Genomic DNA, 144,179 nt, shown 5'->3' with positions numbered 1-144,179 from the left:
AGCTATGCAAAATAGATCAATAGAACAGAGACACATCAGGTATTCAGAGTCTTGCCGGCTGTCTTCAGACTGAAAGATCAAGAGCAGCCTCCCATGCAAGTTTTCCCAGCCTAGGCTTTCACCCTCTGCTTCTCATTTTCTAAATCTGCCACTGTCAGTATAGCTCTAGATATTAACAATGCAGAATTCAAACAGCTCAGAAACTTCATGCCACAGATCTCCTTTATACAGGAAAATAAAATGTTGGGCTGGGAGTAGACATGTAAAATTTCTGGGGAAACAAGAAAGCTTCAGAAAAATGGGGGGTGCAAACTTTTTTTCAGTCTTTACATATCAATTTATTTATTTCATAAAATTTCATTAGCCACTCAATTGCAAAGAAAGAAAATTCTCAGAGTGGTTTGTTACTTCAGGAAAATGCATTATGTATACCTTGGTTCAACACAGAATTATCATATCTAAAAGTAGTTCAGACAGTAATTGTGAATTGCCTTTATTTTTAAAGTTGTTGTCACAAATGGAGCTACAAGTTGTTGAACTATAAGGAGCCTAGCAACTCTTTGGTTTTGCTGGTTTGTGACAAAAATAAAAACAGAAACCAGTAGCATTATGGTAAAATAAATTATTATTTATACTGAAAAGTATGTTTTCCATAAACCTTGCCTTCCTACCTTAAATATTTCATTCATCATTCTAAAAGAAAATATTTTATAATCCATTTTTTTTCATTTTTCAGGAAAAAAACAAAAAGGCTTCAAGCAAAAAACGGGGGAGGGGGTGTTCAGTAATTTTTCTAGCCTTCGCACATCATGCTGCGAGGTATGGTAACTCTGAATCAGCTGCTTAAAATGAGATATGGAAACAAGTAACATTGCTGTCCTCAGAAGTATTTCAGTTTTACAGGAAATGGCAAGAATGAACTTCATAATCTTCAGGTACTTACCATAATCAATCAGATCTGATCTCTTTAGAACTGGACAGTCTGAAGATCCATGCTACAAACAAAGCAGCTGTCTATTGCACACTATACTGTTTAAAAAACATCTGACGACATTTTTAGCCTGCAATGTCTGCACTGAAAACATCTGCAAAGGCTTGATCTTAGGAGATGCTTTGTTCTCCAACGACAAAAGTCACGTTCGGTGCATCATATGTAAAACACATTCACAATTTTAGAACTGACACAGACCAGGCCTCTGCTTTATGTATGACAATACCGGTTAGTGCCAGTGGTTCTGTCAAGCCCCTTGGTATTTTCCACAAGGCTTATTTGGCTCTAGGACAGGGCTAGGGAATTTCTCCCTGTCACATGGGACGGGGGGGGGAGCCACATACATGTACTGAGAACACACCCATTCTCTCACTCAACTGCACTGACGCCCCTAACCCCAGCACACACGCCAGGTCTTGATGTGATTATAAGACTTGGAATGGAAGAGATGTTAAAATATTCCAAGAAAGCAACTGGCTTGATGCAAAAAGATTTATAACATTCCAGAAATTCCAGACATCACACAATTTTTTTCTTAACATGCATTGAAAGTATTTGGATAACACGCAGAACTTCGATGCGGCCATTAAAACAGAACAGGATGCAGCAGAAGTGGTATTCGTGCCAAGTTTTCGCCTCTATTTTAAGCAGTCTTGCTTATGGACTTCTGATAGGCATATGGTTGGCCACAAAAGAACAGGATGCTTGACTAGAAAGACCTTCCTGTGTTCTAAGTCTATATAAGATCCTCCATGTACAAAGGGAGCCAATGCCTATAGCTTAACCCACATTGAGCAGGAGCAGACAAGAGGCCTCCTACCAGTGATGGCTGCCTGCTTCAAAGGAACAGTTCAGTTTTAGTAATACATAGGTGGCTCTATCAAATGAGCCAAGCCACATGCTACAGTAGAAGACTTAAAGCTCACATCTACACAAGCAGAATAAAGAGTGAATTTATTGTATAAAATGATTGGCAAGATACAAAAAGAAAAGAAAAAACTTTTATGCATATTTTCTATTAACTTGTACACAAGTTATCACGCCAAAAGCAGAAACTTTAAGATTATTGTTTTAAAATGTTTACACAGTGAAGTTAATCTGGTTGCAAAACACAATGGAACTAAAAGCACTTGAGAATGCAGCTTTGCAAAGTCTTCTTTATTGTTGTCATCAAAGGAGTCCACAAAATACATGTATTGGTAAAGTCTTAAGTGGGAATGACATCCAGGTTACTTTGCTTACTGGAGTTACTTTTCAAATAAAAACCCTTGGTAACAAAGGGATCAGCAATCTTTCACTGTCAAACAGTGCCCTTAAATAGTAACCGAACTGTCAGTTTTCAAAAGTGACAAACTAATGCAGGTGTAGGAGAATAACGCTAAATTCCCCCCCAAACAGTTGCTTGCGAGTAGTTCCAGAAATGTCAATGGATTCAAGAAAGGAAATGTTGCTAAGACGTATGACCACCATTTCAAGGTGACTGGGGACATAGTGGAACTGTGCAATTACTGTACCAAAAAAAGTATGCTATATTCTCAATAGCAAACTATTCCGAACTATAACCCTGAAAGCAATTTGCCACAACCAAACACAAAAGCTAATGGACATATGGTTTTAGACTGTGGCCCTTGTTTTCTACAGATGGTAGTTTACACATAACTGGCAAAAAAACAACAACCCAAAACTGATTGCATCCAGGTGACACACATACAAAAAAGAAAGGGAGGGGCAATAAGTTAACACAAAATTGTAACAGCCCAAATTGTACTTTATTGACAAGAAACTAATTAAGACAAAAAAATTAGGTTATTTGAGTTCAAAGTAGTTTTGTGCTGGTTCCAACTTCTATGAAGCATTTTTGAGAGTATACAAATATGTATCTGTAAAGAATTATGGAACTGACACACACAAGATTATTTCAGTCTGTTCAAACCCACGAAGAAGAGACTTGGCGATCCTTCTGTGGAGAGTCCATCATATCATATGAAATATATTCTTTTAAAAACATTTACGGATTCCTGAGCCTTGAAAGACATTTCTGCCCTTTTCTAGTCATTTATTTATTTTTTAAGATGGAAAACCTGTTTTTCCTAATTTTTGCAAATGTTTCACACATGCAAAGAAGAAGAAGGGGCACATGCAATCTTCACAGCATTTCACTGGTACAAGTACCAATGTACTGCACAAAACATACCAGAAGAGCATCATCTGATGACCGGAGGAAAGTATTAGGGAGGAACTGTGTTGATTTTTAAAGCTTTTATTAAAGAAAAACCAAAAGGTCTTCCCCATAAAATAAAGGCCACGTTATTTGTTAGTACCATAGTATTTTCAGAGAGATTTAGTTCCTCCTGCTTTGCAAGTCTTATGGTGCTCAGTACAAAGCGAAGCCGATTTACACACCCCCAAACTCTAACTAGCTAGAAATGCGTTTGTAATGGAAGAGCCCTTTTCGTCACTAACGAGGATGATAAAACCAGGTCAAAGTCTTGTATTTCACCTACAAGTTCTCCCTCAGACTGCTATTGGCCACAATCATATTAAGTTCTTTGTAGTTTCTCTTTTACTTTGCATATTACACAGTGTAACTTAAAACGTTATATAAGAGCACTTCAGTCCCACAATGTAGGATTTAAACTTACGTGAAAAATTATGAATGGCTCCACAATATTTCAGTGGCTTACAAAAATACATTCAACCAAATATTTATATAATGTGTTCTCCCCCTGGCCCAACAAGAAATTAAAAAAAAGCAAGGTAAGGGAGCCAAATAGTCCCCAAATAGCAAAAATGCTCCCGCACTTTCCTTTTTAGCAGGTTCCCAAAAGAACTGTGGAGAAACCCTGTAACCTGTCGCAGACAGGAAATGACTGGATATTGGGAGGGAGAGAGCTGTCCTTTTCAGAAAGTACTAGAGTTTTGCCTTCCCAGCCCTAAGAAGCAGAACCTTCCATTTGCTGGATTGCCCTCTTGCTCGTGAGAGAAGAACATACTGCTTTCTGGAAATACTTTGAAAGCTAAGCACATTCAAGAGTACTGTACATGGAGTTGCATACTTTACACTCATTCGCCAGCATTGAAGATCTACTGTATATTATTAGTCAGCCTTATAAATAACGCTAAGCAGAAAAGAAAAAAAAATTTGCTTCAAGGGTATTTTTTCTCCGTTTGAAAAAGGAAACACAAAACAAACCTAAAGTGCAGACTACAGGCCATGACACGTATAATAATGACGAAAGGTGCAGCCAGACTTACATCTATATTTACAGTCACTTAGCCACCTTACAAAAAGCCGCCCATTTTGCAATCTAAAAACCACCAAGGTTGTTTGAGATCCTCCACTGTTCGGGATTTACGTCTTTTAGAGATGTCTAGGCAATATGTTAGGTTGTCCAGATTCACAAAGAAAGTTAATATAATACTTCAGGAGGAGGGGGGCGGGACTCATACAATGTTGATTCCTCCTCCAGAAAATGCAAGCGTCCTCTTGCTGCAAAAGGATGAGTTGCTGTTGCTTGGTAGACTGCTTTTAACAAGTGATGTCTTCATTTCCATTTCACATGCAACTATGGCTGCATTCAATTCCACTTGAGCCCGGTGGACAACATAAAACATGAGGCCTATACTTATTACAATCTGTGAATGAAACAGAAGTGATAGTGCTTTTAAAAAATATTTTCAGCAGCAGTAATAAGCACAAGGAAAGGATTCAAAGTGTGGGAGAAACTTTTAAATAGGCTTTATAGGCCACGCTAGCAGCGACTGCGTTAAAAAGAATGTCACGTTCACATATGTGCAGTGCAGAGAAAGTGGAGGGAAGGAGTTTTTCTCCTCTCATATCATATGACCCGAGGCTATTCAATGAAGCTAAATGTGGAGAGAATCGGGACAGACAAAATAAAGTACTTCTTCACGCAACATACAATAGAACCTCTACTCATGATCACAATCAGTTCTGGAGGCCCGCCTTTATGGCGAAACGGGTTGCTGGAAGAGGCGCCGTTGTGTGCATGAGCGAACGGCAATCGCTGCTCCTGCGCATGCGCAAACGGCAGCAAACCCGCCAGTTACTTCCAGGTTTGCCGCAGTCGCAACTTGGAACGTCCGCAAGTGGAGGCGGTTGTAAGTAGAGATTCTACTGTATACTCAAACTACAAAACTCGTCCCCACAAGACAGTGTGATGGGCCACCAACTTGGACAGCTTTCAAAGAGAATTGCACTACAGTATAATATAAATAAAAGGAGCCTTATGATCCAAGCCAATATTAACCATGCAGATTACCTGGGAGTGAATACCATTTAACACAGTGGGACTTACTTTTCATTAAACACATACCGCAATGAGACAAAAGGTTATAAAAATGAATTTTTTGAGTAAGGGCTAAAAAAATGGCTTACCTGTAAACTAAAAATGAAGTAGCCACTAACACTTTGTTCTGCAATAACATCCTCCATAGTGCGCAAGGTGGTGCCCAGATAGGAGTTTAAGAGTTGAGTTGGAAGCAATCCAATGGAAGAAGCCATCAGATAGTTTGGTAATGAAAGATCCGTTATCTAAATAAAAAAGAAGGCATAAAATGTAACCTGAAAAAGGGAATTCTCTTTATTAGTTACATGTTCTAAATCTCCCAAAGACACCGTCACCAGCCCCAGGGCTAACAGGAACCACTTATTTCAATAGACCTAAGAGTACAACCATAGTTACATAAGTCTACTGGGAAAATATTTTTACATATTTTAACTGGCTTAAGGATTTCAAAAATTCTTTATGAATGCTAAAAGTGAAAGGTGGGAAGGGATCATGTATATTGCCTTGAACCCCTTAGTGAAATAGTGGATAAACAACAAATAACTTTCAAACAGAATTGGAGATTATGACAGGTTTTTGCTATTTTTGTTGGCATCCGGCTGTCTTGAGAGATAATGGAGTGCACCTCCAGAGGTGAAGTCAAACCCTGCATTAGCAGCACTGAAGTAACCTCCTTGGGGCACAAGCCTGGGCACTGTGTATGGAGGTTCTGGGCTTCCCCCCTCTCAGCCTGGCTGATGTGGTCCAAAGGAAAGCAGAACAGTATGTTTAATACCAGCTTGGCTGCAGGAGTTGCCAGAAGGGGGCATACAAGGTGCCATCCAACCGCTTTAGGGACTCCATTCTAGATTTCTGCAGGGTTTATTCCTTAGCCTTTTCTTCTCCCAAACTTATCCTTCCCAGGTTGACAAGCCCCATATGCCCCTCATTTCCCTACAGCATGTGCAGAAATCACCTTCTTGACTGTTGGACCCACTTTTGGTCTCATCTGCTCAATCTGCCAGAGCCCGTCTTTGCATGCAGAAGTCCCTAACTCACCAAGGGTTTGAGACCCATCAGCTACCCTCACCTGGCTTAGCCAGCCAGTTGAAGCCGTTCCCAGGGTGTGGCTCCTTTGATATATAGCCAAGTATATCCTGGCTATAAATTCGGTATGACAAACACATTATATTTTAAAATAGGAATGTATTTATAAGTTACCTTTGGTAATACATTCCAAGTAAGAGCTTGACCGCAGGAAGACAAAGAAACATTCTAGTACTCATACTAGAGGCCTGTGACAACACATACTGCCAACAGTGTTAAGGCTCTGAAAGTAATCTAGTATGTCATGTTTAATAGCCCAACTGCTGGTAGGCATTTTCCATATATTTAGAAATACAGTTTCTAATTTGTAGTTTAGTTTTATTTGTTTTAAGGGACACGGGTGGCGCTGTGGTCTAAACTACAGAGCCTAGGGCTCGCTGATCAGAAGGTTGGCGGTTCGAATCCCTGTGACGGGGTGAGCTCACGTTGTTCAGTCCCAGCTCCTGCCCACCTGGCAGTTCAAAAGCACGTCAAAGGGCAAGTAGATAAATAGGTACCGCTCCGGCGGGAAGGTAAACAGCATATCCATGAGCTGCTCTGGTTTGCCAGAAGTGGCTTAGTCATGCTGGCCACATTACCCGGAAGCTGTCTGCGGACACGGACAAACACCGGCTCCCTCGGCCTATAGAGCGAGATGAGTGCGCAACCCCAGACTCATCCGTGACTGGACCTAACGGTCAGGGGTACCTTTACCTTTTCTATTTGTTTTATAGACTTGTTAGCCACCTAACAAAATCCAGTGTTTTCCAAACATAAAATATTTGATAAAACCACTTAAACAAATAAATGTTATTTGAATAGCAGAACAATGCAACAATGAGTAGAAACAATAATAAATACACCATTCTATTTCTACCAATCATTCCACACAGGAACTAAAAAAGAGGGCCACAAAGAACTACCTAATCTATCTCTACCACTGCAACTCCTCACCCCCACAGTGGTGGCTTTAAAACAGGCTTCCTCAAACTAGGGCCTCCAGATGTTTTTGGCCTACAACTCCCATGATCCCTAGCTAGCAGGACCAGTGGTGAGGGATGATGGGAATAGTCTCAAACCATCTGGAGGGCCAAGTTTGAGGAAGCCTGCTTTAAAAGGTCAATACCAGCAATTTAAATTGCTCCTTGAAGCCAATAGGTAGCCAGTAAAGCTGATGAAGAATTGGCCTAATTGTTTATCACATGTCAACATCCGGGGTGCTGGATTCTCCAACAGCTGAAGCTTCAGGGAAACTTGATGCAGCTGACAAACCAGACCTTCAACTGGCCCACCCACAGGCAACTTTGACAGGTGAGCAAGGCCACCCACCGGTCAATCATCTGTCATTATATGACATCAGGCGATTCAAATTTTAAACCCTGGCTGCAAAAGAAGAATCAGGAATGTACTCTAAATGCCCTCCCAATTCTTCTTTTCCACTTGAACCTGGCACCAATTTTTTAAGTGCCAAACTGAAGCAGTCACTGGAATGAAAGAATCAGAGGTGCACCAATAGTGCGCTGCCAATTTTCCTTCTGGAATTAGGCACAGAGATGTCACCACTACAGCACCTGGTGTCATAATGAATGTCAGGTGATGGAACAGCTGGACATGGTAGGTATTTTTCAAATCCATTTCACAGGCCTATTTAGGTGCGGGGGCCTGAAGTACAACATGGCTGTTCTAAAACATGTTCCTAAGTCAAGCAATACAAAGACCCAAACAGCTTCTAAAGTTTTAATGAAAACAGTCCTTCCCAGCGGACACTTTAAGACACGTTAAAATGATATTCTATTCATTTTAGCATTATGTAGCATTAGAATGACGATTTTTTTAAAAAAAATTCACAACATAGCCTGTAGCCATTATTTTAGAATAGTGTTGGTATTTTAACAATATCTCTTCAAAATGAAGCGGTGACATGAGTAATCAAACACATTTTAGCACTCCAGTAAGGTGATCAGCTGAAACACTTGAGTAGTGAACAAATTACTTCACAATTTTAGGCAATTTATTGCAGTACTTCTAAATCCAAGAAAGTATTTGCACCAGTAGCATGAATTCAACTTAGGCAGAAGTTTTACAGCAAGTTTTATTGACAGGTATGTGAATAAACTTACCAGCTTTATATATCCAAAAGGTACTTTCTGATAACTTTTGTAATTCTGTTGAAATCTGGGGCATTACGAAAGCTTACACATGGGAGACCTACTTTATTGCCAGGAGAATGCAACTAGTACTTTCTCTGCCTTTTAAATATTAAATTAGAAACCAGATATACTAAGTAGGGCACTCATTAAATTTGACCGTACTCTGAAACAATCACAAGGATTAGATGAACACCTCTCGACAGTAAACTTGTTCAGCCTGTAATGTACCCAGGCTACTGGTAAGATGTTATCTGTACAGATCATGATCTTTGCTTCTTCTTTCATCCTAAAATGGCTCAGGACTAAGTATTATACAGTAGGAAAGAGGCATGTCTAGTGAACTCATTAGCAAGATGCAGTTAAATCCAATCTAAAGTCACCATACATTTTTCAAATATAGAAAATAAACACTGTTTTATGCTTAAATAAAATTAGGGCACCCATATTTGATAAAATCATTTGCATATCTATTTTTACATCAGAACCTTTTTTTAAAAAAACTGTAATGTAGGGGGGAAGAGAACCTGGAAGAACTCAATTTACAAGATTGTTTTAAAAATCTTTATAGGCATTTTAACCAGGATTCACATGGCGGGAGGAGGGATAGGAATGGGTCAGCGGACTTCACCCCTGGCCCATAAAAACACAGGCACCCAAATCCTTACAGAAAGTTTGGGGAAAAGGTTACAGCTCTGTGGCAGAGCACATGCTTTATATTCAGCAATCCCCAGCACCTCCAAGTAAGGCCAGGAAAGACTCCTGTCCTGGAAAGCTGCTGCCAGTCGGTGTTGAAGCAACAGTCCGACTCGACAGAAGACAGATGTTCAAACAAACTTGTGTGCAATGGGAGCAGAGTCTGTCACTGAGATGCCACTCCAACCTCAAGCTACCTGAAAGACCCCCATTCCCCCATATGAACCTGCCCAGGCTCTTAGCTCTGGACATGGGAGAGGGCCTTCTTGGTAAGATCCAAGATCTCAGAACTCCCTTCCTAGACAAGGTAGACAGGCTCTCTCCTTGCTGTCCTTCCGCTGGAAGGTGAAGATGTTTCTATTCCAACAGGCTTTTATTGTTGCCTGTGTTTTTAATGGATCTATCTTAAATTGTTTTAATTATTGTCTTTTCTGTTTTTAGCTTTTTCTATTTTATCTATACAAAGCCACCTTGAGTCCTGGACACATGTGTACACACACTTACTAGCAAATAAAAGAACCCCAAAGGACACAGCAAGCAATGCCCTTAACATCATGTGCAATTTAGACCTCAAAGGGATCCAGATAAGATTTTCATCTCAACACCTTTTGGGGGGGAATACAGAACATCAAAGTTTGGAGAGCACATACCATAGTGATCCACTAAGAAACAAACCACAAATTCTGCACAGTTGAAGAAAGTTACTTTCTTGGTTGAGAGACAAAGGGATAATCAGATATCTAGGAGCATAATTCAAAACCTTTAGCACCACAGATTTATGAAACATAATTATGTCTTTTTGGCTTTTGCTGTAGACATACAAGAATATTAAGCAAGACCACTTACTTGAAGGCTAAGGTTGTAGTCCTTTGATCAGTTATAAGGAAGTAAGTCCCACTGAACAAAGTGAGGCTTACTTCTACATAACTGTGACTACGATCAGACGGTAGCAAGTGCCTAGAACTTTGCAGATCAGATGCAGGTGGCAACCATTTCACATGGGGGTTCCATTCTGGCTGCACAGCACATCGGCCACCTCCGTGTCACCTTCTTCTGGGTCCAAAAGGACCTGCGTGTCGGCAATTGCATATCAATTTCGCTGTGCCTAAAATGGTTGCTGGCTGTAGTAGCTACCTCACAAAACTGTATTCCTCTATGATATGAAAAACAAATGCCTAGGCTTTTTGCCTGGTAGCATCATAAATATTTATAATATAAGAAGTGAACACGTAGGTGGAAAATATAATTACCTGGGACCAAGAGACACACATAGTAATAAATGTTGTGCCTTTCAACATGTTTGTATTAAAATTCAGATTTCTTTTTTTTATTAAAGACAGGATTACCATAATTTTTAATTGATTTTACCTCACCACCACCACCCACCCTCCTCTCTACCTCATGCATCCTGGGGATAGGGAATTCTGTCTCTCTTCATTTCAACAATACTATCATCTTCCCTGAGCTCCTTAGAATAAGGATTAGGATAGAGCCCAAAATAAGTGACTACCAAATGTTACATACAGTTGGTATTAAGAAAGTCTTTCTTCAAGGTAGGAGGAAGTAGTTGTAGTCTTTCTTCAAGGTAGATTTTGAAGAAGGAAGACAATAGCTACTTGATTTGACCAAGACTTGCCTCCATCATGGGCTGAGTGAGGTCCAGCTGCTGAGCCTTAGTTCCTTTGCCTCAGAGATCCTCAGTGGGATTGCTACCTGGCAATAGCAGGGAAGACCACGGATGAAGAAAGGAAATGCTTCCAAAATAACCTAGCATCATATGGATGCTATATTATTTCTCTTCCTAAAACTATCATTGAATGCAATCATATCATAAAAATATTCTGTAAGCTGCTTTGAGAACTTCTTGGATCTATCAGACGGAATATAAGTATTATAACCAGACAAGCAAACAGCCTCATTCATGAAACACCTTTTGAATCAGTTCAAAATTACACAGAAATATTTGCCTATTGTGCCCAGTGAAAGTGTGTGAATGTCCTTAAACTTCAACTGATGAAGGCCAGGGGGCCAATGATTTAAAAAAGGTAACAGCCATCTGTTTTTCAGTCTATCAGATCCTTCTCCTATTGCTTAAATCTGAAACACAATATAAATCATTATGCAAATAGTTCTTCACCCCACATAAAGTCAACAATATTTATGGAACTTATAATAAATGATGGAGATGTCAATCATCAGGTGTCAGCTTCATGCAGTTGTGAAGGAAATGCCTTCCAGTTGTTGAAGTTTGGAAGAAAGTGATTGATGTAATATATCAGATGGCCAGGTGTAAACTGAAATTAGATCCATTTGTGATACTGTTATTTAAATGCAAATAAATAAACTCAAAACCTTGGGGTTTTGTGGGGGGTTTTTTGCTTTTTTATCTGAAAAATGCATTAATTGACAACCTGTTATTAGCCCTAAAGTTGTAATTGACAGATATTAAAAAGGGGGTACTCTTCAACATTAAAATGGATGAGAAAGGCTCTGAATACAACCAAAATGAGTGATTTGGTGAGTCTGACATATATAACTCTTAATAAGTTAATAAAATAGTATGAGCCCTTTTGCTCAGTGTTGAAATGTCTACTATAACATTCTCCTGCAGAAATGAGTACAGTGGTACCTCGGTTTTCGAACGTAATCCATCCCGGAAGACTGTTCAGGTTCTGAAACATTCAAAAACCAAGGACTCAACAACCAACAGCTAGGCCTCAGGAGCTTGCACTCAGCAGAAGCTGCGTGGCATGTTCGACTTCTGAAGTGTGTTCGAAAACCGAAGCATTTACTTCCAGGTTTACAGCATTCGAAAACCAAAATGTTTGTCAACGAAGACGTTCAAAAACCGAGGTACCACTAGATACTCTTACGTAAGATTACGTACAATTTTTCCTCTCATATTTGTATTTTTGCTTATATATTTCAGAAAGAGAGAAAATATACATCTCAGGAATAAGACATGCTTTTACAAAAGTAGTTCAGCTGATAAGACATGTGGGCTGCTAACTACTTCACTGTCAAATACTATTTATCTTTCTGGAAATGCTGCCACTCTAAGAGTCAAGGACTACCTTTGACCTGACACGTTGGATAAATGTTATCCTAGTCATCAGTGCAATGTTTTCCTGGTTGCAATTAAACACAGTAGCTTCTAACTGTGGGAAAAAAGAGAATATAATGCAAATACACACCCACTCATGATCAAGCTAATAAATATGCAACATCACCCAATACGCCTGTACTTGCGCCTACATTCAGGACCATTTGCTTTTATTTGATTGTTTAAAGTCACTGATCTTTACCCATGCTGTTGAGTGTATGGGCCAGAAGATGACACATGGTCCTGAAAGCAACACAACTGCATTGGCATGGCCCTGAGTGTTTATTAACTTGATCATGGAAAGCTGAAAATTTAGATCACACTTTCTGCTTTCCTTTCTGATTTTTTTATATTTCAATTATAGTTTCTTTGTAAAGATAGCATTGTTTAAATTTTATGAAAAATGTTAATACCCACATTTAAAGTGCAAGCATATTCTGGTCTACTCAGAAATACATTCCACTGAGCTAAATGAGGCTTACTTCCATGTTAAGTGGTTGCAGGATTTTAGCTTTATTGTCTGATGATCTGTTACCAAGCAGATTGATTTAACACTTGCTTTTTATGTCAAAGGAAGAAATGGAGGAGAAAAGGCCAACTTTTGATGTCAAGCATTATAAATAGGCCCCTTCATGGATCACTGCCTTGCCGTGGTGAAGGGGCTTGAATAACTCAGAGAAGCTATGAGCTATGCCGTGAAGGGCCACCCAAGATGGACAGGTCATAGTGGAGAGTTCTGACCAAACGTGATCCATCTGGAGCAGGAACTGGCAAGCCACTCCAGTATCCCTGCCAAGAAAACTCCATGGACAAAGACAACAGGCATATAAAAGTTATGATGCTGGAAGATGAGCCCCTCAGGTCGGAAGGCGTCCAACATGCTACTGAGGAAGAGCGGAGGACAAGTACAAGTAGATTCAGAGCTGATGAAGCGGCTGGGCCAAAGCCGAAAGGACGCTCAGTTGCGGATATGCCTGGAAGCGAAAGGAAAGTCCAACACTGTAAAGAAAAATATTGCATAGGAACCTGGAATGTAAGAACCATGAACCTTGGTAAGTTGGATGTGGTCAAAAATGAGATGGCAAAAATAAATATTGACATCCTGGGCATCAGTGAACTAAAATGGACGGGAATGGGCGAATTCAGTTCGGATGACCATCATATCTACTACTGTGGGCAAGAAACCCGTAAAAGAAATGGAGTGGCCCTCATAGTCAACAAAAGAGTGGCGAAAGCTGTACTGGGATGCAATCTCAAAAATGATAGCATGATCTCAATACGAATCCAAGGCAGACCTTTTAACATCACAGTAATCCAAGTTTATGCACCAACCACTGGTGCTGAAGAAACTGAAATTGACCAATTCTATGAAGACTTACACACCTTATAGAAATGACACCAAAGAAGGATGTTCTTCTCATTATAGGGGATTGGAATGCTAAAGTAGGGAGTCAAGAGATAAAAGGAACAACTGGCAAGTATGGCCTTGGAGTTCAAAATGAAGCAGGGCAAAGGCTAATAAAGTTCTGCCAAGAGAACAAGCTGGTCATCACAAACACTCTTTTCCAACAACACAAGAGACTCTACACATGGACATCACCAGATGGGCAGCATCGAAATCAGATTTATTATATTCTCTGCAGCCAAAGATGGAAAAGCTCTATACAGTCAGCAAAAACAAGACCTGGAGCTGACTGTGGCTCAGATCATCAGCTTCTCATAGCAAAATTCAAGCTTAAACTGAAGAAAGTAGGGAAAACCACTGGACCGGTAAGATACAATCTAAGTCAAATCCCTTATGAATACACAGTGGAAGTGAGGAACAGGTTTAAGGATTTAGATTTGGTGGACAGAGTGCCTGAAGAACTATGGATGGAGGCTCGTAACATTATACAGGAGGCAGCAGCTAAAACCATCCCAATGAAAAGGAAATGCAAGAAAGCAAAGTGGCTGTCCAACAAGGCCTTACAAATAGCGGGGAAGGGAAGGCAAGCAAAATGCGAGGGAGATAGCGAAAGATACAGGAAATTGAATGCAGATTTCCAAAAAATAGCAAAGAGAGACAAGAAGGCCTTCTTAAACAAGCAATGCAAAGAAATAAAGGAAAACAATAGAATGAGAAAAACCAGAGATCTGTTCAAGAAAATTGGAGATATGAAAGGAACATTTCGTACAAAGATTACCATAATGAAAGACAAAAGTGGAAAGGACGTAACAGAAGCAGAAGACATCAAGAAGATGTGGCAAGAATACACAGAGGAACTACACCAGAAAGAAATGGATGTCTCGTATACCCCAGGTAGTGTGGTTGCTGACCTTGAGCCAGACATCCTGGAGTCAAATGGGCCTTAGAAAGCACTGCTAATAACAAGGTGAGTGGAAGTGATGATATTCCAGCTGAACTATTTAAAATTTTAAAAGATGATGCTGTTAAGGTGCTACACTCAATATGCCAGCAAATTTGGAAAACTCAGCAGTGGCCAGAGGATTGGAGAAGATCAGTCTACATCCCAATCCCAAAGAAGGGCAGTGCCAAAGAATGCTCCAACTACCGCACAATTGCACTCATTTCACATGCTAGCAAGGTTATGCTTAAAATTCTACAAGGCAGGCTTAAGCAGTATGTGGACCGAGAACTCCCAGAAGTGCAAGCTGGATTTAGAAGGGGCAGAGGAACCAGAGACCAAATTGCAAACATGCGCTGGATTATGGAGAAAGCTAGAGAGTTCCAGAAAGACATCTACTTCTGCTTCATTGACTATGCAAAAGCCTTGACTGTGTCGACCACAGCAAACTATGGCAAGTTCTTAAAGAAATGGGAGTGCCTGATCACCTCATCTGTCTCCTGAGAAATCTCTATGTGGGACTAGAAGCTACAGTTAGGACTGGATATGGAACAACTGATTGGTTCAAAATTGGGAAAGGAGTACGGCAAGGCTGTATATTGTCTTCCTGCTTATTTAACTTATATGCAGAATTCATCATGCGAAAGGCTGGGCTGGATGAATCCCAAGCCGGAATTAAGATCGCCGGAAGAAATATCAACAACCTCAGATATGCAGATGACACAACCTTGATGGCAGAAAGTGAGGAGGAATTAAAAAACCTTTTAATGAGGGTGAAAGAGGAGAGCGCAAAATATGGTCTGAAGCTCAACATCAAAAAAACGAAGATCATGGCCACTGGGCCCATCACCTCCTGGCAAATAGAAGGGGAAGAAATGGAGGCAGTGAGAGATTTTACTTTCTTGGGCTCCATGATCACTGCAGATGGTGACAGCAGTCACGAAATTAAAAGACACCTGCTCCTTGGGAGAAAGGCGATGGCAAACCTAGACAGCATCTTAAAAAGCAGAGACATCACCTTGCCAACAAAGGTCCGTATAGTTAAAGCCATGGTTTTTCCAGTAGTCATGTATGGAAGTGAGAGCTGGACCATAAAGAAGGCTGATCGCCGAAGAATTGATGCTTTTGAATTATGGTGCTGGAGGAGACTCTTGAGAGTCCCATGCACTGCAAGAAGATCAAACGCATCCATTCTGAAGGAAATCAGGCCTGAGTGCTCACTGGAAGGACAGATCGTGAAGCTGAGGCTCCAATACTTTGGCCACCTCATGAGAAGAGAAGACTCCCTGGAAAAGACCCTGATGTTGGGAAAGATGGAGGGCACAAGGAGAAGAGGACGACAGAGGACGAGATGGTTGGACAGTGTTCTCGAAGCTACCAGCATGAGTCTGACCAAACTGCGGGAGGCAGTGGAAGACAGGAGTGCCTGGCGTGCTCTGGTCCATGGGGTCACGAAGAGTCGGACACGACTAAACGACTAAACAACAACATTATAAATAGGACACAATAAGTGACATGTTGTACTGATTGTGCGCTGCCTACCACTCAAAACAGTCAAATCATAGGGGGTTGGGTCCAGAAGACATAATCTTGTCTTGCATCAGATCAACTGACCAACCTACATGGGAGAGGGTTGGGTGTTGTTGTTGTTTTACTGCTTTACAGCTACCTGAGCTTTGCACATGGAGAAATTCACCTTCGTGTGTGCAGTGTGATTCTCTGCACTTGGATTTAGAAGGAACTCCCAATCATTTCAATAGGATTTAGTCCCAAATAAACATTCATACAACTGAAACCTTGGGCTTACATGAAAGTAAGTCCCAGTGAACAGAGCAGAACTCACATCTAAGTAAACATACAGTGGATTGTGTAGTTAGCCTTCAAATAAGTAATATTGCTTAGTGTCACCGATATTTGTACATAGAGATGCCAACAAATCTCACAACTGCACTATCCTTCCTGCCTCTCCAGCAAATATAATTCTGTAGCACTATTGGCATGCTAGCTGCATGATCAAAGGCTTCAGAATATACTCCTAGTCCCAGCTAGTATAAAGGTTCTTATTTAGTTGCAAACCAGTATCTTAAATTATATAATCAACTAATGTGGATGTTTGATCAGGAAGAGCACAAATCATATGATACTCTTGATTTAAGTTATTTCAATTTGTCTGGTTTTGTGGTGATTTAAATCAATTCACCCTGCTTTTTGTAGCAAAATCTCTTGTCCTGCACTTTACCAGCAACAGCATACAATTTTTCATTACACTGAGATTTTTATCTGTGTAGAAAAGCTTCATGCATCAAGCATCCATTAATATACAGTCCTGCACACTGCATTGCAGAACAGATAAACTAAAGGCACTCAAAAAGGAATTGCTCTCTCAAGATGCTTGCCTTTCACAACCATGAACCAACCTAGTTTATAACTGCAATCCTAATTTACCTAAAAGGGAGGGATTATGAACATACTGGAACTTACTGTACTGTACTGTACACAAGTTTAGGACTGGGCAGCATGGATAGCTAAGTGTTCCTAACAGACTCCAAGTACCTTTATTCCAATAGATCATTATTTACTAATTTCCTGTACTGGAGTACTTCCACACAGTTTTTACTGTTCCATCTTAAAAGGAATACTTAGAATCACATACAAGCAATTTCTGCAAGCTTCCAAAAGTAACAGAAGTAATGGGAGTACCACCATGTTTTCAAGCTAAATGAAATCATCTGATATTATAATTAATCCCTGAATCTACTCTCTTGTAACAGTTTAGCATGACCTGATGGTTGCAGTTAGGATATTACAGAATTATTCAAGGGCTTGATGTATACACCCCACTGAACAAATTCACCCATGTCATATCAGTTTATACTCATAAAGGACTTGGATGTAAGAATGTAAGAATTCTATTAAACTAGTCTATAAGTTGAAGTGTATGGGGTATTAGGGGAGGGGTAGTACCTCTGGTGGGGGAAATGCTGTGCTCCTTCTGAGGTAGCTTTTCCACCTTTCATTCCCACTCTGCCACTCTGCACTCAGCTCTCACCTGTGGCTCCGATAAGCTATCAGCATGTGACAGCAGCCACACCCCAGGTGAGGGTAGCCAATGGGTCTCAAGCTCTTGGTGAGTTAGGGACTCCCCATGTACAAAGTCAGCCTCCGGTGGTTGAGTGGATGAGACCAACAGTGGGTCCAATGGTCAAGAAGGTGGTTAGTGCATGTGCTATCAAGGGAAATGAGGGGCAAACTGGGCTTGTCAACTCGGGAAAGAAAAGGGAAAAGGAAAACTATGATCCTAAACCTCTACTGCCATTGCAATTCGTGAGAAAGGTACAGTGAAGTCCCTAAGCCTCGTATGCCTCCTTTCAGCAACTCCTGCAGCCAAGCTGGTGTCAAATATACTTTGTTTTCCTATGTACCAAATCAGCAAGGCAGAGAGGGGAGTCTTGTTGTCTGGGCAGCCCAGGACCTCCATACCTCCATACACACTGCTCAGGCTTGTGCCCCAGAGAGGTCACTAATAGCACTAGGTGTTAATACAGCAAAAACAACGTGGGAGGCAGCTGTTACAAGTTACTGGTCTCTGCAGCCACAGCAGGTGCTGTGATTCTCCAGCGATTTGACTTCACCCCCAGAGGTGTACTCCATTGTCTCTTGAGACAGACGGGTGCTAATAATGACAAGTCTTTAGGTTACTTTTTCTCTGACTACTTAAAAGTTCCTTGGTTCCCTGAAATTCCCATGCAGAATGCCATTAAGAAAGCACTGTAAGTGCTAGGACCAGACTCCTAACATGTTGCACCATTTATGTTATATCATTATTTTGTGAAAAGCTGCCACAACTAGGACAGCATGTCCCAAAAACAATAAAGAAGTTGAAAAACCATCATAAAAGATAGACCATGAAGGTATAATGAAATATTACACATATCTAAGAACATTAATTTCACACAGGTACTAAAACAATGAAAAAAGTAATAGAAAGGAATGAGTTCTGGATGTCCTACTAAATTACAGAATCCAGATGTCCCTATGCATCTAGCATACTGAAATATGATTTTCCAGAAATGATTTACAGATGTGATTTAATGTTTTCCATGGTTCATCCATTTGTAGTATTACTAGATTTCATTATAGCAATTTTCAAAAGGGTAGGCTGGTTAGTCCGCTGAAGCAAAAAGCAAAGAGTAGTTATTTAAAGACCAGCAAACTGATTATGGCAAAAGCTTTTGTGGAGAGGAACCCATGTCACTAGATGGATGCACCAAAGTTCATGCCATAATAAAAGCCTTTAAGGTGCCACAAGACTCTTTGTTGAATTTCATTATTATCTCTTAGGAGTACCACTGTGATATCATTATCAAAGAATGCACACAGTCTCATATTCTTTTATGATCTACTGTTATTCAGTTACACTTTGGGGCGCTTGCTCCAAAAAGGATTGCTGGCTCAAATTAAAATGTTGCAGGTGCACTAATGCACAGTACGTTTTAAGGAGCAACACACAGGCACCTTTAGGCAATCTTCTGGTACTGTGAAAGCCACTTATCTGTAAACAGCTCCCACAGGGTTGGGAGAGTGTTTAAGTGACTGAACTGCACAGACGTGAACCAATTCCTTGGAGACACCAATACGATCAGCATCTGCCCACATGGTTCAGTCCTTTAAATGTTGTAGTCATTTCACAAGAGCTGTTTACTCAGAAGCAGCTGTCAAAGAGCTGGGAGACTATCTAAGAGGGCATCACAGAATAAGGATAAACACAAACTGAAGAACACATAAGCTCAGCATCATAGCAGTAATCCCAAAGTAAGTAACTGAAGATGCAATTCTAAGCACACTTACTAAAAAGTAAACTCACAAGTTTTACTAAACCTCTAAAAAGTACTTAAAAATAAACCCAGTTACCAGATTGTCAACTCCAACTTTTTTTTAAGTTTGCATACCTCAGCCCTACACAGTATTACCTGGAAGTAAACCCCAATGAACTCAGTGGGGCTTACATCTGAGTAGGCATGCATAAGACTGCATTGGTAAGGTAATGTGTACCTTGGTACACATTGGTAATGTGACAAATGTAGAATCATGGAATTGTAGAGTTGGAAGGGACCACGAGGGTCATCTAGTCCAACATCCTGCAATGAAGGAATATTTTGGCCAACATGGGGTTTGAACCCACAACCCTGAGATTAAGTCTCTCTTGCTCTACCAACTGAGCTATCCCTAATTCAAGCTGCTGGTGTTTTAAAACACTTGCTTTTCCCCTTTATCACTAATAATATCACTGAAGAGTCACTCTAGTAAGCTGGATTTTTTCAAAGAGATGTTTACACTCTGGGGGAAGCATAGCACTGCTGCTGATCTACATAGTTGTATGTTCTTTCTGCATGTTATGGGGGGAGGGAATTATAATAAGAGCAAACTACAAAGTATGGTTAAGATTTCCCAGCCCAAAAAAACCAAACGTATTATGATCACCTATTTACAGATAGTAAGGCACACGTAAGTTTTTTTATCAAGTCACATGATTAAAATATTTATAACATTCAAGAAAGGGTTAGCTGCAAGTTCTCTCCTGTAGCTTTAAAATTGTACAAAGATAGACACATGCTTTTTCCAAGAGTCCCAACTCAACAGTACCTACAACTTTCTTATAGGAAAATGTGAAGTTAACCCTCCCTATTTTAAATATCAAGAGGATTGTTGACACAAGTTTGAAAAACAGTAATGCTTTGGTACCACATAAATTTGAAGAACAGAATTGGCCCCTATAATTTTACTGAACCTTTATTTCCTTCTAATGGAGTTTTCTTTTGATGTTAGAAGGAAATGGGAGTTTTTTCTTATGCAGGAGTATTCTCCTTAAGAATTATTTTGGAATTCCATGTAAGGAATTTTTGAAGTTATGTGGAAATTTAAAAGCCATGAAGACTTTTCAGAAAAGCTGAAAGAGGCAGCTGGAATTTACTATCCTACTCAGACCAAAGTACAAGTTGCACTCAAATGTGCATAATGGTTGATTGTAGCCCAAGAGACCTAATAAAACACTGCTGCCTGTGGGGCTAATCAACAGTGGAGGCAGCAGCAGGTAAGGATGCTTCAACCTTTTCCTGCTAATTTCCCCACTCTAATATGTAGAACAATCCTATGCATGTTTTCCGAGTCTCATTGTGTTCAATGAGTTTAGGATTGCACCATAAATAGCTTTTCCTTTGTGTTTTAAAAGTTACGCTTTTACAATCCTGCAAAAAGCGGGGAAAATATGTCATTTGATGCAGGCAAAGATTTAAGAATCCTTTTGCCTCTGCACCTCTGCTTCAGATCAGATCTACAAAAGAATGTTGGATTACCATTATATGCATTCAAGTAATATTTGGCCCTTACTTATCTTTCCTGGATAATCAGCACAGACTTATGGTTCCCATATATTAAATGCTTCCATGGCAACCTTTTCAAAACCACTCCCATGGAGAAAAACAAAAATCTTTCAAACAGTGCTGAATGTCCAAGCCTATCTCCACAAGCGATGCTTTTCAATATCATTTGCATTCTCCCCATCGACAATTTGAACGCAAAACCTAGATTCGGCAGAATATATGTTCTATTCCCAAATGGCTCTCTAGTGCTTTCTATTCTGTATTAATGCCCTTTACAAGCCAGGCATCTGAGAGCAAAGGGCATCCCTTCGGGCACCCCCGAGCTTCTTGCAAAGAGCTACTCACCGAGAAGACGGCGTTTTGGAGCCCGAAGGGTATCGGGGTGAGCCTGGCCAGAGCCACCACCTTGAGGCCACTTCCTCCCTCCACCACGCGGATGACAGCGGCGAGCTTCTCGCTGCCCTGGATCCTGGCCAGCACCCATTCCGCCAGCAGCTTCCTGCAGACCACATGGGAGATGAAGGTGCCGATGAGGACCCCCAGCACCATGAGGCCCATGCCCAGCACGAAGCCGTAGAGGTAGCCGGCGGCCACGTTGAGCAGGATGTAGCCCCAGCCGCACGGGAAGGACACCACGATGAAGCCCACGGTGAAGAGCAGCACGCCGGCCAGGCTGTCCAGGCTCTCGGCCCACAGCATCAGGTCCCGCAGGTACTGGCGCACCAGGGCGAGCGAGGCGAAGCACAGCGCCGCCAAGAAGCACGCGCTCAGGCAGCTTTTGCACCAGCAGGTGCCCAGCAGGCAGCCCGAGCAGCGCCACGTCCTGCCCTCGGACAAGCCGGGACCCACTTCGGGCAGCTGGCACAGCAAGATCTCCACCGACGGCTCCACGGAAGGGTGGTGGTGCGGCGGCGGCGGCGGCGGCGGATAATGGTGCAGCCCGTTCTGCTCTCCCCAAAACAGCCCCTCGGAGGCTCCTCCGCGGCCCGGCGCCTCGCCCGGCTCCGCCGCAGTCGCCGCCCCCTGCCGGGGCAGCCAGCGGTTCAGGTCCTGCCGGGCTCCCTGGGCGAAGGCGTGCTTGGCCGCCCGCGAGAGCAGCTGCAGCGCCGTCGCGCCCAAGCTCCACATCGCCCGGGCGGCGGCTGCTTCGGCGGCGGCGTCTACGGCGACCAGAGCGGCCGGCTGCTTCGCCTTCTTCCCGGCTTCGCAGGCGCAGGAGGAGGCGGCGGCCGCTCGCTCATCTCCGGCGCCGCCGAGGAGAAGCGAGGCTTGCGAGGCGGGCGGGAGAGCTTTTAAACGGGGAACGGGCGGGCTCGGCAGCTGCGGCCTTGGCGGAGCAGGCGTCCCAGGGAGCGGCAGCAGGGCTCCATTTCCCGCCGGCTCTCTTCAAGGCCGCGCCACCCGGTCGCCTTCTTCGTGGAAGCACCGCCCCGCTCTGGGCTCCAGCCGCGGCGGCGGCGGTGGGGGAGCCTTCGCGCGGAGGCGGCCGCCCGCGTGAGGGAGGAGGAGACGACGACGGCGCCGCCGCCGGACGATGTGGCAGCGGGAGAGAAGAGGCCGGTGGGCGGCGCTGGGCGAGGGGGAGGGGCGCGGGCCTCCGCCACCTCCGCCTCACGCAGATACGTTATCTGCACACATTAAAGGAAACCCCTCACGAATATGTCCCCCTCAGAGAGAACAAACCAACGCCCCCTCTGACGAAAAGCAGCCGCTGAACGGAGGCTTCGCTTTCCACGCAGAGCGTCGCCCTCACGAATCGTCACCTCATCCTACCTCACGGTCCTAAACGAGTTTTCACGCGCAGAACACGGGTTGCTGCCACGCAAACGCGTGAAAGGGCGTCCTCGTCACGAGTGGAGCCAACTCTTATGGTCCCTTCAGTGCCCGCCCTTTTCAGTAAAATATTTCAGGGGCCGCTCCCCTCCCCCCCCCCCCCGAAAAATTGATGGGCATTGCCATTCAAGTAGGGTTCGTGCGCTACGCCTTGTGATCGATTATGCAAAGTATGTTCCCCCTCCCAATATTTTATTCAAGTTGGCACCCACACAAATCATGCTTTTTTTACATGCACTGCCCCCTCCCATCTACACAGCTGTGCGTTAGGCTCTGCATACCTGGGAATTTCACGCAGAATGTCCAGGATACTTGCTTCACAGATGATATATACAGTATTGCATGCAGGCTGCTTATGCGGGTGTTTACATATTGTGTACATGGGCTGTGCACACATGGCACAGAGTCAATCCCAGCCCCCTGTCACCTAGTGACCCCCTGTCACCTGTCACATGGTGGCACACTGAGATAGTATGCAGGGTTAGGCTTGCTGAAGCCCATAGATTTCAGAGGATTCTGCTGCAAGGAAGAAACTGAGCCCCAGGTTTTGAATGGTGGGCACCAAACTCCCCCATTCAGCCATCGGAGGTAGTGATGCCAAGTGTGGAGTGTTTAACTCTCCTGCGGAAGCTGCTCAAATTTCAGTTGAACTGTACTTTTTGCATGTTGTGACATTTGTTTCCACTGTTTACTTCTCTTTTTGTTCTCTTCACACACGTGTATGCTGCCTCTGATGAAGTGGACTTTTGCCCACAAAAGTTAAAAAAACTCAGCGCAATCCTAGGCCAATGGGGGGGCAGTGGGCCTTTTGACTCAGAACCTCAAGCTCAAAGGTGGCCTCCTATTTAGACGTTTGTTAATGTTTTGACATCTGGTAAGTTTCACAACTTGTTTCTCAGCTTGGAGCTGTCCATTTAAGCAAAGAAGATAATTTCTTTGTTAACTGTTACAGCTGTTGTCATATTAAAGTTTAAAATGTTCATATTAATAAATATGCATCTGTTCTCTTGGCACCATATTATACCAGGATGAACACGTCCTCTCAGATCAGCTGATATATATAGACAAACCACTTACTCTTTTGTGGTGCCTCATTTGTTTTTGCATTTTTTTATGTTTCATAAAATCATAGAATCTTAGTTGGAAGGGACCCCAAGGGTCATCTAGTCCAACCCCCTGCAATGCAGGAATCTCAGCTAAAGCATCCATGATAGATAGCCATCCAACCTCTGCTTAAAAACCTCCAAGGAAGGAGAGTCCACCACCTCTTGTGGGAGTCTGTTCCACTGCTGAACAGTTCTTACTGTCAGAAAGTTTATCCAAATGTTTAGTCGGAATCTCCTTTCTTGCAACTTGAAGCCATTGGTTCGAGTCCTACCCTTTAGAGCAGGAGAAAACAAGCATGCTCCCTCCTCCATGTGACAGCCCTTAAGATATTTGAAGATGGCTATCATATCTCTTCTCAGTCGCCTCTTTCCCAGCTCCTTCAAGTGCTCCTCATAAGGCTTTGTTTCCAGACCCTTGATCATCTTGGCTGCCCTCCTCTGCACACATTCCAGATTGTCAACATCCTTCTTAAATTGTGGTGCCCAGAATTGGACACAGTATTCCAAGTGTGGCCTAACTAAGGCAGAACAGAGTGGTACAGTCGTACCTCCAATCTGTTAAGGTCATTTTGAATTCTGACTCTGTCTTCTGCGGCATTAGCTACCCCTCCCAGTTTGGTGTCATCTGCAGATTTGATGAGCATCCCCTCAATTCCTTCATCCAAGTCATTTATCAAGACGTTGAACAACAATAGGCCCAGGACAGGGTTTATTATGGCTAGGGGTAGCCTGGGCCTCTATGGATCTCTGAGAGGGCCTGGATCAGTCCTAACCATGTCTACTAAGATGTAAATATTGAATTCAATGAGGCTTGCTCCCATGTAAGGGGTTAGGATCATATCTGTAATCTGTAAGGTGCTACTGGATTTCTTTCATTACATTACACCCACCTAGCTAGCTACCACTCTGAAAGTGTAACACCTGCATGTCATGGATGCTTTAGCTGAGATTCCTGCCTTGCAGGGGGTTGGACTAGATGGCCTATGAGTCCCTTCCAAGATTCTATGATTTTGTGTTTCACATTTAAGTCAAATAGAAGCTTGGGTGAGGTGGGGCATTGGGAGTTCAGTTGGGGGAATGACATGGGTAGGCGGTTACTGCATCACCAACAGTCCTGCTGATCAGATGGGGCAGCTGCAGTGTTGTTGTTAAAATGTGAGCGCTTGTTGACAAATCTCCTGTGTTGTCTGTTTGGGGCCTGAGATAAGGCAGTGCTCTGCCCTCATCATTTGCTTATGGTCCAGTTTATTGCTGACCTTGGAATTAGGAAGGTCTAGCTGGTAGTTCATTTAAAAAAAAATCCTGCTTCCATCCACAGACTAAGCTATGATTCTCCTGTATGCTGTGATTTGGATATTATCATAGGCTGTACTGTATTGGTCAATTGTCTGGATATAGCATGTAATTGCCGCTTATAGAGAAGTTGATGAGGACAATCACTAATGATCTGGGTGTCTCTGAGTAAAGAACTGAACTAGAGAACTCTTGAATCGCTCCCTCCCCCACCCTCTGTATTATTATTACTACAGTATTTTCACTACTGGAGAATTTAGTCTGGGCTATACGCTACAGGGTGTTCTATTTTTCCACTCAAATGGTTAACTTAAGAAAAAGTACATGCAGCAGATCCTGCCGAGAGTATGTCTCTCAGCAATACTAAATGGCTCACGGTGCAGTCCGCATGATGTTGCACACAGAAGCAGTGAATCAAATCCAAAGTTGATTTATAAGGGTACAATTTTAACAGCACTTACATGGAAGAAAGTGAAACACCCATGAATGAGTTGGGTTAGCCCAGTAGGGTGGACTCACTGAAGAGACAGAAGAGGGAAAGTGATAACTTTTTTTTTTTTTTTTTGCTGGGGAGTTGAATAGTATTTCTGGGCTCCTGTCACTTTTTATAATGGCTACGTCCTTCAAGCTGCAAGTCTGCCATTTGCTGCTGTTAGTCCCTGTTGCTTAGGGACTAAAGCTGTTTACAAAGGAAGAACTCTGAAGTATGTCCAGAATCTTGGTGGATTAAAAGATTTGTAAGACAAGCAATAATTTTCTAATTTTCTCTTTGCACTTGGAGAAACTATTTCATTGTTCGCATGTTAAAGCAAATTACTTACACATTTAGTTCTTTTGCAGCAGTTGCTGTAAAGCTTTGTATAATTGTGATTATATATATATGATGCATAAGGCAGACAGCTGGGGTTTAGATTTGACCCTGCGTGCAATTTTTTTGGCGTGATCTGTCTAAACTTTAGGCTTATCAGTGAACAAAAAGAATAGTTTGTGGACCCAGCTCACAACTCCCCCATTGCAGAACATTTATTAAAAACAACATGAGGGCAGGTTTGTTTGTTTTTCAAGGAACATTCAGATCCTATCATAGGAGTTGAAATTGTAGCCCAAAACAACTGGAGGACACCAAGTTTGGGAATGCTAGATCAGAACATTATATAATACAAATAAGTATAAGGTATATAGCCTAAAGTCAAATTGTATAAAACCACAACAAGAAATTGAAACTAAATACGAAACCAAGCATGGTGTAGCTATAAGATCAAACACTTAAGGGATATTTTTTGTTTGCATTAAGGAAGATAACAAGAGGCAATATGAAGATACTTGGACATTATGATGAGTCCATGGAGTGAGGATTGGGTCATGCTCTCTCACCTCCTGTGCACAGTCAGCATAAATTCTGGGTCCCTTTGAGCAGAAACTGAGTTGTGCACGCTGAGCCTTTATACATACAATTGCATGCATATCAGCTCTTTCAGAAGCTATGCAGAATGGAAGGAAGCATCAGGAGGAAGAACCATGCGGGTGAGTCTCCTCAAAGAGCTATGCTGCAATTAATGCACATGCTAATCTCGCTTACAATTTTTATTTCAATTGAAACTCAAACGATCATAGATTGATTTGGAAAACCGTTAAATGGATATGCATGGAAATTCAACCAACGGGAAGCGAGGAAGTCACTTAACAATGTTAATGAGTATAATTTCTAAAAAGATTATGATTTGTGTTTGTTTGCTTGTTTGTTTATAATTTTGTGAAAATTAATTTTAATTTTTTTTAAAAAAACTATCTCATAGATTCTCGTCAACATAGATTCATGGGTATCACACCTTCATACAAATTGCCACCCATCTCTTAGCTTAGGGGTGGGGAACCTCAGACCTAAAAGACACAGGGCACAGCCCCAAATGATTAAAAGGGGCAGGGGCAGGAGATCTAAGGCCCAGAACAAATGACCCAGGGCATAGGACCCCTGGATCACACCCCACCCCACCAACAATCCAGGACCTGTAATTCTGTGTTGATAAAATGGGGGTCTGTTTACAAAAAAGAAGAAGACTGAAACACTTTCATTTGTGTTAAGCAAATAAGCCAGACCATGTTATGTTTCCGCTTTGAAATGTATGTCAGGGCAATGGGTTGCTACAGAAGCTAAATAGCTGAAGACACTTCAGGAATGTGAAAGAGAGAAGACATGTCTTCTTCTCACCCCCAGCTGGAGGGGTATCTTGGTCTGCCTTCTACTAGTGTCTGCTTTGCCAGTACAATCCCCTGCAGGGAACACACTGACAAAGGAGCACCAAGGAGGATTGAACTTTCAGCTCATCAGTCCTGCTTTTCTGCAGGGATCTGAGCAGAATTTAACCAGGTTAAATCCTGCTGCTTAGGCTGCAGACAGCGGTTCCCTGTGGGGAAATGGAGGCACAGCCTACTCAGAATTTAACCTCACCCATCAGCTGGCATCACCTTCCCATTGGAGCGATGTCAGCTGTTTGACAGATTTGGGGGAAATGGCCTTGAAGGCCAAACTGGATCCCTGGCAGGTTGGAGGGTTCCCCACCCCTGGAGAAGAATAGCCTGCCAGTGCTAGAACTGGGTCTGAAACTTGCTTGTTGGAATAATTCTATGCAGGGGCAGGCTTTAGTCTTTCAAATTTCAGTGGCACCTTGTGCAAGGCCAAAATTCAGCATCCCCCGCTGCCTCTTGCCTTCCATTCCGCTCAACTCATTGTTGTGATACCCTGCAGCTTCCACTAGGCTTGGCACCCAATATGGTGGAATTTGTCATGCTGCCCTAAATTCACCTATGTTTGATGGTTCTTGTAGAGCCCTGGGGAGGAAGGGAGCCTGTTGAAATGTTAATGTTGCAAGCTTCCCATCTTATGCTCAGCTAGTGTGTGTGTGTTCATTGTTGTGTGCATAGTGTGTGTGTTTTTGCATGCCACCCCGATCGCTAAGCAGTGTGAGAGTCCATGGGTTCAGTTTCCTTGGACTGAGAGAGTGCAGACTTTGGTGTCTTTATGATAGATGGATAATTTAACTTGCTTCTCCCATAGCCACAGCCTTGGATTCCACCAGAAATCAGGCATGGCCGTGTCTCTCAGCTGCTCATTTGCCTCTGGCACAGTGCCATATCCTTTGTTACCTTAAAAGCTCATACTTTGGGAGCCATTACCAAGAAACTTGTCTGGCTGTTCCAGCAATTATTCCTTGTTGGATCCAGGAATTAGAAGGGACTCAGGTGGGGGGGTGTACCCTCCCTCCCTCCCTCCCTCTCTCTCTCTCTCTCTCTCTCTCTCTCTCTCTCACACACACACACACACACACACACACACAGTGTGAGTGCGTGCATGTAACAATATATTGGCTCAAATGGGGGAAATAGATAACTTCACGTGAAAACTTCCCATGGAACAGACACAGGAAATTGCAAAAATCAAATAGTAGTAATAAATCTGGAGCCTCAGCATGGTTTTATGATATCCAAACATTATTAACATGGAACGTATTGGTGTAATCAAAGATGAGTCAGTTGAGAAAGGAATAAAGGAGAATCTGGCAACTACAATTATATTCACCTTAATTACAAGGTTGTGTGGGTGTGAGGTTCAAAGGATAAGTGAAACTGCGGGTAATGAAAGACCAGACTGTCTTAATTATCTGTGTTTTCACATGATACACCAACGGCAGGTGTACAAGTCACCTTTTTATAGGTGTGGACAAGAGAAACAGTGACTAGGTTGAGGCCACACAAGCCAATGGCAAAAGTGGGAGCCATAAATTCATTTTATGTAATTGAATTTCTCTTCCCAAAGACTCAGGGCACATAAAAGCTTGTCAAATATTTCTAGCTGGATGTCTGATTGCCATTCCGAAGTGTGTCCAAAAAAGCTTTCCTGAAAAGCTTTCTTTTCAATATACATTAACATCACCATTCACCCTTGGCTTTATATTTGATTTATCCTTTTTTCCCTTCCCACATGCAGCTCTGGGTTCGTTAACACGTAATCTAATTTCATAGTTTTGTGATACATCTCTGAGCCTTGTGCTCATGAGCTTCTTCCACCTACCTCTGCATGCACATTTTTAATCCCTTACTTCCGCTTTCATGGAAACCATAGTTTGCCATTACATCTGATTCAGCGATCCGGAGGAATTATGCAACCACAGTTTACTGGTTCACACGTAAGGGCAAACTATGATGCAGGCCTGGCAGCAGCATCCAACATTGTGAAATTCACTGGGTGGCCTTGTGCAAGTCACAAACGCTTAGCAAAACCCACCTCACCGGACAGCTGAGTGGTGCAAATCAGGTATCCTATAGCAAACATCCTCAGCTGAATCTCAGGAAAGCATTGAGGGATTCACACAGACTAAAAGAAAGACTTGTATATTCCAACCCACCCCCTCCAGGTTTTCCCATGCAGTCTTCACAATACAGTAATTACTTTGAAAGACCTCACTGTTAAAATAAGCATTGTTGATTTTGATATCCTAATATATCTTTATTGAACAGATTTTGTATACTGCTTAATCGTAAAAATCGTCTAAGCAGTTTACATAAAATATACAGTGGTACCTTCGGGTTAAGTACTTAATTCGTTCCAGAGGTCCGTTCTTAACCTGAAACTGTTCTTAACCTGAAGCACCACTTTAGCTAATGGGGCCTTCCACTGCTGCTGCGCCGCCGGAGCACGATTTCTGTTCTCATCCTGAAGCAAAGTTCTTAACCCGAGGTAATATTTCTGGGCTAGCGGAGTCTGTAACCTGAAGTGTCTGTAACCTGAAGCGTTTGTAACCCGAGGTACTACTGAACATTAAAACTGTCAATTGAAAGCAGAAGTTAAAAACAAGTTGATCTAAAAGCCCATCTTTCAGTTTCCTTATCCCTAATGAATTCTGCATTCCTGTTAGAATGAGTTACATAAAGTTTCATTTCTGATCTGAAGGTATGTTTGCCTCTTGAATCTTCCCCCCATTCTTCCTGGAATTGTGTACATGTTCAGAGAAGTGAATGCCTAGCCTTCACCTCTCTGCAGTCAATGCATTGCATACTGGTCTTTGGCCAAGCCGATCTCTTTGAATTAACTTCTCTGTCCTTTTCCTTAACAGCTGTTGCTGCTATCACTTTACTGTCAGCTGAGGAACAGGGAGGAACAATGTTTTTCTAGGACTAGGACAGATGCCATTCCATTCTAGAGACAGTGAAGCTCCTTAAATCCCTTCGTGGAAAATCTGTGTTTTTGCTCTCAGCTGACATTAGATTGCATTTGGACTTTATCCAGACTGAGCTTCACATTTTTCTTTTTTAAAAAATAAATCTGTTATGTCAAGTCCTTCTCGACATTGTTTGTACCCAGGTACGGAGGCTCCGTTGGTAGGATAATGCACTGTCACATGATGAAACTCATTTCTTGCTAGAGTGATTTTCCCTCCTAGTCCCCTGAAGGAGACTTACTAGACAAATATTAATGGCTAATCTAAGTGACCTTTGGGGCGGGGATGGTGGGAGAGCGAACAGAGCTAGAATGACTAGAATAGATACTAAGAAATGAGCAGAACATAAAAGCATAAGCCCATCTTGTCCAACATCCTGTTCTCACAGTGGCCAGCCTCTTGCCTATGAAAAACCTGCAAGCAGGATTACCAATGTTACTGGGACTATGTGCATTCATAAAACATGTTCAGACCCTGCAGAGCAGATGCTTATGGTGCCTATTGGCCTTCTGGAATGGGGGTTATTTTCAGAGATCATTCCCTTCTTCATACAATAGCCTATCACAAACCAAAGCAGCTGCCTTTTGAAGGACCAGGTGTGCAGCCTGGCAGTCATTTTGGACTCACAGCTGTCCATGGAGGCACAGGTTAATTTTGTGTCCAGGGCGGCTGTCTACCAGCTCCAGCTGGTATGCAGGCTGAGAGCCTACCTGCCCGCGGACGGTCTCGCCAAAGTGGTGCATGCTCTGGTTATCTCTCGCTTGAACTACTGCAACGTGCTCTACGTGGGGCTACCTTTGAAGGTGACCCGGAAACTACAACTAATCCAGAATGCGGCAGCTAGACTGGTGACTGGGAGTGGCCGCTGAGACCATATAATACTGGTTCTGAAAGACCTACATTGGCTCCCAGTACGTTTCCGAGCACAATTCGAAGTGTTGGTGCTGACCTTTAAAGCCCTAAATGGCCTCGGTCCAGTTTACCTGAAGGAGCGTCTTCACCCCCATCATTCAACTTGGACACTGAGGTCCAGCTCCAAGGGCCTTCTGGCAGTTCCCTCACTGAGAGAAGTGAGGTTACAGGGAACCAGACAGAGGGCCTTCTCGGTAATGGCGCCCGCCCTGTGGAACGCCCTCCCATCAGATGTCAAGGAAATAAACAACTAGATGACATCTGAAAGCAGCCCTGTTTAGGGAAGTTTTGATGTTTTATTGTGTTTGTAATATTCTGTTGGGAGCTGACCAGAGTGACTGGAGAAAACCAGCCAGTTGGGCAGGAAATAAATTATTATTATTATTATTATTATTATTATTATTCTCAATAGGGAAGGATGAGAAGTGGGGAAATTGGCAGGCGGAAAGAATGATAAAATCTGAGGAGTCCTCACAGAGAAACAGGTTAAATGATTTCTAAAGGGCATCAGGTTGGGAAAAGCTGACCTAGGCCGATAAATTTATATAGCTCTGCCATATAAATGTGCACATTAACATCTATATAAGCACTGCATCTGCACATGTGGGAAATTCTATGCAGATCTCCCTCTCGGGTTCAGGGCAATTGTGTACTGTCAACACATGTTGCTGTCTAGGAGCAGAATCCTGGTGGCAATCTTAAGTTGGCAGAAGGGCTTTTGATCCAGTGGACGCTTCTACTCATGGAAGAGGAGGGAAGGCGATGTTTGCAGATCCCTCCTCCCTCTCCATGTCACTTGCTTGCCTGTTCTGGAGGGTCCCCCAGCTCTCTTCAGTTGATTTTCGGAGGAGGAGGAATGAGCAAAAACTGTCTCCCGACCTTTTTCATTAGCTGGATCAAAAGCCCTTCTGGGAATGCAAGGGCAGCAATTGGAATGCACCCTGAGGAAACAGTGCAATACCTTATTCAGAAGGTTATTATTATGACCATCATCATTATGACAAAGTAATGCCCATCCTTCACCCCCAGGTCCCAAGGTGGGTTGCAACAATTAAAGCTCAATATTAAAAAGCCATGTTAGAGCTTGATAAATTCCTCCTTCCCCTCCTTGTCACTTTCCACTCATGAATAAATTTCATCTTAGAGCTTGATAACCTGTGACACAGCCGTTCCACTGCACAGTCACCACAGCTGTGTATTAAAGAGTGGCTAAATATATTTTTAGCCGTATAGCACATTTGTGTGTGTTTTTCTGAACTGATGTAGCAGTTGCATCTTTTTAAAAGAAAAAATGTCTCCTAATTTTAGTGCATTTAAAAAAAAAATTGTTCAGGGGCATGGAAAAGAAGCACCAACTCTACCTGCTAGAGCAATTGTATCTAAAAACACCAGATTTTCCAAATGAATAGTGAAACTGGAGAAGAAAAGGGTTGCAGTGAAGCAATACTCCACATTGATTTCTGTGGGATTTAAGCAGCTGAACTGTGCACAAGACTGCAAACATAACAGCTACCATTAATGTTATTTAATTCAGCAGCTCGGTGTCTCATGTCTTTGTAAATTGCTAGGGCTGAACGGAGTCTCTTCTACACTCTTGATTACCTGTGAGGAGTGGAAAAAGCACATTTTCCAAGCATTTAACTCTGAGAAACGGGTGGATTAGGAAAAGAAGCTTAACTCAAAACAAGGAGGTTGCGGAAAGGAACTGTGGCTTGGAAAAAACAAATGCCACATTGCAGTGCAATTAACAGGAAAAGCTCTTCCAAGTATCAACAAAGCAGGGAAATGAAGAAATTAATTGGTTGTCTTTAGAGTGGTGTGGAATTAGAGGAGAGGATGAGCAAGTATTAGTGAAATTACACAACAGATTAATACTTGGCTCTACAAATGAAATGGGTGGATGCAGTATTTCTTCAGATAGGAATCAGGTTTTGAAGGAGGCTGTTACAAGTAGTATGAAAGAAATATGATTCTCATTTAGGTAAAGGTAAAGGGACCCCTGACCATTAGGTCCAGTCATGGACGACTCTGGGGTTGCAGCGCTCATCTTGCTTTACTGGCCAAGGGAGCCGACGTACAGCTTCCGGTCATGTGGCCAGCATGACTAAGCCACTTCTGGCTAAACCAGAGCAGCGCATGGAAACGCCGTTTACCTTCCCACCAGAGCGGTACCTATTTATCTACTTGCACTCTGACATGCTTTCGAACGGCTAGGTGGGCAGGAGCAGGGACCGAGCAATGGGAGCTCACCCCGTCGCGGGGATTCAAACCACCGACCTTCTGATCATAGACCATTGAATGGGGAGAGAAAGCTTGTGAAATACATGTTTGCAGAAGATCTTGAAGGATTTTAAGGAGGACCAAACATACTGTCAAATGCTAGGGCACCTGCTTTGCAAGCCTGAAATCTTCCCTGAAATCTCCAGAAAGAGGCCGGGGGAAAGTCCCATCTGAAAGCCTGAAATCAGTGTAGAAAATACTAGATGGGTCAATAGGCTGACTTAGTATAAGGCAGCTTCCTATGAGGTTATTATTCAGATAACTTTCTGATATTGCTGTAAGTAGGGATGGTGGATAAAGTCAATTAAGTTTGCATTTAAATGGAAAGCTACCATATTTTCATTCTCTGAAACCAAACACAAAACACAACACACTCATCCTTTGAAACTCACACTTCTCCAGATTTTGCAATGCAGTTCTTCAGTCAAGTAATCTGTACAAAAATGCATATACTAGGGTAAAGTGTGCATAAAAGTGGCAATAACATACAAAAATACATATCTTAAGGGAAACGGCTTTGCAAAAATGTGCATAGGCAAAATTGCCAACAAAAATCTCAGGAGAGAAGACTTCCGGGTTGGCGCCATCGCCGAATGGCGGACTTCCTCCGAGCTCCGGAGGGAGTCTGCTCGGCAGGGGCTGGGTCCTACCGCGCCGGCGACGCGGGGACCCTTAAAAACCACGGGCACGGAGTCCGTGGACATGGGTGACTCGGCTTGCACCATTAGCGCCCTCCCGACTTGTGAAGGAGCCTTTTTAAAGGCTTCGGATCGGGTGCCGGGGAGCGGCGTGGTGCTTTGAGTCTTCTGCTTTCCCTGCCGAGCGCAGCCGCATGCCATTCGACGGAGAGCGCTGACTTCTTCCATTGAAAATTTGGACTATTAACAACAACCCGTGAGTAATTGGGAAACCGGGTTCAAAATTTCGGATTTGGCATGAGCGGGGGCGATTTAAAAAGGAAGTCAATCCCCCCCCCCCCTACTGTAAGCATTCCAAAACAAGGACTGAGCAACCAAGGTCCAAAGGGAAGTATATTTCTGATAAAAATCATTAATTCCACGATGGGAAATTATAAGAACTGTGCTGGAGGAGAAGAGTGGAGGGGGAGAAGGAAAATGCAACCCCCCCCCTGGGAACCGGGGCGATCCGCGGAGCCTGGTGAAGAGAGACGGAGACTTTGACAGCTGTCAAAGTAGCTGTCAAAGCTGGAGAATATAAAGAGGACTTTGTTACGAGGACTTTGCTGGTTAATTTTGTTACATTTTGCTATAATATGGATACAAACTGTTGGAAAATAAGGAACAACAATTTGACTTTTGGATCAGAGGATACAAAGTTATTATAATCCCCCTAGAGGGGTATTGGGACATTACAAGAACGGTCGTAAGTGGAAAAATACTCCGGGATTTGCACAGGACTTGTTATCTTCTGGGAAAGCTGCAAAACTGAAACAGTATTTTGTCTACAGAGGTATTTACATTAAAGGAGACAATAGAATTTTCTATTGAAGAAAGGAAGGGACTGGACGTAAGTTTTTGTTCCTGAATAACAAACCTCTGTAGAGATACCAGATTTCTGAATAAGAAAGTTTTAGCAGCTGAACAGGACAAGAAACCTGAGAAAGTGAGGAATAAGAAGAACAAAGGACTGATTACGACACGGAAAGAACAATGGGAGGAGTGGTAAAGATCAAGGAAATTAAAGGCCTTTGTTAGATTGGACACTTGAAGTTAAATATCATTAAAATTAATAAATTAAAAGAAAACCGGCAAGATGGAATTGGGGAGAAATTTGGCCATGAATTGAGACTTCCAGGCTGATAATGTATAGACTGATGGACATGGGGAATTCAAACCGGGGAAGGGGGGGGGAGAGATTTGGAATCCAAAGGCTGTGTAACAATCTTTTGAATTTTTTTTTTTATATCTCTTATTTTCTATTTCTTTATATAACTTACGCATGTCATTTTATTTTGATTGGACGTGTTTAAAAAAAGGGAATTCGTGGAAGGAACTGGAGTGGATCTTGGGGAAAATCTTTTTTCTTTTCTTGTTAATGATGTGGGACGGTGTAAGATTTGTACAATTCAATTTGAATAGTGGGTTAAACAAATTAAGCTTCAAATTGGGAGTGAGAGCTTGTAGAACCAAATTAAGGAAAGGGGAATACAGTCAGGGGGGGAGGGGGGGAGTCCAAGAAAGTAGGTAATGAAAGTAAGGTTTTAAATATTTTTTTTTCTTTTTTTCCTTTTCTTTTTTCTTTGTATTTCTATATCTTTGGAAACTTTAATAAATATCATTTCAAAAAAAAACACAAAAATCTCAGGAGAGTCACACTACAGTGGTACCTCCGGTTGCAGATGGGATCTGTTCTACAGGTCCGGTTGGATCCCGAGGTTCCCACAACCTGAGGACGGCTTCTGCCCATGTGCGCGCGATGAAACCCAGACAAATACTTCCGGGTTTGCCGCTTTCGCATCCTGAAGTTTACGTAACCAGAGGGTTAGGTAACCGGAGGTACTACTATACCGGCAAATTTTCATGAGGATTTTTAAAAATCACAAATTGCCGAACAAGAGTGGAGAAATGAATTCAAGATTGGGAAAAAATGAGAAACTGAGCAAACCGAAATGGACATGCAAATCTATCCCTAGCTGTAGGTTCATTAATGTCATTCTACCTGTTGGTTGAACCATCCAGTGTCCAACAGTGGGGTTTAGTTTTCGCTGTGGGTTAAACCAGAGAGCCTAGGACTTGCCAATCAGAAGGTCGCGGTTCGAATCCCCGTGACAGGGTGAGCTCCCGTTGCTCGGTCCCTGCTCCTGCCCACCTAGCAGTTTGAAAGCCCATCAAAATGCAAGTAGATAAATAGGTACCACTCTGGCGGGAAGGTAAACGGTGTTTCCGTGCGCAGCTCTGGTTCGCCAGAAGCGGCTTAGTCATGCTGGCCACATGACCCAGAAGCTGTACGCCGGCTCCCTCGGCCAATAAAGCAAGATGAGTGCCACAACCCCAGAGTCGGTCACGACTGGACCTAATGGTCAGGGGTCCCTTTACCTTTAAGAGTAAAGAAAGGATGGTGTGATGTGGCCTGTATCTACCCCCTCTTGCATAGCTGTCAACATTCAGATTTGAAAATAAGGGATCAGCAGCCTCACCTGTCCCGGGGTCAGTCTACGGGATATCTAACAATCCAGGATAGCAGCAGGAAACGGTGCAGGAATAAGAGAATTTCCCTCAAAAAAAGGCAAGGTTGACAGCTATGCTCTCTTGGCCTGCTTTGATGTTCAATCTGACTGGATGAGGAAAGGACCCATACACCACACCCAAAGCAAGCCCAAGAGAATTTGGCACCTGAGACAGACCCCAAAATGGTGGCTTCCTCTTTGCCTGGGAAGAAGAGGTGACGGAAGATCTACATCAGCAACAAGGGGGAAGAATGATTGACTTTGGGATCTGCTGCCAGGGTGAATCCGGCCATCTGACGCAGTTGCCTCATGAATGGGCCGGCCCTGTCCACACCCCAAAGACATACAGTATTACATGTTCTGATTTATTTGATGCTAAAGGTCTCTTGGAACCCTATAGTTTTAGATTACAGGAGTGGGAGGTGAACATTTGATGCTTTCTCACTTAAAAACAAGTAGTGACATAAATTAATTCAGATTACTTTCCTATTTTCTAATAACTCAAGGAACAGAAATGTAAAATGTTTATGTTGTGTTGTTGTTTAGTCGTTTAGTCATGTCCGACTCTTCGTGACCCCATGGACCAAATGTTTATATTTGATCCAATTACAGGTTTTAAATAACTTATTGGGAAACAAAATATTCCACTTTTTAAATGTGTAAGATCCTTAACACATTGATGCATTTCTTGATTAAACAATTATTGGCCGCATAATGCAATTTAATAAACAAACAAGATGAATTTTAACAGGGAGAAATGTAAAATATTGCACTTGGGCAAAAAAAATGAGAGGCACAAATACAAGATGGGTGACACCTGGCTTGAGAGCAGTACATGTGAAAAGGATCTAGGAGTCTTGGTTGACCACAAACTAGACATGAGCCAACAGTGTGACACGGCAGCTAAAAAAGCCAATGCAATTCTGGGCTGCATCAGTAGGAGTATAGCATCTAGATCAAGGGAAGTAATAGTGCCACTGTATTCTGCTCTGCTCAGACCTCACCTGGAGTACTGTGTCCAGTTCTGGGCACCACAAATCAAGAAGGACACTGACAAACTGGAACGTGTCCAGAGGAGGGCAACCAAAATGGTCAAAGGCCTGGAAACGATGCCTTATGAGGAACAGCTAAGGGAGCTGGGCATGTTTAGCCTGGAGAAGAGGAGGTTAAGGGGTGATATGATAGCCATGTTCAAATATATAAAAGGATGTCACATAGAGGAGGGAGAAAGATTGTTTTCTGCTGCTCCAGAGAAGTGGACACGGAGCAATGGATCCAAACTACAAGAAAGAAGATTCCACCTAAACATTAGGAAGAACTTCCTGACAGTAAGAGCTGTTCGACAGTGGAATTTGCTGCCAAGGAGTGTGGTGGAGTCTCCTTCTTTGGAGGTCTTTAAGCAGAGGCTTGACAACCATATGTCAGGAGTGCTCTGATGGTGTTTCCTGCTTGGCAGGGGGTTGGACTCGATGGCCCTTGTGGTCTCTTCCAACTCTATGATTCTATGATTCTAATAATGCTACTTTCAGATAAGCCAATGCAAATTTTTCTCAGTGGTATAACTCAGAAAATAGCAAGCTGTGCATTTATATGGAACTGGTGACAAATTCTGGAGGGGTAAGCCATGTTAAATTATTGCTGCAAAAAAGCATATTTATGGTGATATAAATCTGTAAGTCATTAGGATGCCAGAAGACTCTCTAATGAAAATTACAGCACTGTGAACTGAGTAAATTCACAAACTACCGGTAAATTTGTCCTTTTCATACAATTCGGACAATTCTCTCTTCAAACCAGCAGAGGGCATGCTGAAGAAGTGATAGTAGATTTGACTAAATTAAAAAGCTTTGAACATGTAATAGAAAATTAGAAAATGTTGTCTACATAAGTGCTGTGAGACCAACCACACTTACCTGAGAGTAATCCCTAATGAATTCAAAATGACTTATTTCTGAGTAGGCATGGTTAGGACGTTGCTGTAAGACATCCAGAGCAGAATAGAAAATAAAGGATAATGGTCTCTCTGCAGAGTGGAAATTTATAAATCCCCTGAAACGTAGCAAAATGGGTGCTTGGCTGTCACTCAACTAGTCACTAAGTGCCACTACCACCTAGACTGTATTCCTATACATACTTACCTGGGAGTAAGTCCTACTGAACTCAAGAGGACGTTAGAGTAGACATGCATAGGATTGTGCTGTTAGTTCTATTCTATTCTATTCACACAAATCTACATCTGCCTAACACCCAATAGTTCTGGCAAATAAGAAGTAAGACACGCTGATTTTATTGTGGTTTACTCCCAATGAAAGCTGCACCATTGTAGCCATAGAGCCTCCTTGGAAGTGCTCTGTGATCTTCCCTGGATGGTGGGGCTGAACACCTTCTTCCATTTCCTCTTCTCCGGTCTTGCCCAAGCCATTTTGCTGCCCGAGGCAAAGGACAAGGTGGTTCACACCCATGTACACACACACACGTACACACACCACATTGCACATGTTATGTATTGAAGTTCTCACCCTGGCCACCAGGGGTATTGTGTATATAGTTTTCACTCAGGTCCACGTAAGTTAATTTAGGCGGGAAACCCTGGGTTGTTGCTGTTAGAGTGTTGACAGCCGGCTGCCTATAAAAGCAGGCCGGCTGAGCTGTTTGTAGTTCAGTTCAGTTCCAGCTTACTATAAAGAACCACTTGGAGAAATCTCTGTGTCGACTGCTATGTCCACCCACAACTTAATAGCACATACAGACCAGAATGGAAACTTGGGTTGCCATATTTCAAAAAGTAAAAACCAGGACACCTCAAAAGCTATTGAGCTTTTTTTGGGGGGGGGCAAAATTGTGGACCTTTTTTTAAGTTGAGCTTTTTCAACGGACTTGCCTAAAATCCGGGACCAAGTGCCTCCTTTGAAATCCTGGATGTGTGGCAGCCCCTGAGGGCAGTAGGCTCTCTTAGGAGGTGAAGGGCAGGAAGCACATACCGCTGTGCGCAGCAACACCACACCACCACTCACAGCCCCCCGGAATTTCCTGTCCACAGCAGCTGCTTCACCCTGTCTAATGGTAGGGCTGGCCACTCAAGCAGGTGCCATTTGGGAAGAGGGCTTCCTCTGCTCTCTCCCCATCCCCTCATATACAACACTTTTCCATTGTTGCCCGTTGTTCCCCTCTTCCCTGCTTCGAGAACAAGCATGGTTTCTAACAAAATAAAGCAGCCTACTTCAGTCATATTACCACATTCATATTGACTATACGGTCTCTTTGTTTTTCGTTATTGTGAGAGGTCACATGATGTTCATGCATATGTGAACCAATCCCCGACAGTTAAGATTAAGTGCAGCCTAAGTCCAGTGATAGCTTAGCAAAGCCTCTGCTTTCTGTTTTTGTCTGTGGAAAGAATATCGGAACAAGCGGTTAGTTTATGAACAGGATGCTCTTTCAGTCTCATCTTCCAGTGCAAGTTCTGCACATTTCTGCCCAGCCCAGGGCTAGGAACAGGATCTGATCCATAATGACGTTTTTGATGTGACCATTATGCAGTGCATTTTTCAATCATTTAAGGAGAGCATGAACCACTACCCATTAAAAAATGATGTGGTTGCCTCATTAGAGATGGAGATTGTTTAAATCTGCTCAGCTAAAAGGGACTCTTTCAAAGAACGCCACTTAACTCTAGATAGTACTTTAGTTATGAAACAGCCAATTTCATGTTCAGTTCAATGTTAGTGATTTTTTTTCCGGCTGGAAGCACAAAATCATTACATGCTGGCTGCCCACTTCTTGTTGCAAATAATTTGTACAGTTTGAATATCTTGGTACAGTATTCTTTTTCTAAATGAAAACTTAATAACCTGACAAGCTGTAGAAGAAAAAGGAGGCAAATTAGGTTCTCGTTCTCTCTCTCTCTCTCTCTCTCTCTCTCTCTCTCTCTCTCTCTCATAAAATAAAATCCCCCACATACTCTCATACAGCTGAATTCTGTAGTACAAATGGTTTTATTCTACAAAGCCAGGCCTAGTACTGAAAAATTATTTCAGATGAAAACAATTGACATTGTATGGATCTGTATGGTAAAGGTAAAGGAAAAGGACCCATGGACGGTTAAGTCCAGTCAAAGGCAACTATGGGGTGTGGCGCTCATCTCACTTTCAGGCCAAGGGAGCTGGCCTTTGTCTACAGACAGCTTTCCGGACCATGTGGCCAGCATGACTAAACTACTTCTGGCGCTATGGAACACCATGACGGAAACCAGAGCACACGGAAACGCCATTTACCTTCCCGCCACAGCGGTACCTATTTATCTACTTGCACTGGCATGCTTTCAAACTGCTAGGTTGGCAGGAGCCGGGACAGAGCAACGGGAGCTCACCCTGTCATGGGGATTCAAACCGCTGACCTTCTGATCAGCAATTCCAAGAGGCTCAGTGGTTTAGACCACAACACCACCCGCACGTGCTGAGGCAGCAAGGCCTGACATCTTTCCTTTGTCTCCCATTTTGGCATCCAACCCAACAGCCTGAGTTGGACCCTGAGAAGTGCAAACAGAAGGAAGCTTGTCCCACTTCTCCCCTGTCCCTGAAGCCCCCCCTGCACCCATGGAGGGTCAGGGGACACGCCTAATTCCTGAACAGTGTAAGATGGGGGCATGGGTGGTTTGCAGGTGGAAGGTGCAATCTGAAACCTGCAGAGCACCAAACAGAGCTGCTTCTTTTTTTAATGTCTGCTACCTCCTCTTACATTTCACCTTGTGATCAGATGCAGTCTTTGTGAACTTCACCAACTACCAACTTCTTTTGTCCACTCACTGCCAAACCCCCGCTTTATTTACCATCTACCCTGATGAAGAGTTCTTGAGAACTCAAAAGCCTGCACACTGTTTTGTGACACTCTAGTTGACCTAATAAAGGTTTTGCCCTAACATGGATTTTGATTCCCCCATCCCCTTATGGGCTAACAGGGCTACTTTTCCTTTGCCCTGGACTGAATTCCCACAAAGGAATATTGTCTAGTTTGGATGTACAAAGTTTTTACATACATGTTTATTCCTAGCAAAAGAAAAAAATGCAACACAATTATTTTCTGTCTCAAAGAGATCCTGCATAACCATGGAAAATATTCCGTGCGTCAACTATTTTTACTATCTTAAACTGCCATACAGCATCTTTCCCCCAGAGGGCGCCATAGCACTTGTTCGTGTTTTGACTGTCAACAAGTGAGCAACAAGAGCTTTTAAAGCATCCCATTACAGAAAATAAGAATTGCATCATTGTTGCTTTTACCGTCTGATTATTTTGACTGAAAATGTGCACATGCCTGTGGATTTCTTTTATAGAAGCCCTATATGACCAAAGGGAAAAAAAAGCGTGCTAATGAAGATCACACACAGGTCAGACATGAAAAATATTGAAATAGTGGAAACTGCTTTGTGCTAAGTCCACTCCTTAATAATAATAATAATAATAATTTATTATTTATACCCCGCCCATCCGGCTGGGTTTCCCCAGCCACTCTGGTGCCTTCAACAAAATATTAAAATGCTATAGTCTATTAAACATTAAAAGCTTCCCTAAACAGGGCTGCCTTCACATGTCTTCTAAAAGTCAGATACAGTGGTACCTTGGGTTAAGTACTTAATTCATTCCAGAGGTCCATTCTTAACCTGAAGCACCACTTTAGCTAATGGGGCCTCCTGCTGCCGCCATGCCGCTGGAGCACGATTTCTGTTCTCATCCTGAAGCAAAGTTCTTTACCCGAGGTACTATTTCTGGGTTAGTGGAGTCTGTAACCTGAAGCATCTGTAACCTGAGGTACCACTGTAGTTGTTTTTCTCTTTGACATCTGGTGGGAGGGCGTTCCACAGGGCGGGTGCCACTACTGAGAAGGCCCTCTGCCCTGTAACTTGGCTTCTCGCAGAGAGGGAACCACCAGAAGGCGCTCTATCTCAGTCTACATTGACTGGCAGTGGCTCTCTGGGGGTTTCAGGTAAGGAACTTCTGCATGGGAACTTCTGCATGCAAAGCAAATGCTTTGCCACTGAACTATGGACCTCCCCTGGACCTTTATATTTTACATTGAATGGAAGGAGTCTGTCTTTTGCATATGTCACCCTTTAAAGCACAAGGTACACCGATGGTAAAGACTTCAGCAGTGATACTAATACAAGGAGTTGTTTGGGCAGTTTGCAGCTTGTCATGCAGGGTGAGAAAATTCTCTTCGCCATGTCACTTATAAATGATTCAGGACTGTAGTCCACCTTTGTATCTGGGCATCCTACTTGATGGCACTGTCCTCAACATCCACTCAAAGATGGGTTTTTCTACCACTTAAAATTTAATCTTGTTGACACAGAGAGGCCTCTCTCATTTTCCTTTGTTCCTTGTGCATTTGTTTCAACCCTCGCTGTGCTGCACATGTTTTTAGTTGGCCGGAACAAAAATCTCCGGCAGGAAACCCTCTTTGATCCCTCCTACCCTCTGCCTTTGTAGATGATAGGCGACAGATTCATTTTGTGCGGATAAAGAGACGTGTCGCACAATCTGTGCCAAGGTTAATGGAGCAATCCTAAGCAGGTTTGTCCCGCTGAGTACTTCAATGGCATTTACTCCCTAGTTTGTACGGTTTGCAGCCTGAGGCTATATACACATATATAGCCTTTGAAACACACAGGGGTCCTTTTCTGCACAGTGCACCTTTGTACACAGAGTCTCTTTTGTTTGCAATGAGTCTCATGGTCGTAGACTCATAGAAGGGTAGTAGAGTTGGAAGGGAGCCTGAGGTTTATCTGATCCCACCACCTGCAATGCAGGGATCCTGTTCACAGCCATCCCTGGGTGGGCTTGAACCACCAACCTTCCGGTTAACAGCCAGATGCACTGACCCACTGCACCACAGTGATAATGTCACCCAAAGTGGCAGTTACTCTCCATATTGTCTGAGAACACGGGTGGGCATGCTTTCACACTAGTGTGCGATGGTGTTCTCTATTCCCCTCCATTAGTATTTCTGGAGACCTCTTTTTAAAAAATATTTTTTTCTGCAGTCTTTCAAAAAAGAGGGGCCAGAAACTGGTGTGTTGATATACTGTACTGATATGCAGATGATATGCAGAGTTTCTGCTCTGCTTCCTATTTTGTCCATTTTGTGGAGTTGACCTGAGAAAGCACGTTCTGTGTGCACATGCATATAGCAAGTGCCATATACTATATAACTTCAGGAGAAGAAAAGGCTAAGGAGTAAACCCTACACAAATCCAGAGTGGAGTCCCTAAGACAGTTGGATGGTGTCTTCTACACCTCCTTCTGGCAACTCCTGCAGCCAAGCTGTGCAAAATGTTCTGCTGTCCTTTGGACCACACCAGCAAGGCCAAAAAGGGGGTCTTGTTGACTGGGCAGCCCAGGACCTCCATACACACTGCCTAGGCTTGCGCCCCAGGGAGGTCACTTTGGTAATAATGCAACTTCACATCTGGTGGCGCACTCCTTTATATCTTGAGACAGATGGGTGCAACAACAACATACAGTGAAACCTCGGGTTACATACGCTTCAGGTTACATACGCTTCAGGTTACAGACTCCGCTAACCCAGAAATATTACCTCGGGTTAAGAACTTTGCTTCAAGATGAGAACAGAAATTGTGCAGCAGCGGCACAGCAGCAGGAGGAGGCCCCATTAGCTAAAGTGATGCTTCAGGTTAAGAACAGTTTCAGGTTAAGAACAGACCTCCAGAATGAATTAAGTTCTTAACCCGAGGTACCACTGTACACAAAATGGATTGCAATTGTTACAGCAGAATGCACTTTAGATCAGCAAGCAGTGTTGGACAGGGATGGCATGGGGATGATGTGTGCACAGCACCTCAAAAAGGCACCTGCATCCAGCACTGAATGTACACATCATCGCACCGTGTGTACATGCCCCGAGTCTTGGCATCTGATGTCAGTTCTGGGACTCTGCCCTGAAATGTAAAGGTATGAAGCAATACTTTGATGATGTTGATGATGTTGCACTTCATCATTCTTCCAACCAAGGCAGTTCAAGGCAGCTTGCACACTCTTGCACAAGAACAATACAGAAAACTGGATGTGGAGTTAGCACCAATGTAAACACCCGAACAGCTGTCTCACATATGCAGAGGGCAGCTTCATGAGTATTTTTTTGGTAGAGGGATTGCAGGGGAGAAAGAACCAAAAAGATCCCATGAGTTGGGGAAGGAAGACATTCTTGCCCCTTCTCACACTGATGTGAACACACCATGCAAATTTGGCTTGAAATGCAGCTGGGTCGGGCGGGGCGGGAATGGCTACATTTTAAACTTCTAATGTGAACTAAGCCTTTATGGAGCCCCCATGGTCGGAGGTAGCATATATCTCCGACTAGCAATTTCTGCCTTCAAGCCCCACCTGTGGAGTTCCCAAAAGCACCTGATTGGCTGCTGCAGGAAGCAGGATCCTGGCCTGGGTGGGCGAATCCTGCTAAGGAAACGCGAGACCTCCGAAATCTGCCACGTCCGCCGAGCAGCTGTATTGCGCGCCGCTGCTGCACAGCTCCCTAGGAAAAGGCACTCTGCACATGCTCAGGAACGCAGGCGTTCGCGGCTGCTTCACCGAATAAGGTTCAGAACGCGCTGGGCGGCGATTCAGCAGCAGGCAGCCGAGTTCCCCAAAGACGGAGGGGAGGAAAGGTGGAGGGGAAGCCGACGGCTGCGAGCGAGAGCACGCCTTGGTTTCGCTTCTCTGCCCGTCGAGGGCGGAGCAGCGGAGACAGCTACCCGGCCCGGACGCCCCCAAAGACCAAGGGGAGGGGGGACCTTTGGCCCGGAGGGAGGAGCCGTCAGCGCCTGCCGCTCCCACCCAGCCCAGCCCAGCCCTCCGCCACTTTCGCCGCGGCAGCCGGCAACATGGACGGCGCGGCGGATGGTAGCGCGGAAACGTCTCCCTCCACCGCGGACGCCTGCGAAGATTTCCGCGCTGCCTTGACCATGACCAAAGGACTCTCCATCTTTCTCGACGTAAGCAGGGCGCCTGTAACTCTGGGTTGTAGCTGTTGTGCTTGCTTGCTTGCTTGGTGATCTCCCCTTTCCACCCCCCCCCCCCAAGCTTCAGCATCTTCTGGATTTAGATGGATGCATCTAAATTAGAAAGTTTTCCCTGGAAGGGAGCATGGAGGGGGGTTTGGGTGGGGGGATGGCCGCCTGTTCCCCACCGGGCTCCTACCTGCGCCTCCGAGAGCTGCAAACGATCCACAGGTGAAGCTTCCGCCGCTCGCTGCATCTGCGGACCGAGGAGGCAAGCTTCACCTGTTGAATGTTTGGCTATCATGCAGGGATGATGATGATGATGATGATTAGATTTATGAGCCACCCAACAGGGTGAAAAGAGTCCGGCAGCTCTCAGGGGACCATGCTGGAACATGGTTTTGGGTTTTTAAAAAATCTTGATCCTCAACATTTTAGATGCCATGAGCATCCCCAAAATTGAACCATACAGGAGTCAAATCGCAGGCGCGGTGTCTCAACACAAAGTCCTTTCTTCTCTTCCTCGTTACGTTCCTAGTTTTTGGATGGGGGGTTGAGAAATGGCACAGGTGAATCAGTTAAACACCCCTCCCTCAGACTAAAACTAAAAAAAAAAAAAAAAAACTTTACAAAAGCACTGGAGAATGGGATCATAGGCATCCACATCTTGTGTTGTTCTGACGCCTCCGAAATTGATAGGATAAATGGGGAGGTGAAAAAAACATTTTGCTGCTCGGTTGCTACTCAAGGTTGCTACCGAAAATGTATAGTACTCCCGTAGTAAAAAGAAAGATCTGTGATAGCGTCGATGGGCATTGCGGGAATCTTCAATGCATAATTTCCTTGGAGATTTTTTTTATTACTGTTTTTAGTATGCAGGGTGATAAAGCAGCTTAGAAAGTGGCGTTCTGATACACTTGTATAGAAAAATAAGAATTGAGGGGCGGGGGCCTCATCGCACAAATCCTAACCTTATTTGTATCAACTCAGAAGTAAGTCTGTTTGCATTTGAGTGAGGCTTACTCCCAGGTAAGTGTGGATAGGATTGCACTCATAGAAAGAGAAGCAAGTTAGCCTGTCAAATGGGGAGAGCAAATCAAAGTAAAAAATGCAATCCACACCATCATTTGTAGGAGGCAAGATTATACTATTTTCCTCTAATGCATTAATGTTTTTCTTTTGTAAAAATAAATAAAAATAAATGTGGGTTAAACTAAGTTAGTTGTGCTCATTAATTTCAGTGGCTAAAGACATATGAAGGGAAATTAAAAACTTCAAACTACTAATTGGGTCACTTTCTTATGGACAACCAGACTGGTTTCGAATATTAGTTGATTGCCATGGAAAATGGAAGGACATCTATACTGTATCTCATTTAGTGCTTGGATAGGCTGTCTGTGATATGATATGATGCGATACGATAGATATTAAATTGTATAGATCAATTTTCCACCCAAAAAGGTCCTCAAAGGTCACACAAAAGAATATAAATGCATTGGGGGGGGGGAGATTAAATATAAAAATATAATTAAAATTAAATTTTAATTAAAATTAAATCTAAAAAATTATGTATGGAAAAAGGAAACATTGTAAGAAACAAAGTGAATCTAGAGAAGCACAAAAATGAGACCAAAATCTGCAACAGAACCAAGTCCAGCTCATCAATCAGAGATGCCAACTTAATTAATATTGTAAGCATGTAGAGAAAGGATGGCTGGCATTTATCAGGCATCTAGGGGGAAATCCTGTGCACAAGAAGCTGGTAAATTAAGACGGTATAAGATTACATCAGGTACATTCAGCTGCAGCGGCTGCTGTCCTAAGCCTGGCAGAGGGAAAACAAGCCTTTAAAATAGTGTTTTTTTGTTGGGTTACAAGGTTTTGACAAGCATCAGATGTTGAATCCCATACACAATTAATGGTCAGATCCTGCTAAATAATAAATACTATTGTATGTTGATTATATCATGTGCTAAATACCGTTGGGATAGTTCAGCCAGTAGAACACAAGACTTTTATTTTCATGGTCGTGGGTTCAAGCCTCACACTGAGCAAAATATTCCCAAGCTATCTTTGGTTGGTGGCCACCAGTACAAGTTGGTAGCCATATTCCATGCAGTTGCTAATTTGTGCATGACTGAGAATGACTCCCCACTTAGCATGGATGCACTTTGGAACACATTCACCATCCCTTATCCAACTGAAAATGTTACCTCCAGAAATATTACCTGTACTGAGATACAGTAATCACTATAATCTTTGGGTTGGAACAGCTATCGTCCAGTTTGCCAAGGGGGTCTTTGGGCCTTCATCTACATGAAGTCGTTGGGAGCAGTCATTAGGAGTTTCGGGGAGAGGTACCATCAGTATAATTCACTAAGCCTGAATTTATTTCTTTGCAGGTCCTGAGAAGAGCAGATAAAAATGGTAAGCCCAATTACTTTTTTCAGAGAAATGTAGTGTTAAAGCACTAAGGGATTCCATTGGGATATTTAGTTTGACTCTTTGCATTGGATTATAGAGTGCTCTGAAATGGGCTTTCTGTAGTATTGGTAGCACACAGTGGCATTGATGGTTTTATCTGTGGGATGCTGGTGGCAAGACAGATTTGTTCTTCTTTTTCCGTCACTGGAAGATTGCTTTCAGGACAGTAGAAGGACTGTTTGACTGGTCAAATGTGCAAAACCGATTTGGTTTTGTTATGTAAAATAGGTGGACAAGTACAAGTGATTTGTTGCCATAGGTGATAAAGGTTGGAGGTCCTAATGTATAATTTTGTGTCTGTGGAAAGGCGAGCAGTTCAGACTGGGACTAAAAGAGATGCAGGGAACAGAGTTGCTCTCTAGAAAGATGCTTACTTCAACTATGGCAATAACAGGACAGCATCTTTCACTGCACCTGAGAGAACCAGGCAGGCCACACGACACTTCATCTTTTAGCACCTCAGTGACATTCCTCACCTTAGTATCCACAACCTAAGGTAGTTGCTTTAATTTACGTAATGCTAAGTGCTAGTTATAGTTGAAAGTCCTGGGACGGGTGGGCCAAGAGCTTTAATATGATAACCTCAATAAGTTCAGTTTTTACTTCCAGATCTGCTACTCCCCCTTTCACAATACAAGATCTAAGCAGAAATCTTGCATTGCAAATAGAAACTGGGTCCTGCATAGAAACATCTGTGCAGTGTTTACATTTCCTTCTAACCGCATTCCTAAAAGGCAGACAATAATTAAGAACTGAGGAAAGGCACAGCATAGTTGACTGAGAATACATGATGTGTAGAGAGTTTATATGGTGCAAAAAAAAACCTGTGACCAACCCTCAACACTCCCTTTCCCCCAACCCCCCCCCCCAAAGTCTTTCTGAAGTGGATGTATCCTCTGAGCCAACACAGTTGGTAGATTTTCCTTAAGTTCTATGATCCCATGCATTTTCCATAAATTAATATTCCCCAATGGAACCTCTTCCTCCATTTTTCGTTATAGGAAAATGATGCCAGAATTGAGAGTCCCTGACTTAATTTATGTTTATATTTACCCCAAAGAGTATCTAAAGTTTTGATGCATAGATTTGGTTTAATAATATCCTTGTCAAATTGTGTACAGTGCAAGAGAGGGTTTGTTTGTTTTAATTCTGTTGAAGCGTTGAATTGTTTTAATATGACGGATCTGTCTAGGTCAGGGGTCAGCAACCCGCGGCTCCGGAGCCGCATGTGGCTCTTTTACACCTTCGCCGCGGCTCCGGGGCGGATACTAGCGAGGGGAGGAGGTGCATTGTGTGCCCTGACACTCCCCACTGTTTTAAATGTCGCAATGGTTTTGCGGCTCCCAGGTTTTTTTTCTTCGGTCCAAGTGGCTCTTTTTGTCTTAAAGGTTGCAGACCCCTGGTCTAGGTGGAACCATTGCCAGAATAGCTACTTGGGCCTTGGGTCCTAAGCTCCTTGCTGTAAGTAAGAACTGGGCAGCTAAATGATAGTGCAAAACGTCCCAGGTGCAATCCCCGGTCTCTCCAGCTAGGGCTGGGAGTGTCCCCTTCCTGAAACCCAAGAGATCTGTTGCCAGTCATTGTAGATGGTATCAAGCTACTGGTCTGCTTCAATATGTAAGGTAGTTTCCTATTTTCCCTAGGAAAACTTTTACACCCTGTTGTTAGGATTTATGTGTTAGACTGCAGCCCGCTGGGAAAGTCCATATAATCTTCCTTTACTGAACACATTGTTGGTGGGTAAGCTGCCAGAGATAAACACCATTCTCATATAAAACAATATATATATATTACCTTTTAGTGTTTAGTTTATTTTCCAAAGAGCTCTAAACAGGTTTCTATGACTACTTGAGAAAATGCTAATGAAACACGTTAGGAAGAGAGTATGTGAGATCAGGAAGGTGGGTGAAATAATTTCTCAAAAGATATGTTGCCAGGGGGAATGATACTCCATTTGGTTAACTTTTCATCTGAAGAAAATGGGATTTCAGCGAAGGCTTTCATTTCATGATTCGTCTTGTCTTCAAGATGTGAACTTTTGGAAAAATCAGAGGACAGAAAATTGGCATCTTTCTTCTACTTTGAAAGTCATTGAGAGAAACTAGCTGAAGCCCTTCTTGTGGCCCCTGGGCATTGTTTAGTTCAAGGTTGGGTTGAGTGAGGGCTATTCCCTTGTGGCCACTGTGAGCCTGGAGACAGCCCTAAATTGGGTTGAGAGATGGTTTTTTGTTTTGTTTTTTACTTCACTGTTTCTTTTTTTTAAAAAAATAATATTTATTAAAAGTTTCAGAATTACAAAAAAAAAGAAAAAATAGGAAACAACACTGCAATACATAAAAAAGAAGGGGGAAAAAAACAAAGCATAAAAACCAATACAACAATACAGCAAAAAGATACAAAAAAGACACAAATCCCATGTTACATATCTTTAACTTCCATTTGCTTGTTTCATTGACCTCCTCACACCTCCCTTTTTGTATTCTAGTTTAATTAGTTATTTCAGCAAATTCTTTCCATCTTTCTCAATTTTTATTAAATAATTTATCTTAACAATTTAACCTATTCATTAGCTCAACAAATCCTTTCCATCTTTCCCCATATTCTGTTATTCAAATTAATTTATTTAACCTTATCTTACCGTAAAATACCTTAGAGCTTGAAACTTAATACTCAATTATACATAACTCCTTATATCATTTCTACTAAAGTCATATAGTTTCATTCCAACATTTTCCCTAATACTCATTAACTTTAGGCTAATTCCCTAAATAAAAAATTTTCTTTATAAATTTTCTTCCAATCTTCATCCAGCGTCTCTTCTTCCTGGTCTCGGGTCATGTCAGTCCTTACTGTCCATTCCATCTAGTCCATCAACCCGGTAATCTTATATCCGAGGCTCTTAAGTCTCTTCCATGTCCCTTCTGCAGATCTTCTTCTTCTTGTTTATACCTGCACTTTTCCTTGTCTTTTGTTGGTCTCTTTCTTAATTTCTTTCCTTTCTCATTGAGGAGTAGGTCTCTGGGAGATTCCAGCCCAAGATTATCTCCATCTCCCTTCATCAAACCAGCCCATTCCCCACAGTCCCACTCCCCACAGTCATCAATGTAATCCAAAAAATATTTAAGAGCATATTTCAAAGTCCCTCCGAAGTTAAGAACCTCCTCAGCTCCAGACTCCCCCTGGCCCACTCCAGCTTCAATCTTCAAAGACAGCGGCTTATGCTCCTGCAGGGCCTCGGATCTCTCCATTTGTATTATTTGAGGTGCAACCGCAACCTCCTCCATTATCTTCTGCACTTGCCCCATCAATACAGGTTCCTGAGTTGGTCCCTGAATGGTTTCTGTATCAATATTCCCTGTTTGTCCACAGTTATTGACCACAACAGTCATCAAATCCGTTTTCTCATTCATCAGATCCATCTTCTCATGCATCTGTTCCAACAAAGCACTTGTCTTGCATAAAGCAAGCACCAAAACTTCCTCCCAGCTCATTTTTATTCGCGGTCAAAAGGACTGGTCCCACGATCTTAATCTCACAGCTGTAGAGTCCTCAAGTAGACTGCAGCAACAATTTAACAAGCTCCCTCTAGAGGAGACAATTTCTATTTGTATCCATCTTTTTAAGGCAAATCCAACAAAGGAAAATTACTTTCATTTTTCAGATATTTTGTTTCTTTAGAATGCAAAAGGCAACATTGGAATCAGTTTATTTCTCTTCTTTAGCTATCTGTCAAAGTATTCCATTCACAGTCAGTGAACCTCTCCAACAATTTCTGTCTCTGACCCCCCATTCCCAGGTTTGAGACGGTGGAAGCTTATCTTTCTTCACTCCCTCTCCTGCAGGCTTAAACAAAGATCCCCCCCCCTTTCTCCTGCTTCCAAGGGGGTTTTAGTGGTTATAAATGAAGGAAATTTAGACTTTTTTAACGACTTTCCGGACTTTAGCTTACAAGGTTTTTGCTTCAGTCTATATACAAAAAGCGGAAGGCGGACTTCCTGTTTGAACCTTCCCACTTCAGTGCCAAATTAGGGTATTTCTTGATCCAATTTTCCGTTTCTACTCACGGGTACTTGTTTTAAATCCAATTGTCCACAGGAAAAAGTCAGCGCTCTCCGGCAATGGCTGTGCGGCTTCACTCCGTGAAAGTAGCAATCAGTTTGCAGCACCGCGCCGCTCACCCCACTTCACTCCGGAACCCCAAAATGGGGTTCCCCGTGAGTAGGGGAGGCGCTCCTGGTGCCCTGCCGAACCCCACGTTCCCAGGCTTCCTCCGCCTGGGATTTCTAGCGGGTCCCCACCTTCGCCACGGCGGGAAGACCCAGTTTCCACGGAGCCAGTTCCTCCAGTCGGAGGAACTCTGCCATTCGCCGATGGCGCTAACCCGGAAGTCCCTTACTTCACTGTTTCTACAAGAGAGCCAGGAAATCTAGTGTGGAGAAGCTTTCAGCCTTCTTTGGACAATAAGATATGCAGCCTTGGTGCTTGATGATGCGGCCTCGGTCCAGTATATCTGAAGGAGCATTTCCACCCCCATCGTTCTACCCTGACACTGAGGTCCAGCACTGAGGGCCTTCTGGTGGTTCCCTCACTGCGAGAAGCCAAGTTACAGGGAACCAGGCAGAGGGCCTTCTCAGTAGTGGCACCCGCCCTGTAGAACACCCTCCCACCAGATGTCAAAGAGAACTACCAGACTTTTAGAAGACATCTGAAGGCAGCCCTGTTTAGGGAAGCTTTTAATGTTTGATGCATTACTGTATTTTAATATTTTGTTGGATGTTGCCCAGAGCGGCTGGGGAAGCCCAGCCAGATGGGTGAGGTATACATAATAAATTTATTATTATTATTATTATTTATTTATTTCGGGGCAGGGAGACTATGCCCCCTCCGACTTCCACATGCCTGCCTAGGCACCCTTGATCAGCTTCTTCCACCAGGAATTACAAAAATCTGTAGGTGACTACCACCATAGGGGCTGCCACTTCCATCATAGATGGTGTCAGAAGGGATTGGGGGACAAATGCCTCCCAAACAAGCAGTTCACCCTCCACTTACTGCCTGCCATTTCTGAACTCTTGTCATTAAACATATTGTCATGGACTGGCTGGAGTCAGAGGAGTGGTCGGAGGCACTAGCTGGGGAATCCTCAGGGGAAGAAGGCTCAGAGCCCAGGGGATTGGGGGTGGAATGACGATGAGTGGTCAGAGGGAGAAGAGGGAGCAGACTGGGAGAAGGACCTGTTGGAAGATGAAGAGATAACGGGGTTTAGTGAGCAGGAAGAGGCTATGGCATACTGCAGTCCAAAGTCAGAGACAGAAGCAGAGGAAACAGAGATGGTGCTGCGACCAGCTTCCCTCTCTCCTGGTCTCCTAGAACACACAAAGAGGGCAGAGTAGAGAGTGGTTGTGAGCAGATGCAGTCTGTGACTGCTTGGGAAAGACCCTCAAGAAGAGGAGCATTAGAGAGCGGTGGGAAGGAGAGGGCCATCCGTCCTTGCAACTACAGTCGTACCTTGGTTTTCAAACAGCTTAGTTCTTGAATGTTTTGGCTTCCAAACGCCGCAAATCCAAAAGTGACCGTTCCGGTTTGCGAGCTGCTTTGGAAGCCAAATGTCCGACACAGCTTCCTGCAGCCAATCGGAAACTGTGCTTTAGTTTCCGAATGTTTTGGAAGTCGAACGGACTTCTGGAACGGATTCCGTTTGACTTCTAAGGTACAACTGTACCTCATTGCAGCAAGACTTACTGGGAAGAGGATTCTAGGATCACTAGGCCTGCGCTGTTTCAGCTTCCTTGAATAAAGAATTAACTTTATTGCGTTACCAGATTCCATTCACTAATATCTTCTCTAAACCTCTCTCCTTCATTAAGCATGGCTGTTAATTTCCGCGTTTTCCTAAGAAGCCCATTTTCTAGGTTTTCCCATGGTTTTGCATATAATGTTTGATCCAGGATTTTAATATTGTTATGAATCTGGGGGGTGCAAGATGTCCTAAATTCCCGATAAATTTAAAGCCAGGTTTTAATTAAGGTTTGGGGGTGCCAAAACTAATTTCCTTGGAAGTAATAGCCAGACTCGTGTGTATTTAAGATGTGTGTTAGCCCCTGTTAATCTCCTGGGATAAGCATATATGAAGAGTTAATTAACCTAGGCAATCTTCCTAAATTGAGTATCAGCCATCCATCCCCCTTTAATCCTAGGCAATCAACATGGGTGAAAGCTAATTTTCTTTGGGGGTATTGAGCCACTGGCAAGTCAAATGACAACAAGGCAAATCTCATTTGCAAATGGATGGGTTTCCTTCGTCCCTGAACAGAAGGATGTAGTTTTAAAGGCAGTACCATAGTTTTAGAGGGAGGACTGGAGTTTTAGAATGGCAGTTTGGCATTAAGAAACAATGTGCTGCAGAGAGATGCTGGTGTCAGTTCAGTGCTGTGCAAATGAGAGGGACAGAACCCTCTTTGGGATATTGATGTGCTGAACTTTCTCTGTTGAAATCTTCAGGTTGTGTGTGTGTGTGTGTGTGTGTATATAACCATATATCAGAAAGGCACTGTAGTCTCTGCTGTGCCTAATTGTCCAAAAGGAACCACAAATCCTGTGTAAAGCATGCCTGGTACCCCTGGAATCTCACATCACTCATAGGGGTGGCATGCAGTAGTATGTTAAGAGTTGAGCGAACTTGTTGCCTGGAGGATGTAGAAGTCAAGCTACTTACAAAATCACATGTTTATCAAGGCAAATTTATTCTTGGCATTCAATCAGTGTTTTACATTTGATGCCAAATGACAGGCACATTTAGATTCTGAATTTGATGTTTAAGACCGTTCTGCCGAGAAAAGAAGACAAGAGAAAGCAAGAGTATCTTGGGCAAAGTATTGTGCCATTGTATTTAGCAGCTCATGGTTTTTGATCCCTTAGCTACCGGTATGTTACTGTGCTTAATACTGGTGTGTAATTTTTATATCTTTTCATATCTTGCATTGCTACAAACAAGCTTAGGAAGATACCGTGCTTGACTGTGTGCAAGTTTGGGCTCTGTTGTTTAAAAAGCCAACTCAGTAATTAGTACCTCTTCGGGTTGGTTTTTAACTTGTAATCGTGTAGGAACCACAGGGCTGTGCACACCCTCAACCTTGCATATAACCTCCAGAAAACAGTCCACAGTTTTGCACAATTGTGCAGGAAACTAAAGTTGTTGGGTTAAAAATCATGAAGAAGCAGCACACATTGGGAGATATCTGGGGTCTAATTTGGAGTAATCGGCAGCCATGTTCTTCAACTCTGGCATGCTTAGACATTCCCAGCAAAGTATGAACCAGTATGTCCACACTCCTTCAAATAATAGCAGCTTTGCGGCACACTTCCTGTAGCGACAGACGGAAAGGTTTTCTTCTTCCTCACGTAACCTTTTTTACATGTGGTTCTGTTATGAAACAGGATTTCTGTTGCGTGTCGAGGTCCCCAGGGCCACCCCAATAACTCACACATCACAGAGAATTTTTGTTTAAGATTTTTGGCATAATTTTGGCCACAACTTTATTAAAATACAAATTTGTGAGTGGTTGCTTAGGCATTGGTTGCGACTATCTGCCCCCACCGTGGGGGACAGACTGACATTCCGCAAGATGCGAAAGTCAGAATAGGGGAATACACTTGGGGGTAGCGACGGAGCAGGGAACCTGCCCTCACCCCAAATGCAACCAGGAGCTCATTGCTATGGCCCGAGCCCCCTTGACAGAGTGGACAAGCAATAGTTAGCCCCCAATTCCTTTAACGGAATCCCTTGCAGCAGCAGCATTAGAGGGGCAGGCACTCAACCTACCAAGGGCAGGCACTCAACCACTTCCCCTCAACCAACCAAACCATAAACCAATGCCTAACCGCAACCTTACAAGTTGTGACGATTTGCTACGCAGTAGGCAAAAACCAAATGGCCCCAGCCAATCAGCCAGATGGACAAAATTCCTACCGGGCCCCATGACAGGCATAGCAAGGTCAAAGCAAACAACCCTAATTCTAGGGAGGGGGGGACGGGCAATCCGATGCACGGTCGAAAAGAGGAAGCCCTAGCCTCGTGCAAGGAGTTTTAGCATTTCTGGCTGTCAATCAACAAATGGCAACATTAACTTCTTCCCAACAACAAGGGAAGCCCCAATCGCATCAGTGGCCAACGATCTATTAGCCCGCCCCCAACTTTGGAGTGTCCTGGCGGCCCCCACCGCAACACGTGCTCTCCATGAAGGAGAACACGCTTTGTAGACTGCCCCTTCAGTGATGTATATATATATATTTTTAAAAAATAATATTTATTAATTTTCCAACCGTTTAAACACAACAAAACAGAAAAACAAAAAAACCAGAAAAAAACATAAGACTAACAAAACAAGACACAAACCATTTAAAACACAAAACAATTTCAATATCTTATCTTTCATTCCCTTATTTCCATGACCTCCTCACACCTCCCTTTTGTATTCCACTTCTGTTAATTGTTTCAGCAATTCCTTTCCATCTTCCTCTGTTTTCTATCCTATAATTATCTTAACATATTCTAATCTTATTTTTCCCTTTAATACTCTATTAGTCTATTTATACTTGATTCCTTATAGCATTTCTACTAAAGCCATATAACTTCATTCCAACATTTTTCTAATTCATTATTTTTACAGTATTTCTATAAATAGTCTTAAACTTTTTCCAGTCTTCTTCCACCGACTCTTCTCCCTGGTCTCGGATTTCTGCCAGTCGTTTCTGCCAATTCCATATAGTCCATCAACTTCATCTGCCATTCTTCCCGAATAGATAAGTCTTGTGTCTTCCAGTACTTCACAATGAGTATTCTTGCTGCTATTGTTGCATACGTGAAAAAAGTTCTATCCTTCTTTAACACCAATTGGCCGACCATGCCCAGGAGGAAGGCCTCTGGTTTCTTCAAAAGGGTATATTTAAATACCTTTTTCATTTCGTTATTGTCAGGGAACTGACATCGGAGCTAGAGGCGGAGGGGAGGCTCTCAAATGATGCTGGAGAAGGGCCCAGCAGGGAGAGAGGCAGCTCAGCAGATGGGGAAGCAAATCAGCGCAACACCAGAGATAAAGGGGGGGCAGATGGGGGAATCGGCGAGAGGGCTCCAGGACTCTTCACCGGACACCAGCGGGGAGAGCACGGGTCCTCTGCTACCCACACCCTCCCTGCGCAGAAGGCTTCCGCGCAGGGAGAGTAGGAGGAGACTTGGCGTCAAACAACTTTTATGTTGGAAAAGGTTTAAGAAACGCCCACTGACGGATTCTGCTAGCGACTGAGGCAGCCACGAAGTGAAGGGCTGTCCAGACAGAAAGGTTTAAACAAGGCAACATAGCCAGGAGAGGCGGCAACTTACGCACGAGCAACCCATACTCATTACAGTTATGAATCATCTCCCAAAGTGTCTTAATCCTTGGGCATGTCCACCAAAAGTGAACTCTAATCCTCAGATTCGTCTGTTTTTCTTTAAGTTCAGTCATAGCAAGCTTCAACTTACATTCATCAAATTGTCTCTGTAGGGCCTTCAGTGATGTATATATGATGTATAGGGGGGTGGCATTGAGCTACAGGGTGGGAATTTCGAAAGTCTATATAAGAGCTTGCACACCAATGTTCTGGGTTCCTCCTCCCTCCTGCTTGGGGGTGTGAGCACCCTGCTGAAACAGTTTAATAAAGATCAAGCTTACTAGCTGCTTTGCTTCTCAATATTCTCTGGTTGGCCTCTGTTATTTTCTTCTGCCCATAGGGAACCTACAGAAGGACTCTATACAGCAGGGGTTGGCAACATGTAGCCCATGGGCTGGATGCGGCCCATGAAGACGGTTTTACCAGCCCACAAGCCACCCCTCAACCAAGCCACCCACTTGGCGAGTCCCCTGCATGCTGTGCTAAAGCGGCGCAGCGTGGGGACTCGCTGAGCGGCGTCGGAAATGGCGTCTGCGCACATGCAGATACTGGAAATCGCGTCTGCACATGTCCAGACTCTGAAAATCGCTTCTGTGCAGGTGCGATTTTTGGCGTCTGGGCATGCGCAGAAGCAATTTCTGGCACCTTGGACATGCACAGACGCAATTTCCGGCATTGCGCTGCACCAGTCTGGCCCACGAACAATCTCTGTGGGAGTGATCCAGCCCATGGCCAGTAAACCTTGCCGACCCCTGTTAGACAGGCTTTTGGGTACCCCATAAAGGAAAAGGAGCAGTTTTTTTCTTATAACAATTTGGCGAGCCAGGTCCAGGGGTTTCGGTTGACTGGATTCTGGGGGCGAGGAGGGACTGATGGCTCAATGTGCACCAGGCCAGGTTCATACCCTCCCCTCTAGTTACAGGTGGGGTTTCTGCTTTCCTGTGCTCAGGTCCCATTTAAATCATGTGGGAAAAGCAGCATGTGGGTGAGAAGTTCACGCACCAGCTCTGCATTGTCCTGGGAAAAGTTGTACATGAGAATTGGCACCATTCAAACATTACTGGAGTGGTGGGGGTTCCAGCCTTGAGAAGATCAGCCCTTGGTGATGACAGATGTTAACAAGTTTGAAGCTTTGGGTAAAACATTTCACCAAGATTCATCACTACTCTTGGCTGGATTGACATGAAGTGGGTGTATCCTCAAACAAAAATCTCCAGTTTTGGGCTAACTTTGATATATTGTTTTTTAAACACCCACATTTCACTTCCAGCCTCAGGCTCCTTATGCTTCTGCCTTCTTTCTGATGCCACCAAGATACCAAACACTGATGCTTAGATAGTATGGGAAACAGCCTTACTAGAAAAATTAACCAATAAACTGAAAGTGACATGGGGACAAATAGAAGAAGACGCCTTCACCCCGGTATGGCTCCCCTTTATCACATACACAGCCCAACAAGACAATGACAAAAATCCACCAACAGCATACAAATCAATATGGCTAACCTGATCCAAAACACCCACACACCCCACTCACACATGAAAACAAAGACCACCGCAGCCAACTACAAATGAACAACCACACCCTAGGCCAACCCCAACCTCTCTCACCACCAAAGGAACATAAGTGAACAGCAACGAACCTGCACAAGCAACACTGACACCAATCCCTACATATATTAAGTAAAATAGAAACATCATCACCCGACCCCACCCCCACCTCTTTCCCCATTTTCTTCCTAATGTCTCAACAAATGAAACTGATTTGTAAAAATGTTACAGTAGTACCTCGGGTTAAGTACTTAATTCGTTCCGGAGGTCTGTTCTTAACCTGAAACTGTTCTTAACATGAAGCACCACTTTAGCTAATGGGGCCTCCTGCTGCTGCTGTGCCGCCAGAGCCCGATTTCTGTTCTTATCCTGAAGCAAAGTTCTTAACCTGAAGCACTATTTCTGGGTTAGCGGAGTGTGTAACCTGAAGCGTATGTAACCTGAAGTGCATGTAACCCGAGGTACCACTGTACATGGAAAAAATACGAGAGAGACACTGCACATACTTTTGTAAATCAATAAAATCTTTAATAAAAATACATAAAAAAACCCAAAAAAAGTGTTTCCCTAAGGAAAGACATGAAGTAGCCTGCTGTTGTGCCTATCTATTGATCGTTGGTTTTGTTAACTCTCTTGCTTCCTCTTTTCCCCCCTTTAGTATTAGAGCTCAACTCTACGCAGAGATTAAAAATGAGAAAACTTGTTGTTTAAAGAAACACCTTCCTAGAATCAATTCGATTTTAAAGGGAAAAACCAGCCATCTGTGCAACCAATTTTCTTTCTGCGTCTTTGATTTCAGATGATGGCAAACTGTCCTTTGATGAATTCAAAGCTTACTTCGCTGACGGAATCCTGAGCAGAGAGGAACTGCATGAGCTGTTTCACACCATCGACACGCACAATACAGAGTGGGTAACGTTATTTAAAAGTCATATGCGCAGCCTTTAGAAAGGCAGTATGGTTGTGCAATATGAATTTTCCTGGGAAAACTGCAGCTTTACGAATAGCATATGAAATGCCATGGAACAGCAGCCTATATATACCCTGTTTGGTGCCCATGGCCTGCATTCTGTGTTTCTAAACAAGATGCTACAAAAATAACAATAAATGGGTAATTCATCTCCCTTGTAACTCCCAGTTTCTGGTTTTTTCCACCCCCAATGTTCAGCCTGGACACTGAGATCCAGCGCTGAGGGCCTTCTGGCGGTTCCCTCGTTGCGAGAAGTGAGGTTACAGGGAACCAGGCAGAGGGCCTTCCTGGTAGTGGCGCCCACCCTGTGGAACGCCCTACCATCAGATGTCAAGGAAATAAACAACTATCTGACTTTTAGAAGACATCTGAAGGCAGCCCTGTTTAGGGGAATTTTTAAATGTTTGATGTTTTATCGCATTATTATTATTATTTTATTATTATTATTTTGGGAGCTGCCCAGAGTGGCTGGGGAAACCCAGCCAGATGGGCGGGGTATATATATATTATTATTTATTTTGCCTCTTTTGAGAAGGAAGGCTCATTATAAATCAATGGTAGAGCACCATGACCCTGTACGTATGTTATTTGTGTTTCAGCTGGCCTCAAAGGTAGTTCCAGTTTCATAGAGCAGGCATTCTGCTGTTCTCTTGGAGTCCTCTGTGGTGCATGGAAGGTGTGCGACCATGTGACTAGGGACCCACTTAAGAATATTACAGGTTCCCCATCCATATTCTACACCTGCTTGAAAAGAGGCGTGACCATAGCTCAGTGCTTAGAATGTCACACATTTCCAGGCTGATCCTTGGTGTCTTTGATTAGAAAGGCCAGTGTTGCTAGATAGGATGTTGAGCCTGAGCCTAGGAGATGTGAGTTCAGGTGCCATCATAGCCTATGTCTCAGAGAGTAGCCTTGGGTAAGTTGCTATTGGTCATTATTGATTTCCAGTTTATTAAATGCAAATGATAATACATCACTTGGACCAGTGATTGCAAAGAGCCACAGTCCTGTATACTTACTTGGGGAAAGTCCCCTTGAACTCTGTGGGGTTTGCTGCTGAGTAAACATGCATAGAACTGGGCTATGTCATTAATATTAGGAAGCATTTTTAAAATAACATTTTATTAATTTTCCAATAGTAACAAAAATAAAACAAACAGCAATAATGAAAAAAGAATCCAAACAGAACAAATTGACTTCCCCCTATTCCCTTCCTTGGTTCCATTGTATATCAAGATACTACATGTCCATTGTAAAACTTTAACCATTTGAATTACTTATTGTCCATTCATAATAAAATTACAAGTATTCTTAAAACCCTGCTAATGTATTAACCTGTGTACATTGCTTCTGTATATCATTTTCTTTCTTCCTTCTGGAGCCAACCAGGTTTGCTCCCTTTTCTTCTGGCTTGGCTCCTCTGCCTTGCATTGGTGTATGATTTCCCCAGAAACTGCATTCTTACATTATTCCTTTGATTATTATCCACCCGCCACTCTAAGGTCCCAGAGTGGGTTGCAGTTTAGAACACGGCATTATTTATACCACAATATAAATATTTTCAGTGTTTTCAACACTGGCCCCGGCCTGGTGGAACACTCTGTCTCATGAGACCAGGGCCCTACAGGATCTGATTTCTTTCCGCAGGGCCTGTAAGACAGAGTTGTTCCGCCTGGCCTTTGGCTTGGAGCCAGTTTGATTTCCTCCCTCCCTCTCTTTCTTTTTTCTTTTCCTTCTCCTCCTGCGATGAGGCTACATTTTAATATTTTAATGTTCCATTATTTTAATGTTGTATTTTATTTTTGTTTTTAAGTTGTAATCATTCATCTTGTTTTTATTATTGCTTGTAAGCCGCTCTGAGCCCGGCCTTGGCTGGGGAGGGTGGGGTATAAATAAAAAAATATTATTATTATAATTATAATATGTTGTGATGCAGTTACTGGGAAAGTCATGCCAATTGCACTATTTCACCTTGAATATCTGCGTTATAGTTCAGAGGAGAACATGGTCAATCATGAGCTAAAAGAAATAATTGCCTACTTAATATTTAGAGCTGCTGCAGAAGTCAATTCTGAGCTTTAGTCAGAAGCAAAAGAGCTGCTCTGCTGGTATATCTTATCTGTAGCTCAGTGAAAGGTGAAAGCGAAGAATATGCAAATCGGGAAGATCAACCCTCAAGTTACACCCTGCCATTTGCTGGAACAGGGCTCAAAATTCCACTTTAAGACGATTCAAAATTACAATTAGAGGCTCTGGGCTCAGCTGGTGTATGGAGGCCTTACATCAAATCTGCAGCTACCTTTACCAAGCTTTACTGATTACTCTGATTAACACCAGCTGTGGCCTTGAACCTCGCCACCCCATCATTCCTTTGTGAAACAGTGGGGGACTGTTTTTACCCTATCAGAAAAAGGAAAGAAAAGGACTAGTTTGTAAACTCACAGAACGGGTCCTCTCTACACATGGCGAGGAGTTTTAACACTTCAACCACCACACCATAGCCCTGTGCATTCAATGAATGGGAGAGAGGGAGGTGTCACTGTTGTCTCATCACGCCAACAGGTTTTTCTCTAGGGGGACAGCTCTCTGTTTGAAGAAGTGCTCTATCTGGTCCAAATCTGGTTTGAGGATAAAGAAGGGGAGCACGGGGCTATGAGGTTCCTCATCACCAGTTAGTGGGTGGACAGCAGCCCCAGCACACACACGAAAACACAGGTCACCTGCTCACAGGCTGCCCCAGACCCTCTAAGTGTCCCTATTTTCCAGGGACAGTCCCAGATTTACAGAAGGCATCCAAGTTTCTAATTTGATCCCAGAATGTCCCAGTTTTCAGTGGAGAAATATTGGCAGGTATGGTAAAGGTAAAGGGACCCCTGATCATTAGGTCCTGTCGCGGATGACTCTGGAGTTGTGGCACTCATCTCGCTTTACTGGCCGAGGGAGCCGGCGTACAGCTTCCAGGTCACGTGGCCAGCATGACTAAGCTGCTTCTGGCAAACCAGAGCAGTGCACAGCCGTTTACCTTCCTGCCAGAGTGGTACCTATTTATCTACTTGCACTGCATGCTTTCGAACTGCTAGGTTGGCAGGAGCTAGGACCAAACAACGGGAGCTCACCCCGTCGTGGGGATTCGAACTGCCGACCTTCTGATCGGCAAGCCCAAGGCTCTGTGGTTTAACCCACAGCACCACCAGCGTCCCTATTTTCATCAGAGGAATGTTGGAGAGTATAAATAGTAAAATGTGACCCCAAACCATCTGAAGACAGCCCTGTGTAGGGAAGCTTTTTAATGTTTAATTGTGTTTTTATATATCATGGAAGCCTCTCAGAGTGGCTGGAGCAACCCAGTCAAGATGGCTAGGGTATAAATAGTAAAATTATTATTATTGAATAAGATATCCCTATTTTTACTTAAGAAATGTTGGAGGGTGTGCTTCTCTACTATGGCGAGGTGTATTGTGTATCTGTCCAAATTATAGGCATTACTTTAAAATGTGCACCCTTACACCAGAGTCAGTTTTAGGGTAATGTGACCAGTGTGGTCACACTGGGTGCCCCACTGCATGGGGTCCCAAAACAATGCTGTAGAACAGAGTGTGGGGGGCAGGGGGAGTGCTGAATTTTAGTGTTGTGCAGGGCGCTGCTGAAATTTGAGAGAATACAGTGGTACCTCGGGTTAAGTACTTAATTCGTTCCGGAGGTCCATTCTTAACCTGAAACTGTTCTTAACCTGAAGCAGCACTTTAGCTAATTGGGCCTCCTGCTGCCGCCGCGCCACCGGAGTATGATTTCTGTTCTCATCCTGAAGCAAAGTTCTTAACCTGAAGCATAGTTTGTAACCTGAAGCGTATGTAACCTGAACAGTGGCGTAGCGTGGGGGGTGCAGGGGGGGCCGGCCACACCGGGCGCAACATCGGGGGGGGCACGCTCGCACTCGCAGCTCTCTGCCCCCTGCTAAAATCCACGGGTTAGGGGGCGCAAATTACTTGCCTTGCCCCGGGTGCTGACAACCCACGCTACGCCACTGAACCTGAAGCGTATGTAACCCGAGGTACCACTGTATGTGAATTTTATGTATCCTCTTTTTCTTTTGATGATGAATTGCAAATGGCTACCCGACTCCCAACCAGCACATATTCATTAGAAAGTCAGGAGACAGCACTCATGCATACAGCTGCATAACTGGACAGCAGTCTCCACGTAATTCAAACTCTCTTGTGTTTGGGGGGTCGTCCACACTTCTGCTTGCCCATGCTTTCTAGGCATGGGTCCGAGTGGTTTTCCATTTGCCCCACCGCATTCCCCAGGAAAACCTGCTGTTTTCCACTCAATCAGAACAAACTGCAGAAAACCCGACATACTTCATTCCATTTTAGCAGTAAACAGCAGTTTCCCCTGGGCAAGCGTAAATGTGGACGGCACCTTAGATTTGCACATGACCTATCTACAGATATTCCATTTAATACCCATATGCAGGGCTGGATTTAGGTCTGGTGGGGCCCTAAGCTACTGAAGGTAATGGGGCCCTTTATATGTCCAGCTGTCCTTTGTCAACAACAAATTGTCGCTGTTTTTTGTGTTGAATATATGCTATATGGTAATTTATGGACCTAATAGGTGTTGAAAGCCATTTGCACATAACAAATAGGAGCCTACACAACACAAAACACGGTTGCTGTGTGTAGATTTTATTTTATTTGTTTTTTATCTTATATTTTGGAAATGTACATCCAGTGGTTTTTTCCTTTAAATTTTTTGGGGGCCCCCAAGAGACTGGCGCCCTAAGCTATAGCTTGTTTAGCTTATACATGAATCCGGCACTGCCCATATGCCCCAATATGTGTTCATTTAGCACACCTAGAATGCCTGTAAACTGCTAGAGGGGGAGGCTGGATGCCTCTGGCAGAACGTGCCAGGTGGCCTCAGGCATGCATTAAGCTGTAAGAGCTCCCCAAGGTCTGTTTAATAGCCTTCCAGCTAGTTCTAGAGGTAATGTTAGGATCTTTGCAGATGAGCCGTTCACACTACATAAGATGCACAGTATTTGCACATTAGTTGTGAGGTCAAATTTATTCCCCCAAGGCAGCGCTTCTGCTTTGAGGATCTTGGGTTTTCCCCAGACTCTGAGGGCAATGTGATAATAACTGTATGAATCCTGTTTTTTATTTATTTGTTAATAGCTTGTTGCCTAAATCCCCAGAAATGTTAAATCCAAAGCTTATCCTTGTTATTTTCCTGCTGTGTTGGCTTAAGTGCTCATTAGGATAACAGGCAGGAGAATACCAGGGTTCTAAAGATAGATAAAGAAAGGAGGACTTGTTCTATAATGTTACATTTCAATTGTTGTTTTTTTTAACTGTAACCAGCCAGTCAGCCTGATGATAGGCTGCTACTTCTGCTGCTTTGTTGCAAACAGCATCATCTTATAAACGGCAGCAGTAAATCCATAGTTACTCCCTGGAATTTGTCACAAGCAAATGCATTCAGTTCATAGTATCTCCATTAAAAAGTTAAATGTGTACGTCTTAAAAGCAGTGACATGAGCCATAGTCTTCACATTGTGTTGTCACTGCCCAAAGAGCAAATTACGAAAAGCATATCCAGATGTCTCGAGACTAGTTTCCAGGTGGATAAAATTGCATAATTCTTAGTTCCAGCATCTTCCATAGTGCAAGGCATCTTTCAGCGTGCTGGGGGGATGCATGAGGTCCATAATTTAGGAGAGGTGGCATAGATCCTCCAGGCAAAGCATGTGCTCAAGTGGACAGTTTTTAAGATGTGTTCTGGAAGAGTTGTGATTGACAAGGGTGAAGCCAGCATCAAATCAGTTTGGGTTCGGGGAGGTTCCAGGTCCAGCATGCCTTGTTGTTTAGTCATTTAGTCGGGTCTAAACATGGACCAGAGCACGCCAGGCCCTCCTGTCTTCCACTGCCTCCCACAGTTTGGTCAAACTCATGTTTGTATGTTCAAGAACACTGTCCAACCATCTCGTCCTCTGTCGTCCCCTTCTCCTTGTGCCCTCCATCTTTCCCAACATCCGGGTCTTTTCCAGGGTGTCTTCTCTTCTCATGAGGTGGCCAAAGTGCTGGAGCCTCAGCTTCATGATCTGTCCTTCCAGTGAGAACTCAGGGCTGATTTCCTTAAGAATGGAGAGGTTTGGCCTTCTTGCAGTCCATTGGACTCTCAAGAGTCTCCTCCAGCACCATAATTCAAAAGCATCAATTCTTCGGCGATTAGCCTTCTTTATGGTCCAGCTCTCACTTCCATACATCACTACTGGGAAAACCATGGCTTTAACTAAAAGGACCTTTGTTGGCAAGGTGATGTCTCTGCTTTTCCAGCATGCCTACAGAATAGCAATGCTGGAATAGCTCAGTTAGTACAGCATGAGAATCTTAATCTCAGGGTCATGCTTTTGAGCCCCACGTTGCGCTGGACTATATCCGATCTTTATTGAGCACCAATTCTGACTTGTTTGCAGAGACATGATGACAAATTATCATTCATCTTGATTTGCTGGTGCAGTGTTTACACAGCTTCCCATTAATCATTGGTTCATCTCACACTTTTCAGTGTGTTTCCCTATCACTTTCCTAACAGCAAAAAAAAACCACTAAAAAGAAAAGTAAAATCTATTTGTTGCAAGAGTGCTTTAATCGCATAACCTAGAGTTCCAATTTGTGCTTGAATTTCCCCTGCAAAATACTGACAATCTGGAAGCAATCTCACTCCTCCCCAGGGACATTTCATATGCCTCCTCAGTAAGCTAGGTCCAACATTTCCTAAAGCGGGAATATCATTTCTGTCAGTCTCTGGAAATTTATTCCCCTTGTGGTCAAGCATATTCACACACACCTACTTTCTCCAAGTTACTTGCCATTTGTTTCAGAGGTCCTGCTGTAGGGGTGGTCTGCCGTCGCATTGGCTTGTTAGGAAGGACTGAACTATAAATTTGGGTGCTTCATGTGGGCACATTTTTAGGCTGACAGTATTTTCTAAAACACCGGAATAATTGTCATTTAAATCGTTTTGAACTTAGACTTATGTTGAGGAAGCGTTCTTCTAACAGTTAATAGATAGCGAGAGCGCAATTTGAAAAACCTCATTACAGAAGCAAATGTTCTTGCTCCTGCGCCTGCCTAGGAATTGTTTTAATAATGGGATCCTCAGGGAAATGGTGTCAAGGAAAAAGATGGGAGCATTCAGCAATGCTACAAAATGAGGAGATGCCAAAAACTTGTAAAAAAGAAGAAAAGGTTGCATTCTCATTCCTGAAGTCTCAGGAATATCATTGTGTGGTAGCTGATTGAAATATGGCAGCTGACAATCATTCTTGGTTTCCTCCACTCCTCTATTCCTCACTGCCACACTTCTGCTGGCAGATTCTGAGGATCAGGAGATAACCCCACAGCTTGAAACCCTGGAGACTAGAATAAGCCAATGGCTACAGAAGAACGTTCCGGAACTTTAACTTACCTGATAACAGCATGAATGGGCTGAGGCCTCTAGTCAATTAGCACCTAGCTCAAGCCATAAATATAGGGCAGTTGCTCCAGGTCACTGCTGAGGCAACTTGTATGTTCTGCCTCAGCTGCAGGATCACTAACCATGGGACTGAAACCCATAACTTGGTCCATCTCCAAGGTTCCCTGTCAACTTGGAACCCAGGAACTACTGACTTCCCCTTTGCTTGAGCTATCACACAACTGTGTGGTGGGGATCAGGACTCACATAGCAAATGCATGGAGAGGAAATCAGGGCTGTTGTTGACCCTGCATGCAGTGTTGACATACTCACATTAAGCATAGCATCTTCAGGTAACCTTCCACATACAGCTGTATGTTGAATGCAAATAGGACACAGGCAAGGGGACACCGATGCGTTTAATATTTGGTGTATAACTGGGGGTGGGGACAAGTGAATTTGTCTTAGTAGAAGAATTATTGATTCATGGGTACCATATTAATACGTATGCATATATCACATGCTCTATTTTTACATTTATAAACTAAGGGGGTGGGGGTGAGATGGAGGTGGCAATGTGTCCATGCAAGGTCCCCTTGAAGCTGCATAGTGTTCCAACTCCTACTCAAAACAAATACACTTACTTGGAAGTAAGAAAGAGATCTTTATTCAGCCAGTATCAGTACAGGCTCGCCAGCAGACATGATGCTCAGGATTCAGTTTGGGAGCAGGGGAAGAGGTTTAGAACTAGCTGGAAATGACAAGGATGTCCCAACAAGTTTCCCCACTCCTCCCGCCAAGATCTAAAGATGAGGCTTGGCACGCTCACTCTCTCACTTTGCAGGAATGCTGAGATAGCAAGTGCATTCTATGTTGAGATGGGGGGGCTGCTCCTATCTATGAAGGCAGCCCCTGCATCTTGGTGACAATGCCCTCCTGTTTAGTCACTGCTGCTTCCTCTTCGGCCTTCCTCAGCTTCCAGTGAAACTCTCCTCTCCACAGGAAGGTCAAAGGGAGAGACAGCATCCCTGCTCCCCATTCTAAAGTGACTGGAGTTGGGGCAGCAAGAGGAGAGATGCCTTCTCCTCCTCCTACCCAGGTTCCCACCATTTAGTCCCCATTTCTTCCTCTTCATCCTTCAGGGCCTGCCAAGCCTTATCCCAACAGGGCCCAACAAAATCTGGTGCTCAATCTACAAGTTTATAATACCCCACAACTCAATAATCCCTGTTCAAGAGTTTGCCCTTTATGTTCCTCACAACAGCATCTTGTGAGTTGCTGACGGCTCTTATAAGCACCATTCAGAGAGTTGAATAAACTGATCTGGTGCCTGTGTTCCCAGCTGCACAGCCATTCTCTGACTTGAATAATTCTCCTACGCAAGGAAGCAAATTGTGTTCCAGGTTTGTGGATGGATCTGTTGAGGGAAACGATGACAATCATTGTCATCGTGATTTGTTATTCACAACTGCTCCATTCTGTAGTGAATTTCATTTCGTGCATTTGTTATGAAGGCACGGAGAACAACTGAGCTACATCTCAATACAAGCACCGAATTGGAGAGAACAAATTTACAGGTCAGATAATGCAACTTCCATGCAGAATGGAATCTTTGCACCTCCAAATGGCAGGAATTAAGTACTGGCTCAGAAAAAATTCCCACCCTCCACTTAAAAACCAATCATGATATTTATACTTGATGCTCTGATGTCTGCATTGGCTCACTGAATTTTCCAGGCACAAGGCAGGTTACTGCTTATAAAATACGACACACTCAAACGTGCCAGCGAAGTGCAGAGTGTTAAATAACTTCTGGATGACCTTGCTATTGCATGGAACATCTCAGAAATGGTGAGCTTTCCATTAGCCTTGCCATAGTGGTCCATACAATGGTAGTCTCCCAACTGGGCTACTGTAATGCACTGTTTGTGAAGCTACCCTTGTGCCTGTTTTGGAAGTGGTAGCTGCTTAGGATGCAAAGTTGGATACCCGGCTTTACACCTATTATGCCAGTGTTGAAAGATCTGCATTGGCTGCCTATTAGTTACCAAGCCAAGTTCAGGGTTTTGTGGTTAACCTTTAAGGCCTGTAGAACTTGGGGCCACCTTCCCCAGTTCGGACCAAGCCAATTTTTAAGATATCCCAAAGAGACAACATGGACCTCACCCTCTGGAATGCCCTCCCGTAGATGATTCAAGGGACTACAATAATGACCAAGCTCTCATTGACTTGTAATTTTTTTATTTTATTTTATTGGCACAGTTTTGTTTGCGATACCCTGTTCTCTTTCAATCAATTTTTTAGGTAATTTTATGGAAAGGTTTTGCTTGGTTTTAAAAAATTGTTTCAAGTAAACTACTTAGAGGTTTTTTACTATATGAAATGGTATAAAATGTTTATATAAATAAATAAATGTAGCCTTCAGGGTGGTTGGGCTTAACATTTAAACAGCAACAGGATGCACACAATAGCAATTACAGCACTCGTTTTATGATCTTCTTCTTTTTACAGCAACCTTGACACAGAAGAGCTTTTCGGTAAGTTAATTTTTAGTCCCAAACCCTTTGTTCTGGGTGTGTCATGGACAGGTGGAGCTAAACAAAAGAGCTCTGTAGCCAAAGTGGCTCCTTTTTAATCACACCAGTTAATTATGCAAAATGCAGCTGTGCAGAACTCCTAGGGAAGGTAATCAATAAACCATTACCACTAATGAGACTAGATAAATGTGCAGAATTACATGCACCTCTCGTATGTCTTTTATTCTAAATTTCTTTCCCCCCCCCTCTCTAGGATATTAACTTAAAATGTATCCCTCTTTTGCTTTGGGGGGGGGGGGATAAGGCAAATGCTGCCTTTAAGTGATCCTGCCCCTTTTCTCCAATCTCCCTACTCCCCCAACACTGGATTGTTTAATGTGTAGATTCTTCCAAGATTCCCCGCTCAAAAAAAAATCTTTGAGGGGGAGACTCCCTAGGGAAGCTGTCTGTGATTTCCTATGCTTTGTGAGCCTCCATACATCTTGCTTTGATAGTTGATAGAAAGGCGAGGGTCATGTGATATTGTGTGAGGTATTTCAGACACCTTACAAGAAGCCCTAGAATGATGTTCACCCTGTGATTATTTCCTTTTGTCACAGTTTCTGAATTACGTGTGTATGTCATGTATCTACACAAAGAGGGTTCTATAGGACCATCTCAATAGCCACTTGCTGGGGCTGGTGTTAGCATCTGACATTCTTACTCGAAGAGGTTCATGTCCTTTCTTTACATTTTTGCCCATTTTTGGTGCTGCTTTCCTTTTCATGTCCCCTTTGCTTCAACAATCTATTGTACCTTTCCTTGTGCAAGCTGCTGATTGCGTACATAGAAGTTAGAATACAGCACAGCATAGCCAGAAGCTGTACCATGTGTCATAAAGCATCAGACTGTTAGCAAACTAACCCCCCATTCTAATGGGAAGCAGCCTTCTACCGGAGTTTAGATCCTTATGCTTCTTGTTCTCTCTCTATATGTATTTGATTCCTATTTTTAAATATATATATAAAAAAATAGAATAATTCCTTGATCTTTCCTCCTTTGCTTGAGCTGTGAATTTCTGTTTCTTTTAGAATATTTTTCCCAACACTTGGGAGAGTATGAAAATGTGCTGTCTGCTTTGGAAGACCTCAATCTATCCATACTGAAGGCAATGGACTCCACAAAGAAAGTAGGAGGAAGTTTTATTCCTGTTCTTCTGCAACACTTAGGATCTGTCTGTCTATCTATCTATCTATCAATCACCCGCACTTTCATAATACAGTGGAACCTTGGTTCTCGAATGGCTTAGTTGACAAACAAATCGGAAGTAAGTGTTCCGGTTTTCAAATGTTCTTCGGAAGCCGAACGTCCGACACGGCTTCTGCTTGAGTGCAGAAAGCTCCTGCAGCCAATCAGAAGCTGTGCCTTGGTTTTCGAACATTTCAGGAGTCAAACAGACTTCCAGAATAGATTAAGTTCGAGAACCAAGGTACCACTGTGTTATAATAAGGTTGTGTACAACATGCAAGATTATAATATCAGTTTAAAACGTCAGTAATTACTGGTTGGTTAAAAAGAACAAAATCATAGTGCCCAGGCCTGTCTAAACAACACAGTTTTCAGAAGACTTAAAAAAAGAAGGCAAGGATGATTTCTGTTGGTAGGGAGTTCCACAGGCCACCCTAAAGGCTCAGTCCCTAGTAAAGGGATGAGTTTATTGGAGTGGACACACACACTTTAAATTTCAATACTCTTCATGCCTGCAAAAGTTTTGGGAGGCTTCAATTTCAATCAGTTTATATCCCATAACATCCTGTTCAAATCCTGTAACTTTTTTATACCACAAAGGTTCTGGTTTATTTTTGTCCCCCTTTCGTTGCACAGTAGCCCCTCCAGAAGCACCACAGCACAAACTAAAACAGAAAAAAAAACCCCACCATGAATGTCCTGTTTTGATGCCAAGAGCATGTTGCAAAATATACCCATCTGGAGGAGGGGTTCTAGATTGTTGTCAGATTTTCCCAGGCGTTTTCTTCACCCATTTGCAGAGTTATTGATAAATCCGTATGCAGACAACTGTTTTCATAAGTTTGGTCAATGATTTGATTTGTAAAAATGAGATACGTTTTTAGCCAGTGCATCCGAAGAACTGTATCAAATTAGCCAGTGGCAACCGATGAGGTTTTTATAGCTAGCTGTGATAAATTAAGAATGTCCATCTTGTCTTCTTTTTGGAATTCTAGACATCTGCCTGGTTATTGGCTAGAGATGAACCTTTGATGTAATTCAGCAAGGGAATATCCACAAAGTATCTGAAATTACATTGGAATGTCAAAGGATATGGATGGCAACTTTAGGTTGTTTTCCAAACATTTATCTCCTAGAAAGATCTGCCAGAACACCCATTTCTGTTTTTCAGTGGTAAAGCACATGCACTGCATGCAAAAGTAAGGTAGAAAAAAGGTAAAGGTAAATGACCCCTAGATGGTTAAGTCCAGTCAAAGGGGACTATGGGGTTGTGGCGCTCATCTCGCTTTCAGGCCGAGGGAGCCGGCGTTTGTCCACAGACAGCTTTCTGGGTCATGTGGCCAGCATGACTAAACCGCTTCTGGTGCAACGGAACACCGTGACGGAAACCAGAGCGCACGGAAACACTGTTTACTTTCCCACTGCAGCGATAACTATTTATCTACTTGCACTGGTGTGCTTTCGAACTGCTAGGTTGGCAGGAGCTGGGACAGAGCAACAGGAGCTCACCCCGTTGCGGGGATTCGAACCACCGACCTTCTGATTGGCAAGCCCAAGAGGCCCAGTGGTTTAGACCACAGCGCCACCCGCAAAAGTGCCTACCTTCAATCCATGACATTCCCAGAATGGGGCTGGGAAAGACCCCTGTCTGAAACCTACTGCCAGTCTGTGCAGCAGACACTCTGGAACTAGATAGACCACTGGTCTGACTCTGTATCAAGCAATTCCCTATGTTCCTATTATTGACTGCCTAGGTCAAACAATTTGAATGTTGAGAAGCAGGACCCAATCGCCCCTAGGTCTTTAGCGATGCAACACACCTACACCTAGCATCTTGCAAGATCCAACATGGTGCACACTTTTCCGGGCGATTGGCTCACTGTTTCCCAAGGGTGCCCTGGAAACAAATGTAGATTTTGTTGTGCAGCAGCAGACTTCAGCAGTGCAACTTAGAGGCAGATCAACAAAGAATTTTAGATCTCTTCCTTCGGAAAACAAGACTCTCCAAAGCCGTAGAGGCCTTGGTCAGTTGGTGTTTTTTACTTGAGGAGAATTTCTGAACTGGGTCCCTGGATAAACCAAATTCATCTTTGGTATCCAGGGTAACCAAGTACGTTGTGAGGGGGTTTGAGAGAAAGAGAGAACGAATGGACAAACTGTGGTCAGTGAACACCAGGTCAGTATTGGTTGAAAACAGCAAAAACCTGAAGTCACGTAGGGAATAAAACTGCCATTGCCTTGTTCAAAGAGCTCTGCCCCCCCCCATAGTAATAAAACAATGTATATCCTTTTATATCCCTTATTGATTTTATTACTCAGTTATAACATCACTGAGTGTGTTGCCATACCTGCAGCCATACCTGGGCTTAAATGTCTGCAAAGGAAATCCTGCTATCTGCTCCCTGAGCAATTAAGAACCTTAGAAGATCCAGTTTCTTAATCGAGCAGGGATCCTGGTTGTTCATGTTATGTCACCGGGAGAAAGAACAAGAAATAGTAATGCGTGGATTAAAAATGCCTTTAAGTCTACCCTTTGTCCCCACCCCCCTTTTATTTTTGAAGGATGGGACTTAAATACAAAAGATACCCTTACAAAAACATGTTTGGCTGATGCCTTGTTGTTGTGTCACTGAGGCAGAACAGGCAAAATGCAGGGAGTGAAAGCCCTGTGTATTTATAGTGGAGTGTCTGGGGAGAGGAAGAAATGGGAAGAAATGTGGCATATAAATCCCATTACTTCGCTCCTGGAGATGAGCTGCTATGAGTCACTTCTGCTGCAAAATAGGACTGTGACCAGATTAACAATTGGTTTGGGGAAGGTTTTCCTTGCATCTGTCAGGTTACAATTTGCCTGATCAAAGTGGAAATCGGAAGAACTGTTTTTAGCTATCTTTCTGTCTAACTTACCAAAACTGAAAGTATTTATATTTATCATTATCATCATCATTATTATTATTTACCCTTCCTTTGCTACAAGATCCCAGGGCAGGTGCCAACAATTAAAACACAATGCTCAACACAAACACAGAAATTAGGTGGGTCTTAAAAATATAGGGCTGCCCGGGATTTCAAAGGCGGAATTGACGTGCGGGGCAAATTTCCGAAATGTGGCAATTTGTCTTAGGCAAGTCAATCAAAAAAATTGTGGGGTTTTTTGGCATTTTTGAAAAAAACCAACACTTTCATTATTTCATTATTTATTTATTTTATTTGGTTTTCAGATTAAAGTTTCACAATTACATACCCAACATACAACATAAAAACAAGATTCCAAAGAATCTCCTGGACTTCCCTCCTCCCCTTGGTGGGTCCTATTATTTGTCATTTCCTCCTGCATCTTTTATGATAATCCAGATCTTTTACATCCCCGTTATGTCCAAAATTCACCATTAAGCTACATGAACGCTCAACATTTTCAGTGCTTTCCTAAAAAAGTTCAACAACTTTTGGGGTGTCCTGGTTTTTACTTTTTGAAAGACAGCAACCCTAAAAAATAAGTAGAGATGTGTCTTCAGCAGGGGATATAAGAGGATACCAGAATGCTTAGCAAGCAGAATGAAGGAAGCTACTCCTATTTCTTAACCTTTTGCTATTATTGGAACATGGTGGTGTTCTTGTTTTGCGGGCAGCTATTCACATCAAACATTTTACTGTTTTGAGAACCAGCAACAGCATCAGAACAGCTGAGGTAGGCTGAGAACTGTTTCCATCCTCTCGCCACCACTCCAGCCCCTTTTGCAGTTTGGAAAGAGCAGGCAGCAGCCAGGAATCACACCTGACACCTGTGACTTAGTGGAAAAGGACCCCCCACTTTCCCATAACTATAATTGGGAGCAATTTTTTCTTGGCAGCCATTTTCAGTATTTGGTTGTAAACTAAGGAAATCAGATGGGAACTGGTAGTCCTGTTTGGAGGAGGCTTTTTAGTGAGTAGAGAAAACATCATTATTTACTGGTGATGTAATGGTTTTCCTGTAAACTATATTGTGAGGCTTACCTGAAAAATGGTATAATGTTATTTGTTTGTTTGTTGTGGCAAAAAGGAAACTGAATGAGACCATTGGCTATATGTCTCTATACTGCCCACTGCACCTGATGCTGCCGCTGGCTCCTCGGATGAAAGTCTCTCGAAACCTTGAGATTCATTTTTAAAGAAAACAAAATGGATAAGCCAGGGTTGAAGTACTGGGCATTTGTATGCCAAGAACGACTGGGGACAGACAAATCTGCTACATTTTTTGTTTTGTCATTTCCCCCTAGTGGTAAAATTCATTTCTCTGCTTCTCCATGGCAATTTTGACCCCCCCCCCCCCTTTTAAATCCACATTAAAATCTGCCAGCATTTTAGTGCATTTCCCCCCCAATAAGCACACTTTTATATGTAGTTTTGGAAAAAAAATACACATTTTTGCAAGCAATCTCTTCTAATGCAATGCATTTCTGTATGTCGTTTTCATGAATATCTTCGTTTTTGTGTACACCGTTCCCCTACTATATGTGTTTTTGTCACACTGGCTGGGCAACTGCATCACAAAATTTGGAAAACTGTGAATTTCAAATGATAACTGTGTTACCGTTCCTGTATTGGTTTGAGATGTGAGATGAGTTTCCCATTAGAATCCACCCACTGCACACACATACAGGGAAGAATATTATGTATGCTTTCCCAAAAAACATTTAGAAAATTAAAATATAATAATTTTATTGCAGCTGTTTGAAACTGTGCAGGCTATAGAGTTGCACTGTGCTTCTATTTAATTTATTTAAAAGCATGACAGACCCTTAAGGTCAGAGGAAAGAGACTAAGTGGGGCAGCAGGAGCAAAGGACTGGAGCTGTCAGGAATGCAATCTAGAGCTGTGAACATTTCTTCTTGCGATGTTATTTTCCCCCACACAAGAGACAAGAACTCCTGGGGTTCGCTTTCATTTCTTGCCTGCATTTTATGACACTAGACATAAGAGAAGCCAAGAGAAGTTGGTGCTTTAATCTTGCAACTAGCAAGAGGAAAGCTTTTTTATTATTGTTGTTTACTTTAACACACCAAAAAGAAAAAACAAATATCCATCAATGCAAAACATAGCAAGAGGAAAGCTTGTGTGAATAGTCAGAACTCTCAGAATGATGATCTCACCCACATGAATCAATACAGGCAATTGCACAGGCTTTCTTTCAATATAACAATTAGTCTTACGCACCCCATCGATAAAAATCAAATCATGTCTTCTACCACCTCTTGTGCTTATGAGTAGGTAAACGAGCCTCTCTAAAGGAATAATGCAATTATATGCATCTTTACTAGACAGTCATAGAAAAAAGAAGTCCTGTAATCATTTGCTCCTCGGTTCTCAATCCCTCTGCTGATTTCGTAATATTTCCTTTATTTACAAATATACACGCAGAGTATAGTGGAAGCCTCAGCATTCCTTGTGTGCCACTAGGAGAACTCCAACCATCAACTGATTGACGGTTTTTGCAAAGTGCTGTACCCATAGATTTGCAGGTGCTGCCAATCACCTGGCCGGGGGTGCCTGCAAACCCTTTTTGCCTCTTTACCTGCCCTTCGAGGGGTACGGTGGCACCGAGACCTAAATAATGCCCCCCCCGCCGTTAGTTAGCACAGCCTTTGCCAAACTGGTGCCCTTCAAATGTTTGGGGCTACAACTCCCATCAGTCCCAGCTAGTAGTGGGGGAATACATTTCATTGTACAGTGGTACCTCGGCTTAAGTACTTAATTCGTTCTGGAGGTCCGTTCTTAACCTGAAACTGTTCTTAACCTGATGCACCACTTTAGCTAATGGGGCCTCCCGCTGCTGCCACACCGCCAGAGCACAATTTGTGTTCTCATCCTGAAGCAAAGTTCTTAACCTGAAGCACTATTTCTGGGTTAGCGGAGTCTGTAACCTGAAGCGGATGTAACCTGAAGCATATGTAACCCGAGGTACCACTGTACACAGGTTGTACATTGACAATAAAGGTATTATTATTATTAATACATCGGGAGGGTATCCCAAGCTAATGAAGGCTAACCTAGCATATCCCCAAATTACTCATCAGAATTCTTGTTGCAGGTTAGACACCTGTAATGTTTTATAGATTTGAACATCCTTTGATCATGCGTCACTAAAGCCTCTTTTATGTCACCAAACCACTCGCAGGCGAGGCAGATCTTCCGAGAACCCCTTTGTCAATATTTTGTCCATTTGTCAACAAAGGATACTGCTCTTCAAAGGCAGCCATTTTGGGTATCTGCCAGAGAATATGAATTTCAGTTCCCATTACGGCAACATTACTGTGGATGGTCCTGGTGTGGTGTCACAAAGAATCAAAGCTTCCAGTGATGGAATTAGCCCTGCTGGATACTATGGCAGCTTTAATCCAATTAGAGGAGCCATGTCGAAGGATTTAGGGGGAGGCGGAAATTCGCCTTGCTGGTACAAACGCGTTCTGTCACTTTTGAGAGGCCACCGCAAATGTTTTTCACGCGGAGCTGGTGCCAGCTTCAGAGTGGCGCTAAAGGGAGTCACAAACAATCTGTCCTGCCAGGCTTCCCCGCACCCTTTAGCTTTAGAAGTAGCAGCTATTATGAATTGTGATATCGCAGGCTTGATTAATGTTGGTGGCAACTTTAATGTTTTCAGGTGCATAATTAGCATGGGTGGTACATGGGACGTCTTCACAGCTGGGATTTCAATAACCGTTTGATGTCCTAGCAGGAACAGCATGTGTTTCTGTCTTAGGATGCTTCCAGACGGTTGCTATTTTCAGGTAGGATTCAGTCACATGCAGGGCAATTCAGGTTGCACAGTTAGAGTTCATTGGGAGCTCCTGCACAACAGATGAATTCTGTACTCTAATGGCAGTGTATTCTATAGTTTAAATGCTTCCCTTTGTGTTTAAATCTTTAACCCACAACTACAGCTGTGCTGCTGCATCTTGTTCCTTCAGACCATGCCTTGGGACTGTATAATGTCCTTTAGCGAAATCCTTGGCATTTACAGTTGTCCATGTACTTCTAAATTATCCCATACCTGTGGTATGGGAACTAATGGCAGGACAAAAGTGGATTTTGCAGGCCCTGATGGTCCCCAAGAGGCTTGTACTTCAAGCTTGGGAGGATATACATATCTATTATGCAATGGTCCAAGGCCCTTTCTGGCCTTGCCACACTTTGAACATATTTCTCATAAACACCAATTTTATTTGATTATCAGGACATACGGATAGCATGTATCAACTTATATGTTTAAAATGAAATGGATGCACTGATGATCATTGTATTATTAATGTGAGTTTGTTTCCTTTTCTCTTTTTTGTTTTCCTTCCCCTCTTTTTTTTTGTTAATCTTGCTATAAAAAGTAATAATTGCAGTAAACAGTATTGCCTCCCTCACCACTCCCATCTATGATTTCTGACGCCTGTAGGTTAATTGCTGGAGTGTGTTTGAGTGCCAAACTAAGCATTATGTTAGAAGTGTATTTAATGTCTCAAGCTTTTCCTCTGAAATAACAGGGGGAAATGATGGAGAAGGGGGAGAGTGAGAATCATGTGAGACTTAACCATGCTTGGTCCTGAGAAAATCCACACACATTGTAAAATGACTATTCATCCCAGAAGGAAATCCTGCCAAGCAATTGGCAGAAATAGCAGTTTCCATCCAAGGGCAAATAGGAACTTTGGGGGCTAATTTTGGTCAGGATTACTTGGGGAGGGGAGGGTTAACCTTCTCTCGCTGTATATTGCAGGCTGGAAGGCCAACTCCCTGGTTGCCAGAAAGAAAAGGAAACTGGACAACTTAGATGCTATCACACATTTAATGCATCACCTAGTTTTGCCCATAGATTAAAAGTTATCTGTAATTAGAGTTATCACCTCTCATGATGAATCATGCAGAGAGACAACAGGCAGCCTCCTATGACAGCAGACCTTTCTGCTGCATGTTGGCATCGTTTTTGCTCCAAATACTCCTAGCATAGACAGGGCAGAATTATCCAGCTCAACCAGAAAGAGATTGAGTAGGGAACTGTAGAGATGCAGAAGGCAGTCTCCTGTGTAGGTGGGGATAGTTTGGGCTCACAGGACCTGCTAACAATTTAACTCAGGTATTCCTTGATCCGCAATAGAACTTCTGTTTTATCAGTGTAGGAATTACTGCCCTGTTTCCTGTCCTTTCTTTTTTGGAAAAAATAGTATAGAAATTGCTTTAGAATCACATTATGACCACATGCTGTCTTCTTATGAGACCACGGAATACAGACTGTGCGCAGCTGATGTTTAGGAGGAAAGCTGCAAAAGTGGGAAATATTACACTTTCCCTTTCTGCTAGTGTCTATTTCTCTTCTGTAGAATTATCAGGAGGCTTCCAAGTTGGAACAGTTTGTGACTCGCTTTTTGCTGAAAGAAACAGTGAATCAGCTACAGTCGCTCCACAATTCCCTGGAGTGCGCCATGGAAACCACAGAGGAACAAACCCGTCAAGATAAGTGAGATTTCAACCACTCCCCCACCCCTGTGGAAATGTATCAGGAATTGTTCCAGGGGGAGGTTGCAACTGAGTAATACTGTGTGCTCCTATTACCTTGCGATTGCAGAAACAAGTCCTGTGCTGAAAATATATCCCTTGTTTTCCCCCCAGTTAGTTTCCATCTAGGAATGATAAAACAGTTTTTGTTGCAAAATTATCAAAGCTGCGCTTAACTTACTTTTCAAGTGGTCAAGGTGTTTGTGAATGAACGTCTCCCTCCCCTCTCTTATTCTAGAAATCATCTCAGTAGCAGTCAACACTGGGCAGCCTTCCTGGGTGCCCTTACATTAGGCTTCCTCAACCTTGGCCCTCCAGATGTTTTTGGCCTTCAACTCCCATGATCCCTAGATAGCAGGACCAGTGGTCAGGGATGCTGGGCATTGTAGTCTCAAAACATCTGGAGGGCTGAGGTTGAGGAAGCCTGCCTTACATCATTCATAACCCTGGGGAAGATGTAATTTCTTCCATGAGGCTTTTTCAGATCAGGAAGTACAGGCAGCCAGGGAGGCTGCAAAGCACTAGAGAAATGTTTTGTGGACGGAAAAACATAATAGGCAAATTTAGACAAATTCATGGAGGAGAGGACTATCAAATGTTAGTAAGCCATGATGGCTATGGCTCTGTCTCCACAGTCAGAGGCAGTAATGTTTCTGAATACCAGTTGCTGGAAACCACAGGAGGGGAGAGTGCCCTTGCACTCGAATCTTGCTTGCGGGTTTCCCACAGCCACTGTCAGTCTCAATACATTTCCTTCCAGTGAATGGTGATTCCATAGGGTGGTATTCAACCAGGTTTTACTCAGAGTAGACTCAGTTGACATTGATGGACCTAACCTTATCATGTTTCTTCATTTCATTGGGTCAACTCTCAGTAAAACTCAGTTGAATTCCACCCAAGCAACGTTTTTTCAAGAGCAGTCTTACCTACTGGGGAAGGTATGTGTTTGCATTTCAAGTGGGTCAACTGCCACATCCAGAGCCTTGCAAGCTCACAGAAGCCAGGGAAGGAACATTTATTCTCTCTTATAAACTTTTCCTCCCATTGCAGCCAGTGGGTGAGAATTACTGTATTTTTCGCTCTATATGACGCACTTTCCCCCTCCTAAAAAGTAAGGGGAAATGTGTGCACGTCTTATGGAGCGAATGCAGGCGGGAGGCTTTGCTCAGCGCTCCCTTTCAAGAGCCGCGTGGAGCGTGTGCGGGGCTCTTGGGGGCTTTTCCCCGAGGAGGGAGAAGGACAGCCTCTCCCGGGCAGGGGATGCACGCTCCCCTTGCCCGGGAGACGCTGCGTGCGGCTATCCCATAAGCCAGGACAGCCAGCGGGATCGCTGCACAGTGATCCTGCTTGCTGTTCTGGCTTCTGGGATTCAGATTTTTTTTTTCTTGTTTTCCTCTTCCAAAAACTAGGTGCGTCTTATGGTCTGGTGCATCTTATAGAGCGCAAAATACAGTACCTATCCCAACTCTGGAGATGGAGTTGCTTTAGCATCTTGGGGGTGGGGGGAGCATGGCTTCCCTGGACATTTCCTTAGCTGTTTGCCATACTTTTAGCCTGCTTTTCAGATAACTGTTGCCTCCACAAGCAGCTCACATCAGTAAGAGAGAGAAAAACAGGCCCTGCTGTCAGACTTGCAAACTAAAGACAGAATACATAAAGGGAGTGGGGTGGGAAAGTTGAGTCCTTCAGGGCCTGAACAAAGTGCTAAACAGTTATGGAAAGTTAGGCTGAGCTTCCCTCGCTGCTGTTCTTGCTTGAAGAGGAGTTGGTGGCTCTTGTTCCTTTGGCCAGTGGATGGAGCCAATTCCCTCGTGGTTTCTGCAGTCCTAGGGCAAATGACAGCAAGAGCAGACTATACTTTCTGGCAGGGAAGAGGTAGCACGCTCCCTGCAGCCACTCCTTCTCTGAACAGTGAAGGACATGCCCCATGGGGCAACACCCCATTCCTGGCTTCACTGCTGTTGGAATAGCAATGGTGGGAGAGTTTTCTATGGCCACAGTGGCAAGCCCCCTGGAGATGGATCTTCTTCTCTGATGGCAGAGGAAGCCGCATGGAATCATATTGCCCCTCAGCCAGTGAAGCCATCTGTCACCTCAGAAAAAAGCAGCTTGCATCAGTTCAGAATTTGAGCTTTGGTATGAACCAGATGCACACCTTTACTGTAGGGATGTTTATTTCGTTCTGATAGGTGAACGACTCCCCCTTTCTCCCCAAGGCCGTGCTGCTTTCCAGTTACCTGGATCGTCAGCCACCCCAAATCTTCCTTTCCCCAGATTTCGCTCAAGGTTATGTTCTAGGCTCTGTGGTGAATGCCAAATTTGTGACAGACCCTCTGCAGTCGGAATGTTTACATTCTGTGACTCGGCAGCTCCTAGTATGTGTGTCTGTATGTGTGAAGAAGATTGGAAACATGCTCAGAATAAAGAGACAGTTTCATTAATCCAATTGATTTATGCATATATAAATATATTTATTTGTAAGACAAAAGCCAGCAAAGCCAGAGGTGCTTGCAGTTAAGCAGCTGGGAAGACGTTCAAGTCGAAGACTCCAAAGGAACAGCAGTTTTTCTCCAGTCAGCCCTCTTTTTAACCAAGGTAACGTTATTTAAGAGAAGTATTGCATTTTCGCTTTTCTGTGCTTTACAAGTTGTAACCACCAAGAACAAGTCATATAAAGTAAAATAGCAAGTTTCATTTAAATTAATATGAAAATTAAATCCCCGTAAAAGGTAATTCTGCTAATTCTTATATTCCACCAAGTGTACGGTTGGGAGGGATAATGCAAAAAAGGGGGCGCCCTGCCAAGTCCAAGTGCTAATAAGAGGCATTTGGAGGATGCATGTATGAGTGATTTGGGTGCTTTAAGGGATACATTTACAAAATGTTGAGATATACCGGTATGAATGGCCCTAAGTTGTCACTTCAGTTGGCCCTGACAAGTCTGGGTGTGAACTCCTGTCATATAGTGGACATGTGCAGTAGTTTGCATTTATCACCCTAAACATTTATTTGCCAGTTGAACAAACTGTCTGTAAAAATACAGTGGAAACAGAAAAGCCAGAAGCTATCCAACATCAGAGAAAATATTAAATTGGAATACGGGGAACAGGTAAAATCAACGCAGTATCAAAAGCAGGCCCTTCTTTTTGCATATACAATTAAGCAAGTGGAGAAAAACCAGCAACGTAGTCATAATTGAACAGTCTGTCCACCTCACTTAGATCTCTGCCTTTACCTGCAGTTCCCTATTTCTGTAGTGGAGGTGTCACCAACTAATCTCAAAGGGCTGTTGCAAGGGACAAAGGGCTTGAAAAACTTCCGTGTTTTAAAAGGGCTGTAGAAACCATGCAGATGATAAAAGTATGAGCTCCCAAACTGGTTTTCAATGCATCTTTTGAAATGCAAACATATTTGAACACATGCAGAGTGCCTTTCCTTTATGACCAACTTCAGTCTTGCCCTGGCACATCTAGGATTTGAGAAAACTGCTCTTGGATAAGAGGGAACTCCTCCTAGCTCAAGGTAGGATATTGAGGCATTTCAAAAACAGGTGTGCAAGATCAAGGGTCCCTGTTGCTGCAGGTTAGCTTGACAAGAAAAAAGGCTGCCTTTGGACACTGATCTACCCCCTTTTTTTGTTTATAGAACAAGCTGTGTTCCTTCCTATATTTGCTCAGCCAGGACACAGAGCAATTTCTGTAGCTGTCCTTTGCACTCATCTAGTGCAAATGTTTTTATCATGAATCAAAAAAAGTCTGCTGTAGTGTGAAAGCTTCCCCTTCCAGAGGCAATAGCAGCTACTGGGGGAGGGGGTGTTAATTAGGACTGTGGCATAAAGCCATCCCCACATAACACAGTCCCAGTTTTGACTGGATTCTCCTGTAGTTGCCATTTAAAAACAAACAAAAAAATGCCAATAAACCCCATAAACCAGACAGGTATTTCCTTGCATAAGGAATGTGCCAGGTTATATCTACCATGAGCAATCTAAGGTCTCTATCTACAGCTAACTATCTTACAAAGGGAAAAGAGATTTTACCCATCACAGTGACAGCAACATTTTGTCACCAGGAGCTGCCACAGGTGACACTGCTAATTTCAGTCAGACTTGTGTGCATAAGAAGGATCAGGATGGGGGCCATTTTTGCATGTTGAAAAAGCCGCTGGAAAAAGCCGCTCTAAGTTTGGAGTTATTTTAATAGCATTCATTTTGAAGATGAATCACAGTCCTCCACATTCTCTAAGAACTCTTCCCACCCTTCTGGCTATGTGCTTATCTGAAACTACTGCATCTGCTGTGTGAGTCTTACTGTACTTTAAACATAAAGACAGCATAGGCGTTTTGTGTAAACCAAAGTATCGGTACTGTAAGAAGCTCGGGCAGCCATTTTTAAGCAGCACATTTCTGCATGCGATTTTGAATATTTAGCACCTTCTGAAGCTTTGCATCTCCACACAGTGTCCAGGAAGAAAAAGGAACTATGTAGTCTGGAATAACTCCTGAAGGATGTCACTTCTCTGACCTCGTAGATTCTGTCCTCAGAATTAATTATAAACTGGAGTAACCATAAACTGCAGGACAAGAAAGGCTTAAGAATTTCTTAGCTGCATTTAGTAAGAAATGTTGAGTCATGTGGAATACTTATTCGTAGGGAAATGCTATCTATTATCGATGTTTAGAAGAGCATCATCCAGGTTGAACATTAATAGTACTTTGAATAGTCTAACATGGATGAAAACATGCACATCAAAACAAAGAAGTGAATAAGGAAAGCCATAGTTTTCAACAGTGTTTTAAAACTCCATTATTTACATCTCCTAAAGGCTGGCTGGAGGAAGACAACCAGTGGATGACCCAAATAAACAGACTCCAGAAACTGATTGACAGGCTAGAGCAGAAGGTGAGCACAAGGTCCTTCATTAATCTGTAAAGAATATCTCTATATCCTTACTGCATCACACTCTCCTTCCATCCCTGACTGATAGTAGCAGAGCAGGTACAACATCCACTAAATGAGCTAAATAACCTACCTGGGTAGCCCTCTTTGCCACTGAAGGGCAAGGGTTGAAGTAGCATGTTGTAGGGCATTTCACAAAAAACCCCTCAGCTGGTGGGTGCTTGATGATGGGCTGGAGGCAGAGAAGTGGGCCTTCTTCCCTACCCTCACCACCATGCAGCAGACACAGTTGGGAGCTCTCAATCATGTCTGGTCAGTTTGTACTGCATCTTTCCCTATCCCAGCCAGCACAGTACAGCAGTGGCAGTATCCATAACTAGTTGTCCTATCTACTTCCAAAAATTTTCTTTTCTCGTTGCTGAAATGTGTTACTTGTTACATATATGAAGTTTGAATCCATGCTGAGTATATAAAAGCAGTGGCACATCCTAATGACAATAGGCAGACGGTTACAAAATAAAAGTTGTTTCTTAGATCTATTTCCCAAGGCACAGTTACTTTTCTGTTGTTCTTACATTCCAGCAACAGCTTGGGTATGTTAGACAAAATTGGCCAATTGCCATGGTTCTGCTGCTTGTAAGCCAAAGTTAGAGGATGACTGTGTGGATAGTTAATATCTGGTACTTTTGTTTGCATTTCTCCTCCATCCTGTTGGCAAGGATCTAAAGCTTGAGCCACTGGAAGAAGAGGTATCTGAAGAAAACACTAAATCTGTAAGTATTCCCCCCCCCCCCCCAAGATTATGAATTGATGAGGATAATAGTTATCTCTGCATGGAGGCATAAAGAAAGTTTTGGATATTCTATTCTGGTTTAATTAACAAGGATTTGCAATCCTATGCATACTAATTTGGAAGTAAGACCCACTGGCCTTAGTAAGGCTTACTTATGAGTAAGGATGCAAAATTGTCTTACTGAGCATTCCAATAGGACCCTCATAAGTAACACAATTTATATTACATTTAGAGGGAAGATCCAGTTACATCATTGCTTTATTCAGCCTTCTTTTTTAAAAAAAAAAACCTTTGCATTATATTGCTATTATTTTTACATATAAAAATATTTTTACATACCGTATTTTATTGTATGCAATCAACCCAGATGGCAAGATAAAAATGCTCTGATATCAGGAGTGCAATGCATTCACCAATAATACTGTCTTAATATTTTTGTCAGCACATAATGATAGTTCAGCGTCAGATGTCAGTAATAGAAGAAGAACTGGAGCAATTCCGGTTTGCTCTGAAGCAGTATGTGGACACGGCCTCTTCTCAGGACGGATGCCTGCAGTGAGTATATTTGCTGCCCCCAGAGGATGAGAAAATTTAGATGGCTATAAGGTTCCGCTCAGAAGTCATCAGGATGACAACTAGCGAAGGGGTTCTATAAGCACCCTTCACATTATGACCCGGCACCAGCCAAAGTTAGTAGCTCAAAACTCCCAATCTGCTCCAAAAAAGAAGCCATACTTAGCAGGGTTCTCAAAATGGACTGCAAAACTAGATGTTTACAACAAACCAAATAGTTTTATGAGCAACAACGAATTACCATTAAAGAAAAAAGGTTAACATACGGTACTTGCAAAGTTTCCTGTTGAATACTGTATAGCAAAAAGAGATAGTTGCCTTTTTCCTGGCACACTGTATTCCATATGTACATAGTGACACCTTCTGGTCTCTTTCTGATTTGACACAATTTGTGTCTTAATTTATACAACTGAAAACAAGTAAAGCCTAAAGACTTTAGGAAGAACTTCCTGACAGTAAGAGCTGTTCGACAGTGGAATTTGCTGCCAAGGAGTGTGGTGGAGTCTCCTTCTTTGGAGGTCTTTAAGCAGAGGCTTGACAACCATATGTCAGGAGTGCTCTGATGGTGTTTCCTGCTTGGCAGGGGGTTGGACTCGATGGCCCTTGTGGTCTCTTCCAACTCTATGATTCTATGATTCTATGACTTTAGCTGGTTGTGTGACTTATTTATGATTTAATGTTTTTATTTCAAATTGTATTTTACCATTTATGTAAACCTTGCAGAGAACTTGGATGGAAGGTTATATACAAGTATAGTTGTAGGAATATATATCATTCCAGTACTGAAGATCTGCATACCATTCTAGCTGTGGGACAAACTGCACGACAGGAGGCTTTCCTGTACATATTTCTAGATGGATAACAAACCCCAAGTACAAACAGCTGCTGCTTGTGGGGTTCCCCTCTAAGATCTAGGTGCCAGAACTGTAATCACTTCTTTATAAAGTTGAAATCCTACCACTCAGGATTTGTTTCTTTTTTGGAATGGGGGGGGGGGTTGGATTTAGTGTCCCACCCCTCTTTTCCTGCAAAAAACTAACAGAATTTCAGTTGAAGGTGAATAAAATGATCTGAAAATAAGGTGTGTGTTTTTATTAAAACAAACTACAGGTTCGCAAGTTTGGGCATTACAGGGAACTCTGGTTCAGTTTAAGATAGGAAACAACTTTTGATCTCCTTGTGGCCACTGAAGAGGTTAGGTTGGGAGTTTGTAAGTCCAAAGCATGCGGCAGCTTCTTCTCAAAGTGAGAAGCCAGGGTTCTCATTACTTCTTAACCAAAGTTATTACTTCTTCATACTGGCTTTGCTATCTACTTATCAAATTAATTCTGTTGTCTTATTAGTGTTTCTATTCAGAGGTTTTCTGGTGAATCTCGCTTCATCGTTTATGAATTCTGGGAGAACAATGCCTGGAACAGGTACAAAAATGCCATGTTTATATCTTATTATGGACAAAATGATAAATAAATAGTTCAAAATATCAGCTATCTACAACTACTGTTACTAGAAACAAAACCTGATTTTCCAGAACAAGTACCGTATTTTTTGCCCTATAGGACGCACCGTCCCATAAGGCGCACCTAGGTTTTTGGGGGGGAAATAAAGGAGGGGGGAATTATTTCCCCCCCAGGCGCGGGGCTGGGGCGGGAGAAGCCCGAGCTTCCCCCGACCCCAGCCCCCAGAACAGGCAACTCTCCGCAAGCCGTGGGAGCCCGGCGCGGGCTCCCACGGCTTGCGGAGAGCTGCGCAAAGCCTGGAGAGCGAGAGGGGTTGGTGAGCTCAGCGCGCCCACACTTCAGCATGCAGGCAACTCTCCGCAAGCCGCAGGAGCCCGGCACGGGCTCCCACGGCTTGCAGAGAGCTGCGCAAAGCCTGGAGAGCGAGAGGGGTCGGTGCGCACCGACCCCTCTCGCTCTCCAGGCTTCAGTGAAAGCCTGCATTCGCCCCATAGGACGCACACACATTTCCCCTTCATTTTTGGAGGGGAAAAAGTGCGTCCTATAGGGCGAAAAATACGGTATTTATCAGCATCACCTAGCTGGGGGCGGGAAAAGGGGGGGCATGTTAAATACAAGTAGCATATTGCTTGATTGTTTCCTACGTATATTAATTGGATGATCAGTTAGAATAGTCCAATTATTATACTTTTCTGCAGCTTACCAAGTTTCCATTCCAAATGCATTGATCCTTCAGAACACTTGGATGGAAGTATTCATAAAATAAGCAAAAGCACATTAGGATGACATGAAATAGACTTGAAAAAGATGAGTGTACTGATGTATTAAAGCCGTGAAGAGATTTTTTAACAAAACATAGAAATGTTCCATAAAACCCCCCACAGATATTCTGGTTCAATTCACACTTTCTAGTGGCCACCAAACAAACATCTCAGGAACACGTGGATCAGTGCTGGGTTTTTGATTGTGTAGGCTGTACCCTGGATTATTATTTATGGTTAACTCAGTAGTACATTTTTATCTAACAATCTCATACTATATAATAAAGGCTTTGCAGATTTGTAAACCAAGAGGGTTCTCTATCCAATTTTATTTTAAACTGTGAATTGATATAGGAAGGAGAAAGAGTAAATGAAGTTATCACTCTTATTTCTATAGCCACCTGCAGATGAACTACAGCAAGACATTTCAAAGAAGTAATGTGGATTGCCTGGAAACTCCAGAACATATTACAACTATGCTAGTGCCTGGTAATCATCCTGTTAATAGTTATCTGTGTGAAAAAGTTATCTCCCCCTCATTTTGTGCCTTCCCTCAACACCTATTTTCCATTCCAGAAGCAGAGAAGCATCTATTTAGGGATTTCCCACTAATGACATCCTATGCATGTTTACTCAGAAGTAGGACTCACTATATTCAATGGAACTTGCTTCCATGTAAGTGTACATTGGGTTGCATAATTTCCCAGCTGTCAGTCCCATTGATCAGGGTAGAACATGCTTCTGAGTAACAGGGTACCTTTTTAAGCAGTGAAGTCATATGTATGACTGTCATCATCATCATCATCATAATAATAATAATAATAATAATTTATTATTTATATGCTGCCCATCTGACTGGGTTGCCCCAGTCGCTCAAGGAAGCTTCCAACAAATTAAAACATAGACCAAATTTGACAAGCAATATTTTTTTATCTTCAATATAAATGACTTGATGGCATAATATATGAATACCATTCAAACTGTCACTTGAATAGAAGGTAGAATTATGCCTTCTATTCAAGGCATAAGTAGAATGTGGGAGACCTTTGATTAGGGTTTCTCATTTTTAATAAATCCACAGAAAACCTTACTAGGAGCCATTGGGTGCAGTTGAAACAAATTCAGAGTACGGCACTGAGTGAGGGGTTTAAGAACAACTGATTTAAGTCTCCCCTAAAAACTGGTATTAGTCCTACAGGAGGAAATATATATGGGAAAACATATATAGACTACCAGATATAGCTCTGAAATTAGTACCAACCAGGAATTTTGGTTGGAATCTGTTTAAATGATATGCCATTTTTGCTGCTCCTGCGATCTTAAAAGATTAACCCAAAAAAATTAAATGTAAAGTATTAGCCATGTTGAGCAGGATCAATTCCAACATTACATACACATTGTGGTAGCTGGAATACTGCTTTTCTTATATGCATTTATTTGGGTTAGCGAGAATAGCATACATTAGTAGTGATGGGATGTTACGAGGGGGAACAACATTGATAGTGGGTTGTATCCAATATTAGTCCTAATCAGAGTAGACCTTTTGAAATTGATAGAGAGTTGCCAATGGCTGTTCACTATTGGCATTTTTATCTTTAAGTGAAATGAATGCAAAAGCATTAATACTCCAAAGATTATATAATGTCAGTCAAAATGTGACAACACTATTCTCATTCCATCTTTGGCATTCGGTATCCAACTGGGACCAAAGGTGGTAATTAAGTGCTCTAAATAACAATACGTATTGGATTCCCATTTACACTGCCTCATGTGTTCGCTTTTGTGATATAATAAGTAATATTAGAACCCTCCTGGTCTTAGGGCTCTGGGGACCTGGAAATTGTGTTTCAATTTAACAGTACATGTATGTAATCATATGAGGAGATAATAAAATTTCACCTGTTCTCTCCAGGTTCCATGGTAGAGATATCACTGTGTTTCACTGGTTAGCTGATAAAATTTCTGCTACTACAGAAAGGTTGCCCAATTCTTTTTTCCTTTCGCCATTCAGAGCTTAGTTAACATGTACCTGATTTAGTGACAGTCCAGGTTTATTTTCATTTTTGTAGTTTGCTTTAGTTACAAGCTTCTTATTCCATCTGAAAAGCTCTGAATATTGCTGTGCTTTCAATTGTGCAAACTGTTAATTGGCTAGAATAAACTCATTCATTAAAAACCAAAATAGCTAGTACAATTTAAGAAGTTGCTGAAACACTAGAATTGTCTAATCAGCATGAATACTTCCTTTTCAGCTTCCTGGTGGATCCTCAACAACAACTAGAAGCTTCGCTATAATTCCTATTAATGACATATGTTCTGCATTACTTTATTATAAAGCCTCTAAAATTAGCAGATAACATTCCTTCCATTTTTAAAAAAGGGCCACATTGTACAAGTTATTTGTTGCTACTTTATGGAATTATATAATGGTATTTATTGATCTTAATTTGTTTCATATGGCTCTATTTATGTTATTGTGCATAGTGCTTTTATTGTGTGTTTTAACTAACTATTTGAGAAATCATTTTTGGACACAAAGCAGGATGTAGATTTTAACATATATGCTTACATTGGACATTGCTGCCTTTTGCTTAATAACATGGTGTGCACTGAAGTCAGCCCAACATGGATACTAAGCTATTCTATATAACATATGTGAACTAAATGAGAAGCAAGACTCCTGGATTGATACAAGTTTTTCATTTATATTAACAGCTCATATTTAGCTGCTGCTGCTACTCTGTTAAGTCAAGCTTACTATTTATTACTGGAAAATGGAAAGCTTCGCTGTAAGCCCATGCACAGCCAAAAGATCTTCAAGAAAAACTTTGCCCATGGAAGAAATTGCTATTCCATCTCTACACTCCTAACACACACACAAGGATTTGCTCCGTTTTAAAACCTGTTTGCAGCCTTCGGAAAAGATCAGAAACACAGGCCATTTACCAGTCTTCCTTCCAACAATGATAGGTCAAGTCACAAATGAGAACGAATTTTAGCTGTCCACCTTCAGTGCATTTCATTTGTGTAATTTCAACTGACTGGCTGCAAAGTTGAAATCGCTTAAGTTACCTGTAACAATGTTTATGACGAGGATGTCCATTTAAGGAACACAGCCCAGTAAGGAAAGCAGAGAGCTTAAAAGCTCTCCACCTTGTGTTGGAGGCAAAGTCCATTTGCTGCACTGGTTTTGGAGTGGTAGGGATGCTCACGGGGCAGTTCAAGAGGTTGTTCTGACTATACACAATTTTGGCTTTATGCGCAATCCCTAGAACGTAACCCCGCACAAGTTGCAAGTAACCATTATTTGTATATCTGTCTACAATGTCAGCAGCAGATAAGTTGGCAATCATAAAGTGAGATATGTATAGCAGAACAAACTACTATTTTTTTAGTACAAAAAGCAGGATAGGACTTAGCCTTTATATAATTCCACTGCCTGGTGCCACAGAGCTATAGCTGCTAGCAACAGCTACCGTTAACCTAGAAAGATATCACTTGGTTATAGAGAGTGGTATCAGGCTTTAGTCCTACTCAACAGACCCACTAAAATCAATGGACTTAAGTTGATTCATTTCAACAGGTCTACTCCCAAGTAGGACTGTTTTGTATACTGATGACTAAAGTTAAGACAGTAAGATCAGTGGCTTACAGTCACATAATTAACTCTACACAGTTTAAAATCCACACCACCCTGAATCAATCTAGTTTATTTAGGAAGAATTACAGTGATTGATGGAAAAAGATAAGGTGAAAAATGGGGAAAGGGCAGAGAGGGAAAAGGACAGGTCACGATAAAATTATTAAAACATACCGCTACTATTTATAAATACATTAGAAATGTTATAACACTAGGAAAAAAAATGGCACAATCCAACCAAAGTCAAGTCCCAATGATTTCAATGGAAGAGATTTAAGTATGTGCTTTTATAAAAGACTAGCCAGTATTTTAGATATACATATATAATACACAGCGTACTTAACATTCACTAAGGGTTGATACAGAGGAATGTTTACTATGTGATGGTGGTTTGAAGGCTTACTATAAGGTGTATGTAGCCATGAGGAGTCAGTAGTTTATAGTAGCCGACCAATGAGAATAGCCTTCCTCACCATTGCACATATCTAATCAGTTGCAGCAAAAGTGATCAAGTGAACTTCAGTCCTTCGGGAATCACAGCTATGGTGTCATAGGCAACATTTCCAAATTTGAAAAGTGACAGTGGTTTTGCCTCATTTTAGCAGTTCTCTCCTTTATAACTACAAAAGCTCAATGAACTATTGGTTTAAGTCATACAAAACTTGAAGTTTTCACATAAGTTTTCTGTTGAAAACAGCTTTACTTCCGAAATGAACTGATGGGTACACCAACTGTAAAAGATAAATTTTGATTACAGTCTATTGGCATTACAGATCCCATTTCCCTTAATTTTTAGTGGTGAAAAAGACACATTCCTCATCTTCAGAAAGACCTATTGTTGCTTGCAGTAGGTAGTAAATAGTTTTTCTACAAGACAAAATGTCCCACCACCAAATTTAGTTAATGAAGAATATTCGCAATAGATATTTAAGCAAGCTTAAGGGCAATCACAGCTCAGGACTAGACTCTGAGCAAATATTTAAAAAGCTGGGAGCACACATATATGCGTAAAACTACAGAAGGGAACTTTCAGCTCACACGCCTCCCCATTTAGCCCATGACATGGTTTAGTCAAAACCACCCCCAGCTGCCCATCACCAAATGCCATGTAACATCAGGCTTGAGACAGGTAAACCAACAGTGCCAACTGAAACGGGAGAAACAGAAGCACACTTGTAAAATTCGGTTTCGTTCAATTTTGGAGCCTTTTTTTCACTGATTCCCTGCAGCAACAATACTTTGTATTGCTGTTTGTTTTTAAATTCACCTGCTATCAGTTTCTGTGCTCTTATTTAATTGTTCTTTGGCTGTTTTAATATATTTTGTATATTGCTTGTGACATATGTGCAGAATGTGATGCTATAATAATAGTGCTGAATTCAAAAAGTACCAAATTACCAAAAGGAAAAGAATCAAGCACACACTTGTTGCACTCTGCAAGCCTTGAGTTCAAAGCTGACAACAGAGTATAAGTTGGTAGGGCAATTCACCTGTCTAAGTGGTCCACAGAAGGTGGGAGAACTCTGGATTTGGCCCACCAACCAGGTCCAGTCCCGCCCCTTTGACATAAAATAATAAATGGATAGCAGAACCAGGAAATAAGAGAACACAAGCTCTTGGAGTAGTAATAGCAGTTGATAAAAAAAATGGGAGTATATCCATTAATTTGAGTCAGTTTCTCTACTTGTAATCTTGTAAGGCCCTTCCCATACCTTCCAGATTGCTCTTTAAACCCAGAAACGTTTAAAGATTTTTACAGCATTCCCCTATAGCAGCTCTCTGAAAAATTCCCAGCCACACCCCACTTTACTGTGTCATACCTATAGTTCTTGTATTCATGTCAGATTATGGGAATGACTGAGTTACTGGGAAAGTATTGAAACACAAGAACATGAACAGATTATACAATATTTACCTTATCATAACTGATGCTCTGAAAAACTCAGAATTCCCAGTTGTGCAACATATTAGTAGGAACTATTCCTTGAGCAGTAATTTGGAAGGAGCTTGCATAAATGGAAGATACTAGGTTGCTCAAGCAAGTACGCTTGTACAAGGGGTATAGCCCACCCCCATTCTCCTGCTGTAGCCTCCTGCTGGGTGATAGTGGCTAGGAGGGGGTAACTGAGTGAAGGCAGCTTACATAAGAAGAGCTCTATTCAAATACTGCCCCTATCTAATTACCCCCTTGCTCCGCATCTCAGGCATTTTGTGCTGTCCCTGGACACTTGAGAAGCTATTCAGGAGTGTTGGGGGATATAGTGGGAAGAGGGGTAAGATCAGTGCTTTTTTTCTGGGGCAATGCAGGGATACACATACCCCTAAACATTTTGTGAATCTAAGTTTGGCCTCATTGAGGGGCAGTATTTCAATACGAGTAGGAAAATGAGAGTACCCCTAAACATTTTTTTTAGAAAAAAAGCACTGGGTAAGATAATTCCCCTTCTATGACTGCAGCACTAGATACCAACAGCATGCTCCACCAATTAATTAATCTGTACTCTTTTTATCACAAAACAAGCTACTTAAATACTTTCAAACACTTACTGGTTTTTCAAGTACAATGGGATGATCGGGAAGAAATTCTGGTTTCTTTTGTGCAAGTGAAACCTTTGAAAGCTTCAAGAGGAAATCTCTACTATATGTTATTCTCTCTGTCAATGCAAATTTTAAATGTTAAGTGTTGTGCTGAAGAGTACATACATGCATGAAACAGCTCATGAAAATTATAAATTAAACTATTTTTATAGTATTTATGATTCTTACCTCACTGGCAAGTGAGTATTTGTGAAAGCTGCATTGTAATAGATTGGGATTTCTACAGACTATGGGATACCCATTTATACATAGTTTTAAAGCTGAGAGTTCTATAGCATTAGTAATATTGAGAAGGGACAAGAAATGTCAACCAGTTGAAACCTAGTTTAGCTCATTTACCTCTGATGTACAAAAAGCTGTCTTGCAATGAGCTTTGTGTACTGAAGGAGCTCTTGAACACAAGTAAATCTCCATTTTACTCAGTCAAATCAATTCCAAAGTTTTATAAACTTTAAATAATAGAACAAGACTAACATTGCAATCTGAGGTAAACATGCAAAGATCACTGCATGTTTCCTCAATGATTGCCTGAAGCCTCTTACTCAATCCTGAGACAATGTAAAAAGGCCCATCAAGACATGTCCCAAATTTAAAAATTGGCTTTTCAATAGTCCATACACCTCCAATTTATTAGTATAGTTCAGTACTTCTATTCACAATGTTTACCTTTTGTAACTTCAGGTGTATGCTGCTCTGACAGTGTAGGAATTAGACTGTCATTTAAAACCAGCATTCCATTAGACTTGCACATCTAAAAACAAAGAATAAAATACTGATGTTTTACTGCAGTCTAGAATTCATCTTAGCTGTTCATGCAAATATAGTGATGAATACGTAATTCTATTATGATGAATGCTTAATTCTATTAATTGGGGGGAAATTCAGAGTAGCAGTAGCAACATTTGTGGTTGCAAAACCAATGAATCTTGTAGAACTTAAAGATTAACGAGTTTATTATGGCATAAAGTTTCATGGACTGCAGTCCATGTCACCAGAAGCATGAAGTGTCACACATATGTGTGTAAGTAGCTGCAAAAGGGAAATGAGATGCAGAAAGTAAGACTGTCACACTTTCTCACAGGCCTTGGGTGGTAGACCTGTACTTGTTTACAGACAGCCACCCAACCTAAAACACCTACTCACCAGCAATATGTCATGTAACATGGACAGAGGAACAAGCCATGTGGCAAACCGAGATGCAAAGTCTGTCCACTTGTCCGCCCTGCAAAATTATTACTGGAACTAGTGCCAGCATCAAAAGGTTCTTTCACCTTCGCATCTTCCAATGTTCAATCTGCCTGCAATGCATTTCTGCAGCCTCCAGAAAACAGGGGTTCTCAAACCTTCTACTGCTTGGGCTGAAATTTACTGATGCCCACCAGTCACAAAGTGCTGGTGCAGAGACAAAGCCAGAAAAAGAAAAGAAAAAGACATAGATTGTGCCAGCTACTAACATTTCCTACTGATTATTTAATCTCTGAAAATGGCTGAACTGCTTATTACAGCCAGCAGTGGCTCAGAGGGTGGGGACAGCAGTAATGTGAATTTTGTGCTCAGTTCTATGTCATTGTTTCCCAGATTATGGACTAATAGGCCAGATTTTAAAATAGAATAATAAACTGATGCAAATTTGACACCAGAAATGGCAAGACTCAAAAACTATTTGCAGAAACTCGACCTACCAGACCCCTGTAACCTTGAAGAAAAGAAGTTTCAAGGGAGACTAATGTGAAAATGCTGTATTACAATTTATCAAGATGTTAATTGTCATCACTTGTGGCTTGAATAGGGACAAAGGTACCATCATCAAACTACATGTGTCAGTTAGCATCCAAAGCAAAGATACCAAAGCCCAATTCAAAGTGCTGGTTTTGACCTATAAACCTCTTTACTGCTTGGGTCACACAAGCAGTATTTTCAGCACCAATTAAGATATATCATTTCCCCCCCAAGCTTTTGATAGACTAAGATGATGTCATTTTGTTACTCGTGCACTGCCAAAGCTTCCTGGGGCTGTTTGAGGGGGTTGTTTTTCTGTTTTTATTGCATAATGTATTGATATTTATGTTTTAAATGTAATTTAAGTTGCTTGCATACCTAGCAAGCAACTAACAGATCTAATAAATACTAATAATAATATCGCTGTATTTTGAATGATCAGCAGCTATTTTGTAAGTAGCCATTGTTAATAACATAATAATCACTGTTACAGATAGGTAGCCGTGTTGGTCTGCCATAGTCAAAATAAAAAAAATCCTTCCAGTAGCACCTTTAAGACCAACTAAGTTAGTTCTTGGTATGAGCTTTCGTGTGCAAGCACACTTCTTCAGATACACAGTGTATCTGAAGAAGTGTGCTTGCACACGAAAGCTCATACCAAGAACTAACTTAGTTGGTCTTAAAGGTGCTACTGGAAGGATTTTTTTTATAATAATCACTGTTGATATTCCTCTATAACAGGCTTCCTCAACCTCGCCCCTCCAGATGTTTTGAGACTACAATTCCCATCATCCCTGACCACTGGTCCTGCTAGCTAGGGATCATGGGAGTTGTACGCCAAAAACATCTGGAGGGCTGAGGTTGAGGAAGCCTGTCCTATAACCTCAGTTTTACACCCACACTGCAAACAAGGTGTAAAGGTAAAGGTAGAGACCCCTGACCATTAGGTCCAGTCGTAACCAACTCTGAGGTTGCGGTGCTCAGCTTGCTTTATTGGCCGAAGGAGCCGGCTTACAGCTTCTGGGTCATGTGGCCAGCATGACTAAGCCACTTCTGGCAAACCAGAGCAGCGCACGGAAACGCCGTTTACCTTCCCGCCGGAGCGGTACCTATTTATCTACTTGCACTTTGATGTGCTTTTGAACTGCTAGGTTGGCAGGAGCAGGGACCGAGCAATGGGAGCTCACCCCGTCGCGGGGATTCGAACCGCCGACCTTCCGATCGGCAAGTCCTAGGCTCTGTGGTTTAACCCACAGTGCCACCCGCATACAAGGTGTAGGTGTGTATAAATGAATCCTGAAAGAGACCAGAGCAAGCTTGTCTGAAGTGCTGTTTGATGCTTATATAATATAATTAGTGTGTGTGTCTTTGTGTACACATAGCCATTAAACTTCATGCACCCAATAAAGTGGAAGCTAGCTCATGAAAATTCAGACCACAGTAAAATTGCTTGCATTTAAGGTGCTACAAAATATAGCACATTTATTTTGTTAACATTTAAGGCCATCACAAAACCAAAACATACCCCTACCACAAAAAAAATGTGTCCTTAAGTGTTATGTACAGTATCTGCCTGCCTACCAAGACCACAAACTTCAGATTTACACTGCTTCACTATCCCAAACAAACACAAAAATGGTACGTATGCAGTCACCACATGTGATATTGGCACAGATACTTTAACATTTAAATGAAAATGAGGAAGTTAGTATTAACATTTTCTATCTTGTAATGAAGTCATATCTATTGACCCAGGAGCCTTTCTATGCTTGACTACTGTATCAATGGTCATGCTTCATCTAAATGGGTTCCTTGACACAATTACTTAAATATCAGGTCTCAAACTGCTTTATACAAACCCAATTAATTTCCAGAGAAATACAAAGTAGACAACCTTCTGCAACCTAGTGCATTTTAGATGCATAGGTCTGCAGCTCCCATCACCCACGACCATTTGTAATATTACCTCCGACTGATGGGAATCCAAAACATCTCTAGAGAGTACCAGGATAGGAAAGGCTGGGGGAGATTTCAAGGATTAGACTTTGTTGTTTAGTCGTTTAGTCGTGTCCGACTCTTCGTGACCCCATGGACCAGAGCACGCCAGGCACTCCTGTCTTCCACTGCCTCCCGCAGTTTGGTCAGGCTCATGTTTGTAGTTTCGAGAACACTGTCCAACCATCTCGTCCTCTGTCGTCCCCTTCTCCTTGTGCCCTCCATCTTTCCCAACATCAGGGTCTTTTCCAGGGAGTCTTCTCTTCTCATGAGGTGGCCAAAGTATTGGAGCCTCAACTTCACTATCTGTCCTTCCAGTGAGCACTCAGGGCTGATTTCCTTAAGAATGGATAGGTTTGATCTTCTTGCAGTCCATAGGACTCTCAAGAGTCTCCTCCAGCACCGTAATTCAAAAGCATCAATTCTTCGGCGATCAGCCTTCTTGATGGTCCAGCTCTCACTTCCATACATCACTACTGGGAAAACCATGGATTTAACTGTACGGACCTTTGTTGGCAAGGTGATGTCTCTACTTTTTAAGATGCTGTCTAGGTTTGCCATCGCCTTTCTCCCAAGGAGCAGGCGTCTTTTAATTTCGTGACTGCTGTCACCATCTGCAGTGATCATGGAGCCCAAGAAAGTAAAATCTCTCACTGCCTCCATTTCTTCCCCTTCTATTTGCCAGGAGGTGATGGGCCCAGTGGCCATGATCTTCGTTTTTTTGATGTTGATTAGACTACTGAGTGTGTAAATGGAACTATTTACTACTGATTCTGTAGGCACAGCTACCAAAATCACCATCCCCCCACCATATTACTGTAAAAATCATTATTTCATTCAGCTTTATAATCTCAAAGCACATCATTATTCCCGTCTCCCAAATTGATAACTGAAGTTGAGACACAGTTATTATCTAGTTATATCAAAGCTCAATTGGGATATTTGTAGTAGCCCAGAATATAGTGAATACTATTTATTTTGCATACTGGATGAATACTTACCGAACTAATTTCATTATGCAAATGTACAGAAGGGTTGCATGGAAACTTTGTCTGGAAAGTGAAAGTGGTTGCTGATACTGTGGGAAAGGATGTTGTAGAAATAATTTAATATGTTTACTTATTTGTTAGTAAATTGAACTACACTTTCTTGCTCTAATCCAACTTCAAAAATTAAACACCCTGAATCCAGAGCAACAGTGTAATATTTAGTCCATACGAAACATACATGAAACCATCAATGTACATGATGATTTGTAAATATCTCAAGCTTACAATATAAAATACAGCACAGCTGATCATGTTTCGCCACTAGTAAGGTAACAGAAATTAAGGCAGGAGTAAACAATGGAAGAACATAGTGGACTTAGGCTTTTTTATTTATGAAGAAATTTATATTGTGCTTTCAAAAAGTAATAAATTCAAAGTAGTTCTTTAAAATAAAAAATCATATAGGCTTACATAAAATATAAAAACAAGTCACTAAAATTATTACCACACAACTAAGAACATGATAAAACAATTTAAGATAAAAATAGGGGAGATAAACTTCTTAACTAAAAGCCAAGCAAAGTTTGGGGGGTGGTTGTATTTTGAAAGCTCAGAAGCATGACATGAATGAAACAGTATTTTCTCCAGTCATGTTCCACAGCAACTGGTATTCAGAGGCATATTGTTTCTGATGCTAGAGGCAATATAGCCATCATTACTACTACGTGTTGATAGCCTTGTCCTGCTTGAATTTATCCAATTCCTGTTAAAAGCTATCCAAGTCTGTATCACATCTGATGAGAGCAAACTCCCTAGTTTAACTATGCACAATGTGAAGAAGTATGTTTTGTCTCTTCTGAATCTTCCATTCAGCTTTATTGAATGACTGGGTTCTAGTATTGAGAAATGGAGAAAAAAATTATCCCCATCCACTTTCTCTACATCATGCATAATCTTATATCACATCTCCACTTACTCCTTTTTCCTAAACTAAAAAGCCTCAAATGTTGTTTGCTTCCTCATAGGGGAGTTTCTCCAGTCCCTTGATAATTTTGGTTGCTCATTTCTGAACCCTTTTCAGCTCTACAATATCCTTGAAGTGTGGACACCAGAAGTGTGCACAATATTCCAAGTGTGGTTGCACCACAATTTGTATAAAGACATAATAATAATATTTTCAATTCCTTTATGACCCCCAACATGCTGCTGTACACTGGTTTGACATTTTCATTGAGCTATCCGCCATAGCCAATATTTCTTTCCTGGTCAGTCACCACCAGTTCAGAACTCCTTGGTGAAGTTAGGATTTTTTTTTGCCAGAAATGGACAGTTGCAGTAGTAAATGCAAGGGGTGACCAGGAAATGAACCCGAGTTTTCACGAACGCAACAGAGAGGAAGGGCTGTATTTCTCTGCAGGGTTATTAAGAGAAAAGCAGCATTACTTGCCAACAGACCAAATCTAAAAGAACTTCAGAAATTCATTCCCCCCCCCCAGACTATTGTTAGGACTGTGGCACAGAAGGAAAGGCTTAAAATTCCCTCCCTTTATTCTGATCTCTCCTCTAATTGCTATTTAATATTTAAGAACCACATCATGCAACAGCAAATTACATATAGTTTGGTACTCTATTTCCAAGTATGCACTCCAAAATCATCAAGATGCTTACCATGGGACGAGAGATGGCGTGCAGGTCTTGCTGGCTGGAGGGGCTTACCAATCATTCCTTTTGTTTCCATTATTTTAAACACTTTGAGGAGCCATACTGTAAAAGACAAGGTACATGTACATGCAAATAACTATAGAACATCCAGAAATTAAGAAGCTTAACATGCATTTAGCAGCCTTGCAACTTTAAGGTTGTCCACCTGCTGTAGCACACTCTCTAGCATCGCACACCAAACCCTTAACCCTGTTCCCTATCTTTGAACTTTGTCTCATCCTTAAAAAGAACAAAAAGAAGCTAAATTCCTAATAATTCCTAATGTTATGCAATATTTCAGTAACACCCTAAACGTGAACTTAGCAGCTGTATCTTTCAACTAAATATGTAACAGGTTTAGCCTCTCTTGTTTAATAAGCAAGAGTAAAAGGTAAAGGGAAGCTCCGGCGGGAAGGTAAACGGCGTTTCCGTGCGCTGCTCTGGTTCGCCAGAAATGGTTTTGTCAAGCAAAAGTAGTGGCCTATTAATCCTGATTTGATTGGGAATGTTCACTATGGCTAAAACAGTAAACTATTTCCCAATCTACTATTAGCATATTATGAACTGTTATGCACTCTTTGAATGTTTACGGCTATTTTCTTGAGGGAGGCACTAAAGCGGACATCATCGTAGGAGTCATATTTTTCATGTCATTGTAAATTGATTTACGGTGCAATCCTAAACATGTTTATTCAAAAGTATGCCTGATTTAGTTCAGTGGGACTTGTTCCTAGGTAAACAAGTACAGGACTACAGTTTTAATGTATTTGTTTTCTACAGTGATTTTTTAAAAATTATTTTATTTTAATTTATTTGATTAGACATTCATACAAATATTAATACACATACATTTACAACCATAATATCATCATAATAACAACAAAAAAGGAAAAAAGGAAAAGAAGAAAAACGAAAGAAAAAAGTTAAGGTAAGAAATAAGTACATAAAATAGGTGGAAGAAAATACACCTTTGTGACTTCCCTCCACCAGTGCTCGTCATTTTTTCATTCAAGTTCTTATTTACATTGCAAATCATGTATCACTACATTATTTCTTTTAGTATACTATTATATTATCAAGATGGCTTTACGAGCTTAGTCTAAACATATCAGCATGTTATCTTTAGAGCAGTGTTTACTCATATACTCTTCGAACCATAACCATTGTGACCTTAATTTCTGATGTGTTTGATATCTTATTGCCACAGTTAATTTTGCCAGTTCTATAAATTCTGTTAATTTAGATAGCCAATTCTCTTCTGTGGATATATAATTTCCTTTCCAGTTCTTTGCAAGGAGTAACCTGGCTGCTGCAGTTGCATAAAAGATTTTTTCCCTGTCTTGTGGTATCTCATATCCTACTACTCGGAAAGAATGACTCGATTTTCCCCCCTAAAGATATCCTGAGCATCTTTTTTTAGTTCATCGTGGATGCAGCCCCAGAATTTTTTTGACTTTTTTGCAGCCCCACCAAAGGTGCATTATAGTACCCTCTACTTTCAAGCATTTCCAACAAAGATTGGATTTGGTCTTATATATTTTATATATATTTAGGAGTCATATGCCACCTATAGAACATCTTCATGATATTCTCTTTTACAGAATATCAGGCAGTGAATCTTCTATTGAATCTTCTATCAATTTTCAATAACCTTTCCCGCTGGTCTAATTGTATTACATGTCCGATATCTTGAGCCCATTTGATCTGTGCTTCTTTTATTTATCAAAAGATAAACTCTAAAAGTCCCACTCTAATAATAGATTGTATACTTTAGATAATAATTTTTTATTATTTCCTAATAATACTTTTTGCAACTTTGATTCTCCCTTCCCAAAGCCTAATTTTTTATCCGAGGAAAAAACATTGGTGATATTGAAGCCAGTCTGTGAGATGGTGCCTTATTTCTTTGAATGTTTTCAGCTTTGGTTGGCCTTGTTCTTCCTTTACTAATTGGCTGTACGTTGCCCAATTCCCTGTTATACATTATTTACTTTTTTGACTGAGAAGGCTTCCAATGGTGATAGCCACCATGGTGTATACAGTTCCAATAAGGGTTGATAAGTTGTCCATACCTTGTACAATGCGCTTGTGAAGATGTGATTTGTGATGCCTTTGTGAACTTTTACTTTGTTGTATCCTAGGTAGGCATGCAGTGATTTTATTGGCCTTGAGAATGGCAATGGATATATGCAAGTTAAATAAACCCTAATCATCAAAGTCAGCTGTTGCTGGACACTATCTTCCATTTTGGTTTTTAGCCTTTTAAAATATTTTGTAAAAGAAGAAACTACTTCCTTTGCACATTTATGAATCTATAAGCTTTAGTTACATGTATCTGAACATGTCTTAGCAGTCAGAGTTATCATGAAATAATGATTATTATAACTGAATATGTTAATTACTTTTTCTCCCAACCTAAATAGACCTCAGCTACTTTTGGGTTTGTCTGTTTGAAAGCAAAATTCTAATAATAGCAGCCAGATACTGCAGATTGCTACTGTCATAATGAACCAGGTAGACAACTCCTCCACTTTTAATAATAATAATTTAATAATAATTTATTATTTGTACCCTGCCCATCTGGCTTGGTTTCCCCAGCCACTCTGGGAGGCTTCCAACAAGGATTAAAAGTACATTAATACAAATACATTTTACAACTTTCTGTGTCTAAAATGTAACATGGGCAGTGAGGTTTTCCAGTGCTTTTCTGGGGGAAGTTTCCATTTCATAAATTCATGGAAACCCTTCCAATTCAAGATTTTCCAGACAACCCACACCACTAGGCATGGGAATCATTCTTGTGCCTGGGCAGCATGTTTCTTTTCAGGGTTTTAAAAAAATAAAAATAAAAAATACAAGTACTGACAAAGAGTGAGGGTGTCAGCTGCAATACCTGTGTGCATTATGAGAAAATAAGGAATTCAGGATTATTGGTTTTGGTATACAAACATATGTAGCTTTACCTAATCAAATCAGATATGATTAATTTACTCAAATGATTTAACCACATGGCCACCCTATCCGCTTCCTAACCCATCACATCAAAAGAAAGCACACACATATATTAGATACACAGCCCCTACTTCCTGCTGAACCGTTCAGAGAAACCAAATGGTCTTGGACCTGGGCTTGGGTCCCAGTAAAAACTCCCAGGACAGTACCCTGCTGAACTTTAAAGTGACGGATTTAATTTTCAGCGACTTATTTGCCCGTTAGCTATAACAACACCGTCTGCTATATTCGAAACAATACCAAGAAATATTCTTTTTTTAAAAGGCGACTTGGCAAAGAAGTGCGAGGGGCGGAGTCCCGCTTTGGTTGGGTCCACACACCAGAACTCCAAAATAAATAAATAAATTTAAATTTAAAAAATCCCTGAGATTCAGGAGACCGCTTAAAAGGAAAAAGTCCAAGGGCAACCTCGACGGGACGGGGGCCAAATACTGAAATGGAAAACCCATACGGTGAACCTGGGGTGGTGGAGTCGCGTTTTCAGGCCTCCATAAAATTTCGCTTTTCCTCCATCTTTCTGAGGCTCTTAATTGTTGGTGCTTGTTTCGTTTAGATTTTAAATATGTATACCCCGTCTTTTCCCCTCAGGGGACTCAAGGCGGCTTACAGGCCTCGCTCTCCCATGACAACGAACTCCCAATTTCCACCTCGACGAACAAACAACTACTCCTCCTCCCTCTCCAAATATCCCCTCCTTACCGTTTATCGCGAACTCCGACGAATTAAAGGCTCGGCAGCTTTCGGCGTCCCGCTCCAAGCACAACTGACAAGGCCCACCCGTCGCCGCCTTCACACTTTTAGAAGCGCGAAGTGGGCGGGGCCGCCTGTGAAAGTGGGTGGAGCCAGGGCCGGAACTCTCTCCCCTGGCTAAGCAACTAACGGTCTCCCCGCGTGCGGCTAAGCATTCCGAAGCCGGCGCGCGCCCTCGCGCCTGCGCTGTGCAGGCGGCGGAGGCCGTTGGCGTCACGTGCTCGGTCGCTCGCGCCCCCCGGGGTTGACAGACGTGGCTGGAAGGGAAAGGCGCGCCTTCAATCTCTGGACCTAGGTGGGTTTTTGTTTTTTAAAGGGGAGGGGTCCCCCATTATTTTTTTGGAGAATTCCTGGAGTTGGAACTGGTAAGGAGCTGCTCGACATTGGTTGTGGACACCTTGGAGGGTTTTTTTTTTTTTTAAATGATATTTATTAAAGTTTCCAAAAAAAATTACATTGATAAGAAAAAGAAAAATAGAGAAAAGAAAAATACAAAATACCAAAAAAAAAAAAAAATTTAAAAACAATTCCATCTTTTCATCACTTATCTTTCATTTACTTGTTTCCCGGACCTCCTCATGCCTCCCTTTTTTGTATTCTGGTTCAATTTATTAGTTCAGCAATTCCTTTCCCTCATTTTATCCTAATCTTTAATCTTAATATATTATAGCATTAAGTTTTGACCTATTAAAATCCAATTTTTCCATATTCTTATACCATTACAGCTAGAAACCACTTAACTTCAATCCAACATCATTCTAACATTCATTAATTTTGCAATATTTCTGTAAATAGTCTTTAAATTTCTTCCAATCTTCTTCCACCGACTCTTCTCCCTGGCCTCGGATTCTGCCAGTCATTTCCGCCAATTCCATGTAGTCCATCATTTTCATCTGCCATTCTTCCAGTGTGGGTAGGTCTTGTGTCTTCCAATGCTTTGCAATAAGTATTCTTGCTGCTGTTGTAGCATACATAAAGAAAGTTCTGTCCTTCTTTAACACCGATTGGCCGACTATGCCCAGGAGAAAGGCCTCTGGTTTCTTTAAGAAGGTATATTTAAATACCTTTTTTAATTCATTATAAATTATCTCCCAGAAAACCTTAATCCTTGGGCACGTCCACCAGAGGTGAAGGAATGTACCTTCAGTTTCTTTACATTTCCAACATTTGTTATCGGGCAAATGGTAGATTTTTGCAAGCTTGACTGGGGTTATGTACCACCTGTATATCATTTTCATAATATTCTCTCTTAAGGCATTACATGCCGTAAACTTCATACCTGTGGTCCACAACTGTTCCCAGTCAGCCATCATTATGTTGTGTCCAACGTCTTGTGCCCATTTAATCATAGCAGATTTCACCGTTTCATCCTGAGTATTCCATTTCAACAGCAAGTTATACATCTTTGACAAAATCTTAGTTTTAGGTTCTAACAATTCTGTTTCTAGTTTTGATTTTTCCACCTGGAAGCCGATTTTCTTGTCCAAATTGTATGCCTCCATTATCTGATAATAATGAAGCCAGTCTCGCACTTTGTTTTTTAGTTTTTCAAAACTCTGCAATTTCAGTCTATCTCCATCTTGTTCCAAAAGACACCTTGGAGGTTTTGAAGCAGAGGTTGGATGCGATGGCCTTCTGTCATCTTAAGCTGAGATTCCTGCATTGCCGGGGGTTGGACTAGATGACCCATGGGATCCCTTCCGGCTCTACAGTTCTATGATTCTAGGAAGAGCCTGTCCGGGCCAAGTTCTAACTTGAGCAGTCCCGTCTCGGTTGTTTTGCTTTTGCAGAGTATACCGCTTGTCAAAGCGCATCGCTGCTGTGTCCCACATCCTAACAGCGTCATTAATTTGGTTATGTGCCCTCAGTCTTTATTTATTGAGGTACCGCTGCAGCAGGAAGGTAAACGGCGTCTTCGTGCGCTCTGGTTTCTGTCACAGTGTCCCGTTGAGCCCCTAAAGATAGTGGGGAGAACATTCCACAAATGGGTAAAGGTAAAGGGACCCCTGACCATTAGGTCCATTAGGTTGCGGTGCTAATCTCGCTTTATTGGCATACAGCTTCCGGGTCATGTGGCCAGCATGACTAAGCCGCTTCTGGCGAACCAGAGCAGCACACGGAAACGCCGTTTACCTTCCCACCGGAGCGGTACCTATTTATCTACTTGCACTTTGATGTCCTTTCAAACTGCTAGGTTGGCAGGACCAGGGACCGGGCAACGTGAGCTTACCCCGTTGCGGGGATTCAAACCGCCGACCTTCTGATCGGCAAGTCCTAGGCCCTGTGGTTTAACCCACAGCGCCACCCACGTCCCTTTCCACAAATGGGTAGCCACCACTGAAAAGGCGTGTTCTGGTGTTGCCGCCTTCTGGATTTCTCCTGGACCAGGCACATGAAGAAGGGCCTCAGATTATGATTGCACAGTTCTGAAATCTATTTCAGGAGCTACTGGGGCTGAAGTTGCTTATGAATCAATCCCACTGGGTAGGACTTGGGTGCTGTGCTCAGGTCCCGCCTGTGGTTTCTGCTTGGCCAATATAAGAATCGAGCAGTATATAAATTTTATGAAATAAGTAAAGTAACGGTGCTGGACGAGATAGAGACCATTGGACTGCTCGAGCAGGCTCTTACGTTCCTAACTAATGTGTAGAACTATGGTACACATCTACTGTATAGAATGGAAAGTGGGTGGAGTCATGTTTCCCATTTTGCTGCTTGAGCTTATGTATGCATAAATCCTGCAGCATTCAATGGATCTTCTGCTCAGGTATGTGTGCATAGGATTACAACCTAACAATGGAATTTTGTTTAGTTTTGTGGTACTTACTCTCAGGTAAGTGCGTATTGGTTTGGAGCTGCAAGCCTATGCCTACTGTACTTACATTGTGCCTTAATGACCACAGTGTGATTGCACTGTTGAAGACTAAATGCAGAAAGGATGGGGAGTGAAAAGGTTGAGAAAACTGCTTAAAGCAATGAAAATGAAGATATGTTTTTATTAGACATTTAAATTCAGGTCAGGATGAAGCTGCATATAGATTAAACTTACATGGAACAACTTAGACTGGAGTTTTTGACCCCAACTTTTCCAGGTTATGCTTTTCCTTTTAAGTGCTTCAGCAAAATCAGTCCATTGTCTGTTTTGGACAATACTGTGTGCTGACAGTAACTCCAGGCTCCACAGCAGGCATCTTTCTCCACACCTGTTGTCACAAATCATTTAAGTGGAAATAAAAGGGATTGAACCTGGAATCTTTTGTATGAAAAGAGTTGCCATCTTCTGTCTGTAGAAATTTTTACATCTTCCGTTATGTGGCCCTGGTCTCATGCATTGTTGCTTTTGTCCAGGGGAAGAAACAGAGCTTGGATGGCCATTTGTTGGGAATTGTTTAGCTGTGATTCCTGAATTGTAGGGGATTGGTCTAGATGATCTGTACCTTCTAACTAAGATTCTGTAGACTCCTTCACATTCTGCTCAGTGTATATCATTGGCAGCAAGCTACACTCTGACCCTATGCTATTATTCAAGGGCTTTTATGGTCCCTTCAGGGTCCTTAATTCTTAAATCATAAACTGACTTATATACAGTTAACCTTCAGTGCCCACCAGCCATGAGAGAGAGGCCTTTCATGATGAAAATATCACAGCAACTCTGGTGGTCTACATTTTCTTCATAGTGTAACCTTGCTTATTTCACACATGCACTAGAGAACTTAAAATATTTTACAAAAAAAACCTGAAGTCCATTATGACTTTGGCAATGAGAAAATAGTTTTATCATAAGGTTGAAATACTATAATACAGTGCCAATTTTACAACTGGCTGTTCCATTGCCCTTATAGATTTTTCATTTCAAGCCTCAAGGTTGATAATGTTTCTTCATTTTACGAAGGTCTTGGAAGTACTCCAGATGAAACCTACTTTTAGAATGTCCTTTTCCTTAACATCCTCAAGTTCCTTTCAGTTGTTATTCTGGTCACAATAAACAATTTTTTGGTGATGTTATTTCTTTGTATCTTTGGTCAAAACAAAGCATTGTTGTTATTTTTAAAATTTGACATCTAGACCCACTTAGTGTGTAGTATTATTTTTAAAAGATCAAAAATAGAAATGCAACAGCACTCTCTCCAGGAATAATACATATAAAGCAAAACTTTTAAAAAATGTCACTGAAAGACCTGGGTAAATGAAAAAGACCTTCAACTGCTCCCAGAAAAAACCTCAGCACATAGTAGCCATATTTTGTAGTAGCTGAAGTTTCTGAGCAGCCTTCACGGAAAGCAGCATATACAGTGCACTAGAGTAGTGGGCTCTTATAAGAGCATTGTTTCATCAAGACACACCTGTTACCATTTCCTGTATAAAATACACATGTATGAACTAAAATGTTGCAGTGAAAAAGACTTGCTTGTGGTTAAGTGGCAATCATAAGAAAACTAACCTAGGAGTAAGCCCCATTGAATTGAATGTGATTTACTTCTGAGGGCCTGCATTAGTGATTAATGGGTTAAACTATCCTGCCTCATGGGATTAGTCACTGTACCCCATGGAAGAAAGATTACCCCCTCTTGTTCTTCACAGTGTCTTTCCTATGAATCCCAAGTCACTGGCTACTGGCTCACAAGATCAATGAACCCACCACAGAGGTTCCCCAATGAGAATCCAAAAATAATAGCTTTGAATAATAATCTTTATTAGTGTATTTTAAAAGGTACATGGTAATCCTGAGCTACTGCTTTTGTACATTTAACATTATACAAAGACTTTCATTTACAGTTTGAAGGATACATTTATTGTGCTCCAAATCCTCACCCAAGCATCACTTTGCCCCCAAACAGGAATATAGATCATTGAAAATATTATGCACAACCCTGGAACATTCACATTTATCTAACCTCAACTCCCATTATCTAAGGACTACTGTAATCTAAAGGGCTCAGGGTATTCCTTCAGAATTTTAAAAAACACTTTGTGTAAAACTTCAAAGATGGGCAGTGCAATAACTGGTCCCCATAATTTATTTGTGACCTCAAGAAAATCATCTTTAGTTGTTCAACTAGTTTTCAGTGTTATACTAACCAGCTATACATCTATGGAATGATCAGAGTAACTGTTTACTCTATTTCATTTCCTATTAGTTAGTGTAAAGCTATATTTCCCTTTGCAGTGACTGGACTGGAAAATTATTTTCCTATTATGGAAAATAAACCACAATCCAAGCAAACTGAGAGGTAACCCAACATCACCCTATACTCATCTAAATTTATAAAACAAGTCATATCAAATGCTTCCCTTACTTAGACCCTGTAAAGGAACTCATACAAATTGCTAGCAATTAAGTTCCATTAATCCAATCATGGCTTTGCCTGTAAAAAGATAAAAAATATTAAGTGCCAGGGTCCTTGAAAGAAAGAAAGAAAAAATTATCCAAGCTGAATTTTAATTGTGTTTAAATTAACATTTTTCTTAAGATGGACTACCAAAATATTACACCTTGACTTGGAAATTTGAAAGCATACTGTGTTTACAAATGGTGACACCCTAGCAAAAGCTCCATTCTTCAAAATGATGCACACTTAGTAAGATCACTTTGTTCTTAAGTAGAAGTTACAGTAAGCAGTTAAAGCAAAATGCTTATTGCTTAAAATTTTAAAGCAGGCTGCTTTGATACAGTTTGTAAGTGTACATACAAATGTGAAGCAATTGTAGAAACTCAAACACCTTGCTTTTACATACTCATCTCAAATGGCACAGACTGTTTAATATAGTAAAAGAATACTGTAGTTGGAATTCAACAGTACTTTTAAGACAGATGTATGATAGTGTAAACAAAGCTTTAGTATTCAGAGGTTGGGAATCTAGCAGCAAAACAAATTATTTGCATATAATGTAGTGCAATGAACATTTGTTCTTAAAGGATCCCCAGCCTTATAACTATCTGTAACAGAATGGAAATATTAAAAGCAAAAATATTTAAGTTACTCAGTTCATATTATCAGACCCTCTAGAAATCTCCATTTTCTATAAGAAAGCATAAGGAGTCTATGCAAAACTGTGTTCTGGATAACTGACTTTTATGGCTCCCCAGTAGCAGGCTCGAATTAGGCAGACCAAGCCTAAGAGGTAAGCAATAGCCCAAGAAACATAAGTGGCATGAAAGTTTCTGGCAAAATCTTGCGTACCAACCTGTTAAAAATAAAAAGAACACCAATTAATAAGTATCATTTAAATCTTTAAGGTGAAGCATTAACAATTGGTATAAAATTAATACTTAAAGGGGGGGAAATAACACAACCTTATAGGTTTCTGAAGCAATTGCAGTCTGTTCTGAGTTAATTTATTTGGGACACAGATAGCCTTATCCTATTAGCACATCACAAATCTATTGCCATAGAGTAACTCAGTAAGTTACCAGGAATTTTTTTTTAGTTTTTACCCAAAAGAACATGCTGTTTTCCAACAGACACAGAACACCAATTACATTCTAAACAATGGAAGTACTGTATAGGGTATATGATTGGTCAAACTTACTGAGATGTCCATAATAATTACACCATAAACAATTCTAAAAGTTTGCTGGAGGTGTACTTGCCATCATATTTAGTGTAACAATAAATGCAACCCTGATCACCACAAATTTTGTATTTTAATTGTGAAATAAAATAATAAATTGGACATTAAAAGTTACCATTTTAAAGCTATATTTTACAACTTACATTTATTGTTTTGGAATATACTCGCTCTTCTTAAAAAAGAAAAACTTTGGTTGGGGGGGATGAGAATCTAATATTCCAGCTGCCTTTTTTAAGGAACTCTGCTATTCCTGCTACAGTTCTTGCCTCAAAGCCTTGCCTTTAACAGAGCTTTGCAATATAGCAATTCCTGCTGCTGTCTTCAATGGGTTAAATGCCATTCATAAAATATATAGGTAAAAGGTAAAGGACCCCTGGACTGTTGAGTCCAGTCAAAGGCAACTATGGGATTTGGCACTCATCTCACTTCAGGCCGAGGGAGCATATTTGCATGCATAGTAGACAATGTGGGGAATCACCTCTTGGGTCAATATATATGTAACTTTGTTCATTTGGGAACAGTGCACTATAAAGTTACCATAAAATCTTTCGGGGGATGTTGCCCTTTCACAGTTAGGTCACAGCTTCCCAGGAGTAAAGAAGTACTTCCATGCACATCTGCAGTCCAATCTTGCATATGCTTGTTTTCTAAGTTCAGACGGACATGCTCCTAAGTTAAGTGTGTATAAAACTCCAGCCTACATCAGTGCAGCAAGTTCCTACTACAGTTCCAAGTATCATGGGAGAATTTATGCAACAAGGCACAAATAAGATGAAAATGGACATAACTGTAACTCTATAGCTATTGATCCTTTTCGTGATCAAAATAGAATTTAAGGAAGCCAGGAACCACATTTTTTCTGCATTCAACACACTGGCTGCACTTTCTTTGTTTTAGATTGACATCACCAAGGGCATGAGCATCTGTGTGCACAAATCACAGCAGAAGTTATCTAAACAAAAGAAAGGTTATTTTAAATCTCCAATGACTACATATGTTGAAAGCTATTCAATATCTCCCTCCTGGCAATGTGGGCAAGGAAAGGGATACCCATCTGGACAGACTGAGGATAGAGATAGCCCCAAACTACATACAGTGGTGATAAAGCCAGGTATTTGAGCATAGATCCACCATCACCACATGTTCCTTGAGCTGTGTGTGGAATGTACAAGACAAAATCCTTGCCCCTGCTATCTTTTCCCCAACTGTGCTTCAATACCCTTTTGACACTTTAAATCGGGGTGAGTACCTCAGTCTGCAGAACTGACAGAGAGGGGCTGTGGGCTTTGTTGAGCTGCTCAGCTGACACGCAGTAAAGCTACCCATCCCTGCTTTAAACCACAACACCGGATCCAATTTAAATTTGACTGGGGAATACCACTGGGGAAAAACATGAGTCAGCTGTTGCAGTGTGTAGTTTGGGTCACACTAGGGGCCTTTCCCAATGACACAGAAAAGTTTTCCATTTTTATTCTAAGATTATTTTGCAGCATTATGATGCCATGCATGATAATATGAAATGTAGGAATGAGGCTTATAAAATACATTTTGATACACACCAGCTTATGAATTCCTTTAGGACACATAAGCAAAGAGTCCCAATTTTTTGCACCACTACAATACCAGTAGGGACGCGGGTGGCGCTGTGGGTAAAACCTCAGCGCCTAGGACTTGCTGATCGTCAGGTTGGCGGTTCGAATCCCCGCAGCGGGGTGCGCTCCCGTTGCTCAGTCCCAGCGCCTGCCAACCTAGCAGTTCGAAAGCACCCCCGGGTGCAAGTAGATAAATAGGGACTGCTTACTAGCGGGAAGGTAAACGGCGTTTCCGTGTGCTGCGCTGGCTCGCCAGATGCAGCTTGTCACGCTGGCCACGTGACCCAGAAGTGTCTTCGGACAGCGCTGGCCCCCGGCCTCTTAAGCGAGATGGGCACACAACCCCAGAGTCGGACACGACTGGCCTGTATAGGCAGGGGTACCTTTACCTTTACCTTAACAATACCAGTAGCTGTGTTCAACTGCAGGATACCATTACTGATTTAATTTAGATTACTCACAGTTAATCCAACTCCAATGAAGATAAATATCATTCCAATTGTAATATATGCACAACACCGTCTTCGTGGAAGTGCACATCCAACAGAAGAACTGCAAACAAACAGTATGCCACAGCGAGAATTAAAAAAAAACAACAACCAAAAAAGGTTTTGACTTTTTATAAAGGATTCATTAAAGGGTATACGTTCTACATCTCCCCTGATGGAAGTTATGAGTTTAATCTTGTTAGAGTCTAATCTCAATCTGGACTTCAAAGTTTCACCACATTCTGGAGCAAGGAAGGCTACAGATGTCCCAATTAAATTCATAGCAGCAGCAACATTGCTTACAAAAAAATTCTGTAAGCTGTCATGTGATTGTTCAAATGCTCAAACACTCCACTAAAAGCCCAGAAAGGGCTCATATGCCTAGCGTGTGACTTATTATTATTTTTTAATGTTCCTGGAATGTTTTTTAATTGCCTGGTTTATGCAGCTTTACTACAATAAGTAATTTCAAAGTATTCAAACTAAAAGATGAAGTCCCCTGGATACTACCTTGGTACCCGGGGCTTTCCATTGGTCCTTACTTAACTAAGATGAATAAAGCTACTGTGATTTGAAGGTGATTTGAAAATTCTGTGGTTTTATTTAGATGAGCTTCATAGGTCACTTTTGTTTTTGTTTTCTGCACACAGCTTATCGTCATGTACAAAACTTTATACATGTCATATTTGAACTATTTTGCACCTCCAGCGTGGTTAAAATTACGTATCTATACCAAGTACAGAAAGTTCTGCAGCAAGCCCAGTTATCAAGAACTGTCGATACGCTTCATTTTCCTCCCTCATTTTTTGTTCCTCCCTCACTTAAATGGCTTCAAAATGTGGAAGGAGGTAGAGCGTTCACCTCACACAAGATATACCTGAACCAAGGAGTTTCCAAGTCTTTCCTGTGCCTTAGTCCTCTTCCCATGTTACCATTTCATGTCACCCTTCACTCCCAAAACCCCATCAGCTCTCCCCTCTCTTACCCTTGTGTGCACACCCACTTGTGCTCAGCCATGTACCCTTTCAACCTGGACTGGGCTCACATGCTGTCTGGCCACTACTTTCCTACCCTGTGTTTCACCACTCTTCTGTCAGTATGGCAAGAGGTTTCGCACCACCACAAGCCTGCCACGTCACTAAAGTACCATAGGAATCTGGATGCAATTCCTGTTCTGAATTATAGTTAGAAAGTTGTAATATAGCTTCATTTTAAAATGTGCACACGACCATTTAGTCTCTGTAGCATCATGAAAATTAAGCAAAATTTCTTTCAGAGCTTTTCAATTGCAAAAATGATACAGTGCAAACTATTCATTCATTTTAGTAGCACTATTAGATGTCATTGCTACTGTTCCAGGAAGGCTGTTCTCTTACTGATACTGTTTTGTTTTGTTTATTGTTCTAAGCCTATTATTCATCGTCAAGAAGTGTTCCAGTAAGAACTTCTATCAGGTTAATCTGTAAGCATTATCAAAATGACCATCACAACAATAATCAAAACAGGTAATAAATTGCTTTTTATTATTGTTTCTAGTTTAATTAAATTGCTGCACTAAAGAAAGTAGCATGCATATTTTTCATATCAACAAAGAAAAACTTATTTGCTCTTCATATACTTGCTCCAAAACTGTGGTTTTAAAAATACCATTTCATGCTAAATAGGAAATTAATATTTCTTTCAGCAACTGTTTCTCTCTGTATCCAAGCATTTCCAATTCAGTAATAATTTTCAATAGTTTTTGACTAAGGAAATTTAGAAATGACAAGAGAAGGGTGCACTGACATTCATTATCAGCATTTACAAATGTTTTGTCCAATGACTGAGGGATTATATTTCAAATACATATATCCCCCAAAATAACAACATTAGTAAAAGCACTTGTTGAAACTTACATTTTTTTGCAATGTGGGCACTTTGCCAAAGTGTTGAATCTCAGTTCCATCCACTGTAATAAATAAGGAAGGAAGTGCTGAAAAAATGCCAGTATGAAAACTGTTTATTTTGCTTCGTGTTAAATGTCACTGGGAATCACAGCACAAGATTTTACTTCTCATGCTTCACTTAGTTTTTATTTCTTGTTTCCTTCCGTCACTGGGATGCCCTTTTGCAAGCAGTATCCCCACACTCTGTGGTTTGGGATTTCCTTACAAAACGATTTCCCATGACTTGCTGCTTACTAGGATGTCTGACGTACTATACGCTCTGTTTATATATGGCAGTAGCACTTTCATGTCACTAATGCAGCTATTACTCTTCCTTCGAAACTAGACACATGCACCCCCCTAGGATTATATTGTTGGTACTCCTTAGTTGGTACTTCATCCTCCAATTGGTATGTTTATTTTAAAAACCATGTGGCCCCCGGCTTAGATCAGGACCTTTTCACTCAAAACTGCAGTCCCAATGGAAAAAAAACCTACTGAACCTGCTATTAGCACCAATAGAACGATATAAGAACTCTGCTGAATCATACCAAAGGCCTATTTAGTCCCGCATCCTGTTCTCACTGTGGCCAACCAAAGCGAAGACTACAAGCTATACCTGAGTGCAACAGCAATATTGCCATCTGATTTCTGGCAACTGGTATACAGAAGCACACTTCCCCAGATCCTGGAGGTAGTATACAACAATAGTCTTTAGCTCCATGAATTTGTCTAATCCCGATTTAAAGCATTTCACATTGTTGGCCATCCTTACTTACACCTTGGAAGAGCAAATGCCATAGCTTAACTATGCAGTGTATAAGAAGCACCTCCTTCTGTTTGTCCTGAATCTTCCAACTTTCAGCTTCACAAATCTGGGCTCAGACAACACGGTAGCCAGAGTCTTAACTTGTTTTGCCTGTGGTGTATTAGCAGCTGGAGCAAGAGAGGAGTGCCACAGGAACTTTTGAGCAGCATACAGCTTATTCACATTAAACCAGTGATGGGCAACCTTCAGTCCATGGGCCGAATTAGGCGTGCCAGGCTGTTTTGGGCAAACAATGCCCAGCATACCTTAATGTCATATGCAGACAATTAATATAAAACAATGGTTGGGTAAGGGACATCATCATGCAGACTACAGTTCTTGCCCTGCCTCTGTGGCATTTAAGTGCAGGTAATTCCATAATACAAATATCTAAAAACTTTTTGATGGTACAGCACACCTAATATTATGTCTCGTGATGCCCAATATTGTGCCATATACATTTATGGTGTTAACTTCCTTTATAGCAACTCTGTTCTTTTCATGGTAATGATGGAAATAATTAGTAATTTATCGAAGTGTGAATGCACTAATTCAAACTTGTTAGCAGACAGCTTATGCAGTTAAAGATGGTTAATGGAAAACAGGCTAAATTTAAGTTTGGTCTAATAGAAATCAAAACCATCCCACTTCCTTTTTCTTCCAACTTCAAGCATTGATCAAGATCACCCCCTTTTGTCTGCAATGTTTTCCGCAGAGAATGGTCTCAAGAGGAAAGGGCAACTGAAGAAAGTTACCAGAAACTAAACATGGCATGATTAAGGAAATTGTTTAAAGTCTTAACATCAGAAGAGATCTTAAACCAAGTCAAACTATTTGTCCATCTAATAGCCCATTATAGTCTACACGGACTGCCAGTAGCTTATGGAGAGGACTTTAACATTATCTGCAGCCTAATTATTTTAACTGAACATGCCAATGTTGAACATCTCCTTCTAGACAGAAGAAAAACCATATTCTTAGATGAAAAGCTAACATTTTATTAGGGAACCACCCCAGACATTAAGACCAGCTCTGGCAACTGGCAGAAGAGAAAACTAAAACATAGACTGAATATCCTAAGGGAGTTACGAAGCCAATGCTTGACAAAAATGAGTTGGTTCTTTGAGGGCAAATAGTGATGCCTCACGTATAAGGTATTTGGACTCTACTTACCAGGAATGTATTTCCACAGTGCCCACACACCACTCTAGTGCCTTCTGGCTGAACAGGAATTGCAGGCTGTGCTGGCTGTTCCTCTGGAATCAACATAACTGGACCAAGATTAATGATTCGCCTACTGTATGGAGAAAAGTAAACCCATCATGTCATTGTGTACAGCACAGAAAAAAGGTATTCCCTAGCCATATATCTTCAACAATGAAAGCTTGTTCCGATTTGGCCCACCTAAAATGGGCCTGTTCTAACATCAAACCCCAAGCAACATTTTAAGATACAAAACAGATAAGGCAAAACTGATAAGGTTACAATACAAACCTTTGTTGTAGAGATGCATACTTTATGCATTAGTCCTCAAATATATCACCTTGCTCACTAGGCACTGATATCTAAGTTGAATACATTGCCTTGAAGCCAGTCTTTCTCAAGCAACCCTACCACTTTGTAATTTGAATGGCCACAAAACTAAAGCAGCAACGTATGCACTGTCTAAGCTCCATACCATTACACAGATAAGCCACCATTCTACTCCTTGGCTGAACCCTTTCTCAAGCACTTGGATGCATTGTTTGCAGAGGCAAATGGGTACTTTGGCGCAGTACAGAGCCCCACTGTTTCCCCAAATGTCATCAGTGTGTCAGCATCAATAACTAGTGCAGTCCTTGGCACAGGAAGAGACAGAGACTCCTACTGCTGGAAGTAGGGAGTAAGGTGTTACACAGTTCTGAACTGGGGCTCCTAACATACATCCTATGTTCTGCTGCTCCTATACCAACACAATATAGGATTAGGCATTCCATAAAACAGCAGTGTGCACTAATACATTGGCTTACTGTGTTTCTCCTGGATATACTGAAGTACCCTCCTCTTTCCTACGCTTCTTCATTTTGATTTACTGCAATACTAAACACTTGGGACCAAAACTCTACTGAATATATTGAAAATTATTTCTGAACAAACATAGACTTGCACCATTACTGCCTATTACAAAGAGAGGTCTTACTACTTCTGTGTTATAAAGAATAAAATTAGTATTAAATCAATCTGACTACATTCAGTACGTAAGAAGTGTTTACTGGAGAAAAGATGGGTTATTTGTAGTTGTTAGGCAGTAACGATACTGTAATAGCTGTGTATCTAGCAGTTTCCCACAGAAGTACCTAGCTGGTCTGCAAAAAACACCCCTGCAAACAGTCTCAGCAGGTGCAGCAGTCAGGGCCAATCAGCTGATCAGCACTGACAACCACCACCAGGGTGGCAGGGACTGGCTACACCGGGGGGAGGGGCGTGCTCCTGACCTGGCACTCTGGAGTGCAGTGAATCCCAGCAGCAGCTGCAGCCAGTGACAATGAGTGCAACTGGTGCCAATTGCAGCCCCTAATTTCATAAGTTTCCTCAGTAAGGCAATCCCAGCGGGGCATGTAATTGGTACAAAATTAAAAAAATGTGCCAAATGCAAGCCCCACCAGCTAAGAAACCATTGGGTGTGCGGTTTAAATGCACCCAATGGTTCCTTTGCAGCCACTTCTTTACTTGTTCCATTCCTAATATCAAATATGATGTTTTTGCCTTTTATCTCGTGCAAGAGGCATCCATCTTTCTGTCTTTCCCATGATCTCTAGCACAGTAGAAGCAGAAGTTATTTTTCTTCTTTGTCCTTGGTAAAGATTGATTTAGTTCTGCAGAGGTTAGCAGCCACAAATTTATGTGAAACATTAAACAGAGAAATAGCCAGAGGCAATATTCTTTTTTTTATATTCCTTATACTATTTATATCACAACAGTCAGACCATTTTGTGTGTGTGAAAAACCAAAGAGAAAAAGCAAATTATAATTTGGTTTGCCCTTACCAGTTGGGTCTTGGACATCCTATCCTCCGTGACGTATCCTTACAGATAAGCAGACAATTACACGGACATCTAACATACTTTTTCCCTGAAGGTGGGTTTTTGATTGGCTACACAAAACAAGAAAAAGCAATTACATATATAATGTACCGACTGTCAAAAGAAAAATATTCTACAGTGATTAAACAGACTGACAGAAAAGTTAAAACTCAAGGTGGAAGACTACATAGATATTCAAGGCATAACAACTGATTCTAGCATGGTGATATTTCAAATAATTTAAGGCAGGTCTGTGCCAACACCTATTTGTTAGAACACTTTTTACATTTCTTTTACTTTCTTTTTGTTCTTCATTCACTCTTTAGTGTTGAGTGCAATCTTGAGACTAGGCAAAAACTAAATGTGCAGAAATGATAGATTTTACAAGGCTGAAATAGAGGGGGCCAAAGGGAGGATTCCACCACTTATTGGGCCATTTCAGTGTTAGGGAGAGGAAAAAACAGAAATGTGATGAATATTAGTCAAGGTGGAAGAGGGCATGGGATATGAACAATCCGGTTTAAAAAGTCAATAGGAAAAAAAACTGCAACAGTGGGAGGGAAGTGTTAGGGCAATAGCTGGCATGCAGGACATTACAGTATTCTGCTAAGAAAAGAAAAACAGACTGCACGAAGTTAAAAAAAAATGTACTTCTATGTTTAAAAAATAAACCACAGGCAGCATGCCACTGGGGATGGACAGAGCACAGGATGATCTTTGGACTCCACAAGCTGTTTATGGTACTATTAGATACAAATCACATGAAAACAGTTGTTACACAAGCATATATATCCTTACATACCAATAGTACTTTAATTACAAGTTAAAGGAAGTGCTGGACAAAACAAAAACAATAAAAATCTAAGCAAACTTCAAAAACAGTAACAAAGATTATAATCCTATCTACAGGTGCACATGCCAGCCACATGAGCACAACTTACACATAAGCATTATGGATTGCATTCAAAACTGTGCGAAATATCTCCATTACAGGAAGGATTTATGCTTGTTAAACAGAACTTCCCTGCATACACAACTCCCACTAAATCTGCTCTGGGGTTTCCCCCAACCCTCTGGAGCAGATTTGGGGAGGCTGTGCACAGGATGAGGGGGAGAGGGAGTTTTGTTGCACAAGTGTAAATCCTTGTCCCAACAGAACAAGTGCATCGAATACTGCCTTACATGTCAAAGGGCTGGACCAGCATTAGCCAGTTATGTGTTAGTACAGAAAGTTTATGGACTGGGTGCACTTATTTTAATGTTTTTATATTTCCATTATAACCAGGTTTTTTGTATTTAAAGATAGAAATGTAAGCAAGTTAATTTTAATTCCCACCATCACACACACAGTAGAAAAAAGAGAGGTCCACCATCTATTACCCAGCGGTCCAAAGATCTCACTTCCCTTTCTGTATCTGAAAGTGCATCTTCTAATTGTCATTCTTGTTTGGCTATCTATTTGGACATATGGACTGCTTATATTAATGTGCATGTTTAAGCCAGGACTGATGAATTATTTTTTATTGTTAATACGAGTGAGTGGAAGATGCTCTTTTTTCTTTCTCTTACATTTTAGTGATAATAGTAGGCAGTCAGGATTTTACGCTCTTAAAATGGTGATTTGGCAAACTATAAGATCTGCATAAAGCACTGCAGAATACAGAAACTGACCACACCTGGACTGGATTGCAAATAGAGAAGCTACTCATTCCGGACTTAATTATAGGCCATGGGAACTACTATCTCCATAAGTGTAGTGTCTATGAATTAGTTACATCATCATCTGGTTACTGTTTTCTACTCAAAGTGGCTTTCCTTGCATCCAAATGATCCTCATACTGCATGCTAATTCTCAGCTGCTGAGCAGTCACACCGATGTGAGTCTCTTCTATTGTGAAAGGGCATAATAAAACATGTCACGAGAGCGAGAAGCCCGCAAAGTCATTTACCGTAGCTTCATTGCAATCTGTGCATTTGACAACATGCTGGTGAAGCTTCCCTTCCAAATTGATTAATGACTGGCACACACGGCAATTTATTACAGGAATGCCACTGGCATCTGGGCTGGCAATGGCGGTATACGGTGGCGGGAGTTCTGCTGCAAGGAAAGGATGAAAAGTAAAATGCATCAGAATAAGCAAACACGTGAAAGGGTTGGAGAATAATCCTAGCAATAAAATGAAAGGCAAAGCATCATAAGAATGTAAGAAGAGCACTGCTGGATCAGACTATAAGCCCAGCAAGTTCAGCATCTTCTTCCTACACTCAGTGTCCAGCTAAATGTCTGTGGGAAGTCTGTAAGCAGGATAGGAGTGCAATAACACTTTCACCACTTCTTTACAAGCACGATACAAGCTATCAGCCACTGATAACCTTATTTTCTGCAAATTTGTGTAAACCCCTTTTAAAGGCATTCGTGTTGGTGGCCACGACTACTTATTGTGCTAGTGAGTTCCATAGTTTAACTGTGCTGTGTTAAGTACGTGCTTCCTTTGGTCTGTCCTGAGTGTCCAACATGCAGTTGCACAGGCAACATTAAACTAATAGATAACACCAACCTTGCAGATAACCCACTTGTCCATTATGCCAAACAACACATTTTAATCAAGGAACAGACAACTGCTGAAATCAAGACATTGTTTCACTTGAGATAAAGTACAACAGGGACTAAAGTAGTCCTCTCAGTTCCCTATCAATCTCGGCAAAAGGAAGTGCAAGGCGAAAGCGAGCAGACTAAGCCAAATTACTCTTAAGGCAGAATGAGTAACATCTCACAGATGATTAATTCATCTCCTATTTAAATTTCAACTCTTCCTCCCAGCTCTCAAATTAAATGGCAGTTCGGAAATCAAATAGCCTTGTTGAAGGCATGTCATGGTACCAAAGTGCTCCCTTGCTCTCCCCTGAGCTAAATCTAAGAAGAAGAAATGCAAACGTGTGTTTTTTCCCTCCTGGCTTGTACCCCAATTGAGAACAAAACAAAGATTTTTTTGGTAAAATAAATATGGCTTTTCTTCCACAAAAATAATCACAGGTAACAAAAAAAGCTAGTGTATGATCTTCCATTCTGAACTCATACTGTCCCAAGAAGAGTGAACTATGTCCTTTTTCTGATCATTTGAATATGCTATCAGGAATAAACTCCTGAGCATTTCTCACTGCATTTCCAACTCCTTGTATCACAAAGGTATATTATTACAGTACCTTAAACCACCCTTTCCCCTCCATTTACTTGAATGGCTGAAGCAGCTTCTTTTTCTCCACCAAGTTGCATACTACATGTGGTTACAAAACTAGGGCATGAGAATACAGGAGCTGCAAGGACATCCCATCACTAAGCCGGAAAGCAATATGATGTGACAGAACAGCTCCAGTAACACTGCAAGCATTTCTGCAATACTGTAAACAGTTACAAGCAGGGAGGCAGTTGGACTACTGAAGGGCTAGGTACAGGAGGCAAACATTAATTCCGTTCTTAATATCAAAAATGGTTAATACAAACAAACAAACCTGTGATGCAACATAGCATTGTAGACTCTGATAGGAAATTAGAAAAAGAAGCCTAGATTTTATAATGCTTGCCATCATCACCACCACCCCACCAAATATATAGAACAATACTATGTAAATATTTCACATATGTATCACGATATCAACAAATAAATTTTAAAAAATAGAAGAACAATGAGTAAAATATAAGTTTACAACTGAGCATGGGGAAAATCAGAGGGCATGCAAGGGTTTCAATACACCAGAGTTTTTCCTTTCTGTAGGGCTACAAGTGAATTGTGTGTTCCTGGAGCTCCAACCTGACCTGCAAAGTCCATCCAGACCCCGCAGATAATCATGGACACAAGAGCAAAGCCTGTTGAGTCCTCCCAGCGGAGTTTATGTTAAGGTTATGTTTTTATTATGACCTTATTGTATTGGATCAGATTATTGTAAGGTGGATGATCTTCGTTGTATATTTTGTCGTTGTAAACCGGCTTGTTAATAGTAATAGAGAAAGGCGGTATACAACTTAAAAGTGAAATGAGATTGAGCGGGGAGTAAACTGCCCACAGTACAAAATGTTCCTGTTACTAGGCTTTGTGTGCGGTTCTGTCCAAGACCCTTGACGTCTCCTTCCTCCCCAGGGCTCTGCCAACTGTGCCTCTCATTCACTCCAGTGCCTGCTTTCCAGACATATATTTGATTGTTCTTATACCAAAAATAGTCTTCCAAGCTTTTCTTGCTAACCCTCCTTACAAACTTCACTGTTTCCCAAACAGCCCTTCCTTCTTACTGTATGCAGTTTAAAGCCCCTCATCCCTCTGCCCTATGCAATGTTTTCCCCAAACATAACTGACTTTTCACTTCTCCTACAAAACCTTTGTTCTAACCTCCTTTACAAAAACAGGTCCTTTATATTCTGGAGAATTTACTTGCCAGCTTCAAATGCATTTGTGAAGATTTGTCTAAGGTGTAAATCACAAGGAACAGAAAGAGGAGCAATTGATTATAATACAGCACCTTGCTAGGAAAGGTCAGTCATACACCCAGAGCTATCAGACCAACCCTTCAGGAAGATGCACAGGTCAACTATAAGCCCTCTATGTCAATTTAAAGTTCTGTATAGGTTCAGGTACATTGCCAATGCTTAATAATTATACGGACTACATATTTACCACAGATTAAGGTCTAAAATGAGGAACAGCATCAATAAGCACAACACAAGGGCTTTCGGAAAGGAGATGTTCTCACAATGAACAGCTTTGATGAGTCTTTGGCAGCTTCTGCTGAAGGTATCATGGGATGTTATAACTGCTTCTCCAGCAACTGACATGATATCCACATGAATCAAACTATAACTTAACTGGTAGCATCCAACCCTGAGAACAGAAAACTCAAGTTATTTTCATACATCACTAGAAAGATGCACTCTAGCCATACTCTTGGAGTGGGGATTTGATTCCTACAAGTTCTCCCTGTACAGACTGGAGCTAATTGTACCAACAGATAAAGGCAGGGAAACTTAACCTCTGTGCCCTCCTACCAATGTGTCACAGATAGTCTCAAGCACAACAAAGTTTTGTGGCACCTTAAAGACTAACATGTTGACATGGCATAAGCTTTTGTGAACTAAAGTTTACTTCATCAGGTACATGCACCACAGCTGACTATATACATTTCTTCATGTTCATGCTCTGTTCTGGTTTCGGCACTTGAGTCTTTCCTGCATGTGGATATTTTTCATAAGGGATAGGGACTATATTCGCAAAGCCATTGGAACAGCAGGCTAAGTATTGTCTCTGCTCTGATTCAAAGCAGCTTTCCAGGGCCTTGGGCAGAGATCTTTCCCGTCTCTACTAAGATGCTTTTAAAAATGTAATTGGATAGGTCAGAGATTTAATCTGGGACCGAATTCTACCACTAAGCTACAGCCCTTTCTTCATCAAGAGGACACTACATTTCTCAGAAATCTAAATTCTGCATGCACAGAAAAGTGTCTCTTATGTGAGACATCAAAAGTATCCGCCTACACTCAGCGACTGTGTTTACCAACAACTGTTTTTGCAAGTCACCAAAATTGGCATAGAGAGACCCAAAGATGTGCCAGCTGGAGAAGGCTGAAGAAAGTATTCTTCACCTTGGCTTGGATTCCCAGGTGCCCATTTCTACAGAGTAGGGCAATAAAAGTTATCAGAAAAGTATGTTGACCTCTGATAGTATTAAAGCCTAAAGAAATCCACCTGAGCAATTTATGGCATATTGCAGATTGTGTAAAATAGGGGGAAGAGCTACATTCATCAAAATATGTTCAAAACTTCTCCAGTGCTTGATGTCTTGAAGAATCCAAATATAGTCCAAAAAGTTTCCACCAGGCAATTCCTAACTTGAGCCAAGGGGCAACAGTGGCAGCCCTTCTCAAAGACATTTCTGCACAGCCAAGTCATAGAATCATGAAATCACGGAGCTGGAAGGGAACCTGTGGATCATCTAGTCCAACCCCCTGCCATGCAGGAATATGCAGCTGCCCCATACAGGGGTTGAACTTCCAACCTTGGCATTATCAGCACCATACTCTAACCAACTGACCTATCTAGGCTGACAGGGAGGAAGGAGTCTTTTTGCTTTCTGGCTCAAGGGGAGAGGCTGTTGCAGGCCCATCAAACTGGGAAACACAGGTGAGTGGAGGCAAACAGACAATGCCTCGCCCTCTTTGCCCTGCCATCTTTCCCCACCTGCCTGTGATCATGCTTAAGATCTCTCCTACTTAACCATGACCTATAACCATAGGACAGACCTTGGCTTCAGATCATGATTAAGAAGAGAGCATCACCATGATCCGCATTTCAGAAAACATGCTAAGCCAGACATGGCATAGCTGCCTCACTGAGCAGAGCTAAAAAGCCCAGAGAGGCCAAAGTAGACAGGTGCAAGTTCCTCTCCAGGAGCCAGCACATCCATGTGGTCATGGTTAGTATAACATGTGAACCAGGTCACTCTCCATCTGGTCCTACTGTACATGTTACGATACATGGAAACCTGGTTTCCTTCAGAAGTAGTGGAGGCAACAGTGGCATTTAGCTTAGTCAAGCAAGGTGCATTGTGAACTGGGCAAAAGGTGAGCACAAGCTTACAAGAACCTTGTAAAACATGCATATAGAGGATCTCCAATACCAAGTTAGTAGCACTTCAGGAGTTTATTAGGACAAACAAGTAAACAGAAGTAGAAGCTAGGTTAGTAAAGGATCCTGCCACTGTTTCATACACTTCCTGGAACATAAATCAAGATTTACCAGTAACCTGAGACATAAAGATGGGTCGATGTATTATTCAATAGAGAATATACTGGCAGGGATGAAATGTGCATAAAACTCTTTCTTTTGTTCCTGCTTTCTGGTTATTTCCAGTAAGTCTTGTTAGTTTTACAAGCTACAAGCCTTTCCAGCGTCCTTGAAGTAATAAAGTTTGATTCATACCATTGGCACTAACATTGAGAGAATTATAGCTGCTTATCGACGTCAATCAGGGGAGGTAGGAGATAATTAGGTCAAGCAAGAAGTAAAACCAAAACTCTGCTTCTTTTTATCTTAGATCCAATTAAATAATAGATGCACATTTTCATCCTTGGTCAAATATGAAGCCAAGGATGGAAGATACAAAACACCTATATTCTTCTTTGATTTATGTTCAGAAGAACCCAGTGTTTTCAAGAATAGTATTCCAAAATTCTACCCAGGCCGGAACCACACCAGAGTGGCAATTTAATCAGCAATAACAAGAGGAATGGTCCTTGATTAGGTGGAATCACATGATACATGAGTGGGATACTATAGATTCCCATTTTGATGAAAGGCGGGAAATGTGGCAGATGTAAATGTCAACAATTAAAATATTAAATTAGTGTAAAGCATAGCATGGTCTACCTGTTACTATCCGGTGGCCATAGATAGTTATCACTAGTTCTCCATTATCACCACCTATTCTCCACAGGTACACAGGTATGCTCAGCTGCAGAAAGACACATCACTATCAGCAGGATCTCTGCTTAAAGAAAATGCATGTGGACAATCTCATTCTTCTGACAAGGCAGAACTCATTACACTAACAGCGGCATTTTGAAAAGGAGATACCGGAATGAAGCAGGTTAGCATCTGTATGCCAGCTCTGACAAGCTTCCATTAAAATAATTAGCAATCTTATTATCAGAACACACAGAGACAAGGCTTCTGCAATCAAGGCCACTAGATGCATTCACTGCTCAGGAGAATTCGAAATGGCTACAGAGAAACCACAGCCTTGACACAAGTGTTGACATCTAGGCGAAGAAAGCATATGCAAGCTTTTCGTTTTTGAAAAATGAGAACACTCAACTGATCCCACAGATTCTGTCTTCAGTATAATTTGTTTTGAAGTGTCTCTTTTGTGTACAGTTAACCATGTGGCACAATTGCTTTGTATTAACTGAGCAAGGCTGCAGAGCCCTATTTAGCAAGAAGTCTTTCAGCTAGTCACTTGGACTTGCTTTTAAAATTGTACATAAATCAAGACAAACTTCAGTACCTCGTGCACGAATTACATGAATTTATTAAATACAGAACACCCCTAGCATCCTACACCTAGTCTTCAGCTAGGGAAACCGGAAGCTAACCCCATTCTATATGATGTTGTAATGGATGGAGCTCTGGGCAGGTAGCGGGGACGGGTTCAAATATGTTGTCAAGTTATAAAGCTCTTTGGACTAGCTACTGACTTGGATCTTAACTTCCCTGAGCAGATTTTCACTCATGCAATGGACACTTCTTACCTCTCCTGTCCCACTGTGTCCTCCTGTGCACCACAGAAATCCACTCCAGAGGGTTGGGGGACCCTCAGAACAACACAGGACATGGGCAGGGGGCAAGCAGTCCCCCATTTGATTTTAAGTGGTGGCTTTGTATGAGTGCCAAAAGCAGTAAGGCCAGATGGGTTTGCCACTTTTTAGGCCAGTGAAGTGAACACATTTGGAATTTGAGATTGTGCTTTGGGCACCACCCTCTCTGGTTGTGTCTTTCCCCCATCTCCTGAATCACACTCCCCTTTCTTGATGGTCAGAAAGCACACACACACGCACACTTGTAACTTATCCATGATCTCTGGGTAGAAGTCAGATCCAGTAGTCTTAAAATGGATCTTCTTGAATTGGCATGATTTTACATGGGAAGCCAAAATATGCACCATCAGACAAAGTATTACACTGGTAGGCTGTCCAGTAAAAACCACATAGTTCTTGTCAGCACCACAAATACTTTGATTCAAGCACAGATCCTTGTGGATGTCCAACATCTGAGATGTCACACGTTCCTCATCACTTCTCACATCCAAAGATTTATCGTCTCGTTGCACAGAAGGAACCTCCACACCATGTGCTCAGACTTCCTCACTTTATTATCAATGGCAGCACCACATGTTCACTTCATTATCCATGCAAAACTCCACCCCTGTCATTGATATTAATGAGGAAGGCTTTTTGCATATGCTCTGACCAGTTTCATTGTTTATCATTTCTTATCCTTTATTCACACATTTAAGTTCATTAATTTGGGAATCCATTTCTAAAGTTGGCAATAACTTTTATTATTTAAAATATCTGTTATACTGCTTAGTGTGAAGAAAATCTGAAATAGGTTCACAACATAAAAACGTACATTAAACTCATTTCCTAAAAGAAGAACTATTAGAAGATAAAGAGATACAGGACTGTAGAATCTAGTGTTCATGTTCATGCCAAAGCAAAGAGCTGCTTTGTAATTATACGTCAGAAATGTGGAAGTGGAAAAAGATCTCACCCACATGTGAGTAATTAACAAAAGTATCAGCTGGGTGCCTAGATTCAAAACATGGGACTTTGTACACTCTGAGAGTGTGAGAGATCCCTCAGCAGTGTTAGAAACACTCTCTTAACCAGCAGCATAGCTTGGGATATAGGTTGTTAAACCCTTTCACATATCCCTTTTAGTCCGCTTACAATTCTTGTCCCCTCTCTTTACCTATCTAGCAATGATCAGAACACACACACTGTTGAGTAAGTTAAAAAGCTTTACTTACTAAATCCAAATGTCTGGTTCATGTGTTATTCCATGAAGAAACAAGGAATACAAAATACTAAATATAGTTTCAGACATTTGGTCTGAAATCTGGAGCTGGTTCAGACACATCCGTCCTGATCGATTACATGGCTGGAAGAGAGTGACAGAAAGGAAGAGAAGCAGCTTCACTTCCTCCCTCACAGAGGTAAGGGGATGTGACCTAGCTGAGTCTAGGAACAGACCTCTCTGGTCTTAACCCTTTCATGCACTAACTAGCACTCATGCATAGTAATGTTTGACAGTGATTTCCCACAAGAAGTATGTTAGTGTCCAGTGTTTACCAACACACACTTCTTGTCTCTGGAATGTCCTGTTAACACTGAATGCTACTGTCCTATATTTATTTAAATGCTAAGTATTAAAAATGTATTCATGTGCTTCCTAGTAAGAAGGAAGCTTATGTGTTTTTTTCTTGTCTTGTTGTCTGAAATCACTAAGGGCATTATCCAGCTAACATTTAGCACTTTTCAAGCTGCCCAGATTTCAGCACATGTAGTTTTTCAAGTACTTCACTTTGGCTTGACCACACCACAAGTACTTACTTGTCAACTATGCAGCCAAATAGTGAACTAAGTGTGGCTTTCATCTTTCCCATCTGTTGAAGATTGTGAGGGTTATTTCTTTAGATAGGTTTTTTTTTATACAGCTTGCCATTACAATTAAATCTCAAAGCAGTTTACAGAGATAGAAACAAAACTGCATTAAACCCATCTCACTTAAAAAAAAAAAAAGTGTTATGGGTATCATTAATGGTATAGTGTAGCAGAATCAATGTACTAGTCAGAGAATGTCTGAACAAACAAATGAGTTTTTAATGAAATTTGGGTGCACTCCCAAATCACAGAAAGGAGAGCATTCCAGAAGTTGGCACCGCTATAGGGAAGGTTCACTTTTGTGTTGCTGCCAGATCACATTCTGCAGGTTTACAGCCTCATTTAGTTGGAGTGCTATTATGTGCCACAGGATTTTCTTTGTACTTGACACCGGGGTTCCTAAAAATATTTTGAAGGTCATCATTTTAAATGCATGTTTTAGGTGACTTAAACCATATTTATTTGTTTGTTTTTTAAAAAAACTTTATACAGTGGTGCCCCACAAGACGAATGCCTCGCAAGACGAAAAACTCGCTAGACGAAAGGGTTTTGCGGTTTTTGAGCTGCTTCACAAGACAAATTTCCCTATGGGCTTGCTTCGCAAGACGAAAATGTCTTGCAAGTTTGTTTCCTTTTTCGTAAAACCGTTAAAACCCAAGGTGCATTGCTTGAAGAGGTGCAGTTGCGACTTGACTTCGAGGAGCAACTCATAGCACGCGGTGTGGTAGCCTTTTTTGAGGTTTTTGAAGACTTTGGCGATTTTTGAAGCTTTTCCAAAACTTCTTTTGCAGCCATTTGGTAAGTTAAACTTTTAAAACTTTTTTGGGGGTTTTTGGATTTTGGGTTGGGGTGTTTGGAATTCAAGGACTTGGTGTTGGGGAGGGGTTTGCAAGAATCTGGAAGCTTGTTTTTTTCCCCCCTGCATTTTTATGATTTTTTGTGACCATTGGGCCACTCTGCTGTTTTTTTTAAAAAAAAATTCTGGGTTTGAATTTCTGTGTGGTGGGCGGCTGGGGGAACAGTTGAGGAGGGGTTTGCAAGAATCTGGGAGCTTGTGTGGTTTTTTTCTGAATTTTTCTGATTTTTATTGTTCCTTCAATTTTTGAATTTATTGTTCCTTCAATTTTTGAAATGCTCTTTACAGTATGTGTGACTTTAAAGAGCACTTAATAAACTCTTGTTGTACCAAATTTGGCTTTGTTTGGACTTTTTTTGACCATAGGAACGCATTAATTGAATTTCAATGCATTCCTATGGGATTTCGTGCTTCGCAAGACGAAAAATTCGCTAGACGAAAAAACTCGTGGAACGAATTAATTTCTTCTTGCGAGGCACCACTGTATATTCTACATCTCTCATTAGGGGGAAAATGCAGTCCTAACCACGTCTACTCAGAAGTAGGTTTACTTCATTGGGGCTTATTCCTAGGTAAATGGCGTTAGGACTGCAGCCTAAATTACATGAAATCTGAATACTGTTTTCTCTTATCAATACTGCTGGTGAATACTGTATACACAACATTATATTGCCAAGCCTGAGCAAAGCATCGAGCTTGTATGCTCCCTCCTTCCATGCAGACACAAGGTGGATTTCAGAAGAGTTACTTTCACTTTTGCTAAAATCCTAGTTTAGGGTTATGCTTGACCCAGGGATACTGGTTTAAAACAAACTCTGCCATGTTTCATAACAAGCCCACGTCAAACTATGGCTTGTGATGCTGCCTTGTTAAACTAGCCAGTTTGTTTCAAAGCAGGTTTGTGACTACCATGCAATGCTAAGGTGGGATTCATTAAAAGGGAAACCAGACTTGGCTGAAGCCCACTTCCCAGCCACAAGGGCAGAGGAGAGGGAATTGGGTGAGCCCAGGCTCATGCAGGCTTGCTCTTGTGGCGCTAATACATGATTCAATAGTCATCATCTCTTAACTGAATCTCAGCCTTCAATCAAACACAAAGGCGCTTTTCTGTGAAAATAAATATTCATGGAAAAATATATATTTGAGGTCAAGCATTTTAAACAAGGCACTAGGAGGTCATATGCTATATCAAGAGGCCATGTCCTATTTCTTATTATGGGCTTGATTAAAAAAAGGCCAAGCAAAATGATCAGGGGGCTGAATAATCTCTCCTATGAGGGAATATTATAGAAACATTAAAAAATATGCCTGACTTCCCTCTCCTCTGCCCTTGTGGCTGGGAAGTGGGCTTCAGCCAAGTCTGGTTTTCCCTTTTAATGAATCCCACCTTAGCGTTGCATGGTTATCACAAACCTGGTTTGAAACAAACTGGCTAGTTTAATAAGGCACCATAATAGATAGATGTTTTCTTCTCTCCCCCTTTCATAATATTAGAACCCGAGGCCATCCAATGAAGTGGAGGAACTGCATTTTCACATAGCTCATGGTGAAAAATATGGAATTTTGCTATCACAAGCTGTGGTGATGGCTGCCAACGTAGACTGCAATCCTAATTCCACTTACCCAGGAGTTAGCCCCACTGAATTCAATAAATCTGGGTAACAACGAGAGCTCCCGCATGTAATTTTGGAGTCCTTGGGAGTCTTCTTTTCTGGACTTTTGACTCACTGGCGTCCTCTTTGGGCTTTGGAGAGGGTCTCCTTTTGAGCCTTGAGGACTTTCCAGCTCTCTCCCGCCATTTCAGGTTATAGTTTATTCGTGTGTTTCCCGGCACCTGCACTTAGATAACCGGAAACTACTGGTCCACACTGACTGGCAGTGGCTCTCGAGGGGTTCACTTCTCCAGGCCCTAACTGGAAATGTCAGGGGTTGAAACAGAGACCTTCAATATGCACATATGCTCTACCACTGAGCTATGTCCCGTTCCAATGTATCACTAGAAAGACCATCCACAGTGCTCACCTACATAATCTGCCATATTTCCCTGTTCTTTACCTACACAAACTCTTCTGTGTGCTCCATTTTCAAATGATATAAATATATTCTCTATATCCATACAACCAAGGATGTTCTTATTTTATCTCCTGACAATAAAATGCTCTGACCAATAACTACCAGTCCTTGCTTCTGTTAGAAATGTGGGGCTTCATCTGCCTCTAAGTAGATAGGAACACATGAGCAAAACCACATGAGCTGCAATGAGCAAAAGGTTTGGATTGTTGGTTGCTTTGTGTTGATGTGATGTGAATGAGATCAGGGAGGCAGAGTGGAAATTAAATAAGAAAAGGAAGGAGCAATACAAAAAAGAAGTACATTCTCTTAGATCTGTATTTTGCACCCAGGGTTTTACAACCTTCTTCTAGGGATTCTGAGAAGTTTTGCAAGCTTCTGATTAAGGGCCTTCCCTTTCCTCACTTGCCCTCACCTTCCTGCCTCTAGGAGCTGAATTATCCATGAGTAACATGTGGCCTGGTCGAGTCTCAACTAGTTTGCAGTTTTTTCTTTTCTTTTTTTACTGACGGAGAAGAGAAAGGGATTTGGGATTCTGATGGGTATCACAACATGTTACAGCTGTTTCTCCACCAAAATAGGAAAACCATAATCCTAGATGGGGCAATACAGCACAAACCTTTGCGCATTTCCTCAGAGACAAGCCCCACTGTGTTCAATAGGGTTACTTGCTAGTTACTAGAGTGTTTTGAGGCCTAAGAAGCATGTTTCGGATACAGTCTCTGTAGTAAATTAAAATGTTGCAGTTGGTTAGATTAGCCCATTCAGGGCAGATCCACGTATAATCAAAACACATCCAATGCCCATTTAAAGCACAACTTCCCTTCTAAAATCCTGGGAACTGTAGTTTGTTAAGAGTGCTGAAAATTGTTAGGAGACCCCTGTTCCCTTCACACAGCTACAATGGCCAGAGTGGGCTAACAATCTTTCCCCCTTCCCAGGGCACTCTGGAAAATGAGAGAAGAATTAAGGATCTCCAAAAAAACTTCCAGCACCCTTAACAGTTCCCAGGATTCTTTGGGGGAAGCCAAATGATTTAAATGCATGGTGCAGATGGGAGCCTTAATTTAAAATCAACAACTTGAAAGTGGCAGTTTTTCTTGATGATTTATGACTGAAGTTTGATTGCAAATCAATCCACCCTGCTGCTACAGTACCTGAATTTAACTGTGTATTTTGGCTTAACCCCTTAATCTCATTAAGCAGTCGCATGTATTTTCAAACATTATACTCATTCTGCTCCAAGTCTGCCTTACAACTAAATAATAATAATCACAAAGCACCATTCAAACAAGAGCCTACCAAACAACAGAACTATAGGAGTTGTTACAGAGCGTAAGAGACACATATTAGGGCTGAGGACTCTTTGGACATCCAGTTGCTGTTGGACTACAATTCCCATCTGCCCTAGTCAGCTTGGAGAGTGGTAAGGGATGATGGGAGCTATGGTCTAACAATGTCTGGAGGGCCTTAGATTCCCCATCCCTGACATGGCAGTAAATAACAGGCAGAACCAGAGGCCTGGATCTACTAGGTCCTTAACCCTTGCTGTTGACATATCATCTGGTGAGGCCTAAACAAATCCTACTCCCTATTCACCACTCTTAAGGATACAGCTAGCCATCAAGTTATGCAAATAAATGTCAGCTGTGATTTAAACCATCTATTCGACAACATTGCAATCACCAACACACACCATCATAAAAAGTGGAAGGGCAAGGGTGAGATAAAGAGAGAAGGAAAGGGAAATCCTTGCACATCAGAACCTATTTTCAATAGCTGATCTCCACACCGAAACATGCAGAGTGGTGATCAAAATGAGTCTCGTGGGCATATGAAGAGTGCAAATGAGAATCAGGCAAGCCCCATGTACCTAAAGAAGGGGAGCAAGTGCTTCCAGGTCAAAGGGCACAAGTGTCAGATTCAGCTTGCTAAATCTCTATCAGAAACCACACACAGCCTGCATCCCAGCCACAGGGGCACATCCCAGCCTTGTGGAGCCTTTTTGGCACTTGCATAATCTTTGATAAATTGTATTGAGCTGCGTTATCTCCTCTCATCTCTCACATTGTAAGCCAGCCCTTTCCCTACTAACTCCGAGATGGGCGTGTGTTTTTATTTAATCAAGAAAGGCGGAGGGTGGGGAACAGGCTGGAGAGAGAATATTTACATGTTATATCAAAGATCGAGGCCCCCCAAGCTTCAAAAGTCGTCTCTGGTGTGCCTGACCTTGTCCTTTAGGGAAGAGCCCCCTGAATCAGCAGAACTGGAGAGGCGGGGAGCAATACGGACTGAATGAAAGGCTCTTGGAAAACCTTCTCTCAAGGACACAAGAACCATGTGGGCCGCCGATGCCTGCCCTGCCCCCCCCCCCGCTCCTTCCCCCGCACACCTTAAAAGCAAAAGAGAGGGGGGGGAAGGCCCCCCACTCAACTCGCGAAGAGTGCGGAAGCCTGCGTGATCGATTCTTTCCTTGCCATTAACCATGTATACTCATGGCTGATGGAGGGGAGGGACACACAAGAGAAAAGACACGCAGCTACACACATTGCAAACTCATTCCTCCACCACCCCAAGAAAAACCCCGTCTTTCCTTGAATATGCAGGGAAAGAAACGGGGGGGGGGAACCCCTGCAATGGTACGAAACCCCAGAGGCGGCTCCCGAACCCCCCCCCCCCAGCAGCGAACCAGATCTGCACCCGCACAAGTTGGCACCGGGGCGAGAGGGAGTTTGGGGGGGGGGCGAACGTGCATGCAAATAATGATACGTATTAATTAATTAATAATAATAATAAAACTCCCCCTCTGGGGCAGAAAAGGGAACCTGGAGATTGGGGTGCGGGCAGCCAGGTGGGGCGACGCTGCCCCCCCCCCCGCCGTTTTTTACCTCTTGGGCTGCTGTCCGGGAAATACGGCGGGGCCGTCGGCGTCACGTTGCCCGAGCTGGGGGCTGACAGCAGAGGCGATCGCTCGTCCACCCCGTCCGCAGCCATGACTACTGCAGCAGCAGCAGCAACAGCAGAGAGAGAGAGGCTGGCGAGGGAAGAGCCCTCTCCACACACTCGCACAATGTGCGTGTCACAAGGCGGGGGCGGGGAGAGGCAGAGCGGGGGGGGGGACGACACACACACACACACACACACACACGCACGCACGCCCGGCTTCTCGGGGGCGGGAGAAAGCTTAGCCCCGGCTCCTTCCGAGGTGCAAGTTAATCGATGGATCGCTTGGAGGAGGGGCTCCGAGGATTTGCTCGCTGCGGCCAAATCCCAGGAAAAGTTGCTGCGGGTGGAGGAGAGAGAGACTTGCATTGATACGTGTAGGAGCGCATACGGCGCCTTGGGGGGAATGCAGCGTTTCAGACTCCTCGATTTTGAAACTTTGCATTGAAAGGGTGCCGCTGATCATCAGCCACAGATTAATTTAATGCATATGCAGCATATTATATATATTTTTTAAAAAAACCCTGTAGTAAGCAAGCACCATCTTAAATGAGACATTCCTCCCTTTCCATAATGTATACGGTATATGTAATTTAAAACAGGCATGGCCAAGGTGGTGCCCACCAGATGTTTCAGATTCCCCATGTCTATGAGTCCCGGCTGCCATGTGGTCCGAGGGGTGATGGGAGTCTGCAGTATCTGAGGGGCATCACTCTGGCCAGCTCCCCCCTGATTTAGGGCCTTTTCAGCCCACCTCCCCTTCAGCTCCGGCAAAAGCTCCCAAATCAGCTTACTAGGGTTTAGTCAAACAGGCCCTGCTCTCAGGCTTGCATTCTGAAAGACATTGCATGAAAACAGAAAGAGGTGGGAGAGGGGGGAAAGCATCTAACGCTTGTTCTTAGTTCAACACCAAAGTCCTCATAGTGATCAGATGGAATGGAGGGAATATCTCCTCCAAAAGCAGGTATGCGGGACCAGGTATTACTCTCCAGAAGTTGCTACACTACAACTCCCACCATCCCTGATCATTGGCTATGCTGGCTGATGGGAGTTGGAGTCCGTAACCTATGATGGGTGACAAATACCCTACCTTTGTGGATGGTGTGCTACCACACCTGCATCAGAAGCAAAAGAAGTATGTTTCTTGCTTTCAGAGTGTTGCTTTTGCCCCATACAAATCTATGGATATTAGGACAATTGAGTAAGCTTAGGATGCTCTCAAGCTAAATCAACAAATAATTTATTGAATTGTTCTTACTGCTTTTTAATTTGGTGACTGCCCTAATTGTGTTCTATATTGCAATGCAGGGCAGTGGGTCTTAAGGACCTCATCCAAACCTGTGGTTTGCCTAGGGTGGCCACTTATGCACTGCCAAGAAGAGAAGAAATACATCACCACAAAGAGGACAAACTATGGTGCAGCTTGCAAAATTTACATATGCTTATATTATATATAAATACATATATATTTAGAATACATACAGCCATCCTTCGAAATTCATGGTTCTCTGAATTTTGCAATGTGGCGCTGTGGGTTAAACCACAGAGCCTAGGACTTGTCAACCAAGCTGACCCAGGTGACCCGAGGAAGCAGAAGGGCTGGGCTGGCTCCATCAAATTGCTGCTCCAAGCTTGGTTTCTTAACATCAGCAACTTGTCTGCAAAGGCAGGTGCTACACAGATGCCAATCTATCCTAGGTCATGCCTGCTAGCCGATCACAGACCATGTTGAATGCTTTGCAACCTGTGGATTCCTGTCTGCCTGTTGTGGACTGTGCTGTTTGCTAGGTCTGAGATGCCTTCTGCCCGTTTTGAATAAACATAGACAAATTTATTGTTGTTAAAATCATAGATAGATATTTGGAGGATCTTTACATTTTTACAACATGCAGAGAATAATATGTGTTAAAAAATCAGAGAGAGGAACTGAGGGAAGTCGGAGGGGGGGAGGGGGGGAGGGTATGGGGGGAGGGGGAAAATGGGGGGAAATATAATGAAGATGATTTGTTGGAATAATTTGTTATGTGTAAACATTTAATAAAATAATTATTTTTTAAAAAATGAGATGCCTTCTGCCCATCAGTTTGATTATGGGCTTCCAGATTACTTTTTAAAATTACCTGTTGATGCCATGAGGTGAGCATGACATTTACAGCTTTGAGGTTCCCACCTGTTTCCAAAGCATATTTAGATGCACTGGTGACTATTCCCCTCACAGAACTACAATGCTCAGAGTGGTTGAACAATCAGTACCTCTTCCCAGGAAACTCTGGGAATTGTAGCTCCTTGAGTGGAATAGGAGTCTCCTAACAACTCTCAGAGGGACACGGGTGGCGCTGTGGGTTAAACCACAGAGCCTAGGACTTGCCGATCAGAAGGTCGGTGGTTCGAATCCCCACGACGGGGTGAGCTCCTGTTGTTCGGTCCCTGGTCCTGCCCACCTAGCAGTTCAAAAGCACGTCAAAGTGCAAGTAGATAAATAGGTACTGCTCCGGCGGGAAGGTAAACAGTGTTTCCGTGCACTACTCTGGTTTGCCAGAAGCGGCTTAGTCATGCTGGCCACATGACCCGGAAGCTGTACGCCGGCTCCCTCGGCCAATAAAGCGAGATGAGCGCTGCAACCCCAGAGTCGGCCACGACTGGACCTAATGGTCAGGGGTCCCTTTACCTTTACCTAATGTGTACAACAATGCAAACAATAGGGTAAAGTGAACATACAAATGCGTATGTTAGTGAGAATAATGTAACAAAATGCACTGTATTGAGGGAAATTGTTTTGCAAAAAGGTGTATATTATATATATGTGTGTGTGGTTGTTGTACTAGTTAAGTACCTGAGTTTATTTTCAAATTATTTAGGATAGTCTAAGGCCCCTCTAGACTGGTGGGTTTCTGGGGGGGCAGGGAGATATACTGCAACATGTCATTGATGCACTGATAAATCCATCAGTGGTGCAACAAAAGCAGGACAAAAAATGAACCAGAACATTTGTGGTCCAAAAATGTGCAGGATTCCACAAGGAAGTTAAAGGAAGTGCACTGATTGGAAACAAAACAGAGCCCCCAAACTGTTGCAGTAACGAACAGTATTGAAAGCAGGATCATGTACAACTGTCTCGATACCACTGTAAGCACAAATAATTGTGAATGCCCACACACACACAAAAAAAGGGATGTCTGAAGGGTCCTAATGATTGTAAAGAAAATCCTGATAATTTTGCATCGCATCCCTGATGAAACATTTCCTTAATGCAGCTACTGGCATGCATCCATAAACTTCCATAAACACTGCTGCAAGACTAGACTATAGTTGTGGCAAGGGAGTCTGCAATAGATTAGAGAGGGGCCTCTAATCTAAGGCACTCTAAGGCACAGGTGGGAAGAGGCTGGCTTGAAATGCTAAAAAGCATGAGGCACTTAAGTAGAGAGCAGGGTGAGGGTGAAACTGAGAGGGAAGCAGAGAGCTCTCAATTTCAGAACGGAATGAAGTTGCTGGAATCCTGAACTGCAGCACTTGACACTGCAATGTTTTGTTGCAGGTCCCCCTTGTTCTGCTCTCGTAGTCAGGACTTGAAGCAACAGAAAGGGGAGAGGGGTTTAGAGGAATCTGGCTATCAGTGGAGAGAAGCTGCAGGAGTTGATTTCCTTGTTGCAATTAACAGATAAGTATTAAGGTGACAGCCATATTTTCAGCGAAGGGCCAGTTATCTCATGATGGAAATTCTTGCTCCTTGTGAAAAGGATTAAAATGACTGGCAGATTTAGGATTTTTGCTAGGAGTGGAATTTTAAAGGATTATTAGCCTTCTTGTAAATTAAAGAACGGAATGCAGCATCGGCCCGTAAATTTCACACCCGTTTTTCTTCCTTCTGCTATGGCATTGGGCTCTTATTTAAAACCTCATAGCAATGTTCTGCCTGTAATTGTTTGTAGCCAATGATTCTTTCATGGATAATTGAGAATGAAAAGCCAAGCATATCTTATGTGCATAATGAATAATGATTGCTACCTGTAGGATGTTGCAACCTGCAGAAAGTCTTGTGGTGCCACCTTCCTCCGAAATGCAAGCCCCCTTAATGGGTCCCCAAAACTATGGAACTCCTCCCTTACAGAGGAGCATCAGGCACAGTCTCTCAGACATTGAAAATTCACATCTTCTTAGCCTTTGACAGTTGAGCTATTTTTGTTAGAGTCCCTCTCTTTATACCATCTGGTTTGTTGATACATATGCATTTTCTTGGATGGTATTTTGGGGTGGGCTGTATTATATTTTTAAGATAATAAATATAAGAAATCATATATATATATATATATATATATATATATGATATGATATGCAAATAAAATAGGGAATACAGCAGGTCTCCAGATCACCACCCACTAACGAATAGACACCTGCAAAATAAATCATAAAGTGACTCATTAATGACATTTGGATTTTAACCTAGGAACAGGTTGAACAACTTCTGCAGTGAAGGTTCCCTTTAGCCCAAAGCATGGGAACTGGATCTGGACAATGATTTAGAATTCAAAAGGTCCAGCCTTTACCAAAATGAAAGTATTAAAAATAGAATTAAAATCATCATTAGCCTAACCCACTCATCTGGCACAGCAACTACACTGGCAAGAGCCATCAACAGTCGATGAACTGTAACACTGATAGGCCACTAGGTAGCCTAATGGCAAAGTCATGATAGTTCTGTCTGTTGCGGCTTGGCATGGCTGGTAATGACTCAAGGGGAATCCTAAAGGGGATTTTCCCATTACAGAACCAGTTGTCCTATAATATTCTATGTGCCCAACATAGTTTAGTACAGGGGTTCCCAAACAGTGGCTCACGGACCACCATTCTGTGAAAGCGGGGGGGGGGGGGCAGGACTGGGGACCATGCATTTCTGTAAGCATTACTTGACTGGACGACTGCATGGCACAATTCAAAAAAGTTCAAATTTTCATGTACAGCTGTGTTTCAGTTTGCATATTGTTTCAGAAAGCACAGCTTAGGTTGGTTCATCTTTAAATGCAAACCGAATCTAAATACCCCTGCATCCCTACCCATCAGTTCTCTGCCTGCCGTTACCCCTTGTGATGAATATTGCTTTAATCACAACTACTGTGACTCCAAAAACCGCACAGGAAAATGGGCCAGACGATGTACCTTCAAATACAAACTTACAAAAGGCTTCTCCCTGCATGTCCTGCTGTGCTATACAATGTCACATCTTAGGAGTTCTACTTCCTGTGCTGTCTTGAGCATATGGAAGTGAGCAGATAAAGAATCCCTCAGCAGTAATAATAATAAAACCCCAGACATACTGGAAAAACAGACTTTCAAGATCTGAGAGATCAAAACTGGCTGGAAAACATGTATGTGTAAATTTTGAGCCACCAATATTCAATGCTACATCCTGTGATCTGGATGCTTTATAAGAAGAATTTATGCACCTGTTAGCTTGTTCCCTTCTAAGCACATATTTGCAGAGAGACAGAGGTGGGAGGGGTGGGGAGATTTGGGAACAAGGTGTCAGTTAGATTGCTCCAGCCTATATTGGTTTGTGGTCAGGGATTTTAAAAGGACCTAGAATATTATGTTTGTCGTACGATGTGGATGAGGCAGAACATTCAGGTGACTTGGAATCCTGCTCTGTTAAATTTGGAAAGTTCTCAACTAAGGCACACGAATGCACAGAGCCATTACACAAACACATATGTTAGAGCTTGATAAGGAACTAATCAAAAGCTGTTAATTTTACTAAGCAACCATGTTAAATTCCGCTTTCTTCTCAATCCTCCGTGTTGTTGCAGTGTGCAAATGAGAGAAGTAGCAAGGACATGTTCTGCTCTGACAAAGGCAACCTCTGGGTAGCTCTAGACGGCTATTTGGTCCAGGGGTAGGCAACATGGTGCCCTCTAGTTGTTGTTGAAGTACAGATCCCATAATTCCTGGCCATTGTCCAGGCTGGCTGGGAGCTGATGGGAACTGGAGTCCAAGAACATCTGGAAGGCATGTTGTTGTCTATCCTGGATTCAGTCCCATGCCACTTACCATAGTGTGTGCGTGTAACTGGCTGTGAAGTTGGTTATATGTATCATAGGTGGAGGGTGGAGGTGAGAATGTCTCTGCCTCTCTGCTTGGATTTGAACTCAGATGCAGATGTGTAGGAAACTTTGGTCACGAAGTGACTGGATGTTGCAGATGGCCCTGTCTTCTTATGAGCCAACATTCACGCCATGATAAATGACTCGTTGTGGCTACAGGTACCCTTCAATGAAACTAAAACAGGGGAAGTTCTGAAATAGCTCCCCTCTCACCTAGACAATGTTGCAGTTATGTTATGGGCCTCCGCTGGACTTTTCTGTGAGAACAAAGGAAGGGAGCAGGCTAACCTATCAGGTAAAATATTGAGAAAATTGGGTGTTCTTCAACTATGTTGTACTCAAAGTAGACATATTGAAATTAATACACCAAACTTAGCCATGTTTATTAATTTCAGTGCATCTATTCTGAGTAAAACTGAGGCTCCATCTGCCCTATACATTTAAAACAATACCACTTTAAACAGCCATGGCTTCCCCCAAAGAATCCTGGGAATTGTCCTTTGTTAGGGGTGCTGAGAGTTGTTAAAGGTAAAGGTAAAGGGACCCCTGACCATTAGGTCCAGTCGTGGCTGACTCTGGGGTTGCGGTGCTCATCTCGCTTTACTGGCCAAGGGAGCTTCCGGGTCGTGTGGCCAGCATGACTAAGCCGCTTCTGGCAAACCAGAGCAGCGCACGGAAACACCGTTTACCTTCCCGCCGGAGCAGTACCTATTTATCTACTTGCACTTTGACGTGCTTTCGAACTGCTAGGTGGGCAGGAGCAGGGACCGAACAACAGGAGCTCACCCCGTCGTGGGGATTCGAACCACCGACCTTCTGATCGGCAAGTCCTAGGCTCTGTGGTTTAACCCACAGCGCCACCCGCGTCCCTCTGAGAGTTGTTAGGAGACTCCTATTCCACTCAAGGAGCTACAATTCCCAGAGTTTCCTGAGAAGAGGTACTGATCGTTCAACCACTCTGAGCATTGTAGTTCTGTGAGGGGAATAGTCACCAGTGCACCTAAATATGCTTTGGAAACAGGTGGGAACCTCAAAGCTGTAAATGTCATGCTCACCTCATGGCATCAACAGGTAATTTTAAAAAGTAATCTGGAAGCCCATAATCAAACTGATGGGCAGAAGGCATCTCATTTTTTAAAAAATAATTATTTTATTAAATGTTTACACATAACAAATTATTCCAACAAATCATCTTCATTATATTTCCCCCCATTTTCCCCCTCCCCCCATACCCTCCCTCCCTCCCCCCTCCGACTTCCCTCAGTTCCTCTCTCTGATTTTTTAACACATATTATTCTCTGCATGTTGTAAAAATGTAAAGATCCTCCAAATATCTATCTATGATTTTAACAACAATAAATTTGTCTATGTTTATTCAAAACGGGCAGAAGGCATCTCAGACCTAGCAAACAGCACAGTCCACAACAGGCAGACAGGAATCCACAGGTTGCAAAGCATTCAACATGGTCTGTGATCGGCTAGCAGGCATGACCTAGGATAGATTGGCATCTGTGTAGCACCTGCCTTTGCAGACAAGTTGCTGATGTTAAGAAACCAAGCTTGGAGCAACAATTTGATAGAGCCAGCCCAGCCCTACTGCTTCCTCGGGTCACCTGGGTCAGCTTGGTTGACAAGTCTGCTCACCCCTTTTGGTGCAGTGGCATTGAGGGATGGCAGAGGCTTCACTGGGCACCCCGACGTGGGAACTGGAACTGCCATGGCCTTCCTGATAGGCGTGGGAGGCGGAGAAGCCCCCCTCCCCCACCTATCAGAAACCGGATCCGAGCCTGCACCCTGCTTTGGGAAATGGGGATGCAGACTGGGACTTGCGCTGTGACAGGGGGCGGAGCTGACAGAGCCGAAGGTGGGCTTCCCTTTCCCATTTAAGCAGCCTGCACCTGGGGCACTACCTGTTCCTTCCCTCGCCAGAACTGACCCGGTGGTTTTGCCTAAGGTAAAGGTAAAGGTACCCCTGCCCGTACGGGCCAGTCGTATCCGACTCTAGGGTTGTGCGCTCATCTCACTTAAGAGGCCAGGAGCCAGCACTGTCCGAAGACACTTCCGAGTCACGTGGCCAGCGTGACGAAGCTGCTCTGGCGAGCCAGCACCAGCGCAGCACACGGAAACGCCGTTTACCTTCCCGCTATAAAGCGGTACCTATTTATCTACTTGCACTTAGGGGTGCTTTCAAACTGCTAGGTGGGCAGAAGCTGGGACCGAAAGACGGGAGCTCACCCCGCTGCGGGGATTCGAACCGCCGACCATACGATCGGCAAGTCCTAGGCACTGAGGTTTTACCCACAGCGCCACCCGCGTCCCAGTTTTTGCCTACCTCATAGCAATTGTCACAACTGGTTGGGCATTGTGGCAATCATTTGTTTTGGATGGAGGGGAGGTTGCAGTCTCCGCCTGCCCCTCCAAACGCTGGGGTATCCCGTTAAAGGGATCCGGGGGGGAGTGGCCATGTTCACCTGCCTCCGGGGGGGGGGCAGGGCCGAAGTTCCTGCAGAGGCCACCCTATTGGATGTAAGTTTTAGGAACCCCCGCCTGGATTGACCACTTCCGGTGAGTGGGCCAGAAGTATTTAGATTGCCCCATGCCCAAGCCAAACCT

The 144,179-nt window shown here is 42.3% G+C and overlaps 4 protein-coding genes and 2 long non-coding RNA genes across 10 annotated transcripts; 2 read left to right on the top strand and 4 right to left on the bottom strand.

The window, feature by feature from the left end:
• Positions 1-2,130: 2,130 nt before the first annotated feature.
• On the bottom strand, positions 2,131-22,883 carry TMEM64 (transmembrane protein 64). The gene is made up of 3 exons (XM_081013548.1): positions 21,383-22,883; positions 5,391-5,546; positions 2,131-4,627 (listed from the first exon to the last, which is right to left on the bottom strand). The coding sequence occupies exons 1-3, from the start codon at positions 22,163-22,165 to the stop codon at positions 4,436-4,438; spliced, it is 1,131 nt and encodes a 376-aa protein (XP_080869674.1). The 5' UTR covers positions 22,166-22,883; the 3' UTR covers positions 2,131-4,435.
• Positions 22,884-45,326: 22,443 nt separating this feature from the next.
• On the top strand, positions 45,327-91,355 carry NECAB1 (N-terminal EF-hand calcium binding protein 1). Its single transcript, XM_081013569.1, has 13 exons — positions 45,327-45,871; positions 48,280-48,304; positions 60,140-60,248; positions 70,286-70,311; positions 71,382-71,479; positions 79,884-80,020; positions 82,541-82,653; positions 84,883-84,959; positions 85,676-85,729; positions 86,192-86,304; positions 87,666-87,740; positions 88,938-89,029; positions 90,793-91,355. Exons 1-13 carry the CDS (start codon positions 45,761-45,763, stop codon positions 90,819-90,821), a joined length of 1,059 nt encoding a protein of 352 aa, XP_080869695.1. The 5' UTR covers positions 45,327-45,760; the 3' UTR covers positions 90,822-91,355.
• An 880-nt stretch (positions 91,356-92,235) lies between these two features.
• LOC308481350 (uncharacterized protein C8orf88) lies at positions 92,236-105,062 on the bottom strand. 2 transcript variants are annotated; one of them, XM_081013691.1, is made up of 6 exons: positions 104,894-105,062; positions 101,150-101,245; positions 99,494-99,570; positions 95,445-95,529; positions 94,728-94,834; positions 92,236-92,911 (listed from the first exon to the last, which is right to left on the bottom strand). In XM_081013691.1, the coding sequence occupies exons 2-6, from the start codon at positions 101,217-101,219 to the stop codon at positions 92,852-92,854; spliced, it is 399 nt and encodes a 132-aa protein (XP_080869817.1). In that variant the 5' UTR covers positions 101,220-101,245; positions 104,894-105,062; the 3' UTR covers positions 92,236-92,851. The 2 variants fall into 2 exon arrangements, with proteins under 2 accessions (XP_080869817.1, XP_080869818.1); XM_081013692.1 differs by lacking the exon at positions 92,236-92,911 and adding an exon at positions 92,922-93,047.
• A 58-nt stretch (positions 105,063-105,120) lies between these two features.
• On the top strand, positions 105,121-132,626 carry LOC308481368. 3 transcript variants are annotated; one of them, XR_013988587.1, is made up of 5 exons: positions 105,121-105,239; positions 115,006-115,102; positions 123,166-123,264; positions 123,792-125,559; positions 126,872-127,444. It is a non-coding gene; the product is annotated as an uncharacterized lncRNA (long non-coding RNA). The 3 variants fall into 3 exon arrangements; XR_013988586.1 differs by lacking the exon at positions 126,872-127,444 and adding an exon at positions 131,950-132,626 and having other exon boundaries at positions 123,166-125,559; XR_013988588.1 differs by having other exon boundaries at positions 123,166-125,559.
• PIP4P2 (phosphatidylinositol-4,5-bisphosphate 4-phosphatase 2) lies at positions 109,617-135,793 on the bottom strand. Of its 2 annotated transcripts, none has more exons than XM_081013567.1 (7): positions 135,414-135,793; positions 121,342-121,487; positions 119,357-119,463; positions 117,504-117,627; positions 115,493-115,545; positions 113,571-113,661; positions 109,617-111,130 (listed from the first exon to the last, which is right to left on the bottom strand). In XM_081013567.1, exons 1-7 carry the CDS (start codon positions 135,517-135,519, stop codon positions 110,987-110,989), a joined length of 771 nt encoding a protein of 256 aa, XP_080869693.1. In that variant the 5' UTR covers positions 135,520-135,793; the 3' UTR covers positions 109,617-110,986. The 2 variants fall into 2 exon arrangements, with proteins under 2 accessions (XP_080869693.1, XP_080869692.1); XM_081013566.1 differs by having other exon boundaries at positions 121,342-121,490; positions 135,414-135,784.
• Positions 129,729-131,753, bottom strand: LOC308481411. Its single transcript, XR_013988650.1, has 2 exons — positions 130,935-131,753; positions 129,729-130,081 (listed from the first exon to the last, which is right to left on the bottom strand). It is a non-coding gene; the product is annotated as an uncharacterized lncRNA (long non-coding RNA).
• Positions 135,794-144,179: the final 8,386 nt, after the last annotated feature.

Source organism: Podarcis pityusensis (assembly GCF_964106645.2).
Source record: "Podarcis pityusensis genome assembly, chromosome: 7".
Taxonomy (NCBI): Eukaryota; Metazoa; Chordata; class Lepidosauria; order Squamata; family Lacertidae; genus Podarcis; species Podarcis pityusensis.
The sequence above is the reverse complement of the archived record's forward strand: the minus strand, read 5'-3'. Positions and strand labels throughout refer to the sequence as shown.

Excerpts from the sequence above, each read along its gene's own strand:
- TMEM64 (XM_081013548.1), bottom strand. The coding sequence starts at position 22,165 with ATGTGGAGCTTGGGCGCGACGGCGCTGCAGCTGCTCTCGCGGGCGGCC. Across the intron at positions 5,547-21,382 it reads TCCAAAACGCCGTCTTCTCG|ATAACGGATCTTTCATTACC; the intron begins GTGAGTAGCTCT and ends TTTTTTATTTAG. Across the intron at positions 4,628-5,390 it reads ACTTCATTTTTAGTTTACAG|ATTGTAATAAGTATAGGCCT; the intron begins GTAAGCCATTTT and ends TTTCATTCACAG.
- NECAB1 (XM_081013569.1), top strand. The coding sequence starts at position 45,761 with ATGGACGGCGCGGCGGATGGTAGCGCGGAAACGTCTCCCTCCACCGCG. Across the intron at positions 85,730-86,191 it reads CTGAAGAAAACACTAAATCT|CACATAATGATAGTTCAGCG; the intron begins GTAAGTATTCCC and ends TATTTTTGTCAG. Across the intron at positions 89,030-90,792 it reads TACAACTATGCTAGTGCCTG|CTTCCTGGTGGATCCTCAAC; the intron begins GTAATCATCCTG and ends CTTCCTTTTCAG.
- LOC308481350 (XM_081013691.1), bottom strand. The coding sequence starts at position 101,219 with ATGGAAACAAAAGGAATGATTGGTAAGCCCCTCCAGCCAGCAAGACCT. Across the intron at positions 95,530-99,493 it reads TGCATAATGAAATTAGTTCG|ATGTGCAAGTCTAATGGAAT; the intron begins GTAAGTATTCAT and ends CTTTGTTTTTAG. Across the intron at positions 94,835-95,444 it reads TACACCTGAAGTTACAAAAG|AGAGAATAACATATAGTAGA; the intron begins GTAAACATTGTG and ends TTGCATTGACAG.
- PIP4P2 (XM_081013566.1), bottom strand. The coding sequence starts at position 135,519 with ATGGCTGCGGACGGGGTGGACGAGCGATCGCCTCTGCTGTCAGCCCCC. Across the intron at positions 121,491-135,413 it reads CCCGGACAGCAGCCCAAGAG|CAGAACTCCCGCCACCGTAT; the intron begins GTAAAAAACGGC and ends CTTTCCTTGCAG. Across the intron at positions 117,628-119,356 it reads GGATGTCCAAGACCCAACTG|TAGGCGAATCATTAATCTTG; the intron begins GTAAGGGCAAAC and ends TTCTCCATACAG.